Source organism: Mesocricetus auratus, unplaced genomic scaffold, assembly GCF_017639785.1.
Source record: "Mesocricetus auratus isolate SY011 unplaced genomic scaffold, BCM_Maur_2.0 Super-Scaffold_100022, whole genome shotgun sequence".
Lineage (NCBI taxonomy): Eukaryota > Metazoa > Chordata > Mammalia > Rodentia > Cricetidae > Mesocricetus > Mesocricetus auratus.
The window spans coordinates 10,206,551-10,350,729 of record NW_024429203.1 but is presented as its reverse complement, the minus strand read 5'-3'; the positions used below and the strand labels follow the sequence as shown (position 1 = coordinate 10,350,729).

Here is a 144,179-nt window from a genome sequence, read left to right as displayed (position 1 = left end):
AAAACTCCCAATTTGGGACTTGCATTGAAAAGTCATTATCTTGGGCAAACTTGGCCTAGGCTCCATACATGGTTAACAGCAGCAGAACTAACTGGGGCTGGTGACATTCATGGAATCTGCCTCTCTAGTCTAGTATAACAAGTCCTCTCATATGCCTCTTCCTTTGGGCATCATGCTCTTGGGTTCCTACACTTAGGTTTCTTCTGACTCTAGAATTCTAGTTATTTTGGCTCACATATGTGTAGCAAGGGCTTCTGGGATTCACGGGATAGATTCCAGGATCACCTTTCCAACAATGTTCCTGCAGCTCAAGTGAAGAAAACTCATTCACCTGTTCTTGAGGACAATAGAGACATTGTCTTTATTGTTCTCAACAGTTTCTGTCGGCATCAGAACCTGTTTGCTCTAGAAAATCCCTTCCTTCCACACTGACCACAAGTCATCTCGGTAGCATATCTTTCTTGTTCCCTCCCTGAAGTGTCAGATGCTCAAAACCTTGTCCTTGCAGCTTGGGTAGGTGCATCCCACACCCTGGTGCTGACATCGGTGTGATTTATAAACACTGTTACCTTTCTATTGGACTCTTGCAGTTTTGAGTCTCCAGAGCTGCCTGGGCCTAGTGCCCAAGAACTTCACTTTATGAGTTAATAAAGATGTTAGATGTATGCTGCTGGCCGCTGCCCAAGGTCCTTTTCTGTAGAAAGGGTCACAATGGGAAGGGTGAGCTGCCTTCCTCCCCTCCTCTAATTACCATCTTTCATCTCTACCTTTCACTGTTTAATTCACTGGAGGTGCAATCGCAATGCAGAGAGAAGGCATGGCGTGAGGACAGAGTCTCTAATCCCGAGTTCTCTTCTTCACAGGCCGTCAGTGGACCCCTGACCTTATTGGTGTACTGTAGACACTCCCCATCTGCATAGATGGTTCTCCACTAGTGAGTGAGCCCTGGCGCAAGGGGTCTCAGCGTGTGAAGCGAGTGTTGACTGCAGGTAGCTCACTTTCTTGGATCCATATGGCTCTGTGTGAATTTTGTTTCATTCCTCTACCCTGTTCCTCTAGGCTAAGTGTCTTCAGGAGGTTGGCAGTCATGTGGACAGTGAGAATTAGGATGATCCTGGAACATGTGACTTAGAAGAATATGTATGTGTCAAACTGGTCAGCATCATAGAGAAATTCACTACAAAGTTTGGTTTTGATTGTTGTGACTTAAAAAACTTTGAGATTCCTTCCATCCCCTCTAGGCCACGGGAGTGGCATGACAGGGAATTCCCCGCAGATCTGATGGGTGTGCACTTCTATGAAAAATTAAACTTTCTGTTCCTTAAACTTTACCCACAGCCCAACAGGGGAGCAGGGAACAGTCAAGGTTACCTTTCATTTTCTGGAAGATGGACAGCCTAAGACAATGCATTCATGTGCTCCCTGATCTAAAGCCAAAGGTTTCCTTCTACTGGAAGTTGGGCCTGGGCATCCTGTCTGAGTAGTATGCAGCTGTTTGGCATGCTCTCATTGGGCCCTTCCAATGACTGGCTGGACTGTTGCTCTCAGAGGCTGGAGGCTGACAGGTGAAGAGCCTGTGCAGATTCTTAGATGCCTCTCACGGCCTCAAGAAACTGGTGAGGAGGGAAGGCTCCGGCGTCTGGCTAAGCCCTGTCCCTGCAGAATGCCAGCTCCTTCACACTAGCATGCAGCTTCCCACCTCAAATGTGCACCAGGATCACTGGGGGCCTGTCAATACGGATTCTCAGGTGCTGCCCAGATTCACAAGTCAGAGGTCTGAAACTGAGCCAGAGGTGACACTTTCAACAGGCTCCCCAGGTGAGTGTACTTAACAACCCATCCATCTGTCCCAAGCATGCACTTTAAAAATGCTTGTGGAGAACATTTCTCTTTGCTCAGTTTAAAATGCACTTTAATAGCATCACTGATCATAGTGGAGACATTCCAGAGAGAGAACTACACACCAGGACCCTCCGGGCCAAGCCTTGGAGGAGACAGGATATGAGCTTCATAATCTTTTTGCTGTTTCTTACCCATCAGGCAGGTGAGCAAGAGCCTCATTACCTGGGTTGCCCACTGTGAAGGAGCCCTCCCCTTCCCTCAAATCCCCCCTCCCACCTCCTCCTGATGGCTCAGCTAAACCTGAGTTTTTTTTTAAAGCTTGACCCGAACATGCCTTGATTCCAGGTGGAACCCATTATCACTTAAAACCATCAAATCTGGGCTCTGAAGGGAATTCAGAGATCTATTCCAGAACTATATATATATATATGGATGTATAGGCTAGAAACAGACAAAATGAAAGGATGATAAATTCCTGAATCCACCTTGAAGGAAGAGAAGCAAAATCACTTTCCCCTAGACCAGTGTGGACCAGGCAGAAGTAAGCTCAAGTTCCCTGAGAATCCTTCTAGAGACAGGGGATCCACCATGCCAGCTTGTGTATCTCTGCCACCTCAGAGGGCAGCTTGATTCACATCAGTTACCTCATCTCGTGGGACACTGAGGTATCCCAGCCCCTTATTTGTACATGGTGGGATTTGTCCCTTAAATGTTCAGTGCCGATACCATGCTAGGCTCCGGGCATGCCATGAACAACAAAGATGGAGAAGCTGCCCCAAAGCTTGCTCGAAAATTCTAAACTTGACAAGTTCACATCTGCACTTTTAAAAATCCTTCTCTCATACAATATATCCTGACCGAAGCCCCACCGCCACTCCTCCTAGTATCCCAGTCCACAGCCCCTTCCCCTCAGATCTACTTATCCTCCATTTCTTTTCAGAAAAGAGCAGGCCCCCCCCCAAGGATATCGACCAAACAGCATAACAAGACACAATAAAAGTAAGCACAAACCTTTATAGCATGGCTGGACAAGACAACCCGGTATGAGGAAAAGGGTCCCAAGAGCAGGCAAAAAGTCAGAGATACCTCCACTCCCACAAAAATGCTTCTGTACATTTAATTGCCCGATTTGGGGCCTTGAGAGAAAACTTGTGATTTGGAAGTGATAGATGACACACTTGAGATGGCAGTTGAAGGATAAAGGAACATCTCGAGAGAAATGGGGCATGAAATAGCACATGCAAAGTCCTAAGCCAGAAAGAAATTTGGTCCAGTCTGAGGAACGGAAGGGACCTGAGGGTGGAGAAGAAAACAGAGGTTGGATTATAGGAGGCAGAGTGCGCAGATGGTGGAGGGCCTTTTAGCTGTAGGGAGATGATCGGACTTCCATGTTTAAAATCCCTTCTGGTGTGGAGAAGAGAACAGATCCCATGAGGTGAGGGAGGCAGGCAGGGATAGCACTGAGGAGGCAGCAGCGTCATTCAGGCTGGAAACGACAGGGGCTAGAGCCCCGAGGCTGCGTGGGGTAGACAGAAATGGTCCTGGAGAGTACCTGAAGATTTGAGAACTGAGAGTGTCTTCCATGAACACTTTTTAAAGTCTGAGATATGGAAGGGGAGTTCAGCCATTTTCTAGATACGTTTCGGAAGGGTGCAAGTTCTGCACACCTGCACCCCATGGCATGAAGACAAGGTGGCAAGTTCACTGTCAGTGTGATCTGGGCTGCAGATTACTAAAGAGAAACAGACTAAAGAGATCTTTGAATTGCCCCAGCTGGGCAAAGGGACAAGGAAGGACTCGTGTTGGGGGAAGTCCTGTGCAATTGTCAATAAAGACTGTCTGGCCAATAGGAATCTAGATAGGTGGGACTAGGAGTCCAGGAGGACTCTGGGAAGGAGAAACACAGAGAGAGTCAACATGTAACGCCATAGGGTTGGAAGCCCGGAACTATTCTCTGGTAAGAGAAATACTTAGATTAACAATTATGGGGTAATTACTTAAGTCAGAGCTAGCCAGTAAGAAACAAGCAAGGCCAACAGCTTCATAATTAATATAGCCTCCTGTGTGTTTATTTGGGGACTACAAAGCGGCAGAGCCCAGGCAACTGGCGGGAGATAAACCAAAGCGGCTAGCAAAGGAAAAGCTTCTCTTAACAGACTCGGACGACGAGCCAGCCAGAGGTTGGAGCAGGCTGGAGGAAAACTTGTTCAGAAGTTGGCCCTGGGCAAGTGACACCCGGGTGTTCTTTTAGTCAGTGCCTGCTTGCTCCTTTGGTGGCCTTTCTATTGACTTGGCTAGTTTACAGTTATGCAAGGGATGGGGACAGCTTGTAGGTGTCCTTGTCCTGTAGAGATGTGAATAATTTCTGTCCTGTGGGAAAAGAAGCCACAAAAGCCACAAAGCTTATGGTGTATGACCCTGGAAGACATTAGCGAGCTTAGATTTTGACCTGTGGTTTTGTCCTAACTTTTCTTGATTGAGCTGCCGATATTAACAAGGTCTCAAATTTTCTTCAGAAGCAGCTCTAACATTTGACTGTTTCTATCACTAACGTATCAGATAAGACCGATGACATGGATTCCCTTCTAAAAGTCATGCGTTCCATAATGGCTTTTCAATATATAATGGACTAACTGTACTGTGAGGAACATACCAGAAAGCCTAGCTATGTACCAGGCTCTACCATTTAGACCTGGTATACTCTATAATATCTGTACAATAATGAAGTCACTCATGAGACATCTCTGAGAACACAGCCCCACTGTTCTCAGACTCCTGGCTGTATTATGTGCACAAGAGTTGTGATTTGGCTTTTTTGAAAATGGTCTTGAGCCTCTTCCTCTCTCTGAGGCTGTGCAATCTCCTTCTCTCACCAGGTACCTCTTTCCTGGGACCCAGTAAGTCAGCTCCGGCCAGCTTCCCAGCTTGGCAAAGAGAGGGTTCCATCCAGCCCTGCAGTCAGGTTCTGGGACAACTGGGAATGCCCTCCATACATGTGGAAGCAGATGGTATTCAAAGCATGGATAGAAGCGTGGGACCTGAAAAAATCCCTTTAGTTTTCCATCTGCCAGGTTGTCTCAGAGGCCAGAGCTGCCAGCTTCTGGGTCAGAAACTGCGGCTGAGTGGAAATACTTTTACGGCAAGAGCAACCCTGCTTCTTTCCACCCCTGACTGGACTGCAGTTATCCAACCAGCCTGGCACCTTTGCTCACGCCTTTAATGTAGCCATGGGAATCTAGATCTCTGTCCTCAGGGGTTTCCTGAAACATTAGCCTTCGGAGCCTTGCAGAGTTGCCAGGCAGGATGGAAGGCAAACAAAGGTGCCCCTTGACCCACTGAGAGCTGACCTTAAATCCTGACTCTCCCGAGTGTGAAGAGGTCTGAGGGGACAGCCAAGCTGAGGCGAAGGTGCAGCAATCTGCCACTCAGGAAAGGAGTGCGCCCAGAGCGGTTTTCTGTGGCCTTCAGCAGCCTGCGGGCTTGTAAAATAGCTGCAAGGCAGCTGACCACACAGGAGGTGGGAGTAGCCCCCCATATGGCAGAGTTCTGTGTGCAGTAGAGGTAGTTGACAGTTTGGAAGGTGCAGTGACCACATTCAGAAACAGAACCAGGATGGTCTAACTAGCTCCCCAAGGTCTGCAGACCTTCTGCCATGTTTTGCAGAGATCTCAATTTGAACAGTTGGGATGGCAACGAAAGTGCTTCATACGCATAACTCATGTAATCTCCATAGCTACGTATACATTATTATTGTCATCACAGAAAAGAGCCTCAGAAAGGTTAAACTATCAGTCCAAGTTCAAATAGATGGCAAGGGAAAGAGGTAGGACTTGAATTCTGGTCTGTTTGGCTCCCAGGCACTTTACTGCTGTGTTAAACCTATGCTGCCAGGTAAGGTTGTGAGCCTGGTTGTGTGGAAATGGTTTAATAATACAATACAGAGACTGCCAAGTTTTTCCCTCCAGAGGATCAGTTTTGCAGTTGACTTAATGAGAGCAGAATCTCGGGCCTTGTGCACCTTTATGTGCCCTGAAGACCCCAGAAGTGACAGATATGTTGGAGGGGGACAATAAAGGTATTGCGGTTGTGAGCTTTCCTTAGGAAATTCTGTTATGTGTTTGGAATGAATCCATCATCCCAGGGGGCTATATAATGCTCAAAACAGCTTTAGAAATTCTCCCTGAAAATTGCTTTCTGAGCCCCAGGCACAGGAATATATATATATTTTTTTTTCTACAGGTTGTGTTGGAATGCCATAGAATTCCAACCATAGCATTTGGCAGAGAAGGTAAATTGCTGACTCCAACTCTTTGGTTTTGTTCCATACCAAGTTGGCACTGATGTGGAGCAACAAGGCCGAAGGATTTGTGTAATTCGTGGATCCACACAGCAGACAATTCTATACTATGAGGATTTTATTTTTATTTTTGTGTTTTTGCTATAGTAGGAAGTGAACTAGGGTCCTAAGCATGTTGTGCAAATTCTCTCCTGTTCTCATATATACATATATATATATATATATATATACATATATATATATATCCAACACCTTCACCTCCTTTTTTTTTCAACTTTTTATTTGAGGACAGGGTCTCAAGTTGGCCTTGAACTTGTAATATTCTTGTCTCAATTTCCTGCGTAGCTAGGATTACAGACCTGCGCCACTAGGCCTAGCTGGAGGGACTTTTAATGAGGTTTTGAGCAAGGACCCTGGCCAGCCTTACCAGTCTCAACTCATGCTTTCCATGCTCTCTCTCACTGTGTCCCCTGGTGTGACCATTGCACAAAAATACCTACTCTGCTTTCTTTGGTCTACCTTGTCATTCAGGCCCAGGTCAAGTGATACTTCCATAAAAGCTGTGACTCTTGCCTAGTCTTCCTTCCATGGCACCCTAGTCTTTTTCTTTGCAGCTGTAATGACATATCCTAAGCCACCCTGAGCTCCAAGCAACTTTGCCTGCTCTATAGCTCCATTTTTCTTTTAATTGCTACTCCTCCTTCACCATGGCGAAAAATGGTTACTACAACGTGAATATGTTCCCCAAAAGCCCTGTGTTAGAAGCTCAATCCATAAATTCACACATTAATGGTGTTTGGAGTTGGAGCCTTTGGAAGATAATTAGGAGTAAATAGGGCTGTGATAATAGAGCTTCCATGAAGGCATTTGTGGCTTTGTAAGAGGAGGAAGAGAGATCTGAGCTGGGGCACTGAATGTCTCACCGAGTGATGCCCTCCCCGTGTCATGATGAAGCACCAAGGCCATCACCTGATATTGGTGCTATGCTCTTGCTCTTCTAGAACTGTGATTAAAATAAACTTGATAACCTACTTTCTCGGGTGCTTTATTGGAGGAACGGAGATTGGCTAAAGATAACAGATGCTCCATCTGTAGAGTCTAAGTTACTAGTGGACAAAACAAATGGTTCTGTCCCTTTTTCTGAGAACCATGTACCTCTCTGGAGTCTGTTCTGGCTTCTCAGAAGCCTTCACTCTGAATCTTTCTCTGCCTTCTTCCCTCAGTCCATTTCTTTACCTTCTTGGTTCTCCTTGGGTTCTATTTTTAGCTGTACTTTCTTTGCACACCAAATTTTACCTTCGGCCCCTGCACAGAACTCCAGTCAGTATGTCTAGGGATTAATTGGTAATTTCCATACATTTGATCCCCAAGTACATGAAGTTTGTCTCAATGGCCAGCATCATGCTTCCCTCCCACTTTTCTTGAACTTTGTCTTTTTCTAGAGAGTCTCCTAAGAAGGAACTAAAATGTCCTTCTATGCTCAACTTGTCATAAATGGAAATTAATTGTGCTTCTTTAAGGACACCTCTCTCTTTAATTCCCTCCCTAGGCCAGGGAGAAGATTCCAGGGAAGACCGGCAATTCTCAGTTCCATAATGGAAACAAATTCAGACCACACCTCTTCCTGCAGTAGGTCACTGCCACACTGCCTCTCTCCCCTCCTTTCAATTTACTCTTCAGATTTCTAAACGTGTAATAGCAGCCTCCATAGCTTGAGCTCCATCTACCATTTCAGTGTATTTGTTTTGAAAACATGGTCTGTAGATTGCATAATAAATACAGATTCTTGGGTCTTAACCTTGACTTCCTGAATCAGAATCTGTGGTTTGGAGTCAGCCATCTCTGTGGTAATAACTCACAAGGTGAGATGATAAAGCCAAAAGCTGGAGAATTTCCAGGGCCAGCGACAGCAGGTGCATCTGAGAAGTCCAATGCATCTATGCTTCCAAGACTCCACTCATGATTTTCAACACTTGCTTCCACTTTCTGTCCCATCCACTCCACACCTTACTCCTTCTCAAGCTTTTATTCCTTATTCAGGATCCTACCCAGAGGTTAGCTCTCCATGGGACATCCCATGATTCTTCCAACCAGGAAGAACTGATCTCACCTCTAAGCTTTCCCTAGCACACCTCCTTGGACTATTTCAGTGTTTCCTCTTTCTGTCTCGTCAAGTGTTTTTGTGTTTTCCCCACCAGACTATGAGTTCACTGGGATATTTTCATCCCAATATCCATAGCATCACATAGAAAGGGCATTTACTAAACTGATTGGAGTAAGACATTATTTTAGGTGAATTAACAGGAAACAGTGAGGTACATTTTAGAGGTGGCCTCTATAGAGCCAGCAGCAACTGGGTCATCCAACACTGGGGAGCTTGACTTTGGAGACAAGCTCAGAGTAACAGGTACTCACAATTTCTTCTTCAGGTAGACTATTAAGGAAGAACAGAAAACATATTATCAGAAAAGTGATGAGTAGAAAAATTCAGGAGCTTGCTTGCTCCATCTGCTGAAGCTGGCAAAGCAGAGACTGTCAACCCAAACGTCAAAAGCTAGGAATGACAGTTCCTTGGTTTTCTGATCTGTGGATATGGACAAGGACTTGCAGCTGTGAGGCCCTTAGCTCCTATTTGAACGCATTCTTTTCTGATTGTTTTACAATAAACTGTCTCTCCTGAAAACTCCTATGTTGGAGCTCGATCTCCCAGTGACAGTATTTGAAGATAGGACCGTTCAATAGCTTTCGTATCAAAGGAGTTAAGTAAGGTTAAGTGACATCTCAATGGTCAGACCTTTATCCTACATGTCAGGTGTCCTGATTAGAAGAGGAACAGGCATAGGAGAGGCTCTATGAGGACAAGGAAGAGGGCCCAGGAGAGGCAAAGCTTTCAGCCCCCGATAGCTCACTATGTTCATATTGCCCATCCTCCCATCCCCATTCCCATTCATGCAACCTTCATTTTCCATTAATTGGAAAAAATTAAAAATTACCACAGAGTAAACACTGAAGACATCTTGATGGATAATGCCCAATCAGCAATCTGGCAGATTTTATTTCCATGGCAACAGACCTTCCCTTAGAAATCATGGTTCCCTGACTCATATTCCATTAAAGGTCTTAAAATACACATGCCTCTAAATAAACATAAGTGCTTATAATCACCTGTCCCTATCTAATTCTGGACTTTCACTTAGTTAAAAGATGAAAGAGTTTAAATGCATCATTCAACTTTCCCTCACCCAATTTAGGGGATAATTTTCTACTCTTGTCTCTTGTATCCTTCCTCCACCCTAGAAGGTCAAGTCCCAGGAAATCATCTCAGAAGAGGAAACATTCATGTTTTTAGTTCATCTCTTTCAGTGATCGCTGGAAAAGATACGGCACATCACAGAAACTGGAAGAACCATGTTGCTGAATTTTCTTGTCCCACCAGATCACACTGCTTCAACCCCAAAGGAGATGCTATTTTAATTATAAACTGATAGCTGATGACTAGGCCTTCTTATTGGCTAGCTCTGTCTTAATTATTAACCCATTTCTATTAATCTCTGTATTGCCACGATGCTGTGGCTTACCTATAATCCAGCATATTGCTCCTTTGGCACAATAGTGTTCTCTTTCCCGCACTTCTCTGTCTACCTTTCCCAGAATTCTCCTCATCTCCTAGTCTCAGCTATCTTCCTGCCTCTATTGGCCAAACAGCATTTTATTCATCTACCAGTCAGAGAAACATATATACAGAAGGACATCCCCCCTCAGAACCATGCAATACAAATAGAAAATTTTGAGAAAGAAGAAAACATGCAACCCAAGAGAAATCTGATTAATAATTTTATTAATTAATAATTTTAGTCTGGTGCATGCTGGAGGTGGAAATTTCATACTGCCCTACTAAAGCAGGCTAGAGTAACACAGTCAAGTAATAGCGATGGGGATAATTATGATAATTTTAAAGTGTATGCTATATCATCTTATCATATATAGAAGATGTTTGTGAAAATTCCAAAAAATGAACATTACTACTTTTCTTTTACAGAAGAGGATAAACAAAGACCAGAGAAAATAAAGGATTTTCCATAGTCATGCTTAACCAATAAAAGATATCACTGAAGAAAACTGACTCTCCCTTTGCCAGAAGCCATCGAATGCCAATAGCTCCTGGGCTAGGATTTTGTGTCTACTTTCTCCCCTCTGCACTGAGTCCTTGTCTGGATGGAGCTTATGTGGATCTCCATGAGATGGAGCCCATACAAGGCACTGCTAAAGGGTCTGAGAACCTTGTGGCTAGGCAGGTTGTAGTCCCTAGGGAAGAAACAAATCCTATTACCCTGCTGGTGTGATTTTTAAGTCTCCTCTTCTAATGTAATTGACTCCTATGAACCTAGAAGATATGTCTTACTCCTTTACAATGCCAGGTCAAAATTTTCCTCAGGAGAAAGCCAGTAACACACCTGGGACCCATCTAGATGTCATACTGAGGCTAGTCTGCAGAGTTGGGCAATGCTCCTTGGCTACTTCTGAGACAGAGCCTCGGTTCCCCTTGGAGGGGGAACCGCCAGTCCCTTACCCACTGCCTGTCTCTGCCCCAGGGAACCGTCATTCTTCTAGCCTCTTTGCCTCTATGATTCTCCACACAGTTCTTTGAAAACATGATACTGTGATACAGATTTTCCTTCCAGATGCTGCTTGGGAAGTATACAAAAATCTCAGTCAGAGTCAAAAATCTAAAATCTGAAGGGAAATCCATTTTTATCAGCAAAGAAGAAAAACACAGAATAGTATTTTTGCTAATATATTATTATAAAAATTTGCAAACATACAGGGAAGTCGAAAGAACTGTATAGTGTATTGCCCACATGCCCAGTTGCATTTAGCAGCATGGACAAAAACAAAGCTCTTACTTGTGTCATCCACAGATTTCTTTGGTATGAGTGTTCCCACTGTCAATAATTAAAATTCTCACAATGACTTAGGAAAGATACATGCAGCATGTGTGAGCAAACTCAGACACACCACCTCATGCAAATATGACTTACATTCAACATTTTACATGGGAACAGCCCATCTTATTTTGGCACATTTCAATATAAATTTAAAGTGTATGCACAATTATCTTTGAGAGATTCAGCATGCATACTAACCAGAGTTCACTGTCTGGAGAGTTTTTTGATATAAACATGAAATTTCAGTGAGTTGTATATGTGTTAAAATTTGACAAATTCATACATTTGTGTAATTCCACCTTTAGTGAGATATGGAAGAACAGCTTCACCATAGAAATTTCTCTTAATGTTTGACTAATGACCACCTTTAGGATTTTTGGCTGTAAGAAATTCTAAAGCAAGGCTGATATTTGATGGAGTACTCTACTTTAAATGTGTGTTGTTATGCTGACTCCAATTTAGACCCACCATAATGAATGATCAGAAATCTGTTAGCTTTAAAATAGATACAGGTCTAGAACTGAACACTCCAGGACCCATTCTGTATACACCCATGCTGAGTCATGTTCAAAAGCCATCAAGACTTCAAACATGAACTAAGCCCACAGTCCCCAGGAAGCAAAGGGCTGAAGAAGCAGCCTCAGTCTCCTCCCCACTGACTGCCTCCAGCTCTGGTTTCCATGCAAAGTCTATGTGAATCATTCTTATGATATCCTATGACATAGTTGTCATCCCAAAGATCAAGCTTTTCCCACCTCCCACCCTGCCTGGTTCTGACCACACTTCACTTGGCAATATATGCATTTGGCTTCCACCTGTTATAACTCAAGGAAAAATATCAGTCAACAGTGAAAAACAAACTCCAGAAAAACTCCAAGAAAGAGAGAAAATAATCATTTGCCTTCAATTATGGGGCAATTTTAGACTCAAGTAGTGAGAAACACTGGACAGTGTTTCCAGTGCTAAACCACAAAACTGTATTCCAGATGAAGGAGAGCAAATGAAAACCTTTTGCCTGAAGGGCTGAAATGGGAAACATTTTCAAAATCATTTGATATATGTGGGATATTAAGCATGACGGTGAGGGGACATGATGGCTGCACTTTATTATTTGAGAACTACTAAGATCATAATATTTTGCACATGTAACATAGTTTAGGGAGTTTCTGTTCTGATCACTTCACTTTCCAGACCTGGAAAGAGTGGATGGAGGTACCAGAAGGCAGGTTTCTGTAATAATTGGTGTGGTGTAATGGTTAAATGGGTGATTGCTAGAAACTTCCAGGTTTCATGACTTCATGAACATATGACTCTCCAGTGGCCATATTTTCCAAACTGATTTTGGGTCATTTCTTTCTCAAGTAGAAACATGATACCCAAGGATAAGAGAACACTCCACAATTTGCTATTGTTGTTTGGATCTTTGGGGAAAAGTATGCATTTTTCCCAATCCCTCTTTTGTAATCTACAGAGTGATGTCTTATACACTAACAGCAATATGTGAATAATAAATACCCAATTAACTCTTTACCTACCATTGCACATTTTCCCATATGATAAATATTGTTGCAAGCAGCATCATAGCAAAGTTGAGTTATTATGTTGAATTGTTATGCACAGATCGAGGGACATAAACCTTGATGATACTCAGCAATGAAATAAAATCTCCTTCCAAAAAGGTTGTATCAGCTTACAAACCTATGAAAAAGTGCTCCAATGTCTACTACACCCTTACCCATCTCCAGTGACATAATATATTGAGCAATTCAAATTGGGGTCATCTGTGGGGAGTCAGGCTGGCCATGTTACCATACCAACTTGGAGAAGGTTATAAAACAAGCCTAGATCTGTAGATTTTAGCTGGAGGAACTTTAAAGTCTTGTCTGAGCTTCTGTAATTTTATTTACAATTAATTTTAATTATACAGCCAGTTCTATCCTGATTGGTTGTGTGATAAAGCAATTACTTTCCACAAAGGAGTATTGTAAACACATAGTAAAAGTATAAATAAGCTCACATAAGAGATGCTAATTTATTTTTTGTCTTTGAAGTTTTTAGACTCCAACACAGTCTTGCTTGAAGTTCATTCATCTTAAGATGTACATTATTATAATATATCTTATGTCTACACATATTATGTATATATATATACATACATACATACACATGCATCTCCGCTTAAATTGTCTTTAACTACATAAGTCTATTTTGGACATTTTGGAGGCTGGTCATCCATTATCAGGGTGTCTAGCCTGGTTGGTCTCTGTGTTCTTCTTGTGTCCTAACATGGTGTCTCCACTGTGACTTAACATGATACACAGAAAGGGGATGGGGAAAGAGTCTTTATAATACTGCTAGATGCTACTTCATCCTTATGACTCCATTAACCTGAATTAATTACCGCCTAAAGGTCTCATCACTAGCAATATGGTCTCATTTGAAATCAAAGCTTCAAAAAAAAAAACAAACAAAAAGAAACAAAGCTTCAACATGAATCCTGAGGGAACACAATTCAATCCATACAAGTCTCTCTTCCTAATATGCGCCTTATGAAAAGTATATGGAATAACACTGAAAGATTAAGTTTAAAACAGTGGACTGACTTTAAATTTCTTGCTTTTGTCTGTCTCACTCAGACCTCTAGTCTACTTCCTATCAAGGACTCTGGAAGGATGGATGCTAACTCTCCAAGGAGAAAGAGATAAGCAGTGCTAGAATTCTCCATTAGAGAACTAACAGGCCTTGTCTCCTTCAGACTAAGTATTAATGCTAAGACCCACTGTGGTTGTCCGCTGATGCCTAACCAACTCTGCCAATCTTTAGTGACTGAAATCACTTCACTAGCAACATCCAATTTTTTACCTGTTATGGTTTCTGTGACTTGGAGTTTGAGAAGTGGCTGATTAGGTGATTTAGGATTGAGATCTTTTGTCTAACTGGATTGTGGATGACACTGGAACAGAGGAGTGGCAGAATTGAGTGGAACTGGCCAGGCACATTTTTGTCCTTGCATGTGGCCTTGGAGCTTCTCAGGATGGTGTTTCTGCACAGCAACCCCAAGGCAGCAAACCCTTTGTATGATGTCTTAGCACTTGTGCAATCAAGCATATCCCTTCCAGGACTTGGCCTTTGAAAATCATACATACTTTTCATATACTGCCAGCCCCAAGAAAGGCACAAACACTGTTCATCTCAAGGGAGGGAGAATTTGACTCTACCCTTTAATGGGAGCATGACAAGAACCTCAAAGGGCAGATGGGTGCTATTCATCTCCTGCATCTTTGGAAGATGCAGCCTGCTACAGTCTCCCTCTTGGAGGACCCGATCAAGAAAGGAATGCTCTCCACTAAAGTCCCTGTGGAGAGTCCCAAACCTGAGATGCAGAAAAGTTCTGGGTACCCCTTGATGTTGGGCTAGGTAGGAAGATGTGAAAGTCCATCCAAGGGCAGTAATCACAAAAATTTGCTTCATTTTTCCTGGAGAAGTGGAAGGGAAGACTTGATTGGTGTCCCAGCACATTTAAGGACTGTCATGTAGGGAAAATGTTTTGCCCTTAGCTACTCCAGAAAGATTTCAAGGGCATCAAGTGTTTCAATTAGAAATCCGGCTTTCTTGACAGATCACCTTGCCCCTGCCTTTCCATGTTGTAGGAAAATAATCAACAATCAACAAATGGAGCTTTATATATATCCATGGCACCCTTGGTGTAGTTTGATATATGTATGAATTATAAAATGGTATCTACATTCTAGCTAAATAATATAATTCTTGTGTGTGGGGGGGAGATGTGGGTGTGTGTGTGTGCGCACGTGCGCGTGTGTAAGCATGTGATGAAAATGCTTGGGACTCAATCTTTTAGCAAATTTCTATGTGTATAGTATTTTGCAAATTACTAACCACAGGTGTCCTGTTGCACAGAAGATCTCACTCTTACATGCCTCTGTTTTTTAGACTCTGCATGTTGTCAATCAACAATTATCTCATTGGACTGAAGACCCACTTAACAAGAAGGAAATAGTGCCTGGTGCTGGAAACCCCTAGTCAACCACCCAGGGCTAGTGAAGTCACCAGTCTAGGAGGAGAACTTCCAGTTGCCATTTTAACAAACCAGTATAATCCATAACTACATTCAAGATATTTGTCCTTATACTCACAGGCAAGTGTAGTCCTCATCCCTCACCAAAGAAATATCCCTTTGCAGTGAAGTGAGACTATAAACAGAATACCACAGCCAATCAAAATGAGGAGTTGTGGGGGGCTCAGTCCGAATTGATAGATCTACAGCACAACTCTTACGCCTAAGGCTCAGGGATCATTGTGCAAGAGGGGATGGAAAGATTGTAAGAGCCAGAGAGTCAGGGAGTTTGCTGTGAGATTTTATCTCCTAGTAATGACAAAAGCTCATAAAGTGTCACCAACATGACTCCTTAAATATGTGTTTATCAAGGACAGCAACAATAGACATATTGACACGCAGAGGGTGTGAGGGAGCCCAAGTGGTCTCAATCCTACACAAAGAACTAGAGGCAACAAAAAAATGCTGACAGCAAGAAAATTAGTCTTACCCAGGGAAGAACACTCCAATTGATTATTCAATACCAAATGGTCAACCTGAAAATATACACACACAAACACTATAAATACTGAGCAGGTTGTAGATATGTATTTGGGGATGTATTCTATATTTTATTATGTGTTTAACAACAATTAATGAGAAAAGAAATTGAAAGTGCACAGGAGGGTTCTATGGGAGAGTTTTGAGGGAAGGAAGTGAAAGGGGAAACGATGCAATTATATTATCAGCTCAAAAAATACAAGAAATGTTTTTTAATTTTTATTTTTAAATTTAAATCTAAATTAGAAGCAAAGTTGCTTCACATGTCAATCCCAGCTCCCTCTCCCTTTCCCTCCCCTCCTCCCACACTCTCCCACCAACTCCCCCCACAGCTCCTTTCCCCAGGGAGGGTGAGGCCCTCCATGGGGGGTGTCCATAGTCAGTCATTTCATGAAGGGCAAGACCTAGGCCCTCCCCCATGAGTCCAGGCTGAGAGTGCATCTCTCATTGTGGGATAGGCACCCAAAGTCCATTTGTGTGCCAGGGATAAATACTGATCTACTACCCAAGGCTCCATAGATTGCCTAGACCTCCTCACTGACGCCCACATTCAGGGGGTCTTGATCAGTTCCATACTGGATTAATAGCCATTAGTCTGGGATTCAAAAGCTACCCCTTGTTCAGGTCAGCTGTCTCTGGGGGTTAAACCAGCCCAGTCTAAACCACTTTGTTCATCAGTCCTCCCCCTCTGTCACTGTCAGCTCAGTATTCAGCTGTGAGAGTCTGCCTCTGCTTTCATCAGTCATTGGATGAAGGTTCTGTTTCCCAGACTCTCTGGCTGTGGGATTGTGTTGGCTGGCAATTCCCAGATCTATGTCTAAAATTCATATATGAGAGAGTACATCCCATGTTTGTCTTTTTGTGACTGGGTTACCTCACTCAGGATGGTTTCTTCTAGTGTCGTCAATCTGCCTGCAAATTTAAGGATTCCATTGTTTTTTTTTTCTGCTGAATAGTACTCCATTGTGTAAATGTACCACATTTTCTCTATCCACTCTTTAGTCGAGGGGCATCTAGGTTGCTTCCAGGTACTGGCTATTAGAAATAATGCTGCTATGAACATAGTGGAACAGATGTCCTTGTTGTATGAATTTGCATCTTTTGGATAGATGCCTAAGAGTGGAATTGCTGGGTCTTGTGGTAGGCTGATTCCCATTTTCCTGAGGAATCTCCATAAAGATTTCCAAAGTGACTATGCAAGTTGGCACTCTCACCAGCAACGGAGGAGTGTTCCCCTTTCTCCATATCCTCTCCAGCATAAACTGTCAATGGTGTTTTTCATTTTAGCCATTCTGACAGGAGTAAGATGGTATCTCAGAGTTGTTTTGATTTGCATTTCCCGGATCCTTTGGTGTTTTGGAGACTTGCTTCTTGAGTTCTTTTTTAAATGTTGGAGATCAGCCCTCTGTCAGATGTGGGGTTAGTGAGTATCTTGCCTTGCAGAAGCTTCTCAGTTTCAGGAGGTCCCATTTATTAATTGTTGATCTCACTGTCTGTGCTACTGGTGTTATGTTCAGGAAGCAGTCTCCTGTACCAATTCTTTCAAAGGTACCTCCCACTTTCTCTAATAAGAGGTTCAGTGTGGCTGGATTTATGTTGAGGTCTTTGATCCATTTGGACTTAAGCTTTGTGCATGGCGATAGACATGGATCTATCTGCATCCAGTTATGCCAGTACCATTTGTTGAAGATGCTTTCTTTTTTTCATTGTATATTTTTAGCTTCTTTGTCAAATATAAGATGTTCATACATATATGGGTTAATATCAGTGTGTTCAATTCGATTCCATTGGTCTACCTGCCTATTTTTGTGCCAATACCAAGCTGTTTTCAGGACTACAGCTCAATAATAGAGCTTGAAGTCAGGGATGGTGATGCCTCCAGATGTTGCTTTGTGGTATAAGGTTGTTTTGGCTATCCTGGGTCTTTTGTTTTTCCATACAAAGTTGATTATTGTTCTTTCAAGGTCTGTGAAGAATTGTGCTGGTATTTTAATAGGGATTGCATTGATTCTGTAGATTGCTTTTGGCAGGATTGCCATTTTTACTACCTTGATCCTACCTATCCAAGAGCCTGGGAGATCTTTCCATTTACTGGTGTCTTTAATTTGTTTCTTTAAAGACTCAAAGTTCTTGCGATACAGGTCGTTCACTTGTTTGGTTAGTGTTACCCCAGGGTATTTTATGTTATTTGTGGCAATTATAAAGGGTGATGTTTCTTTGGTTTCCTTCTCAGCCCTTTTATCGTCTATATATAGTAGGGCTACTGATTTTCTAGAGTTGATCTTGTATCCTGCCACTTTGCAGAAAGTATTTATCAGCTGTAGGAGTTCCCTGGTAGATTTTTTTTTGGATCACTTATGTGAACTATCATATCATCTGCGAAAAGTGAAATTTTGGCCTCTTCCTTTCCAATTTGTATCCCCTTGATCTCCTTTTGTTGTCGTATTGCTCTAGCTAGAACTTCAAGTACAATATTGAAAAGGTATGGAGAGAGTGGACAGCCTTGTCTTGTTCCTGATTTTAGCGGAATCACATTGAGTTTCTGTCCATTTAGTTTGATGTTGGCTGTTGGTTTGCTGTATATACCTTTTATTGTGTTTAGGTATGTTCCTGTTATCCCTGATCTCTCCAAGACCTTTATCATGAAGGGGTGTTGGATTCTGTCAAAGTCTTTTTCTGCATCTAGTGAGATGATCATGTGATTTTTGTTTCTTAGCTTGTTTATATGGTGGATTACATTGATGGATTTTCATATGTTGAACCATCCCTGCATGCCTGGGATGAAACCTACTTGATCGTGGTGAATGATGTTTTGATGTGTTCTTGGATCTAATTTGCCAGTATTTTATTGAGTATTTTTGCATCAGTGTTCATGAGGGATATTGGTCTGAAGTTCTCTTTCTTAGTTGTGTCTTTGTGTGGCTTGGGTATCAATGTTATTGAAGCCTCGAAAAAAGAGATTGGCAAAGACCCTTCTGCTTCTATTGCATGTAATACTTTGAGAAGAATTGGTATAAGCTGTTCTTTGAATTTCTGGTAGAATTCTGCACTGAGGCCATCTAGACCTGGGCTTTTTTGTTGGGAGACTATTGATGTCTGCTTCTGTTTCCATAGGGTTATAGGTCTATTTAAATTGCTCATCTGTTCTTGATTTAAATTTGGCAAGTGATAGCTATCCAGAAGGGCTCTGCACTGATGACCTTATCACCTGCCCAACCTCTACCTCCAAATCCTTCACATTAAGGGTTACTTTTCAGTATGCGTTTTTAGAGGTCGCATGGACATCCTGTCTATGGAAAAGGAGTTGAAGAGGAAGAAGCAGAGATGTGAAGGCAGGGGCAGACTCATCCTTGAGTATCTCTGGAGGATTACTTCCAAGAAGCCCTATGGTGTCCAAATCACTTGGCGATCAAGGCTCTTATATCCAGAAAATTGTTCGTTTCTTTTAAATTTTCAAATTTTGTGGAGTACAGGTCTTCAAAATATGATCTGATAATTCTCTGGATTTCTTCAGTGTCTGTTGTTATGTCCCCCTTTTCGTTTCTGATTTTGTTAATTTGCATGTCCATACCCTGCGGTTTGGTAAGTTTGGATAAAGGTTTGTCTATCTTGTTGATTTTCTCTAAGAACCAACTCTTTGTTACATTGATTCTTTGTATCGTTTTCCTAGTTTCCACTTTACTGATTTCAGCCCTCAGTTTGATTAATTCCTGGTGTCAACTCCTCCTGGGTGAGATTGCTTGTTTGTGTTCTAGAGCTTTCAGCTATGCTGTTAATTCTCTAGTGTAACTTTTCTCCAGTTTCTTAATGTGGGCACTTATTCCATTTCTTGCATTTTTGGTTTGTTTTTTCTTCCATTTCTTGCATTTTTTGGTTTGCTTTTTCTTCCATTTCTTTGAGGGATTTTCCTATATCCTCTTTGAGGGCCTCTATCATTTTCATGAATTTATTTTTAAAGTCATTCTTTTCTGCTACATTTGCATTGGAATGTTGGAGTCTTGCTGGTGTGGAGTCTCTAGAATCTGGCCATCGATGTCATATTTGTTTTTCTGTTGCTGAGTGTGTTTTTGTATTTTCTCCTTTCCATCCTTTCTTCTAGTGTGTGCAGAATAACCCTTTTATTGGCCTGGTGGTTAGGGGACCAGTGTTCCCTTTCAGTGGTTGCAAGCAAGTCCAATACTCTCGTAGTTCTCCTCTTCCTGGTCCTATTTCTGATCCCGTTGGTGGAGAACAGGACCGGAAATCTGGGGTGCATAGGCTCCTACCGGGAGGGGAGACTCAGTGGCAGTCTCCAGGCACTGGAGCACGGGCCCAGAAACAGACCACGAATTGTCTGGTCTCGTGGGTGGAGAAGAAGACCAGGAACCTGGGGTGCTTAGGCTCCCGCCAGGAGGGGAAGCTCTGTGGCCGTCCCCAGGCACTGGAAGTGAAATATTTATTTTTTAAAAAGTCAATCATGGTGGAGTGCATTCATTTGTGATTTCTATGCTTGGACAGCAGAGACAGGCAGATTCCTGGAGCTTGCTGAAAATTCAGCCTATTATAGCTAATGGACTTTAGTCCTAGACTAGTGAGGGATTCTGTCTCAAAAATATGAATGATGACTGAGGAATGACACCCAAAGTTGTCTCTTGGCCTCCAAATTAACATTCATACACAGGCACCTGGATTTATTTGAACATGCACATATATGTATGTTCATGCATTCACACACACAAATCCACTACTTACATTCTTTTAAACATATCACTATGCTTGTTGAGATAAATGAACATGTCAAATTTGAATGAAATATCTTTTGTCCATTGTAAAAATAAACTTGAACTATGCTTCTTAAAGTAGGAGTGTCCTTATGATTTCTAGCAGATGTAAGATATAGTGCATTGCTATGAGATGGTATCTGGAATTTTTTCAGCAAAATAGTATTTTTTAGAAGCTGGATGTAATATTCATATTTTTCTTTTCATTTGTTTGTGTGATATGCATTGAGTGTATATGTCCACATATGTGTGTTCACATATATAAGGGTATGCACATGTGTGTGCACCTGTAAGGATATGTAGGTCTGAGGTTGATATTGGGAATCTTCACTGCTTTTCCATGTTATTATTTGAGACAAGGTCTCTCAATCAAACTCTAAACATGCCTATAGGGCTTCTTGCCCTAGCCAATTTTCTTCAGGGACCTTCCACTTCCATTTTCTGAGGTTGAAAATATGTATGTGGGCTTCTATGACCACAAGGAAGTTATATGGGTTCTGGGATAGGAACTTTGGTCATCTAGCAAATGCTTTAACTGCTGAACCATCTCTCTATCCCCATCTGCATGGGTTTTAATGCAGAATCTCTAAATTTCCAGATGACCATAACTGATCCCACTGTACAACTAGAGAAGTTTGTGTTGACATAATGAAGAAAGAACAAAGACTGAAGAACCACAATGCCTGGGCTTATATCATCCTCCATCACTTACCAGTTATGGAACTCTGGTCACTTATTTAGGCTTCTGTATCGTGATTTCTTCATCTGTAAAACAAAGATAAGACTAACAATATTCCATTGATTGACAATGGAACAAAAATGTGTAGTTAAATACAGAAAGTCCCTAATTTGCAGTGGCATGACTTAATATTTTTTAACTTTATGATGGTATGAGAGCAATATCCACTCCATAAAACACTTTAAATTTTGAGTTTAAAAAAGCGTGTGTGTGTGTTACTCATGTTTGTACAAGTGTATGCCTTGTTTATATGCACATTTGTGTGAGGGCAGAGTTTGATGGCACATGTATTTATCTCTCACTCTTTACATTATTTTTGAGATAAGGCCTCTCTTACAGAACCCAAGGCTTGACATTTCATCTAGACCAACCAGCCAGCAAGCTCTAGGTCTTTCTGTTTCCATACCTCACCCCTAGCACTGGAATTGTACACACATCACCACAATCAGCTTTTATATAGTTACTGGGGATGCAAACTCAGGTCCTTGTATTTATACTGTTGTCGCCAGAGTCAGGACTCCCAAAGACCACCAAGAGACCAGATTCAATATAAAAGCAAAGAGACTTTTTAAAAAATTATTCCATCATGTTGGGGATGACCATGTTATACAAAGGCAAGATGACTACAACCCCAAGAAGGAGGTGGGGGCATCTTTTAAGCCTTACTGAGGGGAGTGTCTAAGGAAGTTGGGTCATTTTAGATACGATTGGCTTAAGCAAGTAGCAATCATATTAGTACATTGTAATTGGCTGGGGCTAGTCAGGGACTGGTCAAGGCTATAGTTTTCCATTTTGGGGCAGGCCTGGACAAGTCCCAGGCCCTGTCCTTGAGCTGCTGTGGAGGCTGGCTCAGGCCTGGCCTGGCCTAGTACTGCATGTACCAGGCCTCCTCTTTGCTATTGAGGATGTTGGAGACTGATTGTCCCTTATTTATGGCTTGTCCTCAGAAACAGCTTGTTCAGTCTCAGAAAACTGAAATTGAGGCCTGACCTCTGAGAGAAGACTGAGGAGCCTGTTATGGCATCTGCTTGGTCCTTTCAGTACAGAAGGTACTTTGCCTATGAAACATCCAATTTTGAATTTTGGTCTTTTCCCAGCACAACAATTTGGAGTGTGATGCCCTATTGTAGTGCTGAATAGCAGAAGCTAGCTATGTAGATCCAAGTTAGTCAGAGAATTATGTGGTAAAATGACAGTTCAGTGTGTGGTTTTGCTAACCTTTCAAGATCCTACAGTTTTGTGTGTTCACATTCCATCGTGTATACAGAATGTCCATCTTTGTCTGTGAGTAACATTTCCAACACTTTATTACAAGGTATGTTTTGTGTTAGGTGATGCTGCTCAACTGTAAGCTGATTTGTATGTTCTTAGCATGTTTTAAGAGACACAGGCTAAGCTTTGAGGTTCAGTAGGTAGGTGTATTTAGTAGTAAGTCTAGGAAGATGACTCAGTTGGTGCATGGACCAGTTGTATGTCAACATGGCACAATCTAGAGTCCTTGGGAAGAGAGAAACTCAAGTGAGAAAACACCCTGACCATATTGGCCTGTGGGTACTTTCTTAACTGATGATTGATGTGATAGAGCCCAGCTCACTGTAGGCAGTGCCGTCCTGGACAGGTAGTCCTAGGTTGTATAAGAAAACAAGTCTGAGCAAGCCAGGAGGAGCAAGACATAAGTTGCATTCTTTCATGGTTTCTGCTTCAGTTCCTGCTTTCAGGTTCCAGACTTGAGTTCCTGCACTGACTTCACTGGATGATGGATTACAAGTTGTGAGAGTAAATAAACCCTTTACCCTCCTAGTTTGTTTTACCCATGGTGATTTATCATAGCAATAGAAAGCCTAACTGAGACAGAAATTGTTACCAGGTCCCCGAGTATTGTTGTAACAGACCCGACTGTGTGCTTTGGGGATTATTAGGGTGGTATTTTGAGACTGGGCTGGGAAAGTTGTTGAGTGTTCAGAGCTTAAAGAGCTCAGAGCTGTTGTGGGAACTCAGAAGATAAACTTGGGATCAGTGAAGGCGGTGGGGATCTGGTTTCTGAAGCATCAAAGCCCCTTAAAAACTCCAACAGGGTGATTTATGTGGTATTCTGAATTAGAAATCGGTGGTTCTGGTCAGTTGTGGCTGGAGAATAAACTGTGATTAGCAAGAGACCAGCTCTACTGGAGGGAGACTTTTGCTTTGCTAGGACACGTAATACTGGCTAGATGGAGTTGAGAAATTAGTGGTGATCAAGAAAAGACCAACATCACTGAGGATTGTAAATTTGGTAGAATTTACTCAGAGTGAGAACACAGAACCTGTGGTCCAGAGGAATGGAGACTGAGTCTCAGGCTGGCATCTGAACTTGGTAAGATGTAAGGGTTTCCTGGGTGGTGCTGACATAAAGGTCTCAGGGAAGACAGCCGAGTCTTGGCACTGTATGAGGCCATCGGTGAGGGTGCAGCCTCAGTTTTAGTAAGAATCCCATGACTAAAGAGGTCATGGACAGAAGTTAAAGCTTGGCACGGTGTGGCAGGGTCAGAGCTCCTGAAGAGAGCCCAGGAGAGGCTACTGGTGAAAGTGCAGCCAAGTTGAGGCAGGAGACCCTAGCCAGCGTTCTGGCATTGCTGGTACTGTGGGATGACTGCCAAAGACAGCTTCAGACACAGAGTGGAGCTGGCCTAAGCCTGTGAGATAAGCTGTGTGTGCTGTGGATGGCAGAGCCTGAGAAGCGGTGTTTGCTGCCCAGGCCCTTTGGAGCCCAGAGGATAATGAGTGGGTCCCAGATGTCAAGCACTGAACTTTTATAATGCTGAAGTTTGACTTTGCTTTGATTTAATTGTGATTGTACTTTTATTATTATGTCTTGGAATAAGAAATTATTTAATTTCTTTTTTGATTTTATAGGAAACAACAGCTATGAAACCTTACTCATTTCAGATAAACTTTGCAGGCTTAGAGGGAATTTGGATATTTAAAAAAGACTAACCTTTGAAAGTGTTTGAATTTTTAAATGTTGTAGGACCTTAAATGATTAGAATATACTTTATATTGTGATAATATTAACAAAATAAGGAAGACAAATAAGAAAGGAGACAGTTGAATAATGATGTATTTGTGTGTCCGTCAAGTTGACAAGGGGTCACTTTTTGATGCTTGACACAAACTAGAGTCATTTGGAAAGAGGAGACCTCAACTGAGAAAACTGCCTTACCAGACTGGCTTGAGTGGCATTTTCTTGATTGATGATTGACGTGGGAGGGCCCAGTTCACTGTGAGTGGTGCCATCTCTGGACAGGTAGTTCTGGATTGTATAAGAAAATAGACTCAACAAGTCAGGGGAAGCAAGAGAGTAAGCATCTTTCCTCCATGGCTTCTGCTTCAGTTCTGATTTCCAGGTTCCTTCCTTGAGTCTGTGCCCTAACTTGCTTGGATGATGGTCTGCAAGCTGTAGGATGAAATCAGCCCCCTTCTCTTCAAGTTTCTTTTAGCTGTGGTGTTTTATCACAGCATCAGAAAGCCTAGCTGTGCAAACATGATGATCATTACTAAGACAGTAGGTAAGTGTACTAGCTGTGTAAGAATGAAGACCCTAACTAAGACAGTGGGTAAGTGTACTAGCTGTGCAGGCATGCCGACCTGAGTTTAAGCTCCTAGAACCTATGTAAAAAGCCAGGGGTGGCCTTGCATTCCTGTAACAGGAGGACCATGGGAATGGGAACAGGGACAGTAGATTTCTGGGGCTTGCTGACTGCCAGCCTAGCTCCAGATTCAGTGACATAACTTGTCTTAAGGGAATAAGATTGACAATGACAATGCAAGGCATCTCTGACATCCTCCTTCGGCCTCCACACGGATATGCAGGGATGTGTATACACACACACACACACACACCTACACATACACTGCATGCAGAGGAAGTCAAGGGTGGAGGGAGATAATATAATTTTCTTTGCATTACTGAGAACTGAAGCCCAAATCCTTGCACACAGTAGACAAACACTTTGCTACTGAGTTACATCCCCAGCTCTTTAAGTGCATTTTTGGCTCTTTGACTTACATACAGTATTTTCAATTCGCAGTGGTATGACTGAACATATAATATTTAAAGTAGCACCTGATATATAGAAAGTATGTTTGTGTTTATCAAGTAAACAAAAGTTGAGAACTATGAAGGTGCCTCTAAGAAAACTGTTAATTTGATGCTCAGCCATGGGGAACTGGGAGCAGTGTCTGGGAGTGGCAGATCCTGATGGAAGGATTACTCATGCAGTGGGCAATGGCCCACTCCTCCAGAGAATTCTCAGGTTGCATAGTTTTTAGTGGTCTAGACTAAGGCTGAGAAAGTCTTCCTGCAAAGAGATAAATAGTATTTTAGAACTATTGGGCCATTTTTATGAGAATTATTCAACACTGCCATTGGAAACACCAACACACAGGACAGCATCTCAATTAAATGATCTGTTTGGGCAGGGCTGGGACCATAATCTATAGCTCACTGACACTTGTCCTAGATTATGTTGGGCTGAGAAAGTAGCCTGGAAATTAGGTGGTTGTTGAGGGATATTAAGAGCAACAGGAAGCCAAAGGGAGGACAATGAGGTAGCCCTGCTAAAATGTCATGTTGTGTGTTCCTGGGGTGAACTCATCTGGACTGTGGACAAGTCCTCTGTTAGGTGGCAGGGTCATGGGAAGTTTCGTATCTGCAGAGACATTGAGAGGCCACATTAGTAGTGGCAATACACTAGCCATCTATGCTACTGCCGTGCATTTCATTAGTACGTTGCAAGTTATTTGAAAATAAAGCAGAGGCTTTTATTTTCCCTCAGATCAGCTCTAAACCCTTGGAACAATGTTGTCTATTCTGTGGGCGCCCAGTGAGCTCTGGCTAGCTGTCTTTATTTCTTCACCTGCCATGGGCTCTCCCTGGACCCATATGGAAATGTGAAAGTTCATAAGGGACTAACTCAATGAGACCCATCCAGGGGAAGTTCAGACCCCAAGGGAAGTGATTACACACTGATGGAATTTTTGCACATGGGATGGAAAGATGATCTTTGCCTCTTGGCTGTGTCACTGTAATAAGTGGGAGACTGATTATTTCTAAGACTGCAGCCCTTTCCAGCACTGATAAGAATGGAACGCAGGCTACCATGGAGATTCAGGTCACTAATTAGTCCCAGAAGCCTCTATGCCTCGAGTCGTTGTTATATTAATTATGCATCAAATTAGAATGTTTGCAAAGGCAGAAGGCCAACTGTACAGCAGAGCCCAGTGACAACATGGAGAGATCAAGGAGTGTCCCGCCCAGTCACTGCAGTGACCAGCAGATGAAGCCATGTCCTGCCTGAACATGCCATGACCCAGCCTGATCTCTGGTTCAGCTGCTAGGAACCTCTTGCCAGAGAGCCTGTTATCAGCACAGAGTGGATAGAAGAGTGGAAGGAAGACACGGATGGTGTCCCTTCCATCCCTCAATCCAGGTTCTGCTGCAGTGGCACCAGCTCCGGAAAGATACAAAACAATCCTTCAAGTCTTTATTGCAAATGGAATATGCTTCCAGATGCTTACTGTCATGGAGACAGTTTGTCTGGTCTGTCATCCAGCATTCAGTTTTTAGAGTTGGGTGAACACAATGAATCCTACCTCCTCCTCTTCCTTCATCTTGTTTTCTTTCTTGTGTTCTTTGTGAGCATGAAATCAAAATATGCTTGGTTCTTGGTTGTAAAATAAACAGATGATAAACAGCGTCTCTGTGACTTTTAGGTTATAGTTCCACCGAGGGTTTGGGTTGAAGCCATAAACCATGGGAAGTGAAGCATGACCCACAAATGGCCTTCAAGATGGAATTACAACCCCATAATTCAGAGTAGACCTTTAAAAAATCATCTTTCAAGCTAGCTGTAATTGAGTGACAGGGGCCAACTGTGACATCTTTTGATCAGCTCATCGGTACAAAAGTGATTTCTGATTTCTGTATTAATCTGATGTGTTGTTGTGTGCATGAGCACCCAGCCTGATCAGTAAAAGGCGTCTATGGAGACCATGCCACAGTGCCCCAAACAGAATGAAAGGACAGAACTCTGGGTTTCCCAGTAAGACTGTCTTTAGCACAGGAGAACCTAAATGGTCATGAAGCAAGGACTAGGGGGACAGTAATATCTTGCCTTAGTTTTTCTCACTGCTCCGATCTCCTGTTAGCCTGTGATGTTATGTGGTGGCTGGTTTGAGCTTCGTGGTGAGTAACAGACTGCCCCAAGTTTCATCCCTGTTGTATGTCTGGATGTGTTTGTGTGAGGTTTTCCAACCCTGTTCTGCTTGATCTCATAACTCATTAAGGCAAGTTGATCTCATACAGCCCAAGAAGCCTTTTCATGACGTTTTCTTGTATGATAAATATTCACACATTGCAGAGAAAATAAACCAAATCCAACAATTCTGTAGGAGGTGGATGCTTGACGGCAGCTTCTTGTAGTCATAAATTACACCGTCAAAATCCCCTAATGTTTCTCTGTGGTGCTGGTGAAATAACATAAGAGCAAAGGTTGGCAGAATGTAAAACAGTGTGTGTTACAGAATCAAGGGCATGAAGAAAAGAAAAACAGTGCAAAGAACAACCAGACTATCAGTTCAAACTGAGCAAAAGTTAATATTCTTTAAATTTCCATGCATGTGCATATCTACGTATTGGTATCTGCATGTGAGGGCAGGTGCCCACACAGGACAGAAGAGGGTGTCGGGGCCCCTGGAGCTGGAGTTACGGTCAGCTGTGCAAGTGCTGGGAGCTAAACTGGGGTCCTCTTTAAGAGCAATTCATGCTCTTAACCACTGAACCACTGAGCCAGCTCTCTGGCCCAAAGATAACGTTCATCAGATTTGTCCAAGTTTATTTTACCTCTCGCCTTTGTCATCTCTTTTCTTGTTCCTTAAAGAGGAAACACATCATTGACTTGAGGCCATGCTTTCCTAACACAAAATTTGAAGTTATGAGTTTTCTAACACAAAATTTGAAGTTATGTATTTTCTAACACAAAATTTGAAGTTATGAAGTGCTACATAAACTTCAGCCTGTTGTCTTTGCCATGTTACAGTTTTCACTTTTTCTGGTTCAATATATTTTTTCATTTCTCTTGGATTGAGTTTGGGCTCACGTGTTATGGTCACCTTAGAATGTTAGGGGAAATCTTTCTGTTCTTGATGTCCATTTAATTATTTTGTGGTCAAAGAAGCATGCTTTGTTTGTTTTATCATCTTGGTGAACATTGTTGTGTATAGTAAAAAAATCAGCTCTTATGGGATAGAATAGTCTGTAATAATTGATTGGTAGGTTTTATCACTTGTATATCAATTACTGAGGAAGAGAGATTGAAATTGGACCTCTCTCCTTTGGGAGGCTCTAGCATTTTGTGTTTATTGTCACATTGTTGGTCTGTAGTTACATTAAGTATAATTATAGAAGCAGGTATGGGTATAGTTAACAACATTTTGTCTCATATGAATTGACTTCTTATAAAATTTGTTTCTTTATTATGGAAAATATTATTTGTTCTCAAGTCTTCTTTGGTATTGATTACAGTTTTTTTAATGTATTATTTGCCAGGTGGTTGTGGCACACACTTTTAATCCCAGCACTGGGGAGGCAGAGGCAGGCAGATCTTTGTGAGTTCAGGACCAGCCTGGTATACAAGAGCTACTTCCAGCAGGACAGACTCCGAAGCCACAGAGAAACCCTGTCTCGAAAAAAAAAAAACAAAAAAATGTATTATTTCATTAAATTAATTGTAGGTATTAATTACTTTTCATTAGTTTTTAGGTGTATTCTTTTTCTTAAGTTTCTTTTTAAAAATTCAGATCTTTCTTGTAGACAAAACATGTTTCACTTTTAATTAAGATCCTTCATGGCAGTCTGGTGTTTAATTACAATGCGAAGACTCTCCTTAAATATTCCAAGTCTGAAATGGGACCTCCTGAAACTAAGAAGCTTCTGTAAGGCAAAGGACACAATCAACAAGACAAAAAGGCAGCCCACAGAATGGGAAAAGATATTCACTAACCCCATATCTGACAGAGGGCTGATCTTCAAAATTTACAAAGAACTTAAGAAGCAAGTCTCCAAAACACCAAAGGATGCAATTAAAAAGTGGTCTACAGAACTAAATAGAGAATTCTCAATAGAGGAGTCTAAAATGGTTGAGAGACACTTGAGAAAGTGCTCAACATCCTTAGCCATTGGGAAAATGCAAATCAAAACAACTTTGAAATACCATCTTACTCTTGTCAGAATGACTAAAATCAGGAACACATTGACAATTTATACTGGAGAGGATGTGGAAAGAGGGGAGCACTCCTCCACTTCTAATGGGAGTGCCAACTCCTACACCCACTTTGGAAATCAGTATGGAGATTCCTCAGGAAATTGGGTATCAGCCTACCACAAGACCCAGCAATTCCACTCTTAGGCATACATCCAAAAGATGCAAATTCATACAACAAGGACATCTGTTCCACTATGTTCATAGCAGCATTATTTGTAATAGCCAGAACCTGGAAGCAACCTAGATGCCCCTCAACTGAAGAGTGGATAGAGAAAATGTGGTACATTTACACAAAGGAGTACTACTCAGTGGAAAAAAACAATGTAATCTTGAAATTTGCAGGCAAATGGATGACACTAGAAGAAACCATCCTGAGTGAGGTAACCCACTCACAAAAAGATAAAAATGATATATACTCACTCATATATGGATTTTAGACATGGATCAGGGGAGTGCCAGTCTGCAATTCCATGACAGAGAGTCTGGGAAACAGGAAAGAACCTAAGAGAGATATGCATGGTACCCCACAGAAGAGGAATGAGGCAAGATCTCCTAAAGAGATTCAGAACATGGGAGCTGGGAAGAAGAGGGGGGGAGAAGAGGAGAGAGTAGGTTCATGGGAAACAGAAAAGTTGAATTGGGGGATAGAATAGGAGGAGAACAGAATGAGAAATACCATAATAGAGGGAGTCATAGTTGTGAAGAGAAATCTGGCCACCAGTGAGACCTCTAGTGATCTACAAGGATGACACCAACTGGCAAGCTAAGCAATGGTGGAGAGACTACCTTAAATGCCCATTCCTGATAATAAACTTGACAACTACCTGATATGCCATTCTAGAACCTTCATCCAGTGACTGATGGAAGCAGAGGCAAACACCCACAGTTAAACACTGAACTGAACCCATGGAACCCAGTGACAGAAAGAGGAGCAATGAGCAAATGGGCAAAGAATGGGCTGGCAAAACCAGCAGAGACAGCTGACCTGAAAAAGGGGGAGCTCTTGGACCCCAGAACAACAGCTGGGAGGCCAGCATGGGACTGATCCAGACCCCCTGAGTGTGAGAGTCAGTGAGGAGGCCTGGGCAACCTGTGGGGTCCTGGGCAGTAGATCGGTATTTATCCGTGGATACAAATGGACGATGTGTGTGCATAACACAAAGAGGAATGCTCTCTCAAACTGGACTCTTAGGGAAGTGCCTGGACCCTGCCCTGAGTGAAATGACAGACTCTGGATATCCCCTATGTGGAAGGGAGTGAGGATAGGGTGGGAAGCTGGGGGCAATTGTGGGGAGTGCTGGAGGAGGGAAGGGAGTGGGAGCTGGGATTGACATGTGAAGCAAGCTCTTTTCTAAAAAAATGTAATAGAGAATAATGAAAAAACATTCCAGGTCTGCAGTTGATGAGCCCCCTCAGCTTCTGTTCGTGTGAACTGTTTATTTCTATCTTGAATTTATGAACTTTCTCTCTAGCTCCCTCCATTTTTGAAAGACATTTTTTCTGGCAATGCAGTTATGATTATGTGATGGCAGTTGTTGCTGCCAGCATCTTAAGGTATCTGTCCAGTTTCCTTTTGATTTGCACGCATTTTTTCTCCAGAAGTCTGCTATTTTGCTTGTTTCATTTGTTACTCTGTAGATAAGGTGTCCTTATCTCTGGCTCTGTGTCTGTGTGTCTGTGTGTGTGTATGTATACGTATGTGTGTACATGTGTGTGTGTGTGTGTGTGTGTGTGTGTGGAGGCCAGACTTTGATGTCAGATGTCTTCCCCTGTTATTCCCCTCCTAGGTTTGTGAGACAAAGTCTCTTACTGAACCTTGAAGTCACTGGTTTAGTTAGTCTAGCTGGCCAGAACCCCCAGGGGTTCTTCATGCTAGGATTACTGACACATGCTGCCATCTCTGGCTTTCATATGAGTGTTGGGATATGAACTCAGGTCCCCATGCTAGCACAGCAAGTGGCTTTACCCACTAGGCTGTCTTTCAGAAAGAATGTTTCCCCTCGTCTTTTCTTTGTTGTTTTGGTTTTTTTGTTTGTTTGTTGGTTGGTTGATTTGTTTTTGTTTTGTTTTGTTTTGCTTTATTGAGACAGGGTTTCTCTATAACTTTGGAGCCTCTCCTGGAACTCACTCTGTACATCAGGCTGCCCTCAAACTCACAGAGATCCGACTGCCTCTGCCTCCTGAGTGCTGGGATTAAATGTGTGAGCCACCACTGCCTGGCTCCCCTCTTCTTAAACAGGGGTTACAAGGGCTAGGACACAACCAGGGTTGACATGGCCCTTCCTTTCAATGCAGCTTTTAACCCAAACAACTTTTAGTAATATTACATTTACCTAATATTAAGTGTCGATACATTGTGGCATAGAATACAACTGTCAGGTGAATGTTTAATATTCAAAGCATGAATAAAAGCAGCATTGTCCTAAGACAAGATGCTGAGGTAAGAAGTCTTCCATTCCTCTGGCTTTCAGACAGAGGTTTGACAAGTGCTCAGCAAAAACAAAACCCGAAATTCTGTTCCTTATATCAGGTCTGCAGCCATCATTGGATCAATGCCACCAGGGTGCTGTGTTTACCCAGACAGCTGCTGTATTTGTTTAGCTTTAGTCACCGAGAGAAGTTTTTTTTTTTTAACCTTGTATGAGGTGCTACCCTCACAAATGCTGATCTGTTCATTCGTACGCTTTTGGTTGATGGGGTTTGGATGAAAGATTTGTTTCCCCGAACTCAACCAAGGCAAAACACAGACAGCAGCCTGGCTGTTCCCGCCTCTGGCAGAGCCGAAGTCAGCAAAGGCTGCTCCTTCCTGCTGGCTTCTGAGGGGTGCACTAAGACGTGTTTGTATTGGGATTTAGTTGTCTGTCCACTGTATGTTAGCACACTGCTTTAAGCACAATCCTTGGGGAACGGAACACCGGTGATCTTGACAGCCCAGCACTACTAGAGGCGAGAATGAACTCCCCTTTAAGCCATTCATAAATACCAACCAGGCTGCTCAGCCATGATTTAAAATGTGTTCTTAAACTCTGACACGTTTTCTATCAGTAAAGTAGCATTGCATTTTTCTTTCCCATGTGTCACTTTTAACAAACATAATTAGGCCTGGCATCGTGTGACTTTTCAGACTAGAGGGGTAAACAGTACAGCTTCTGTCCAGAGCGCTCTCTCTCTCTCTCTCTCTCTCTCTCTCTCTCTCTCTCTCTCTCTCTCTCTCTCTCTCTCTCTCTCTCTCTCTCTCTCAGTCATAGGAGATGAATGGACACGGAGAAAGATGCTTGAGGGTCCTACGGGTCCTGCTCTTGCTGCACGCAGCTCTTGGAGCCTCTGGTCCACCCCCAAGCAGGTGATGGAGGGGCCTGGAGATGGTTCCATCTTTAAGTTACTTCAGTCCCATGGATTTTCAGCACAAGTGGGGCAGAGCTGGCTGCCCTGCTGAGGAAAGCAGGTATTGCTGGGGTTAGGTCATGGCGTTTTGGGTGGTGCATTAGGTCTATTAGCAAGTCCCTAGAGTCTTTCCTCTTGCTTAGCTGAGAAAAAGAGGCCTAATCAAAGAAGTTTGCATTACAGGTGAAATGAGTGTTTTAGAATCTCGGTGTATTAAAAGAAAGGATGCAGAGATGTGGAAACTGAATTACTTTCAGGGATATTATTTGCAGTGAATATATGAACAGAATCTCATAAGTTTTCAATTAGGATCTTGGATATCATCACGCAAAAATCATTTTTGTAAGTGGAATTCAAATAGTTAACTTTTGGGCAAGATCCCAGAACCAGAATACAGCCCAAATGTTGAAACTCCATTAACTATAGTATCTCTCTTTTTGAGGTAAGTACAAGAAAACCCATTAATTTAGCAAACAAACGAAATTGAAGACAACAGTAAAACAGAACAAGGACAAAGCCAGTTTTTTCAAAAGGAACAGCAATAATAAATTCTATATGACCTCCCTATCTATTTCTTAAAGCAGTGTCCTAGTGATGCCTGGTTCTGCCTCCTGTCTCCTACCTTCAGATGCCTGACAGTAAAGGATGGGAACCCACAGGACTAGCACTCTAGTCATCTAGGCCTGGAAGACAATGCATCTAAGACAGCATCATTTTTTTGCAAGCAAAAAAACAGTGCATCTGTGGAGGACAGTTCAGTGAAATCAGTCTATTGGCACAGGCCTGTAATCCAGCTCCTTAGCAGGATTGCAAGAGTATGTTCAAGGCTACCATGGATCCATTAGTGAGACCTTACCTCAAGATAGTTATAAATACATTTTTGAAAGAAATCCTGGGGATATAGCTCAGTGGGAGAGCACTTAACTAGCAAGTAGGATGCCTTAGGCTCAGTCCCTCATATACATATTTAATAAATTTAATGAGTTTTGGCAGAAGTATAGGCCTCTGTGACACTATTATAATCACCATGTAGAATGTTTTCATCCCTTTCTCCCAGAGAAAGTTTCTTTATGTTCTTTGTCAATTATCCTTCTCTCCTCATGGCCATGTAACCTCTGACAAATTTACTCAACTGTATGTAGTTTTTGTCTGCTTTACAGTTTCATATAATTAGAATCACCCACTATGTAAGCTTTTGTGTCTAACTTACTTTTGCTTCACATAGAGTGTTTCAGATTCATCTGTATAACTGTATGGTCCAGCAGTTCACTGAGTTATATTACTTTGTATAGATGTACCACAACTTCTTTGTGTATATATACCAGTTACTCACAGATTTGCCAATCTATGAAGCATGCATTCCACCTCACAAGGATGATAATTTGTAGTTTCCTGATGCTTAATAGTGCCAAGTAAATTTTTGTGTGTATGTATTTGCTCTGTATATACTTTTGTGGTCAAGTTTCTTTTCAAACACATTTTTTCAGTTTAAAACTGAATCATTTTCCCTTTTTATTGAATGAAGTGTTCTTTATATATTTCAAGTCCAAGTCTTTTGTTAGTTACATATTTGATAAATTACAGGTACATACCTCACCTTGCAGAATTCTGTCACTAGCCTTTTTACTTTCTTAGCACCAGTTTTCAAAAGGCAGGAGTTTTTGTCTTCTGTGAAAAGATGTAATTAGTTTTCTTTTATGGGTAGTGCTGTTTCCTGTTTCTTTAAAGTTTTAAAGCTGAACGGTTGACAGTGCAAACAAAAACAAAGGGAGAATCCAAGGCATGAGTAAGAGCATATGACTTCAATTCCAAGTGTACACTGGATTCACCAGGTGAACTCCATGTTATGATGGTTAATCTGGACTGTCAACTTTCTGGGGTTTAGAATCACCCTGGGAACAAATCTCTGAGTGTGTCTGGGAGGAATTATCCAGACTAAGTTACTTAAGGTGGGAAGACCTACTTTAAAGGAGGACAGCACTATTTCATGGGCTGAGGTCTCACAATGCATAAGAAGGAGAAAGTGACCCATGCAGTCAATTATCTCTCCAGGCTTTTGATCGTGCACGAATGACCACTGACCTTCCCCGCTGTAGTAGGCTGTATCCTTTGCAACCATGAGACCAAACAAACCTGTAAATGGAGATTGTTTTCCCTTTATTCTTGGTCCCAGTGGACCAGTTATTTCTTCACCCACTGGGTCCTGCAACTGCTTAAATGAAATAACCACTGAAAGACTTAAGAATCTTAGGCTTCTTATTGGATAGCTATGTCTTAATTATTAGCCCATTTCTATAATTTGTATATCCCTTTGCCGCTTTGTCTTACCGGAGAATTGCCTGGACATGCTACCTCCCCAGTAGATACATGGTGTCTCATATTGTCTTCCTTTTCCCTGCCTCTTTGCTGGAGTTCCCACCTAGCTAAATCCTGCCTGTCCATTGGCTAAAACAGGTTTATTAATCAACCAATAAAGGCAACACATATTTGCAGCATACAGAAGGACCTCCCACACCAAAACCCCAGTTTCCTTAAGTTGCCTTTGTCAGATGTTTTGCCACAGCACTGAGAGTCTAACTAATATGCCACTCCCTGGAGAAACCCTCATGTGCACATGGCAGAATCTAACGGTTGGTAGCTTTCAGAGGATACTTCAGGGTTTCTGAAATGCACCCAAGTGTGAGAATTTCTTGTAAAAATTGGCCTTTATTTGATAGACTTACAAAACTACATGTTGAAGTTAAAATTGAAATGGCACACACTAATCATCTATATTCATGGTGTTTGTTGGACAGCAAAGGCAGTAAAACAAAACAAAACAAAACAAAACCAAAAAAACCAAATGCTAAATGCTCCATGTTCTAGGCACCACAGCACTACAGTGTGTTTTATGTGAATACGGAGATACAAGGAAAAGTCCATGAAGACTGGGCATGTAGCTCAGTGTACACAGTACTTATCCACAGCACATGTGATGCCCTGGATTTGACCAACAAGTCTAAGAGAGATAGAGAAATTGACAGCCATCGTGCTTTCATGATCATCTCAGGAGGCCTGTCTTAGACTAAAGAAGGGATGAAAAGGCAGAAAAGACTTAAAAGTATTTTCCTTAGAAAGTATAGAAACCATTGTAGAGCGTAAAAAATGGGGCAGATAAACAGAAAGTGTTGTTACATGTTGAAGCGATAGACTTAAAAGCCTTATTTGTAGGCGGTACTCTGCCTTACAGCAGAGTACAGAGTTTAGCTTAAAAAGACAAGCAAAAAACTGGGAAAATGAGATAATCATTTCAGGAAACCAGCCTCCAAAAACCAACCAGAGGCAAATAAGTTGAGAAATGTTTATTCATAAAAAAATGCCTGGAACATTGGGTAAAAAATAGCAGGGTCTCTTCTTGCCTGGGAATGAATCTTCCAGACCTCTGAGAACATATCTCCCATGCACTAACTTTTCTATGGCAGGAGAAACCATGAAGATTAGTTGGGGGCGGGGGGGGCGGTGTTGGAGAGACAACTTGGCATTTAAGAAGTGTTCCTGCTGCTCTTCCAGAAGGCCCAACATTGGTTCCCCACACTATGTCAGGCAGCTCACAGCCATCTCTAACTCCAGTTCCAAGGAAGCCAACACTCTCCTCTGGCCTCTACAGGCACTAGAGTGTGAACACACATACACATGCAACACACACACATACATACACAACACACACACACACATACATACACACACACACACACACACACACACACACACACACACACACACACACACACACACAAACATATACCAGAGGGGGCTGACTGGCTTTGTACTGGAGAACCAAAACCCTATTGTGGAAGCATTATTGGTAGAAACATCAGCATAGGAGGTAGGACATGAGTGGAGGTTTCTATGAAGTAAAGCCCTGTGTATTCTGAAGTAAATTTTATATATTGTACACATGCAACCCCATCTTCTCTTCTGGTTCTGCTAGCTTGAGTTTTTAGTACCAGTTTCAGCAAGTGACAAGAGTAGTCAAAACCCTAGGAAGGAATCCGGCAAGTGAGTTGTGCAGAGGCTAGATGTGCTAACGATGATCCTAGGCTGACTGAAACTAGAGATGACAACAGAACATATTTCATGCTGTCCCCCATGCTGCTTCTCTCTTCCTACGAAATAGGGTTTGAAAGGATCTCGAACGGCTTTTTCCTAGTTGTCTAGTCTTGCAGATTAAATGGAGGTGTGGAGAAGCAGAAATGAGTCTTTTGTTTGTTCGTTTCTTTAACCGAACTCTGAATCCTGAACTCCTCCATCAGGAGTGTTGCAGGCTCTCAAAGGTCCCTTGGGAAGCAGGTGGAGGCTGAGTACCCAGAGCAACCAGCTTGGACCAAGAATAAATGACAGCCCATCTCAGCTTTCTCAGGCTCTTTGGAGACTGTTCTCCTAAGAGATTGCGTGCATTTCTTATGGAATTACACCAGTGGTTCTCAACCTTGTTAATTCTGCAAACCTTTAGTACAGTTCTTCATGTTGTGGTGACTCCCCAACATAAAATTATTTTCGTTGATACTTCATAACTGTCGTTTTGCTACTGTTATGAATAGTGATGTGAATGTCTGTGTTTTCTGATGGTCTTAGGTGACCCCTGTGAAAGGGCTATTCAACCCCCAAAGAGGTTGTGACCCATAGATTGACAACTGCTTAATTAAACTCTTTCCAGGGCCCAGCAAGGACTTTAAACACTATGAATGCAGCACTTGGCTACACTTGGTAGAGATGTTGGGGTTTTTCCACTGGGTCTTCATTTGGGTTTTAAATTCTTGGGGACAAAGGCCCAAGAGAAGCTGCAGGTGATAAACACTCTGGCTAATGTAGGTCTCTTTTGTCTGCTTTCACCTGTGCAGGATGACCAGCAACAAAGGACTCTGAATCTCTCTCCTCCCCTGCTACTAGGCCCCTGATTTCCTTTGAAAACAGGTGCTTTCCAGGGCTTTCTGTTCCTGAAATAGATACCTAGCGGGAGGCAGCCAAAGGGCCATCTCTGGGTTTTCTCCCTTGATCTCTAGGGCTCTTTCTTCCCTCTGTCCCACTTGCTATTCTTGGCTCCTCCTAGGCCATTCTACTTTGCATTTCTGTGACTTATCTGTGCTTACTGACAAGATTCGGTTTCTCCCGTTTTCTTACCACTGAGTATCTTTTTCTGCCTTTCCTAATCATCTTTTCTTTGACACAACTGACCCACAAAGGTCCCTCGGGTTATCTAGGGATGAGCCAAAAGGCAAAGGGAGTTGAGTGGCTGTCTGGGGTAAAATGACAGGCTATGAGGGGAGCACATGAGGAGCCTTTTTTGTAGGTCAAGCCCAGCTTCAGAGTGGACACAGGTATGGAGGAGTGTCTGCTGATATAATGCCTCACCTATGTTTACCTACATTGTTGGTTGTCTTTTTTTTTTTCTGGACGTTCCTGGAAAGACACTAAAGAGGGAATGAAGAGTATTTCTTAAAGAGAGAACAGCAAAGGAGACGGTCATTAGGAAGCAGGTGGATGGATCGTGGGTCACAGGAATTAGAGAGTGTGTATACCAGAGTCCTATGAAGGAGGCAGGGTCAGTGTGTGGGGGTATGGAAAGGTTCAGGTGTCAAAGTTAGGTGAGACACAGAGTGAGAGCCACTGATACATGTCGAGATCTATAGCCGGTGGTCAGAAGCAACACAGAGTGTACTTTGAGTGACAGGCTAAGGGGAAAGGCTGGATGAGCCCTGACCTGGCATCTGATACGTTGATACGTTCAATAACAAGGAGGCTGTGGCTTAGGGACTGGAATACACATCTCTCCAGTCCCCACAAAAGGGCCTTCCATGCCCAGGTGCTGGAAAAAGGACAGAAAATCCTGGTCTGAAGATGCTGGACCAAGCCCATGAGGTGGCCAACCCCACTGTTCGTTAGGTCCACTTGGCCTCTAATAGGGAACTGAGTTTGAATGGGAAGAGTGAGAAGACTGAAGACCATCATATTATTGTTGACCAAATGCTGTAGCTGTAGCTGTTTACAGGTGTTGTCTTCGGATTCTCCTGTCCCCACCTCTGGTGTAGGATCCTGGGATTACAAGAATAATGGGGTGCTGGGAATTCAACCCAAGGCTTCATGGCTATGAACACTCTACCAAGTGAGCTGCACCTTCAGCCCCAAGCCATATCTTTTTATATTCTGAGCTTGGAAACTTTTAGGCTATAGGAACTTCATACCCAAGCGTGTATTGAGTACCATGTGTGTGCCACACAAACAGTTAGCACTAAGAAAAGACTGCAGACTCTGGTCTGCCAGTCAATGTGACAGAAGCTCTCTCTTTGTAACTGGGATTCCAGTCCTATGTATCTTGTTTCCCTCGTGGCTCCCATGCATGATCAGCAAACTTGCTGAGTTCAGTTCCTGACTGTGGAAAATGAGGACCTTTAGTTTTTTGTTAGAATACTCTAGGGTTTTTTTTTTCAATTTAAGGGTATTTTGAGAATTTCATACACACATACTGTATTTACATTATTCTATCCCTCCTTCTCCAACTCTAACTCTTCTGTGTCTCTTGATTCCCTATCAATTTTACAATCACTTCTTTAATTATTATTATTTTGTATGTACATGTATGTATATATAGATATAACCTGATGAGTCCATTAAGTGTTGCTCATATGTATATGCATTTAGTGATGACCATTTTGGATACATATGGGCAACACTAAATGGACTCAACCCCATCTTCTGCAATGTTCCCTAAGCCTTGGGTGTGGGGGTTATGATGTAGGTGCGTTAGATGCCTTGGTCAGTTGTTCTCTGAATTTTGACAAGTTGTAAATTTCTGCAATGGCCTTAGTCTTCTACAAAAAGAAACTTCTTTGATGAGGGGAAAGGGCTATACTTACTTGTGGACATAAGGATAGGTATTTAGAATGGAGTTAGAAATTATGCTGCTTTAGGAAAAACGGCAGTATTAAGTTCTCTTCTGGGGCCTGCGACCTCACCAGCCACAGGTATTATCTAGGCTTACAGTATCAGCATTAATTCCCTCCTACTGGTAGGGTTTTAAGTTCAATAGGCTGGCTATTGGTTTTCTTCAAGACATAAATGCTGCTATTGCACCCTTGGGGAGATCTTGCTATGCTGACCATTGCTGTGGTTTATAGACTTGATAGTGGATAGGACTATTGGTTGCTTTTCTTCTTATGCAATTTGCATGGTGCCTTCATATACTGTGAAATCTAAGTCTCAGGCAGGAGGCTTCCACTCAATTCCAGTTTGATTCCTCTTATGCCTATATCAAAAGTCTGTGACATCTTCAATAATAGGGTCTTACCTTCAAGTACCATATCAACAACAAAGGACTCTTGGTACTCCATAACCAACAACTCAAATGGAGGCTTCCCCTACCTGGCACTAGGGTTTCATTAGTCTATGATTCTTATGGGGGCTATTATCACTCTAAATAGCATGAATACATTTAAAAATTTATGTGTGTACACATATATATTACATGTGCATTTTTAAGTAAACCTAAGATAATGTTTCACCACAGCTTTTTCAAATGTCTTTACTGTTACTTGTCCCTCTTCCTTCTCTCATCCCTCCTCAGTATTCACTATTTTCCCCCTTGATAGAATTGTATCCTATTATCCTCCTCACCAGAGCACCTTCTTTATCCCCTCACCATGCCTTCTGTTTACTGTCATGGCTTTTGTGGTAACTCCAGTTTCTATACTCCTATCTGAGGACTCAGAGCTCATAAGATCCACAGCTAAGAGAGAACATGCAGCATTTGCCTTTCTGGATCTGGGTTACCTTACTCAGCATAATATTTTCTAGTACCATCCATTTACCTCCAAATTTTGTTTTTCTTTAAACATGATTAAAATCCCATAGTGTGGATGTGTCACAGTTTCATTTTCCACTCGTCAGTTGAAAATATGTAGGTCATTTCTATTTCCTAGCTGTTGGGAATAGAGCATCAGTGAATGTGGCTGAGCAGGTATCTGTGGAATAGAAAATCAAGTCCTTTTTGTGTTTGTCAAAGGGCAATACAGCTGGGTCATAGGATAGGTTTACTTTTGGCTTTTTTGAGAATTTTCCACACCGATATCTAGAGTGGCTAGACCAATGTGCAATCCCACCAATAGTAAATGGGTTTCTGTTTTCCCCAAATCCCTTTCAGCATAATTTATTTCTGGTTGCTTCCTTGATCTTAGCCTTTCTGACTGTGATAAGACGAAATGAAGAAGGGAGAGAAATTCTGGGAAGGGGAAAAAAGGTTATTGTATGGGACCATTACAACAGTGACTTTTAAAAAAAGTTTTAATTTTTCTAAAATTTTTTATTTCTGTGCATTTGAATGTAAGTATATATATATATATGTGAGTGCAAGTGCCCACAGTGGCCAGGAGAGGGTGTCAGATACCATGGAGCAGAAATTATAGTTGGTTGTGGAGCAGAAGGGCATGGTACTCAAAGTCAAACTTGGGTCCTCTGTAAGAATAGCATGTGCTCTCAACCGCTGAGCCATCTCTGAGTTAGTCCTTGAGACATGTCAGCAGCAGAGAACATAGAGCAGACCTGTGATCCAAGGGGACAGAAAGATCTTGTTTGTGTGTGTGTGTTCGTGTTCCTGTGTGTGTGTGTGTGTGTGTGTGTAGTTCTTAGATACGCATAGGATATTCCCTGAATGCAAGTAGCTTGCATGTATGTTTGTATTGCTGAAGAACCTTCAGCATACTACCAAGGGTCCCTAAAAGCATAGGACGAGAAAACAAACACAAACACAGTGCTGAATACAAATTCTGGGAGGCTGTTGTTTTGGGGTAGGTTCCTGCCCTGGACCCTAGCAGACCATTCTTAAAATCAAAATGGAGTCACTCATGTTAGGTTTCCATGTAAATAAACTGAAACTAAGTACTGATTTGATTTTCAAAAAAAAAATTAGAAGACAGCAGCGTTTCCCAAACAAGCTAGTCTTAATTGAAATCATATGAAGTCTCCTCATGGTCCTCTCTTTCAAAGATAACAAATCAATTCCTTTCCTATTGTTCTAGTTCCCTGCTAGTCAAGTTTGCTTGTTGTTTTTAGTTTCTGCGTTCTTCAGCAATCTTCTCTCTAGAAACCCAACCTTTTGTGCTTGGCTCAGCAGAACATTTAACTCTCTTTTATGGAACGGAGTATTGCCCAATTCTAGAATTGAAAATAAAGTCAATTAAGATGTTGAAATTAGTTTTGTCCTTTGACAACAACTTTTCGTTGACAAAGAAAGTCACTAGAAATATTCCATGGACCACGCACATGAGTGATTAGCAGGAAGTCATTGGACCATCCAGAAATGCCTGGATGGGGAAGTTTGACCAGGCATGTGCAAAAAAAACGCATGATTGGGTCCTGATTGACCTGCTGTTGGCACTTCCAACCCTAGTATGAGGTTGTTGAGGAACTCTGACTGGTGGAGTCAGATGGGTGATAAAAGAGAAAATGGGTAGGAGGCAAGTCTGACCCCACACATCTGCTCCCATCTACCCCTACAACGTGCCTACACCCTGCTCTCGGGCCTCCTGCACAGCAAATTTGTCTGTTCTTCCTCAAACATAAGTTCACAGAGTTGGAATACTGTAGGGAGAGACTACCTGCAGCTTTAGCCATGCCTCAACGGGCATGGCTACAGGTATGTGAGGGAGAGGGGATAAATGGAAAGAGAGGGCCCCCTGGATCTCTCTCTTGGCTCCTGGCTGTTGTGGGGACCATAGAGTGCTTCCCAGTAAGTGATTTCTATATTTAATAAAGTATCTTAGACCTCCTTTTCAAGCAGCATTGTTTCCCCATTTGAGAATTACAACAGAATGAGTTACAAAATGTCACCCTTTAGAAAGGCAGGGAACTTAGCTCAGTCAGTACATTGTTTGCCATGTAAGTAGAAGACCTGAGTTGGGTCCCCAGAACCCATGTCAAATATCTGGTGGTGGTATGTGCTGTGATCTCATGGCAGAGACTGTTGGATCCTTGGGGTTCACTGACCCAGCAAGAGAGCCTGCCTCAAAAAATGTGGTGCAGAGCACCTGAAGAATGATTCCTATGGTTGTTCACACACACACGCACACACACACACACACACACACACACACACATGCACGCACGCACACACACGTCTGAGTCTTAGCTCTCTTGGGTTTGAGTACATAGATTTTGAGGAATTATTCTTGTTTATAAATAGGATTAGAAGATAGCTTCATCTAGCTCATGAAGAAAATCAATTGAAGAATTTAATTAAAAGGTGCAGAAGTATCAGCACATATTTTCCTGGTGTCCCTTGGCTTATAGAGGATCTGGGACCAATCAAGAATCTCAGCTGGTCTCCTGTTTATCCCAGCACCGCGGTAATTAACAACCCTGTAGTCCAGGACCACCTGGCTTTACAGGAACAAATGTACTGAAGATCCCTGACAGAGTTTCTATTTTCTTTCGTCTGAGATCTTTCCTCTCCAAGGCAACAGCACACACAATGTCATTTTGAAATTTATTTTCACTTTGCTGAGAAGACCCTTCCCTCTTCATTCTGGCTTGGCTTCCATGGCCTGGGTATATTAGTCTTGGATGGCTATGGGCTGTTTCGGCCTCAGACCTGGCATGGCCTTGTTATGCCAGCTGGGGAAGGGCAACACACCTGTGGGTGTGCTAGGCTGGGCCTGGGAGGTGGCTGGGCAAGGGTCCTAATTACTGGAGAGTGACACAAAACTTGCCAGCATGACTTCATCCATTTCCTTTTTCCAGGCTCTCTGAGCTCTGGGGATAGGCTGGGGTGTTTGTGCAGCTGCCCCAGCCTGTGTGGGGAAGACCGATCTTACCTGTGATCACCACCTCCAGGTGGGCATCTGTGCTCCAGCTCAGGCCACGCTCAGCTATCAGACTTGAAGGATATTCACGCTGTTGTCTTTTCTTCTTAATGTTTGTAAGAGGTGCTATTTTAAACAAGAAAACTCAAGAACAGATGGACTGTGGTTTCCAGAGCCACATCTCCAAGACCATGATAGAAAGCAGGAGTCAACCCATGTGAGTCTTCAGGACAAGATGGTAGTATGCAGCTGCCAACTGGGGGATAGCCACAACTTCCTGCTAGAAGCGTGCCTCCCTCCTGCTGCTATTGTCGCTGCAGAAGAGGATCTGGGATGCAGGCTGACTAAGCCTCATGTGCTGTCTGCCAGAGAAGGTGCTGACCCACTGTCTGGAGTATGTCCTTGGTTGTTTTTCTGGGGGTGACAGCAGGAGTGCTAAATCAGCAGCGGCTTTTTGCTCAGCACCCGAGAAGGGAGCTCAGGACTCTACTTGGGAATTGTGAGAGAGATCTGAGGCACATCTTTCTCTGAGTAAAGTGGCCTTTCCAGGGACTAGATCCATGTCTCAAACCCCTTTGCTTCCCTTAGAGAAGGATGAAGTGTTCCCCCCAGAGGCCCATCAACTAAGTGTGATGTAAAGCAACATGCCGACTAACGCCAGGAGAGAGCCCAAAAGACCAAATCCTGCTTCCGCGTCATGTCCAAGCATGAAAGCTGGGTAGGAAGTTGAGTCTTGTGACCACAAGAAAAAATATTTGTAGAAAACATAATGAATATTAGTCATGGACATTTTCATCATAAGGAAAGCTTTTTGAAGCAGTGGGATTGCCAACGGCTGGGGTTGTCTGGAATCACTTTGAGGGCTCTCTCCTTATTGTTACATGAAGCATGCAGGAAAGCGAATTCTGGAGTGAGGAGTCCCAGCATGGTGTTTGCCAAAGTCATTTTTTTTAATATAGGAAGATTCAGTTATCAAGTAAGGTTAGAAACACTGTATTTTCTGATTGCAGGTTCACATTGGACATAAGACTCTAATATCAAATACAGCTTTTAACTCAGTTTATCCCCATGTTTCTATTATACCAGCTTTGTATTACTCTGTGTTGGTATTATAGAGCACCAAAGTCAGCTAACTTACACAGACAAAATTTCATGTGCTTAGTTCATAGTTTTGGAGGTTAACTGATATGATGCCTGCATGGGCCTGGTTCTCAACTATGTTACATCCACAAGGGCAGGAGCAAATAATCACATCTCGGGTTAGGGATGTGAACACAAAGAGAGGATAGGTGGACCCAGGCTTACTCTTTTTGTAACTCTCTCCAAAGAGCTGTTGAATGTGTCACACTTCATCCCTCTCTCAAGGGTCCCATCCCTTTCCAGCAGCACCATCTTTGGTGAATGATACTTTAGATCATATTGAAGCCATTGGCTTCCCAAAGTTATTTGAAAATGGCACATGCAAATTGTATGTGAAGCACATTTTGGGGAAAGGTGCTTTAATATAAGACATTACTTGTGCTATGCTTCTAATTTACAGGCTGAGAGGTGATGATTCCTAGGGGATGATAAACTCGATTCATTTAAATGAATGGCTGGCTCATGCATCCAAGGCTGGGTTTGTACCTTCCCTTCTCTGTAGAACTTTAATGTTACAGAAGCCTTGAGAAAGATGAAGGAGGAGTAATTGTCTATAAAAATTAATTCTAATATTGGTGGCAAAACTTCAAAAATATTGAAAGGCTTATTTTTATTTATGTGTGTCAATATATGTGTGTACAGGTGCTCACAGAGGTCAGAGAGGACAGTACCCAACAAAAATATTTTAATCATAATTTAATGCTCTCAGATTATCATGGGTATTGAACGGGCTGGAGACATGACTCACACTGCTGTCTGTGGCAGTGGGAGGGGTTCTTTTCAGAAAGCCCCACTCAAGCAAAGGGAGGTTTCTTCTTCTTTTTAAGATTTTATTAAATTTTAATTGTGTGTGTGTGTGTGTGTGTAGGTGTCTTTGGAGGCCAAAGGTGTTGGAGCTCCCTGGAGCTGGAGTTACAGGCAGATGTGAACCACTCTATGTGGGTGCTGGAAACGTAACTTGTGTCTTCGACAGAGGAGCGGGCACTCTTCACTGTGAGCCATTGATCCATCCTGAAGAAAGATCTGAGCTAGGGTGTGAAGTAGAGTTGGAGTTCAATTAAGAAGAGACTATAGCAGAGTTAAGTGTTGATGGGGAAAAACCAAAAACAAACAAACAAACAAACAAACAAACAAACCACACACTCTAGGAAAGGATAAGATACACCCAAGGTAGGTGTGGACTTCTCGAAGAAGATTCCCATTTAAGTTCTTATCAGTAACAAGCTATACAATTGTTGGTTATTGTGGTTCTCAAGTTACATCTCAAAGGATTGGCAAAGAACTTCTTTTTCTTCCTTTTTTGATGAATGAGATTATAGGGTGATGTCTGCCATAGGGGCGAGCACAATCTGATAAAATAAAACCTTGGATGGTAAGCGTTGCACAGGGTGATTAAGACAAGTCTTTTACAGAGCTTTCTTGTGAGATTCCTAGAAAATGTTAAGTTACAGCTGGAAGAGGAGAATGTTTAAACCATAAGCACAATTCACTGCTATTTTAACATTCTTTGAAAAACCTCTATAGAGCAGCATTATTGCTCCTGTGAAGGCAACATTCACAGCCAATGCTGTTAATTGTACTGGGATTCTTGACTCAGCTGGTGAGACACAGTAGCCAGAGGGCTGGGTGAGAGCTTTGAGTTCCTTCCCATGACCCTTAATTTCCTCTGTCTTTTTATCCTGTTTCAGGATTAGAAGGTCAATTCTATCCTCCATCTTCCATCTGAATCTGGTATTCCTTGAAAATCTTGATGGAGGAAGGGTTGTAACCACGTAGATGTGAAGGCTTTCTCCCTGTTGTTATTGCAGGAACCTGGGCTTGTGCATACACACAAGTGCTTGGTTCTGTACCTGCTGAATGACATCCTTTGCGGTTAGTATTATATATGGTCTAGTCTGGGAGTACAGTCAGTATGTAGTGTTTACTCTGGGTCATCTGGACTTATTTTTCATGTTCTATGTTATTTATGCACACAAAAAGTATGAGGTGAGGTTTGGAAATGGCAGTCAGAGATCCCATCCTCTGCAGAATTTGTTCAGTCAGCTCAACCCTGGGCTAAGATCCCCTTCCTGCTCCTTCTCATGCGGTCTTGTGGACACAGATGTCGTTGACTTTTGCCTGACTGCTCTTGCCCTACCTCCTCTTCTTTTGCTCTCTTGTCCTGTGAGCACTGTCAATTCTATTGTTCTGTGTTTTCCCTCCTGGCCAAATTCTGTTGTGGCATATTCACCTATAGCCCAGGCAGAAATCCAAATCCCCATTTAAACTCTCATCAGATATCTTGTCCCTTGATTGAGATGTCTCCCAATTAGCTTTAGTGTTGGCTGAGGTACCCTTATCACTTGTGCTATGTGTAACTAATCCATCTTTTCCCCTCCTCCAATCCACTCCTCCTCTTTAATATCTGGTATTGATTTATTTTGAAAGAGAAGCCAGTGAAAGGGGAATGCAGAAGCCCACATTCAGTTCTATGGGTTGTTTCAGGCTTTTTGGTCTGGGTGCATTTATCATGCAAGGAAACGTTTCTCCTACTCCCCAGCCACCTCTGCTGACCCTCCTGAGACAGAAAATCAATGATGCCCAAGGTCAAATAGGTCCTAGTTTCACAGAGAACAAGTTCAGTGTCAGTGCAGACACTGAGTGGTGTTCTCCCTCTCTTGTTACTTTGATTAATTCTTATATACAAGGAGATAGGAAAGGACTAGTCCCCCAAGTAACCCCCAACACACACTTGTAATTACATGACAGTCATTTGCTGTATATGAGGCTGGCCTGTGTGTGGTTGTAGCTCCATCATTACAGCCTCTTCCTTGAAGGCAGGTGTTGGATGATGAGACTTTGAGTGACTCAATAAAAGCCATTTGTAAGCATCTGTAGTAGAACGAGACTGCAGTAGATATTTTCCTTCCAGAAGTTTCTAGGTGATCTAATCTGTGCGGTGGAAATCCAATCGGAATGAACAGGAATTGGTCTCCGTGTGAACACTGTCCATGTACTTAACTTCTTAGAGGAAAATTTTGTAACAGGACATTCTTCCAGCATAGAAGTATCTTCTAAACATGACTTTTCAAGGACTGATCTGGGATGGGCTGAGACCGGAAAGCTGTTCTGCAGAAACCACGAACTGATTTGCAAGGCACACAGAAAGACAGTTGTTTCGTATGCATGCTCCACGCTCACACACGTCTACGCAGCTTGGGGAGCGTTGCGTCTTCTGAGATGAACTCCATATGTCTGTGGCTTTCGAGTTTGCACGGGCCACTTTGTTCCCTGGCCCCGGCCTCTCTTCCTTTGTTTGCTGTTTTCATCTGTAGGTCACACATGTGCTTGGATTCTCTGGATGGCACCTGGAGAAATAAACAGAAACCGTGCCCAGAAATAACATGGCAATGGTAAAGCCAGGGGAAGTGAGTGGCAGAGCGATGCCAGGGAGGGGGTGGGGACGGGCATTTCTCAATTCTGAAAGCCCAGATTACAAATTTAGAAACAAACAGGAAATGTAACCCTGGGGTTTGTGCCTTCTGGTTAAAATTTTCTTTTCTCTCACCTGACCCTTCCAACTTCAACATTGCTATGGGCGAGGAGAGTGTGAGTAGGATTTTAAAAATAATTGTGTAATCGACCACCTGGCTTTTATAACAATATCTGGCCCTGGATTTTGGGTAGAGCCTCAGGCAACTCTTTTACCCTGGGAAGTATCTACTTGGAAGGCAATTAGAGTAAGGTGTTAGCTAAGCCATTGCAAATGCATTCTAACTCAGCTTGGGGTTGACAGTCAGGGGAGGCCAATATTTTGCAACACTGCATCATTGGACCTGAAAGTCCATGTGGGGTTTGATGCTGAAGAAATGGTTCTGGATGTAGGTAGACCGTAGTAGTAACAGATTTTAAAAAAGTTATTATTACAGGCCAAGGATATAGGCTAATGCCATTATAAAAACAAAGCAAAAACTGTAGTGACATACTATTTATGATTATTTATTAAAGCTTGCCTGACAATTCAGAAAGCAAAGTCAGCCACAAGCTATAGAAGCCAGGCACACACCTTTAATCCTAGCAGCCAGAAGCTAGGATTTAGGATTAAGAGATAGATGGATCTCTCTGAGTTCAAGGCCACCCAGATCTACACAACAGTGAATCGGTGTGAAAGAGAATTATAGCTCACATCTTTAATCCCAACATTAGGGAAGTATATAAGACAGAAGAAAGGTCTCAGTAGAGGGATTCATTCTCCATTCACACTGAGGAGAGGCAGCAGTTTGAGGCTTGGTGAAGAGCTCCTGTGTGGATCAGCCCTTTCAGCCTGAGCTAGAGAGGTGAGAGCTAGTGGCCAGCTGCTTTGGTTTTCTGATATTCAACTTGAAGTTTGAATCCCAATATCTGTCTCTGGGACCTTTTATTTATTCATGTTACAAAAAATCCTCAACTTTCTGTAAGGAAGCTGATGTGAATGGAAGGGAGTATCCTGTCCTAGGTTGTGCGGTTTGGAGGCTGAAAGCTGCAACTGACCCAAACTCCCTCACTTAAACTCTCTGTTGACTTGTCCATTGAATGCAACATGGGCCATATGAGGTTCTTTCCTCAGAGATGGGATGGAGAGAAGTCCATAGGGTCAGACACTGGCTTGGGTCTGAGTTCTGTTTCCTAAGGTGGAGCCCGGGTGAAAGACTGGTTGATCATGTTGGTGGTTCTGTGGTAGAGTCTGAGTAGTTCTTAGATGCTAAGACCAACCTCATAGTGCTGCTGTGGTTGAAAAAGTGATGTTTACAATAAACTAAGAGCTTCTACATGGGTTATTTCCTCACTTATAAAATTAGAAATGAAAATTTCAAACAGTGGTGACTGCTTCCAGTTTTTTCCTCTTTCACTTTCCCCAAATAAGTTCAGCTCAAGGCAGGCATTGTTAGCCTTGATGTTACTAAGCAGTCAACTTTATGTTTTCTGATTCATTTTCAATAAGAATAATAAATGTTTTATATGAAAGCAGTTATTTTTACTAGGACAATTTTCTTCTGAGTATTTGTGAGGGTAATTTGAAATATTTATGAGGGCCATGATGATTAGAATAATAATTTTCTGTTAATATTTTTTGTGCTAAACTTTTTGACATGCACTTTCAGTTACTCAAAACAAGTCTATGAGTAGCACTTTACACACTTCAAAGATTAGCAGTGCTACACACTTTCCCTAAGCAGTTGGTGTCTGCTTTCTTTTGGTCACAGATTGCTGGTTATATTAGACAGGGTTCTCGAGAGAAGAACCTACATAGTTTGTTAGAGTTGCCCATAGGTTGTGGTCCACCTAGTTCAACAATGGCTATCTCCCAAAGGAAAGCCTAAGAATTCAGTAGCTTTTCAGTCCACGAGGCTGGATATCTCAGCTGTTTTTCAGTGTATGTTGGAATCCTGAAGAAGCAAGCTCTAATGCCAGAGATGGAATGGACTTACCAGTGAGGGTGGGGGTGAGCAGGCAGACAGCAAGCAATTCTTTCTTCCATGTCCTGAATATAGGTTGTCACCAGAAGGTGTGGTCCAGATGGAGTGGATCTTCCCGTCTCAAAAGGTCTGGATTTAGGGTAGATCTTCCTACTTCAAATAATTCAATCAAAAAAAAAACTCTCATGGTGGACTGACACTTGGGCTTTAGTTCATTCCAGATGTAGTCAAGTTGGCAACCAAGAATAGTCATCACACTGGTCCATACATCAAGTCAGTGGATACCATGACCCCTTCCTCTTCTCTTTTAGAAAGAGCAGTACATTTTCTGGCAGTGGTCCCCAAGCTTAGTGTCTGCTGACCATGGGAGGTCTCCTGACTTATCACTTATCACCATGTGGCGTCACTCTCTGAATCTGTGTGTCCTCATGCTCCCTTGACTCTCTGTTCTCCATAAAAAAATTCCTGGAACATCCCTCCCTCTGCACTTCCTGCCCACTGGGACTGCCTGACCACGACTTCTCACACTCAACAGCACATTCTCAAAAGGGGGGCAGAAAAGTCACAGTGCTGCGGCACATGTTTTCTCAAAACCAGTTTTACTCCATCGTTAGGTTAGCAAAAATGGAAATAATTTAGCCAATCATTTGAGACTTAAAGAAATTATAGTAAAGCATTGTATAGACTAGAAGGCAACATTTACATATTTTTGTTTGGTTTTCAGTGCTGGAGATAAAACCCAGGCCTTTGTATAAACCAGTCAAAAATGCTTTACCTCTGAGCTACATCCCCAGAAATACCTGCACATTTTCTTAAATGCAGTGCAGCTTTGGAGAAGAATGTATTCCAAGGCACCACCATACATGGTTGATCACATGTCTCTAGTATCTCCTTTTGTGACAAATCCTGAGAAGCAACTGCATGATTCAAGGTAAAGAATAAAGAGACTCTCTGAGCCCCACCCAAGGGGAACTGCCAGACTCACGGTCTGTGTTGTAAAGGTGGAAAACCAAACTGGGGTGATACTATGGCCTACCAGAGCACAAAGTGGCCTGAGCAACAGTATTTACATTCTCTTGAGTTCTGGAGCCTGGAAGTTGGCAGGTTTGTTTCTCCTGTTGCTTATCTCTCTTGATTCCAGAATGTTGCCTTTTAACTCAGCCACTCTAAAAGGTTTATTGTTGTTATTATTATTGTTGTTGTTATTGTTGTTGTTTTTCAAGACAGGGTCCGTCTGTGTAGCTCTGGTTGTCCTAACTGGAGGTGTAGACCATGTTGGCCTTGAACTCACTAAGAGCTGCTGCCTCTGCCTTCTAAGTGATGGGATTAAAGGTGTGCGCTATCACCCCTGGCTTAAAAGATTTATTTTTAACTTTAGCTATACTCTGAGCTACTGGGGTTAGGCCCCATCCTATAAGTTTGGGGGCCACATTTCAGAGACTAGCGGGATGAGTTTGGAGCAGATGGGGAAGGAGCCATTCCAGACAGTAGGAAGAATGTAATCCCGGACACTAGACACTAGGAAGAATGCAAGCATGGACACTAGACAACACTACATGTAGGATAGAAAAGCCAGTGTCTATGAGACTTGGAGGAAGGAATAGAAAGGAGAAGGGAATGAAACTGGAGTCAGGACAGGAACAAAGAAGACAGGGGACACTGAGTCATATGGGAGCTGAGAATGTGTCCCTGTAGTAAGACAGGTGGGAGAAGCCCCCAGGGACCAGCAACACAGACAGACCTGAAGGTTAGAAAGATCCTGGGAACCGTGGAACACACAATGGGGAAAAAAAGTTGGGGATAAGGAGATCTGTTAGAGAATGGCAAGAAAGGGGTGGATTTCAACAGGATTAGCTGGTAATCTCACCTTTAAATCTACCTTGTTTCCCTGCCAGGGTAGATGATATCACTTTCTTCAGTCATTGAAGAACATTGACTGGTATTTCTGAAAACACAGTTCGAATCAGCCAATGGTCTGAGTACTTTGCTTGTAGGACCTCAGTGTTTATTGTTCCATTTTCCAGAGAAGGGAATTGAGGCATACTGAGATTCTGTAGTTTCTGTAAGGTTGTAGCACTAATGGGGATGGAGCCAGGTGCAAACTTTGATAGCTTGCTCCTAGACCCTATGCTTTTAACCACTACCTTATGTTGTCTGTGCAAGCACGAAGGCTTATGACAATCATTCCCTCTTCATCTCAGGAAATACAGTCTATTCCAGAGGAATCCTGAGGTATCATAATGAACGTCATTAGTTTGACTTACCATAGCTGCAAAACTTCCAGACCCTACTGCTCTCTTACAATATATTAATTACAATCTGTGTGAACTGATACGCTCAGTGTGCTCAACTTGAGCTGAGAACTGAATAGGAGGGTTCTGTCTGAAGATGATCATTAACTCTGTCAGAAGAGTAGAGAAACCAGGAACCGCTGGAGCAGTGCTGCGAAGCCATCCTAGAGCCCTCTGCAATAGAAAGCTGTGCTGATATGGTTCTGGGGATGTGTCATGGTGACAGAGCACTTGACTAGAAAGTGATGTTCAGAGGAATGGTGTTGGGTGAAGAAAAGTCTTTTTTTTCTTCATTATTTTTATTACTTTTTTTTAAAGGAGCTTGCTTCACATGTCAATCCCAGCTCCCTCTCCCTCCCCTCCTTCTGCACGCCCACCATGCCCCCCCAGCCTCCCACCCTATCCCCACTTCCTTCCACATAGGGGATATCCAGAGTCTGTCATTTCACACAGGACGGGGTCCAGGCCCACCCCAAGAGTCCAGGCTGAAAGAGCATCCCTTTTTGTGTTATAGACACACGAAGTCCATTTGTATGCCAAGGATAAATACTGATCTACTGCCCAGGGCCCCATAGGTTGCCCAGGCCTCCTCACTGACTCTCACACTCAGGGGGTCTGGATCAGTCCCATGCTGGCCTCCCAGCTGTCGGTCTGGGGTTCAAGAGCTCCCCCTTGTTCAGGTCAGCTGTCTCTGCTGGTTTTGCCAGCCCATTCTTTGCTCATTTGCTCATCACTCCTCTCTCTCTGTCACTGGGTTCCAGGGATTCAGTTCAGTGTTTAGCTGTGGTGGTCATGTGCAGAAGAGGAATATAAAAATGTGTGTAAATAATGCATCCACTTGTCATTGGGTGGATGGGACTTCATTAACTAAGTCATCGATGGTTTCCTAAGTAGTACTGAGTAGCCCATTGACCATGTTCACTCCTCCCACACTGCTCACTTTTGGGGAAACACCTCTTGTCAGTCTGTGTCCGATGACCCTTCTGCTTCTAGTCCTTACTTAGAATCTATTTATAAGAAGGAAGCCTTTGTAAAGACCAGGCATTTGGCTTTTTTCTCCAGTCAGTCAAATGAGCCTACTTAGTGCTAAATCCAATATAAATGACTTCAAGGAAATCTTCTCCCGGAATAGGGCTAGCTCTGTTATGGAGTCTTGTTACTCATATTTAGACACTGCAGAGACAGTGCATAAAAAACAACAAAAAAGTGTGTTTTGTACAATGAGTGGTGTCACCTTTATATGGACCCTAAGAGTTCATTGTTACAACGCTTTATTTAGAACTTCCACCATTGATAGCCTCACCAATGGCCCTGCCAGATGGCTTCATTTCTGGGAATCTTATACTCACTGTTGACCAGAGATTGTCTCCATCCTCTTTGTGTTTTCAAGGTGAAGGAGGAAAACCCAGGAAGATGGAGGCCAAAAGGAAATGGAGACAACCAAAGAGAGAACACTGGATAAACACAAGTAGATAAGAGTAAACATTGGCTTTGTATACAAGCCAAGAAAGTAGTGCCTCTGTCACAGCTTACAGAATGGAACTTTGTTCCCATAGACAGAATGTCATGCATTGTCATGGCCTCCTGTATTCTGCAGAGAATAGAGCTCCCTGAGGAAGTTGGAGGTGATATGGGATGCACCACACAGGAAAGGTTAACAGGCATAGAGCCCATCCGGACCTTTGTTGAAAAGTTGTGAAAAAATAGGCAGATAAGTGGGGAGGCATCAGGGATGGTTGTCAGTTTCTTTTCCCCTTTGAAAGTGTTTCCGTTTGAGTCAGGGGCCCAGAGCTGTTTCTTGTGGACTCCTGTTAGCTCCAAGCATCCCTGAGCTAGCATTTCAACTTCACCTTTTGCAATAGAAACCAAGTTCATCGACCTTACTTTCCCTATTGCTCTGCCTTGGAGAAAGGCATGACTAGGAATAGCTGATTCACACATCCCCAGAGAGAATAGCTTGACTCTGCCAAATATTCAGATGGCCACAAAGCAAAACATTCAGATATTTGGAAATGTCTAAATAATCAGTGGATTTGATCCAGTTAGAATTCTCATGCCACAAGTGTCTTTTGAACAGAACACACTAATGTTGTATTTAGGGTCAAAGATACTTGGAGTGTGTGTGTGTGTGTGTGTGTGTGTGTGTGTGTGTACACTTATAAATGTTCAAGTTTATGTGGATGAATATATCAATGTGTGTGTGAAGGTATGTGTGTACAAGGGACAGGAAATGGCTGAATGAATTTGGGCATGTGAATTTGATGTTCAAGTCTGAATATGTGTTTGTGTGATGTATCAAGTTATGTGGGAATGTACATGAGTGTTAGTTTGTGAATGAAAGTAAGTAGGCATGTGGGGGAATGCCATGCATATGTGTATGAACTTGTATGTGAATGTATGCAAGGGCTCTTGGGCAGCAGGATCTTGGGTTCCAGCTGGCAATATGGGTAGCATCTCTTGAAACTGTTTCTGACACCCCTGCAGTCCTAGACCAATAAAAAACCAAGCAAAAACAATTCAACTCTGCAGAGACTTGGGTTTGCTTTCCTGGTTAGTTTACATAAGAGGAATTGCTGAAGAAGGGGCTTACTCCAGAGTCTCTTGAACAGAGGAGAAGTGAAGCCTGTGTTCTGACTGGATGTGACCTTTTGCTTCCCTTGCTCCTGGGCTGCATCAGGCTGTATTTGTCAGCTGCAGTCGTAACTAATTTTGCTCAGAGTTCCGGGTTATGGAGCCATCTGCTTGACCTCACTGTGGTTTTCATGCCATGGCATGAGCATCTAATGAAAACCACACCAGGCGGGAAGTCAGGAGTATTCCTGTGATGTTGGAGAGGTCAATGGAACAGTCAAAGCCTCAGTCCAATGCTTGGTCAACCTGGGATCAGCACCATCAGCCTTCCTGCCTTGGAAACTGGTGGAGAAAGAGGAGATGAGGGTAGGAGGGAATTGGAAAAAATAAAGCCCTAGCCCTTTTATTTGGTGTCACCCTTTGATCCTAAGCAAAGAAGCCAAGGGACTTTAAAAGTCAACACCTGTGGGCTCTGATGTCGAGTCCAAATTTTTAATATTTATATTATTCCTTGTGTGGCAGCAAAGAGAGAGGGAAGAGATACTTTTATTGACTGTCCCCACTAATTTAATATAAACCTTTGTGTTCAAAGACTGTAAGTAAAATCTGATTTTACAAATCTTAGAACTTCCCCCTTAGCTTACTGACTCTTAACCCAGGTTTCTGCCTTCCTGTGGAGACTACCTTGTGACCAGAGCCCACACCCACCCCTGTCTCCAGGAAGCAAGCTGTAGTGCCTTTCTCAAGGAGCATCCTCCTGACCCCTGCTACCATCCCCCCTGCTTCTACCCCAGTCAGTGCACCAAGGAGGGGGGGAGTGAAGACTGGATGCCAGTCAGTTATGGGCAGACAGGAATTCTGTGGTACATGCCAATTTAGATGTCTTTTCTCCAAAGGGTGCACACTGTGGGCACAGATAATCTCTTCGGAAGTTTAGATCAAAGAAATAAAGGTCAAAGATAAAAGCTGTTCCCTTGCTCGTGTCTGTAACAAGAGCCAGCAGAATCCCATTGTGACTTCCTTAATTCTTTCTATCTCAGCTATGTCCCCTGTCTGCCCTTAAGGGTTTCAGTGCAGCGGGAAAAGAAGACAAGCTACTCACAACATCAAAATACAGTATGTTGCAAAAGTATGTGTGCAGATGGCTTTGGGTAAGAAACACTGGTTTTCAACCTTCTCTGGCATCTTAGGTTTTTGTCACTGTGACAAACACCGGTAAGAACAACTTCAAGGAGGAATTACCTTGGCACACGTTTCCAGTCCTTGTTTTATCTCTGTTATTTTTAGGCCTGTGGTGAGTTCTAGCATCATGAAGGAAGGTTGTGGTGGAGTTGTTCTCAGCACCACATCCAGGATGCAGAAACAGGAGTCCTGGAAAGGGAGCAGTGCGGAGAAACCTAGCATGCCTTCCTGAATTCCAGTTCTTCCAACCATATCCCCTTCCTCAACTCTACCATTTCCCAATAGTCTACTCAAATTTTGAATCCATGATGGATCAAATTATGAATGGGGTCACAACCCACATGATTCTTACAGTCTGTAGAAACACCCCCCACCCCCACACACACACACCTAGATGTGTTCTTTACTCATCCTGTAGGCATATAGCTCAACCCAGTCAAGGTGCCAATAAAGATTAAACATCATATCTGGACTCAGAGAAATCATCCTTGGTGAGATGACTTTATACTGATGTGTAGTGGGTTAGAAAATAAGTTCCCTGAGGAGCATCCCAAGAAAAGCATCTGGAATAGACACTGAGCCCTAAATGTTTGTTTAAGGAAGAACAGAAGACTCAATCAAGTGGGGCAGTTTTGTGGAGAACATTCCGAGTCAAGGGGATTGCATGTCTGATGATCATGTGACCTGTTCGGTTCAGCACAAAAAGTCTTCATGACTGCATTCAAAAGACTGGAGTGACAACCCTAAGAGATGAAGCTGGGTAGGGGGACACAGGCCAGATGACAGTGGCCCTCCAATCTTGTTAAAGAGTTTAAGCTTATTCTGAGATCAAAGGGAATCAGTGAAGGTTGTGAGGTACCATGATGCTCTCTCTCCATTTCAAAATCTGGCGTGCAAAGTGGCCTCTTGAACATCTTGTTAAGAAGGCAGATTCTGACTCAGTATGTGGAGCCTGGGCCTCTGTACCAGCAATACTGTTGGTTCTGGGGATGGCTCTTTGAACAGAAAAGACACGAAATGTTTAGTAGTGACTTCCTTACCCCATAATGACACATATACCTTCTTCATGGTTCACCTATAAAGTTTTGTTTATTCTAATAAATAACAACTAATTCTTAGAATAGGAATGAATTTTGAACCTGAAGCAAATAATGTAAGGAACCCATATCTCTGACTGGGTCAGTTTCCTGCTCATGGAGTAGGTCTAGTTACCAGTTTTCCATGGTCAACAGCTCAGAATTAGTCCACTGTACTAAGCCATCTTTTGTATATGGCCTTTTCCCTACTGTGTCCCATCAGGATATGAGCAGAGGACAGCTGTGCCTAAAAACAAGCATTTGGCCCATACCAGAGAGGAGTCTGGACTCGGTCTGAGTCCTGAAGGATTAACTGAAGTATTCTGTCACTTTGGAGCCAGGCCAGCATAGAAAGTTTCCCAAGCCCAGATTAGCCCACAGCTTGTGATGTGCTCAGGGTAACTAAATTATAGCCTGTCTCTTCTCTGGATTTTAATAAATCCTTTCCATTTGTCTCTCTGCTGATGTCCCAGTTTATACACCCATATATATATGTATGTGCCTGTATAGTGGTTCTCAACCTATGGGTGGTGACCCCCTTGGAGGTTGTATATCAGATATCCTGCATATCGATTATTTATATTATGATTTGTAACTGTAGTAAATTACAGTTATGAAGTATCAATGAAATAATTTTATGGTTAGGGGGTCACCATAACATGAGGAACTGTATTAAAGGGTCACAAAACTAAGAAGGCTGAAAACCACTGGCCCATAGACTGTGTCAAGTTATGCACCCATAACAAATGCTTCTAACTACCTGGGTTTATTCTAGGAAAACTTGTAGTAGCAGGAATCTACCTGTGTACAATCATTTATGGGACTCCAGAAAATTCTGCAACTATAATTTCAGCTAAAAATATCCCTTATTTGCCCATCATTGTTACCCACAGTTTCATCACTAGTTTTTCATTCTTTGGGTTAAACATTCTAACCTATTTCTAAATAAGATAAGAAAAGGTAGGCTAATAGGCTGTTGATATTCCTTAGGTATTTCTTAGATCAGGGAAAATGTCTTGGCTAAAGATGACCTTCAAAATGACCAGGAGGTGTAGGGAAAGAGAAAGGAGAGCAGAATAAACCAGACAAAGTCTACTCACTCTACCATCACCCAAGACCAACTGTGGTCTTGACCGCCAGATGCTTCCTGTTTTCCATGGCTCCTAATCAAAATTGGTGGTGATGTAAGGTATTGGAGTAACACCAGGCTTTCACATTCCGGGTGGAGGTTACAGTAAAGATATGAGTAATACCTGAGGCTCGCATCTGCCTCTCTATTCCATGGACAGCATGAACCCTAAAGCCCTAAGTGACTCCCCCAGGGTTGGAAGAAGTGAGCTTAAGATCAATACAAACGCACTGCATTTTTGGACATGAACAATACACTTTGGCGAAATAATAACAAGGCCCTTGAAAAGCACAGTGGTGTAAATACCTCCACTTTATTTTAACCGTTAGTAGAGAAGACAAAACATTTAACTCATGGCATGAAGGGCACTGAGGGACTTGTTTAGAAGCCCAGTACTAGAGATTCCTGTGGTAGATTCTGGGTGTAGTATGTGATCTGCATGTTCAACATTATAAAGGAATGGGTGGGCCAATATTTGAGAATATAAATTCTTAAATAAGGGAGCTAATGAGATACACAGATTGCTGGAATCTGATGTCTGAGTTGGGGGACCAAGTCTCATTCATATCAGTGTTCTCTGCAATGCTGGAGCAGAGTCTTGCACATTATGACCTTGACAAATGGTGGCAAATGCTGAATTGTTGGGGAGGTTGTTTTCAGAAGGGAATTTGAACAGAGGCTTAACAGGAAACAATAATACAGAAGGAGCACCCACAAAAGCCATGTGAAAGACTTCTGGCTTTCTGGTGCCGGAAGAGTCCTACTATTTGATTAGCACACAGAGTGGTTTGGGAAGGTATTGAGAAATATAATTACAAAGATAAGGCCTTATGATGGAGGATGCTGAGTTTAGGGGTTTGCAAAGGTCAGAAACAAGAGAAGAACCATAGTTCTTCTCTATCTTTCTGTAGGGAAACAAGATGGACTAGTGTAATATCAGAGGGCATTATTTCCATACTGCTGAAGCCATCTCCATCTCAGAACAAAGTAATTCAGAAGGTGTTGAGGCAAACTCAAAACAACAGCTAAAACTTGGACACTTCCTGAGTTGTAATTTTTAGTCTTCCCGAGTGAAATCTGTAATTCCCCTTCAGTCACCACCCAAAGGGTATCAGGTCCTGAATATCCCCAGCCCATCCTCTCTGGTGTTCCTGTTCTAAGTATAGCATCCAACCCCTCTACATAGACACACTAGTTCACCAATCTATCATGCATCAGTGTAGAGTAAGACCTGGCCCACCCTCTGCGTGCCTTCCAATCCCAGTGTATGCTGGTTTTCAACTGTCCAGTATCAAAGATGAGAGGCCATTTTGACCCATCTTCATCCTCAGGCATCTAAACAAAGCTTCGGGCATTCTGTTTACCATGCAATGCTCTCTGTCCCATCCTTGCAAGTTTGCAATAGAAGTGTTTTTTTTCCTTTTTCATGTTTCCACCTGTAATTCCTCTAAATTTGCATCTCAAGTGGTGGTAATGTGGATTTAAAAAAAATTTTAACAGGAAAATGAGAAAAGGGGTTCAAGCTTTATAATTTGACTACTTAAAATGTTTTTAAATTACATTATTTGTGTGTGTGTTGTGTGTGTGTGTGTGTGTATGTGTGTCTGTGTCTGTCTGTCTGTCCGTCCTTCTACCCTGTGGCTCCTGAGGGTAGAACTCAGGTAGTCAGCCTTGGCAGCAAGTGCATTTATCTGCTGAGTCATCTCACTGACCTGAGTTTTTGGGTTCTTAATAAGATTAGTCTTGGCAGCAGGATCCGACTGACAGCATTTCCCCTCTAAATTCCTTAATATACCCAGAACATAGCAAGAGCCAAGCCTCTTCTGGCCTAAATATTGACTTTTGTCCAGCACTTTTGTGATCATTGATAAACAAGACTTGCTGGGACACACAGTTTGATATTTGGAAGTACATATACATTGAGAAAAGAACACAAGAATCAAGTCAATTAGCATATCCACTATTATACAGTAACTTCTCCCCTTTCCTTTCTTCCTCCTTTCCTCCCTCCCTCCCTCTCTCCCTCCCTCCCTCCCTTCCTCCTTCTAATCTTCAGATACACTTTATTTGTATAATCAGGATATCACCACAGTCCTATATCTCTATGACTTTGACTGTAGGAGGCTCTACCTACTCATAGGGTGATACAGCTGTTTTTTGTACCTGGTTCAGGCCACTTGTCCAGAATCATCCACTTGCAAATTGCAGAGGCTCCTTCTTCTAATAAGGATCTTGAAGAGATTTCTGCACTTCCTTCCATGTTCACAGGAAAGCTCGTACACACACACACACACACACACACACACACACACACACACACACACCATATAGGCACATAAAAAGGAAGGGATACTGACACACACACACACACACACACATAAGAAGGAGAGGAAACTGAGGAAGTACTGTTTGTGTTCTACAGGGCCTCATGTGAGAATTCTCAGGAGACATGGCTTTAGATATAGCAATCCTTTCTTTTCCCCAGCAACTGGTTAACTTCCTTTTGGGAATGATGATGGATATAAAGGATTCTTCCCCCAAAGCAAGGACTGCTGGGAGGCTAAGTCAATTTCATTGTCTCTCCCTTGTCATGAATATGCATATGCACACCTGGACTCACTCAGCATGCTAATCTTATTCTTGTTCAGTTATTCCCCTTCCTATCTTTGCATTTACTTTGTTTTGTTTTACTTAAATATTACTGTTATATGATTACTTATATAAAATCCTGTTTTGGAACTGAAGAGTGATTGAATCTCCAATTCTTCCTGTCTCCTCCTGGCTGCCCAGTGAGCTTCTTGGTGTTTTCACAGATCCTTGTCTTATGTCTCTCTAAGCTTTATTCTCCATGTTTCTGTATTAAAAACAAACATTTTGAAAACTCTGCCACTGTTTTTAAACTTTAATGTTACCTCTTGGCTTTTAAAGTGGAATCCAAGTTCCTCTGACAGGCACATATGACTCTTCAACGCTGGACCTTGGGTTTTCTCCTCTGTCAACTCCTCAGTTCTGACCATCACCAAACCCCCTATTCCCTGTACTTTGTCTTCATACTTGTTTGTTTACTGATTGATTGGTGTTGAAATGCTGGGGATAGAACTCTGGGCTTCGTGCACACCAGGTAAGCATCCTCTCTCTGACCTACATCCACAGCCTATGCAGGCCAGGATAGCATCCTGTCTCTTATCTACATCCTCAGTCATTCTATTAGCCCCTGAACTGTCTTTTTTTTCTTGCTCTTTCTGAGGCAGACTCATTTGCTTGGATCCAGAACTGCTGTGGACTCTGTACCTCCAGAACGCTGTGAGTTAGCTCTTTTTACAGTGACTGTCATCCTGCCACCAGAGGCTCCCAGGGGATAGGAATGTTGCTCCATTCTTTGTGTCATTGATCCATTATAGTATCTCTGGCTTATGCTAGTGACTGCTAAATTAATTTAAACAGTGTTAGTGTTCACAGCTTAAAAATAACAGTCCCCACTCCTCCCTCCTCACTGGGTTTAGAACCATGGAGACCAATATGAAAATCTAACAGCCAAAGGGCTGCACACTTGAGCTTATTGCTGATAAAGTTAGGAGAATGCAGGCTTACAAACAAGTGGTCGAAACAGGCTTCCTTCAGTGTTGCTCCAAGAGCACATGTTAGGATGTGTCAGGTGGGAAATTTGGATTTAGGGAGTAGACAGATTTGCTCAGTGTTACTTCTGCATACCCCTCAAAAAAGAAATGCACTTCCTTGGCCTGGGCAATGGCAGTGAACAAAGCCCACAGAAGCCGGAGTTGGGTGGAATGCAGACTCCCATGCAGCTCTTCACACCATCTTTCTATTCTTATTTCTCCTCAAGGTGAGTTAAAGAACGGGGAGTAGAAATCATTTTTCTTAGCACTTTATGAACAGGGATGTTTTGTGTTATTGGCACCTTCCTGCCTGAGGGCCCCTGTGATGCTGATTTTTGTCTCAGGTAACAAGAACACCCTAGAAAATTTTGACGGGGGAGCAAAGGAGCATATTCAGCAGGGAGGGAATTTCTTGCAGCTGTTGGCATTACTGTCAATCCCCTTGGATGGAAAAAGGGATGGTGGCTATGTTGGCTATGTTCAAAAGGAAAAATCAGTCCTATCTGACTAGAAATGTGCACTATTACAAGTAAAATAGTATGTCTTGGGCTCACTTTAAAATATCTCACCCAAAACAGACAAAGGCAAAGTGAGATGTGAGAGGAAGGACAGAAAACAGGTGAGATTAGAGGCCCTGTGTTGAAACTGCTGAATGAGGTGATGATGGATTTTTCCATAATCGAGTTCCGTAAAAAGGCACACTGGGTAGCTCCAGAATCTCTTGAGTTGTCTAAAAAAGAACAGGTTAAGAGGTAAGACAGTCAGAAATGACACCCCAAAACTGTCTAGAGACCAAAGACATCACTGCTACCTGGTGTTCACACAGCCGCACCAACCTGAATGAACAGTGGGTCCCACTGTTAGAGCTGCAGCTACTGCTGTGTGTAGAACCAAATGTGCTGGGCCTCTCTGCCAGCCTGCACCCTGCATCTCCTTCTGCCCATGGTGCAGTCTCTCTTCTTTAAATGAGTGAGGTAGGAGCACCACACACCTCAGCTCTACACCCTATGTGGGGATCACATGGACAGGTAGAGGAGTGACCTATGCCCCGCACCGTGAGAGTCTTTCAACATAGGAAGGGGATTCAGGCCACACTTACCAGAAGGCTGCATTCCCATTGCCAGGAGAAAATAGTCCTTGAAATACTCTGCAGTGTGTCAATGTTTCTGTTAGGTTTCCTCCGTGGTGTATGGCTGTATCCACTTGGCCAGTTCTCTGCTAATGATAAATGTTCTCACATACAGCCACATCTTATGCTTGTAGCTTAGAGAGCCTTCTTGTGTCGGGCTCCAACAACTTCAGAGTCAGAATCATCTCCGAATCACAGCGGAGTGATGGGAAAGAGAGGTAGGAAGTGACTCCCTCAAGTCCCCAGAGCCCTTAAGCAGCGACCTCAAGACCCAAAGCGGAGACTGTGTCACTTCCACTGCTAAGCCACCAAGCGCTCGGTGATGATTTTTCGGCCAGCTGCAGCTTTTGCTTTTGTCTGTAGCCAATCGAGAAACAAAACTTCCTAGACATTCGCCCTCCTGTGCTCACTTTTCTGGGTAGTTTTTCCCAAGCCTTTGATAATTGGCCTAGACAGATGCAAGGGCACCAAAAATCTGTAACCAGTTAGTTTATAGTTTCAAGAAGAGCTATAATTGTATCCCAGGACTCTAAGGTAACACGGGTTATGAAGTTCAAGTTCATTGTGGATGAGGTGAGTGGTGGCTCCAAAGAAGAGTAGTGAGTTAATTGTCAAAGAATTCAAAATATGAAATAGAGTGATAAGGCAAAGGATCAGAATTTTGCTCGTACACACTGTTATTTTTTTCTAATTCTTTGAAAAAACATATTATTGTTATTGTGTGTGTGTGTGCGTGCATGCGTGCATGCATGTATGCCACAATTTATGTGTAGAGGTCAGGGGATAACTTTTAGTAGCTGGTTCTCTCTTTCCACTTTGGAATCTGGGAGGTCAAACTTAAATCATCGGGCTTTCACGGCAAGTACTCTTTCCCACCTAGCCATCTTCCCAGCTTTGCAATGCCCTGTGGAACACCAAATGTTTTATTTATTTTTAATTTTTTTTAAAGCTACAACCCAAGATGATTGTCTGGGTGTCTTTGCAGTATCTCCGAGAAGTGTTTATACAAAGGCACCTGGAAAGGGTGCAGATCTGCAAAGTGTCAGGGAGGAGTAGCTGCCCTGGATGCAAATAACCAGTCTCAGCACATTCCAAGGGTGAAAGTGGGAAAAGTGGGATGCTATGTCAAAAGAGGGCCCGGGTCCAGTGAGCTCTCCCCTGCTGCTTAATACAGGAAACATCCCCCAAACATTTCTACTAATCCCCCACCAATACAATGAGAAATGAGTGCCTCTGGCAGCCAAGCAGTTATTAAACCAGGACCAAACATATTCCCGCCCATAGCAACAGAGCCAAAGATAACAGCAGGGAGTAGCCAAGCTGCAGAAAAATGGCAGATATAGAACATTCAATCCTGGGACTCCCCTCACCCTGACCCCACCCCAAGCTCTAGTCCCCACCATGCAAAGTGTGAGAAAAGAAAGAAAGGGCTTGTTCAGCAATGCCTTGTGATTCTCAGGATGCAGAATAGAGCTGGATCCGGCTGAATAACTTTTGTGAATGGGAGGTTGTGGAAATGACAGTTAAGACTGAGTCTGGGCAGCATCCCGTGGCCTACTGATCAAGTGCTGGCCCACTGATGAAGGCAATGGAGATCCCTGAACACCGTGCTTGGTAGACTTCACATATGTATATGTGGACTTGTCTTCCAACACATATTTCTCCAACATGCCCCCTCGCTTATCAAAGTGTCTACCCACCCAGTGTTTGCCTAAGGTTTCTTTACACTAGGAGGGAAATGATCTCTCACCAGCCTCTTGTAACTGTTAATGCTCTCCATCCAAGGGGGGAGCAGTCACTATTCAATGAAGATGGTAGATTGTTAATTTGGGCTTTTGTATCAACTAGTAAGAGGTAGAGCCAGAGGCTGTGCCCTAGGGAGAATATTAACTTGGTAATTTCCTCTATAACTTTCTGCTATTTCTTTTGCCCTTTGATTTATATATTCTTTGCAATAAACTTGTTAGAATCAGATTGTTGCCACTGAAGAGACTTTAGAGATAATCCAGCAGGTTATTTTAGAGATAAGAAAATGAAGTCGAAAGTGTTTGAGAATGGCCTCACCCCGTGCTCCTGCCTTTTGGGCAGTGAACCCTCCCTTCATTATACTATCCTACTTAGGGCCTAATGTAAGCTTGGGAATCTAAAAGTCAGACTGCTTTTAGCAGCAAGAAAAAAACACTGTACTCCCTATTTTGGCAAATGGCCCTACTTTGATAGTTTCATTTGTCCATAGCAAAGATGAAAATTGCTCAGTTCACCCATGCAAGATTTTTAATTTTTTATTAGTTTCAGTTAATAAAAATTAAGCCACTGTAATTCTAGATGAAGTGGCCAACTGGCCACATGATACCCAACCCACCCACTTCTGTTCCCATGTGAGCTTGTTTCCATCCTATCACCCTTCTCTTCATCCTCCTCAGAAAGGAATTATCTACATGATGGCAAAGCCACAAAGTAATCTCAACCATTGACGAGTTCACTGGCCTCTCAAGACTGCACTAAATCAACCAGACTCTACTCCCTACCCTTAAATGAAGACAGAGCTCACTGACTTTGGCAACATGTGAAGTCACAACACATTTTTTTCCTGGACATGTTGAGGAATGCAGGCTCTGGGGTCTGATGGCTTTCAAACATTAGCAAATCAGGAAGTCTCTTTGGCACTCAGTTTCTTTATCTGTAAAACAAGAGTCAAATAGCACCTGTAATATTCTAGAAGCTAAATGAAAAATTAATGAGATAATCTAATTAAAGAGCTTCAGAAGACTGATACATAGTAAGTAATAGTTCTCATTCCTTTCACTATTTTTGAATCTGCACTGAAAATGTATTTATATATTTAGGAACAAGTGGCCATGAATTTCAAAGGAGGGTTAGTACTTGGGAGGAAAGTGAGGGGGGAGAATAGGATGACATTATATTATAATCTCAAAAATTATAATTAAAAAATCTCTCTCAAAATTGAGATATGTAACTTCTGCTTTCTAGAATTTTCTTTAAGAATGTTGTTTTGGGCTAGCAAGATAGCCCAGGAGGTCAAATGCCTGCCTCCACACCTGAATACCTGAGTTCAATCCTTGTGACTCACATGGTTGCAGGACAGACTTGAGTCCTGCAAGTTGTCATTTGACATCTATATACAAGTTGTGGCATGTGCCCCACCCCCACCCATACACAAAAATCAACAAATAAATACATGTGAGAAAAAGAATTCTGGCTTCTTTCTAGGTTCCAAACTATAACAATTTTACAAACTTTTATTAATCACTTGGTTTTCCCTAATTTCAGATATGTATGCTGGGACTGTTTCTCACACCCAAGAGCTGGGATGACTCTTAACACCAAGTTTATTCATGGTCTCCATCAAACTCTCAAAAGGAAAATGAGGGCACAGAGATAATGGAACAAAACCAGTTCTAGTTTCTTAAGTAATATTCACCAATTACTGATTGCCACATCTTAGAATGTACCAATCAGGGATTTTTACTGAAAAAGCCTGTAAAACGACAGTCAAAGGCTTCCAACCATAGTAGGTCTCCTTTGGCCCAGGTACCTGAGTTGGGTAAGAATTACTTCCCGCGGGGCAAGCACCTTCTCCTCAGCCCTTTCTTCTGCTGATTCCTGGCCTTAACCCCTCATCTACCTGGCCTGTCACCTCTAAACACATCTTTTCTCCCAGGCCAGTGGGACACCCTCTGTCTCTGGCTGGACTTTGGGAAGAGCCTCTCTCTTTACCTCCTTTCCACAGTATTCCATGGTTCCAGGTTCTACCTCTTTTTCATTCCTGTTGTCTCTGACTGCTTCATTTCTGTACAGATTTTGTTTGACTGCAGCATGAACATCAGTCAGACACGAACACTGTCTACCTTCCTCAAGGTTCCTACCTTCAGCCGTCATCCTAACACAGCAGCCAGAGTTGGCGTCTGTGACAGCCACATCTTTCTAAGGTCCATCTGCCTTACATACATCTTTCGGCCCACACTTTAGGTTCTTGTTTCCTGTGACCTAATTTGTTGAGAGCCAACTTGCTGTGAGCTGGTTTGCAAAGCAGAAATGATTGACAGCTCTTGTATTCAATCATTGATCAAGTCTCTGCTTCTTTTTTCCAGCTCAACACTTTTCCTCAAATTCCCTCTGTTGACTCCTTTCTCTGGAGGCTGTAAGGGTCATCCCTAATTCTGACATCCGTTTGACAGCCACACACACTAGGTATATGCTGTTTGCTGCATACAGATGAAAATATATATCATTTCTAACTGAAGAACAATGTTCTCTGTTGCTTGGTGAAGCACTTGGTTATAAAAGAGTGGAATTATTTACTCCTTCTATGGTTTCTGAAGCAGTGGATAGGAACTGTCTTGTCTCAGGCAATCCCACTAAAACATTTGCTTCTAATTGTACTTGCCTTGTTGAGAGGGCAGTAGTCAAGCCCCCCCCCCCATACTACTCAGGTCAGAGCAGAGAGAAAGTTGGAACTATATTATGGCCATAGATATGCACATCTATTAATCCCCAGGGCTCTGCCTGCTCCAGACCCCATATAGTCACCCTGACATCAGACATTTATATTTTGAGCTGTCCTTGCTTCACAGGCCCCTCTTAAAACCAGGACTGGGAAAACACTACCCAAGGTTCTGGAAGAAGTTCTTAACTTTTTATTTGTGTTTCTGCCTTTCACATTTTCTCTAGCCAATCTCATTCCCCAAGCTAGAGGAAAACCTTGCAGTATTGCTTGCTTCCCAGATAGCCTCAGGCACATCCTTCTTTTCTAATTCTAATAAAACCCATCACCTATCCATTTCAAAGTGTCTTCTCATTCTAACTTTGTAGAAAAACCTGACATGTTCTTCTCTTGGTTCCTTGTGTGTAGAAAAACCTAATGCCAGCACTCTTGTCTCCAGAGTTATACAATATCCCAGACAGCCTATCTCTCATAGACCAAACCCTGCTCCCTTTTGCTGGGACATAACCTCCAAACCAAGTTGTGTTTCCTCACCATAGGCAGAAATGTAAAGCGCTTGCCAGCTTTCTGTCACAGGCAGCATGGTGCCTCCTGGATCCAGGAACATGGGACAGGCTTATCCAAAATCACCCAGATATCAAAGAAGCACCAGGGTCATGTGTTTTCCATCCTTAGAACCCCTGAGCCCATCTGCAATATATCAGGACAAGGACGAGGAAAAAGTGGGTCTTTTCAGAGGTTGATCACTCACAAGACTCATGAGGGTTTCTTGTAGTTCTGTTTTGGTTTTGGTTTTTTGTTTCAATCTTTTAAGTGTTAAAGCCAAGCTTTTAATTTTCTTAACCATTGGCAATATTTATCAAGAGACCGCAATTAATATTTACTAAGGCCTATGATTGAAGTATGGTATCGCCTGCTTAGAATCCAGCACAACTCTCTGTGATGTTTTGGGAATAGCAATGGCTATCTCCTATGTCAAACCTCTCCCAGAGTCTAGGAAAGGCCTCTTACAATGTGTGCCCTGGAGAACGTGGCCTGTCTCACAACACATCATTAGGCTCCCTGGAGATTCTCAGATGATTACATGTCAAATGAGAGGCGTCTAATGCCTTCCAGGAAAACGTAACTGTTTTTCTTCGACACACTCAGCAAATTCTAGGCACTCTGCTGAATGATCTGCATGAAGGTTGGGGTGGTGCACTTCCTCTGAGGGCAGCCTGCCACATTCTTTGCCCATGAGCAGACCTTTCTAGGTAGCCGAGAGAGGTGATGCGAAGCCTTCAGCCTCTGATTACAACTTTTCTCCTGTGGATGCTTCACTCACAGCTGCTAAGAGCATGTGGAATGGGCACCCACTGCCACCAAGGTAGAACTGGTTCTGATGCCCAGAACATGGGGGTGTGGTGAATGACACTTTAATTTGCTCCCTAGAGCTACATACATGAGAACATTTGACTACGTTGCAGAACTAGCTGCCGGAGGTATAAAGAAGTGTGAAAAATATAGAGCAGAAAATAAAAATAACACCATCCCTCAAGTTCACCCACCCCTATTACCATAAGTAGGGGCAGATCCTTTCACTAAGCTCTATATTGAATGATGTCATAGTGGAATGCTCTACCAGAGGCTATTAAAAGCATTTAGAATGCCATAGGCATGGAGGGAAGGACACAGTATGTAATCTTATGAGACAGGCTTCTTTCATTCCCTGTAATTGAGATTCATTTGAGTTGTTGAGTATATTAGTGTGTGTTCCTTATTTCTGAGTAATATTCAAATACATGGTATGGATGTATCACTTTTTTTCCATTCACACATTAAAGGGAATTAGGGATAAGTGCAGCTTCTGACAACTTTAAAGAGGGCTGCTCTGAACATTATTGCACAGATTTTCTGTGATGCAGGTTTTCATTTCTTAGGAGAATGGCTTTCAGTCTTAGTGTTGCGGTTGAGTAATTCTGTGGTGCAGGGAGTTCGTGGCATCAATGGCCTCTTTCCCTTAGATTTTAGTAGGGTTCACTACCACTTTGTGACAAATAAAAGTGTTTCCAGAAATGGTCTTGTGAGGAAAAAAGACCTCACTTCCAATCAAGATGCGCTGCTCTATGGAAAACACCCAAGAATGGAATTACTGAATGATAAAGATAAATGTTTAATTTCATAAGAAATTACCAAACTATCAGAGTGCCTATCATTTTGCATTCCTATCAGTAATGAGACTATCAGTCTCTCCACATCTTTTCTATCAGCTGACACTGCTCCATAGAGATTTCTTCTGGGCCTTCAGCATGGGGGAAGAGGAGGAGGGTGTTTATTCTTTAGTTACCCACATCAGTTAACACATTGAAGATAGCTTCGGTGTCTTAGTTAGGGATTCTACCACTGTGAACAAAAACACCATGACCAAAAGGAACTTGAGTGGGAAAGGGTTTATGGCAGCTGATAACTCTTAGGTCACAGTCTATCACTGAGGAAAGTCAGGGAAGGTGCTTAAGGCCTCACTCTGGAGGTAATAACTGAAGCAGAGACCATGGAGGATGCTGCTGACTGGCTTGCTCCCCATGGCTTTCACATCCAGCTTTCTTTTATACCCCAAGACCACTTTCCCATGGGTGTCATTACCTACAATGGATAGGGCCTTCCTACATTAACCATTAATTAAGAAAACACCTTCTTGTTTACCTATAGGCCAATCTTACAGAAGCATTTTCTCAATTAAGGTGCCCTCTTCTCAGATGTGTCAAGCTCACAAAAAAAAGCCATCCAGCTTACTCAAAAAACACTAAAATGTGATGATGTCGCATTGAGGAATGAAACTTAAAGTATTTCTTCTTGCATTAAATTGACCAGGAGTAAACTCAAATTGGCATTCTCCACTTCTCCTCCTGTATTTTCTATCTGTCTGTAGTTTGTAGTTATTGACCTTTATATAGTCTGCCTATTGTAGCTGCCTGTCAGAGACTGACTGTCCCTAACAAAGGGTTTTTCACTGTATTTATTGCACAGCACAAAAAACACAACATGGGAAAGTGGTGAGGAATTTTTTTCTAGAAATCCTTATGGGGTTTTCAAGAGAAGTCACTACCCCAAATAAGTGCAAACAGACATTATCAAGCTACACCCACAGGCTGACTGTGAAGCTGCAGTAATCAAGACTAAAATACTGGAAATAGATGGAAATTTTAGTTAATAGGACAGGTATGAGAGGTCTAAATTCAGACCCATATACATACACTGTAAAGTGCCAAAGTAAATCCGCAATGAAAAGTTGATCTTCCCAACAAGTGATTCTGGGAAAAAATGTCCACCTGTGGTAGGCTGCATGAGATAGACATGGACTGGGGGAGGACATGGACATGCTAAGAATCTCAGGCATCAGGAGGTTCATGTGGTAAAGGACTTTATGGTCTGTGACTCTATCTCTTTGGTGAAAAGTAGGACAAACTTGGGGAGTAATAGCCCCCAAGTAGGTCAGTGTGTGTCTTGAACCCCGTAGTCACTTCTCTACTGTGTGGTTTTCTGAGGGCAATGAGTAGAATAACTGGAGACTGACATCTCAGAGTCCGATGTCAGCATCCCTTCGATGTCTGCAGCTTCATCTCTGGCCCGAGGTTGTCAACTTGCAGGACTGAAAACTCTGGGGCTCCGTTCTGTTGGATTCCACCTCCAGCCTCCTTCTCCTGTTGGGGACTGAATACAGAGAGGATTGGGAAGCACTGAGATGGCAATAGAGTTCAGTGTTCCAGCCCCTCCTCTCCTCAGTTAGAGACTAGCCATTCCATGGGGAACAGATGAAGAGCCTGTAGAGTAAGAGGGAGCCTGCCTGGCCCACAGTCTACAGAACTAAAGGGGGCGAGAAGTCGGTTCAGGTGTACTGCAAGGAATCCCCTAACTCACTGTAGCATAGGAAAGCTACTGTCTCTTGATGACTGCAGTCTCAGCATTAGTCTGCTCAGGGATAAGCATGTCTTCAATAACAGCGATCATGCTTTCTGCCTAACAGATTCCAGTATTAGAGATTCAGAAAGAAAACTGATCCTGTATGTTGTTTTTTGTTTATTTTCTTTTGTCTCTTGTCTAGTCTCTTTCTTTTTCTTACTATATATCTTAGTTTCTCTTCTGCTGCTGTATTATAATACTATGGTAAAGGCAACTTAATGAACAATGGATTTGTTCTAACTCACAGATAAAGGACACAGCCCATCCTGTCAGGAAAAGCAAGGCAGCAGGAACTTGAAACAGCAGGAGACTAAGCAATGACTATCTGCTGCCACTCAGTTCCCTTTCTCCATTTATATAGTTGCGGATCTGAGTCAGGGAATGGTATTGTCTCCCATCGGGGGAGCCTCCCCACCATAATAATCAGAATCAAGATAAACCTCCATAGGCATGCTCAAGGACCTAGCTGTATAATGTCGTTCTACATTCTGTCACATTGATAATTAACACAAGATGGCAGAAGTCTATAATTGTAGTTAAATTTCAAAAACAGTGAATCAGATTTTATTCATGTCTCTGTGTTATATAATTTTGTTTACATCTTTTTCTGTGTTGTATAGACAGGCTTTTTTTTTCTTTTACTCCTTGCTCTCCTAACATTATTTTTGTCTTTTTAGTTTTCTCTTTTCGCTTAAACTGGATTTGTCCCTATTTCTCTTTCTTCTTCCTTTATTTAAATTAATCATTTCTCTTTTTATTATGCATGCATATGTGTGAGCGCATATTCACATGTGTGCACAAGTATGTAGAGGTTGGAGGTTGACATCAGGTGTCTTATTTAATTATTCTCTACTCCATATTTTGATTCTGTCACTGAAGGTGACACTAACCTATTTGCCAGGACTGGTTGGCTAGCAAACTTGCTATCCCTTGCTCTATCCTGGAGTTACAGATGTGCAAATCACATTTGGCTTTTTTCCTTTATGTGAGTGCTGGGAACCCAAACTCAGTCCTTCATGCTTGCATGTCAGCCACTTTACTGACAGAGTATCTCCCTGATCCACTTCAGCATGAGTATCCCTATATCTACTTTTATGTTATGTAATTTTAAACTCTATGCCTCTCTTTTCAGTGGTAATTAGTGGCATAGCAGTTGGCATTAATACATTTGAAGTACATTTCTTTTGTTTGATTGATGGGTTTTTGTTGTGGTTGTTGTTGTTGTTGTTCGTTTGCTTGTTTGAGACAGGGTTTCTCTGTGTAGTTTTTGGAGAGACTGTCTTGGAATTCATTATGTAGACCAGGCTGGCCTTGAACTCACAGAAATCTGCCTGTGTCTGCCTTCTGAGTGCTGGGATTAAAGGCATGCACCACCACCACCGGGCTTTGAAGTGCATTTCCGTATTGTTTCCTCTCCCCTGAGTGGTGCTGAATTCTCAGTGAAGTCTCCTTTCTAAGAAGACTGCATAAAAGTGAAAGAGCTATTCATCCCAACAGACATACCAATTACAACACAGAAACACAGGAAACGTGAGGAGAGGCAGTGTGGTCACAACTTTTCAGTTACTAACAATCGAGCTTTTCCTCACACACGACTTCCAGACTGGAATCAGTGGGGTTGGTTTTCTTTTTTAAATATAACATGCCCCGTAGTCTTGGGCATTTGAACGCTTGGTCCCCGGTTGGTGATGCTGTTTGGGTAGAGTTAGGGGGCATGGTCTTGTTGGAGGAAGTACATCAAGAATTTGAACTCATACATTTTCCAATTTACTCTGTTTCCTGCATGTTCTGCAAGAGAGATAGTAGCTTTCTGCTCCTGCTGTCATACCTTCACTTCTGAATTATGGACTCTTATTCCTCAGGATCCCTGTGCCCAAACACACTCTTCTATAAATTGTCTTGATCATGGGGTTTTATCACAGCAATAGAAAAGTAACTAATACATAACCTAAGAATTGTACTATCCCACAGATCATATGTAATTAATAGACATCTGTAGAATATTATATCCAATAAGTTCTGAATGTACAGTCATTGCATTATCCCATAGAACTGTCTCTGACATATATTGCATTTTAGACTATAGCACAATACACACAAAGAGTATAGATAATTTCTTGTCTCTTATCAGAACACAGTGAATAAAACTAGAAACAAATAGCAAAAGCAGCTATAGAAACTATACAAATACATGGAGATTAAACAATAAACTCTAAAATGAACAGTGGCTAATTTAAAAAGGTCAAGAGTGATATAAAATTCCTAGAGTCAAGTGGAAATAACAACACAATTTATTAAACTCTTTGCAATATAGATAAGGTAGTTCTAAGAAGTTTATAGCCATGAGTGTTTACAGTACACAACTATAGAAATTACAAATAAATAGTAATGCATCTCAAAGTCTTGGGAAAACAGAGCAAGACAACCAAAAGCAGGAAGGGAATAGTAAGATCCAGGGAAGAAATTAATGAAACATAGAGTAAAAGAATAAAAAGAACCAATGAGGCAGAGGTTTGTTCTTTGGGGAAAAAATGAGCAAGTACTACCAATCCTCAGCCAAACTAACCAGAAGACAGACAGAATATCCAAATCCACAAAATTAGAGATGAAGAAGGAAACATTGCAACAGATATTAATGCAATTCAGAGGATTTGTGAGTAGAGTACTTTGGAAATTTTGTATTCCCAAACCTGAAGAGTCTAGAAGAAATGTATAAATTTCTTGACATATACAATCCACCAAAATTAAGTCAAGGGCATATAAGCAAAATGATACTGAAGTGTTACTAAATGTGTACCCAACAAAGATAAGATCAGGACTGCACAGAGTCACCACTAAATTCTACCAGACCTTTACCTTTAAAGAGGAGAAAACATCAGTGTTTCTGTATCAGTTCCATAAGATAGAAAGGGAAAGAACATTACAAAATTCATTTTATGAATCTAGTATCACCTTGACATCAAAACCAGATACCCTGTACGCAGAAAAAGAAAAGCAAACTGTAGACCAAACTCCCTCACTTAGATGCAAAAATTCCCAATAAAATAGTTGCAAACTAAATTCAACAACAAAAAATTCAGTTACAAAAAATCATATGTAATGATCAGATGCAATGATGCTTTAACATACACAAACCATTAAATATAATATATAAGTAGTCAAGGGGAAAGAAACCACAGAATCATTTCAATAATGCAGAAAAGGCCTTGGACAAAGTTTAGCATCCCTTCACAATCAAATTCCTGAAGAAACTCAGAATAGACAGAACATATATCTCAATATAATAGAGAGTATGACAGACCTATAAGCAACAATGTACCAAATAAGGAAAAAATAGAAAGTATTTCCTCTAGAAGAAGGAATGGGACAAGGGTATCTATTCTTTCCTCTTTTATTCAAAACAAGACTTGAAATCTTAGCTAAAGGAGTAAAGCTAGAGAAAAATAAAATTCATACAAAGAAGAAAGAACAAAGTTGAACTATCCTTACTAGATGGTATGATGCCAAACTTATGAAGGCCCTAAGGACTCCACCTGAAAACTCTTAGATGTGATAAACACATTCATCCAAGTGACAAGTACAACATGAACATATAAAAATCTGTTGACATACCAATAAGGAACTTTCTTTCTAGAAGGCAGTGCTTAAGTTTGCCAGCCTTCATCTTCACTTTACTCATCTTCATTACTGCTGTTTAATTTTGTGTGTTTGGTTTTTATCATACACTTCTTTATATATAAATATGCTGATCCTGTTACTGATTCATGAACAGTATCATAAATCCTACATCAACGCCTATCTAAATTTTAAGTGTTTTTCTTCTTGTTCCTATAGATTTTCTTTTCTTTTTTTAATCAATTTTTATTTAAATTAAAACCAATCTTATTTTACATACCAACCCTCACAGCTAAGCACTGAGTCGAATTCCTGGAATCTAGTTGTAGAGAGGGAGGAGTGATGAGCAAAGAGGTCAAGACCATTCTGAGGAAACCCACAGAAACAGCTGACCTGAACAAGGCAAAGCTCATGGACCCCAGTCTGAGAGCAGTGGAACCAGTATATATCTTTGGGAGCTCATTCCCTATGGAGGGATACTTTCTCAGCCTAGATACATGTGAGAGGGCCTAGGCCCTACCCCAAATATGTGACGGACTTTGATGATCACTAATGGGAGGTCTCACCCTCTCTGAGGAGTGGATAGGGGATAAAATAAAGGGGTTGGTGGGGGGAATGGGAGGATGGGAGGGAGAAGGAACTGAGATTGGTAGATTTTTTTTTACTTATTTAAATTAATTGGTTAAATGCAAGTAAATATATTATAAATAATAAATTATATAAGAAGTAAGTTTTATATCCATGGTAGCTTGAAAAAAAATCCTAGAGGAGAGGAAGAGATGGCTCAGAAGTTTAGAGCACTTGTTGCTCTTGCAAAGCGTCTGGGTTTCATTCCTAGCACTTGAGTGGTGGCTCACAGTCATCCATAACTTATATTCAGGGGTTAAGATGCTGAAGAAAGAAACTGAAGACAGTAGAAGGTGGAAAGACCTCCCATGATCACTGATTAGCAGAACTGAAATTGTGAAAATGCCTGTATTACCAGAAGCTATTTACAGGTAGAATCAATGTAATGACTATAAAAGTTTCAGTGACATTCTTAATAGAATTCAGGGGAGAAAAATTCCTAAAATTCACATAGAAGCACAAAGGCCCCCAAAGAACCAAAGCAATCTGCAATGGCTAGTTTAAATCGTCAACACAATCTAGAGTTACTTAAGAAGAAAGCCTCAGTGAGGGATTGTCTACACTGGGTTGGCCTGCAAAGCATGCAGTGTCTTAGTTAATCTAGTTGATGTGGGGTGACTCAGTCCACTGTGAATGGCCCTTTTCTTTAGGGAAGGGGTCTAGAATCGTATGGGAATCAAGAAGCTGAATGGTGTATAAGATAGCAATGAAGAAAATACATGCATCTATTTCTCTTTGCTCTTGGCTATGGGTATGACTAGCTTTCTTGACTACTGTGCTAACATAGACTGTAACCTAGTCTTGTTATCCAAATAAAACTTTTATCCCCTAAGTAGCTTTTTATTAGGGTATTCTATCATAGCAGAAGAAATTAAAATATGACACAATCCCAGGCAGAAAGAGCAAAGCTGAAAGTATAATATCTGATCTCAAACTACACTACAGAACCATAGTAACAAAACCATCACAGTACCAGTACATATGAACACATAGACCAATGGCATAGACAAGTAGACCCAGAAATAAACACACAGCTTCAGTTATCTAATTTTTGACAGAAGTGTCAAAAATGCATTGGGAAAAAGAATCTTTCTGACTCCAAGTCTCTAGCAAGAGATCTGAGTCTGATTCCAAATGACTTCTTACATAGGGCTCAGTATAACGGGAGAGCAAAGTGTGCAGAGGGACCGGAACATAATGAGGCAGAGAGAAGCAGAGCCTTACATTTCATATTCATTATCAACCTTTCATCTTGCTCATTCACAGATTTGACAAGCGTTGTCACCCTTGTCATTAAAACTTTGAGATAAAAGAAAAGATGCAAGAATTGGGATATGAAAAGGAGGGAACGTGAGAAGAAAACAGACCCATTTCTACTCTCACGTATTTCAAGTGGTAAGTTAAACAAACAAACAAAAAATACATAGTTCTATGAAGACTGAGACAGAGTGAGCAGACAGAGCCAACTCAAGGCTCGGATGGCTTGAGGCTGCTAAGAATAAGAAACACGGGTGGGGGTAGAATAGGGGGAAGAGGGAATCATAGGTTAGAAGACAGATCAGGCACCAGAGTGACCTCGAGTGATCTAAAGGGATAACACCAATTGGCAAGCTAAGCAATAGTGGAGAGACCACCTCGAATGCCCATTCCTGATAATGAACTTGATGTCTATAACCATCCTGGAGCCTTCATCCAGTGATTAATGGAAGCAGAGGCAAACACACAATTAAGCACTGAACTGAACCCAAGGAACTCAGTGACAGAGAGAGGAGTGATGAGCAAATTGGCATAGAATGGGCTGGCAAAACCAGCAGAGACAGCTGATCTGAACAGGGGAGAGCTCTTGGACCCCAGACTGACAGCGGGGAGGCCAGCATGTGACTGATCTGGACTCCCCAAATGTGAGTGTCAGCAAGAAGGCCTGGGCAACCTATGGGGCCCTGAGCTGTGGATCAGTGTCTATCCCTGAAATACAAACGGTCATCGTGTGCCCATAGCACAAAGAGGGATGCTCTCTCAGCCTGGACTCTTAGGGGAGTGCCTGGACCCTACCCCGAGTGAAATGACAGACTCTAGATATCCCCTATGTGGAAGGATTTGGCAATAGGGTGGGAGGCTGGGGGGAAAGGGGAGTGCAGGAGGAGGGGAGGGAGAGGGAACTGGGATTGACATGTAAAACAAGCTATTTAAAATTAAAATAAAAAATGATAAAATAAAAAAGAATAAGAAACACGTTCAATACAGAACTTTACTTACAATTTTTAGTAGTCAAAAAATGATGTGGTTGGAATATTTCTGTTTTACCTCCCCATGACCAACTTCTCTCTGCATTTCTGGAATTACCCATGTGGATATGCAGTGGTAATCTGAGTGGACAACATGTTACAACCACAGATCATTCAGTATTTCCAGGGAAATTCTAAGGAACATGAACTGGTGTCTCCTTATATTGTTCTGTTCCACCCATCACCTCTAGTATGAGGAGCCATTCCTGACTCAGTATGTAATTAAAGCACTTTCCCAACTGTCCTTTAGACATGGAAACTGCAAAAGACTAACTGATAAATCAGGCAATAGGATGAAACTCAGCCATCCAAGCATTTCTTAGTAGTCTCATGACCAAAGTGTGTTGTGGCTTCACAGGTCCTCACCCTCAAGTTCCGGTGAAATAGTAGGCTCTCATATGTACTTATAATTTGTAGTAGTCAAAAAATGCTATGATTGGGATATTTTTATTTTACCTCTCCATGACCAAATTCCCTCCAGGTCTCTGGAATTACCCATTGTGGATAAGCACTGGAAGTCTGATTGGTGAACATGTTATAACCACAGAGTCCAAAGGTTTTACCAGTATCATTCAGGGAAATTCCAAGGAACATGAACTGATTTCCTAAAAGCAACTGACACTTAAGATGTTTGAAAAAGCCATATGAAACCTATTGTTTTATGAGCTTCCTATATATATATATATATATATATACATACATAAAAGTTTAATTAGCATTACCATACACAGAGGATAATCCAGGTTGCCAATTTAAAAGTTCCAGATAAGGAACAGCTAAACCTCAGGTCAGAGGTGTTTCAGAGAGACCTCAAACAATACACACCATTGCCATTTTCCTTGGATTCCCATCAGAACTTGATGGTAAGACCCTATTTGTAAAGACACCAGACAGTTTGGTCATGGGGCCTGGAGAAAACAAATTGGTACTAACCAGGAAGCTTTCTCCCTTCTGGCTGGCTCTCATAGCACAGCAAGGTACTGCAGTGGGCTGCCTAAGGAGAAAAGTCATCAGCAGTGTTACCTAGCTGTGAACCCTGCCAGCCACAATAACATGTATTCATTTATGCAGTAGTGGGATTAACCCATCCTTTCTCATTGAATTTAAGGCCATAGGACAGAACTCATGACCTGATTGTGTAAGCCTGGCCAAGAACCCACAGCGGGGGAGCTCATAAGCCCCAAGAAGCAAACCCACTGCTATTACATTGCTAACTGGACACAGTACCAAACTGCCTTTAAATCTGTATTTGTATACCTACACGTTTGTGCAGCTCTCAGACCTCCTTTATAAAGTTTCCTTTTGCAGTTGTCAGCAGTTAACACAGAAACTCACAACTGGTAAAACTGCAGAGAATTAGTGGCCATGGAATGCTCAGCCATAAATGGGACATCCATATCACACCCTTCCCCTGCAAGTCTCGGGAAATATTATGGAAGATGGGGCAGAGAGATATATAATCTAGAGATTGGAGAGGATCAGGACAAAATACTGTGTTCCTGACAGGACAGAACTGCTGCACTCATGAACTCATGGCAACTGGGGTTGCCTGCACAATACCTGAATGAGATCAAGCCAATCAACATTCAAGCATGGATCTGGGGAGGGGCTTATGAGCTCCTAACCCTGGCTGGGAAGCTGTTGATAGTTGGTGGTTTCTGGGAGGAGGATAGTAAATTTTCTCCCGGGGTGTGGTCCTTGCTTGGTGGACCATGCTCCAGGGGATGGCCCCACAGCTGAATTCAATTTCAGTAGGTTATTAAAAAGAGAGGGAGAAGGCACTGGAGAGATGGAGTAGTGGTTTAGAGGACTTTCTACTCTTTCAGAAGACCAGAATACAGTTCTCTTCATCCACATCAGGTGACTCAAAAATCCTGAAACTCCAGTTCCAAGGGATCCAATGCCCTCTTCTATCCTCTGTGACTACCTGCATTCGTGTACACACACACACACACACACACACACACACACACACACACACAATACATATTCTGTAAAAATAATTACATGAGTAGATAAATAAAAATATATTAAATTGTTTTGGAAAAGGAAATGAAGTTAGCGGGAAGGGATGAAAAGTGGACCCTCGAGAAGTTAGGGGGAGGAGTAGATGGTAAGTATGGTAGAAATACACCATAAGTACAGAATTCTCTCCTTAAAAAAAACAAATTTCAGTTTAAAAACTTACAAATGTAGAAACATCACATCAAAATTAACCAGACTCAAAGTCCATACAAGCATTGAATTTACATGTCATTAGAATTCAAATTTGAAATGGAGACTGAGGAGCCTCAGATTAAATTTTACACTTTCAATATTGAATGTGTATTTTTTAGCCTTTTGTTTTTTTTTGCTTTTTGAGACAAGGTTTCTATGTGTAGCTTTGGAGTTTGCCCTGCAACTCACTTTATAGACCAGGGTGGCCTCAAACTCATAGAGATTTTCCTGGGATTAAAGTGCTGGGTTTGAAGGCATGTACCTTTATGTACTTAGCAGCCACTAGAACAGCAACAACAAAACCCATGGCAGAACTAGTACTTTTCTAATATCTTTATGTCATCTTTCGTAACTGTGTCTATTACTTACATTCAGTCCTTTCTCATGCCCTCATATTTAACTTTCTCGGTGTGGTGATATTTTGTTTATGATCTAACAAATAAAGTTTGCCTCAAGATCAGAGCACAAAGCTCGACACACTGGTTAGCCATGGAGGCCAAGCAGTGGTGGCACACACCTTTTTTTTTGTGGCTAATTTTTTTATTTTATTTTCCAGTTTAAATTTATATAAGAAACAAGTCAGTTCCAGGTCCCTCTCCCTTTCCCTCCCCTCCTCCCGTGCCCTCCCCCTAACCCTCCCCATTATCCCCTCATTCCCCCAGGGAGGGTGAGGCCCTCCATGGGGGTGTCCATAGTGTGTCATTTCATATAGGGCAGGGCCTAGACCCTTCCCCAAGAGTTCAGGGTGAGAGTGCACCTCACATTGTTCTATGGGAGTCCAAAGTCCGTGTGTATACTTGGGATGGGTACTGATCTGCTGCCCAAGGCTCAATAGGTTCCCTAGGCCTCTTCACTGACACCCAGATTCAGGGGGTCTTGATCAGTCCCATGCTGGATTCCCAAGCTGATGCCTGGGATTCAAGAGTTAACCTTTGTCTGGTCAGCTGTTTCTGGGGGTTAAACCAGCCCAGTCTTAATCCCTTTGATCATCAGTCCTCCCTCTCTGTTACTGGCTTTCTTAGTTCAGCTCAGTACTTAACCGAGGGAGTCTGCCTCTTCTTCGATGAGCCACTAAATGAAGTTTCTGTTTCCCAGGCTCTCTGGCCATAGGATTGTAGGCTGGCACTCCCCAGATCTATGTCTAAAATCCATATATGAGAGAGTACATGCCATGTTTCTCTTTTTGTGACTGGGTTACCTCACTCAGGATGGTTTCTTCTAGTGCCATCCATTTGCCTGTGGATCTCAGGATTCCATCGTTTTTTTCTGCTGACTAGTACCCCTTGCAGCCACACTAGTTAGCCACGGAGGCCGGGCAGTGGTGGTACACGCTTTTAATCCCAGCACTCAGGAGACAGAAGCAGTCAGATCTCTGGGCTACATAAAATTGATCCAGTCTAAAAGAGAAACAGAACTCACACAAAGGTGATCACATCATTGAGAGTGACAGCCTTTAACCCCAGCACTAAGGAGATGGAGACAAGAAGGGATATGGCTGGGCTGAGAAAGGAATATAAGGCGAGAGGAGACAGGAGCCCATGGCAGTCTGAGGCAGTCAGTGTGAGGCAATCTAGAGGCTTCTTGGAGACAGGATGGCTCTTTTGTCTGAGGCAGAGGTACAAACTAGTGACTGGATGTTTTGCTTCAATGATCTTTCACCTCCCCCAATATGTGAATTTTTATTATTAAGACCAATTAGAACTCTTGCTACATCTTGGTCTCTTTTCTTCATGCTATTCTGTGCCCACTTGTACATTTGCTTACACATGTACACATATGTGAAAGACACCGCATATGAAAGAACATTTGTTTTTTTTTGAGATTATATAACCTTGCTTAATATTATACATTTCAAGTCCATCCATTTTCCTGTAAATTTTTAACATTTTTTTAGAGTTCAGTAGTAGCATTCCATTTTATATACATATGTATTGGGAATTTTCAAAGAATTCTTTAAAATATTGAATTTTTAAAGTAATTTTTCACTTTTATATAGATAAACTTGATTGGATTCTTTTTGGAAAAGACCAAAATATGCACTATGTCATTGAGTTAAGACAGAAAGTTATGACTTGGCTGTTAATGCTCTCCCAAAATTCATAATTAAAGTCTTAACCTCCAATGAGAGAGGAACCTTGGAGAAACTTCAGACCATAAAGCAGAGCCCATTAATTAGAAGAGCCTCCCAGTAACTTGCTTATTCTCTCCATCAAATGAGTTTATGGTGAGAAGATTCTCCACTAGGAGAGCTTACGAGAGAAGACAGCCATCTAAGCAGGTGCTCACTCAGAGCTAAATTGCTACCAGATCTGTGGGAATAAATGTTTAAGCCACCCAGTTTGTGGCACTTTATAAGTGGCATTATGAGCAGACAAAGCACTGGCCTACTGCAAATAGTTCTGGGAAGACTACAGGGGTCACCCTCCAATGTGACATCCCAGGGAAGCTGCAAAAGAGATGAATTCAAGACAAACACAACACAACTTCACTGTCTGGCCCATTTTCCCCAGCTGAAAAACGTGGGCTTGAACTGGGCTGTTAAGATTCACCTTCCCTTCATTGTTGGTTGGGATTTTATGAACTTGATTGCTACTCAGCTTGCAAAGATGACATGTATTGAACTTACTGTTTCCTGTTTCTGGAGACTTCTTATTTGTCTACAAAGTTTATGATCTGACTTTAAGAATGAATTTTCCTAAACTTGGGGCTGACTAGAAGAGGTCCTTAAGGCTTTGGAACTCAAGGAAGTGAGTAGGAAACAGGCTAAGTGCTTGAGGGAAAACCTTGTTGCACAGGGCTAGTTTCTGGTGGTTGAAGAGCTCACACACTAGAGTTAGTTTGGTGATGTTGATCATCTCTCATGGTGTCAGAAACACAGCTTTAGACCTCAGCTGCCTGTACAGATACACGGGCAGGAGTAATTAAGCAGTAAAAGTGTGTGTGTGTGTGTGTGTGTGTGTGTGTGTGTGTGTGTGTGTGATCATCCACATATGCATTTAACAAGCTGGCAGGGAGGAGCAATGGACACCAAGGAAGGGTCTGGCTGTCTGGGTGGGTACAGGAAGGAGCGGGTGTTTCGTTGAATTTCACAGTCCCATTGGCAAGTGTAACCGAGCCATTAGGCTGACCTCATCTATTCTGATGTTATTTTTCTCAACAAGCAATAACCTCAGCTTTCCTTGGCTGGTGGTTTCTGAAGCTGGGGATGCATTCCCTCACTCGGAGTGAAGGTGTCCAACTGGAAGCTCGGAGAAAAGACGTTAGCCCTAGCCTGTAAAGGCATTTTGTCATCAGGGAGGGGCCAAGATTTGGAAGAGTCGCATGGATAAAAAAGTCCCTTTGGACAGCAACATGAGCCAGAGGAGCCATGAGTCAGGCAAACAGGCATCCTTATAACCAGCAGTTATTGAGCATCTGCTGTGTACCAGCCCCGTGCTGGATGTTTCACATACTGAAGATGAACAGCCATTTTGTTTATTTTCAAAGAATTCTTGTATCATCCAGAGAGTTGAATACATAAACTATGAGATCTTGTCACATGACATTGCAAAGATTCAGCCACCCTGGCTTGTAAAAACAACTGTTTCTTATGGCTCAACCAGGCAGTATCATGTCTTAAGTTTAACATGCTACTTAAATGTTATATAATTGTAGGGCAGGCTTTACGGAGGAGGTAACTTTTAACTCTGGCCTAAAAAGGAGAGTTTTTTTTTCAAAAGATATATTTTAAAAGTTGAGATGGAAATGACTGAAATTGTGTTTGTTTATTAATATTGGCCACGCATGTATGACATTCAGGGGACTGTAATACGCTTGAGATGCAGCATTCAGCTTGCAGAGTTGAGGACCTCTGTCCTGGCAGTTCCATGCTAAGAAGAGAAGTAAAACCTTAAAGATAAATACCCAGTTATTAGTCACCAATTAAAATTCTGAGGGATTCTCCAAGGACTAATATCTCGAGCACGTTACTGGAGGCTGGACTTGGTCTGTGAGGTCAAGGCAAGCTCCACTTGAATCTTCTAGGACAAAAGAGAACTCACCAGTTGCAGAGAGCATTCAGAACAGATAAACAGGCATGTCCAAAGAACCTGCAGCAGGCCTCAGGAGCAACATTTTGCCTGTCTCCAAGTTTGAGTTCAAAGAATGTGTTCTCTCTGATAAGATCCCATTTCTAGGATGTCTAACATCACTCTCCTATGAAGAGTTGGCTTCTAAGGCTCTAAATCTCTAGGTGATGGTTGGAGATATATAAATAAAATTTTTCTCTTGATTTTTTTCTGTTGCTGTGATAAAATAATACCAACACTTACAAGCCATCATGAAAAAGAAGTCCAGGCATCAAGAGCTTGAATCAGCTGGTCACATGGTATCCACACTCAGAGGACAGCCGTCAATGCAAGCTTGGCTTATTTTCTCCCATTTGACACAGTTCAGAAATAGTCCTGCCCACAGACAAGATGGGTGTTCCCACATCAAGTTAACCTCATGAAGATGATTTCCAACTGGCTTTTAAAAATAAAATTAAAAGAGAAAAAGAAAAGAATAAATAAACTGGATGGATATTTGAGAACACTAATTTTTTTCTCTTATTAAAAAAGTATTTATTTTTATTTGTATGTGTGTTGGTGTTTTGCCTGTATATATGTCTATGCACCATTGTGTGCCCGGTGCTCATGAGACCAGAAGAGGTTATAGAATCCCCGTAACTGGAGCTATGGTTGTGAGCCACCATGTGGGTATCAGGGGTTGAACCTAGGCCTTCTGAGAGAGCAGCCAGTACTCCTACCTACTGAACCATCTTTTCAACCCAATTTTCTTCTTGAGTTTGGGATTTTATTCCATTTTAATTTATATAACCTTAAGTCTAAAGTGGTTTGTTGGTTCTAAAGTATTTTATTTATCATTCTTCCATATATCTCTTCAGTAAAATACTTCATTTGAAATTTGCTTCAGAAGTTTTATGATGCTATGGGACTCATTTTCCAAAACTTTAAGTCATTGTTTTTTTTTTATTTTTACCAGTACATATTGAACACAGTAGCCTAAATCTACTAAAGTGAACTGCTAATGGGAATGAACTATTCAATGTGTTCATACTCTGTGACTACATTACACAGCTGATTATACATGATGAGGATTATTTGTTGGGATAACAAAGCAGGGTCTGTCAGCTTTCCATTCTATTTCACTGTTGTAAGTTTTAAGATGGCTTGTTCATATAAGTAAGTAGATAGGAATGCAGGGAGTCTGGAATCTAAGTACTACTTTGGTCTTCGGGCTCTGTTGGGGTGGTTTGCCAAAAAGAACAGTGATGTGTAACCAAAAGACTCCGCTGTAGCTTTGAGGATGATGTATGTACTGGAAGGTGGTTGATGTTCGGGAATAATTTGCTTCTCTGTCATAAAGGTTTTTCATCAGTTTTGAAGGAATGTGTTTTTAAGACTAGTTGGGTGATAATTATTCATGTTCATCCTTCAGGCCTCTTGATACCCAGCTATATCCTAGAAATGAGTGTGAAACACACTTTTGCAAATATAGTATTTTGGGGGCTGTTATTATATGCATATACCAAGTTTTCACTTGAAGATTTTGCAAACCACAGGCAGGGATCACCATATAATCAAACAGGAGAGGCTCTTCAGGTCAACCACTCCTACCAGACAATTCCTGTGAGAAAAACAAAAGCAAAATCACTTCTTGCTACACGGGACACTTACTCAGTTGTGTTTACTGCTACTTTACACTCAGTTACCAGGAGATGGAAACAGCCTCAACCCCATTCAGCTGCTGAATGGATAGTGAAATTGTGACTCCTGCACACAATGGGGTACGCTTCAGCTACTAGGAAAAGTTGCCTCACTTCGGCATCTAGGTTGTAGGTGAGGGTTAAATAGCAGCTGCTGAACTTGATGCCCAGGCTCAATTTATTCACATTTACCATCAGTATTTTCTGATAACATGTCTCCTATGTCTTTGCCAGGGGATCTCTTTAAGAGCCATGTTCTGGAACTATTTCTGTGTGGGATGTTTGAGGGTTTCCTGTTTGGAAGAGGCAACTCAACAGGACTCAGAATAGGTTAGAGGCAAACACCTTTTCTTTTCTTTTTCCTTTTTTTTTTTTTTTTGGTTTTTCTATGGCTTTGGAGACTGTCCTAGAACTAGCTCTTGTAGTCTGGTCTCAAACTCACAGAGATCCACCTGCCTCTGCCTCCCGAGTGCTGGGAATAAAGGTGTGCGCTACCCTTGTTTTGTTTTTTAAGGCAGAAGGAATTGGGAAGGGAAGAGCTAGGGAATATGAATTACAGAAATGAGTACATGCTTAGAAATAATGTGTATTCAAATTACGATTTGAGAAATTAACTCTCTTAAAACTGTCTATATGTGAAATTCCTTGGGGAAAATGTTTACATACTTTTGTTTTTAAAAATACTGATTTGAAGCCAGGCAGTGGTGGTGCATGTCTTTAAACCCAGCACTGAGGAGGCAGAGGTAGGAAGATCTGACTGAGTTTGAGGCTATTCTGGTATATAGGGTGAGTTTCAGGACAGCCAGGGCTACATAGAGAAACCCTATCTTGAAAAACTAAAAAAGGGGGAAAAAAGAGGAAGAAAAGGAGAGAAAAACACTGACTTGAAATTACTTTTGCTTATACGCTTAGTCAGTGAGCCCAGGATGATTTGTTTTGTGCATGGATTGTGGGATTGCTTCATCTTTGCAGTTTGTGGATCTCATTTCTCTTTTCAGAAAAGCTCATCCATTTAGCCCAAAGCACAGCTTGTGGGAAAATGTCAGAGCCTATGGCTGTATCCCATTTCCCACACAGCTTCCTTCACCTGAGCTGAAACAGGGGAACTTGACCTCAGGGCCAGTCCTTTGGGGGAAGTCAGTAAGGTAATGGAGCTTCAGGCTGTCTCCTTGACAACAAAATAAATGTATCTGTGGTTTGCTACAGCTGAAAGAATTTCAACCTTCCCACCACTTGTTTTATAGATGTGGAAACTGAAGCCAGAAAGATGGGTGATTGACATTCCTGAATTTCACAGCTTGTAAGTGGCAGCGAGTCAACGCTCACAATTCCCAAAGCAAGGCTACACCTGTGTGCATGAAGTTTTTTTTTTGTTCTTTTTGGTTTTTGTTTGTTTGTTTGTTTTGTTTTGTATCTCGAGAATGTATGACTGGCTGGCTGGCCAGGTTTTTCACCCTTCACCCAGCTGCCCTGGTGTCTTTCAAATGCAGCCACAGTCTCTGCAGTATCTGGAAAAACCAGATGGCCCGATACCACTCAAGTGTTTGCAGGGAACCGTAGTTAGCAGTGACTGGAAGTTTTATTTTACCACGACTTTCCCAAGAATAAATTTTTTCATGGCCTTGATCACCCCTTATGCAGTCTCAGACTTCCTGAGACTTCTGGATGTGGGAGAACAGGACTTCTAATTGTTCCAAAGTGCAGGTGCTTCAAAATCAAACCCTTGAGGAAAGTCAACTGCATCCCTGGGGCCTTTCCCATCAAATTCAGACTAGACTGTTCGTTCCCCATTTCATACCTGCTGGAAGTTCCAGGGGCAGAGAGCCAGCCAGCCGTGACCAAGCCCCAATTACAGACCTGAATTTGTTTCAGTCGGCTTGAATGTGAAAACCTTCCCTGATTCTAGGGGAGACCAATAGAAATTCCTGCCACTTCAGTCCACTCAGGACTGTGACTAAATGACTTAAACTGTATATATCCAGCTTAAAATATAAACAGTTGCTCATGGCTATTGAAGCAGTAACAAATTCAATGTCTGGTGAGGGCCGTGCTGTCCCATCCTCCCAAAAGGGCAAGGGAGTTCCCTCTAGCCAGACACAAAGTTATTAATCTTGGGCATGCAAGACCTCCCCTCATCATTTAATCCCTTTATAAAAGGCTCCTGCCTCTTTTTCAACATTTGGGTTTTTTTAAGATAGGGTCTCACTTTGTAACTTTGGCTAACCTGGAGTTCCCTGTGTAAACCAGGCTAGCCTCAAATTCATAAAGATCCATCTGCCTCTACCTCCCGAGTGCTGGGATTAAAGGTGTGAAACATCACCAGCGACCCTAGGTTTCACCGCTTAATATGATCTCTCTGGTGCTTAAATGCCAACATGAGTTTTGGAAAAGACACAAACCTCGAAGCACAACCCCTGTGCTGAGTAGGACTTCAGAGATGGGGGGGACCACAGTTCGTTTAGAGTTCCTCTGTTAGACACAGTCTTGATCTGGGTCTGCAGAACTCAGCCTAATAGTACATCTGGAACTGAGCCTGTGTGAAGTTTGCAGATGGATCAACATACAGAGCTGGATGAAGGCCGAGCCATAAAAATTGGCAAATTTAGAAGAGCAGAGATCATGACCGCTTATATTTTAATGCACTTGATTTTCTCAGCAGGCCAACTGCTAAGATGACCTTGAAAGGAAAGACTTAATTACTCTATGTGTGGAAAATATCATGAAGATAGATCAATTATTTTTGAAAACAAAAAGGCTAAATATCAGCAGTGTAATCAGAAAGACCCACAACACCCAGATGAGCGACCTCATTTCCTGAATGCATCGGGTGATTATGTGTCTTCATCTTGAAATGCCTCTAAATAAATGCCTTTGGGAAGCAGACTCACAACTTTGCAGAAAAATAATAGTCTAAATGAAGATGAAACAATCAGCTGGGTTCTAAAATGATTAGTATGAGGAAGAATTTTAGAAGCCATCGGTGAAATACAGACAGTGGACTTATCACTTGGAATCCAGAAAGAGACGGAAGGTAAAATGGACATGACACATTTCCCCAATCAATACTTTGCTCTCATGGAAGCAGCAAATATGCTTTTACTACCCTTTTTTTTGGGGGGGGTGTTTTGAGACAGGGTTTCTCTGTGTCTTTGGAGGCTGTCCTGGAACTAGCTCTTGTATACCAGGCCGCTCTCAAACTCACAGAGATCTGCCTGCCTCTGCCTCCCGAGTTCTGTGATTATTTACTACCCTTTAAAGCGAGATTTATTTTTATTTTACCTGGTGGCTGTTTGCCTGCATGTATATACCTTGTGTATATAGTGCCCAAAGAGTCCAGAAGAGGGTGTCTGATCGTCTGGAACTGGAGTTACAGATAGTTATGAGCCAACTTATGGGTGCTGAGTCCCGAACCTGAGTCCTCTGCAAGAACAGCATGTGCTGAGCCACATATCCTAGCCCCTGGTTTAATCGTATTATATAAAAGGTTCAGGAAGACTGACTTATTTATGATTAGAACTGCCATGAAAACCTGGGCCTGGTGGCACATGCTTGTCTGTAATCTCTTCACTTCGATATGGCATGGCTGGGTCCCTTTTGATGGTTTTGGTTGCCAGGGAAGTCTCTGTTATGATTGGGTAGAGCGAGATTTCTCCTTTAGTGGATATTTATTTTGGATTTCCAATCTTTGAAGCCTGTTTTACATCAAAATTAATAGGATCTGACTGGGTGAACAATGGTGGTTGGTAAAGCATAGAGACCACAGGCTGGTAAATCCCTCTGAGAGGACCTTTTTGTTGAGAGAGACAGAGTTAGACCCTTGATGTACGTACCTGACTTTCCACAATAACTTATTAATCCTATGATTTGTCTTCCCTGAAGAAAGTCATTGACTAAACTTGTTGATTCTAAATAGGATTCAAATATTTTGTACATGAAACTTTCTTTCAGACTTCTATTAAGCTATGTAGAACTTCCCCAACCCCCACCCCACATACACACACTCATTGTACTTGGCTGGCTCCACAACTTCAGACTCATTCCATTCTAATTTATATTCAACTCCTATTTTTTAATCTCCATTGTTCCTTTCCACTATTTCTTCGTTTCTTTTTCTTCCCCCATCTGCATTACTGCTCCAGTCAACTGAAGGATGTGCTTGGAGGTGGAGTGAAGAGGGGAGGCTAAGCATGTCTTCTTTTAGTTACACTCACCGTGCTGTGTGCACTGATTCCCCACAGCATCCTGATCCTTCTTCTGGTGTGGGTGTGTAAAGGAAACCTGGGATAACGTAGCCTTTGAAAAACAATGGATGAATGGTGCACACTTAGAATTTTCCGTCTCCCTTTTTGTCTTCTAGATGTCAGCAGAGGCCTCCCCATCTCTCTTGAGATAAGGTGAAATGAGCCGAGACATCTCATGTCCGTTGACAATGGCTTTCCCAAACACCTCCCAATATTTGTCGGAATTTCCAGAAAAAAGGACAGAGTGATGCTTGCATTCTTAAGGCCTCTTCCTCCTGGCCTTTCCTCCAGCATGTTACTGTGGCTCCTGTCATATACACACACAACTCTGTCTTCTCTGCGAATTAAGTCAACCAAGACAGAAGCAGCAGCCACGACAACAAAGCTGGACCAGTTCCATTTATTAAAAACAGTGATGGACAGAGAAGCTGTTCATTTACTACATCACCCCAAAATTCATATGCTGAAAACTTGGTCCTCAAAGTCCTGTATATTTGATGTGGGGCCTTTGGAGGTAATTGGGGTTAGATGTATTTTTGGTGAGGGCGGGGCCTCCATGTGAGCATCGGTGGCTTTATAAGAGAAGGAAAAGATCCAAGCTAACATGCTTTCTCTGTCTTGCTATGCTTTATAAGAAATGTCATGATGCAGGAGGCAGCCCTCTTCAGGCATGGACAGATGCCAGTGCCATGATCTTGGTCTTCCCAGCCTTCTGAGTAGGTCTAAGTAGATTTCTATGCTTTATAAACTCCCTGCCCTCACGTATTTTGCTGTGCCAACAGAAATGCTTTGGAAGTTCTGGGGAAGAGGGAGAATTGGTACTAACATAGGTGTGGAATGTATAGAGCAAACACCTTCAAAAGGAAAAGTTGGTCTCACTGTTCATAAAAATGGACTTTGACAACACCATCCCTAGGAAATCTTACCAGCCCTCGCCTCATTTCAAACCTTTCACCATCTCATCCCCTTACTTTCTCTTTCTCTTAAGGGTGAAAACTTAATCGTGCTTCATTAAGGGAATCTTTGGATCTTTTTCTCATCTCTGGACTGTTGGCATCAATGAAAGAGCTTTATAATTTTTTATCCCATTCAAATAAAGATAATTCTCTATCAAAGGGGACTCTGGTGCCAGCTTGAGAAATTAGCTTTAACACAATGGGTTTTTGTTTTTATGTTTATTTCATGATCAGTTCATATATGGGCTACCTGCTGTATGAGGCAGTGCACCGTATTAACAGAACAACAGGAGTCATTTGCTTGCTGGGACTCTGGACACTTTCTTTGGGTAGCTGGTAGGTGATATAGAAAGACTGCTCATCTTGGTCCAAACTCCACAGGAGGTAGCATGTACTGCTTGGGTAGGAACGCTGGACAGCTGGGAATAATCAAGATTCATATCAATAGAACTAGAAGGAGGCTTTTTCTGTATATAATCAAGAATGGGAAGCGCCCAAAGGTGGATCTGAGATAACAATTCTTGCAGAGTAGCAAGGATTGAGCTGGGTAAATCAAGACTAGTTGAAAAAAATCCAAAAATGTAAAATGAAAAATATTTGTTAAATGAAAACCAAGAATGGCGTTTTAAAAATATATACATGTTTGCCTTGTGGATGGCTGAGGACAATGTGAGGTTTGGGAGCTGGCAGAGGTGATATAGGATGGAAGGCCATGGGAACACTGACACTTGTCTTTCTGGAGACATGTAAGACACCCACAGTGACTGACTGCATGGAAGTAGACACAGACTTAGGCTGGCGAGGAAATCATATCCAACTGTGCCGTGTGACTCACTTACTCACTCTCTGAGTTGTGGAGTGCTCATTTAACTGTCACACAGTGGGGAATGACAAACAAAATTTCTAGCCCTCTGCCAGTGCCTAGTGTCTCCATGGTTTTCTACATGGTGATGTTGAGAGTTTACTTGAAAGATCTGAGCGACTTGAGGGCTAATAAAGTTCCCCATATAAAATTATATTTTAGGAGATAGGTGAAAGTTAAAGGTATTTGGAGGGAGGGTATGGCATGTGCAAAGGCCCTGTGCCAGGAAGCAAAACAGAATATATGAAGACCAACATATTTGAAGCACAGTGATGAAAGAACAGTAATTACACCAAACACTGTCTGGAGATGATTCGAGTGTGGAAACTAGTGGGTGATATAATCTCATCTGAAGAACTTACGATGATGCTGACTCCTGGCACAGGAAAGGGCTAGGGATGAGTATGAAGTGAGTGCAGTAAACAATTAGGTTTTAGAGACAGTCCAGGGCACTAACAGTCATGACTTGGATTAGAGAATGACTGGAGAAATTTTGTGGAAGTAACATTGCTGGTGATAGATGATGTGAACGTTTTGTGAGGAGGAAGGAGAGTTCAAACTTACTCCTTCTTTGAGAATCACAGACAAGCCCCAGGTTTCTGACTTGGATGGTGGTCGATGTCTTTCACTGAGATGAGAAAAGGTGGGAATATGGTGGGTAAGGGGTGAGAAGCTCAGTTTGGGATAACGAAACTGCATGATGTTTTATTATACTTCTAACAAAACTCACACATCTTCCTGAGCTTTCTTTGTTCACATATATGCACCTAAATGAGGAAAGAATCTTTTTAAAGGGAAAAATCTTCAAAGGATTTTTAAATGTGAAACAACCAATCATTAAAAAGGGTTCAAGAGGGATTGACTTCTTGTCAGAGGCTGCAGTTGCTGCCACATGAACTCTAAGACAGGAGGCAAGAGATGGGCTAGGAACAATGGTGGGAGTGTGGAGATGGGAATTCTGAGGATGTTGGGTGAGAAGTGAGTTGGAATGCAGGTTTAAGAAGGGACATGGCTGGAAAAGGGAGGCTGAGGAGCACTTGGGTTCAGGTTTCATGACTGTGATTGCATTCTATTGACAGGAGAGAGTGTTGAAGACCCTTTCAGGACAATTATGATTTATGAAATCTAATCTGGCATTGGAACATGGAGACAGAAGATTCCTGTCTGAAAACTCACAGAGTGTGGTGACAGAGGAGGTCAGCAGAGTCAAAGCTGTTTTAGGACTGGTGTTGGGAAGGGGGCTTCCTCCTAGCAAATCCCATTCTCTTGACCTCTGCGCCAACCTGCTTTAATTTTCCATCGGCCTCATTTGTCTATTGCTGCATTCCCTGATAAAAGTCTAAGACGTCAAGGGTGTATGCATGGAGTGCTTTGGCACCGGATGGATAAACTGAAGATAAAGCCACCGAATAAAGTGACATTACTGCTTGAAGGTATGATTGATAGGAAGGTTTCTATTGTAGATACAATGGAGAGAACAATCAGAGGAATCTGGAAGAATCCAGAGCAGATAAAGAAAGCAGCTGACTGAACATGGCCAGAGGAAGACAAGGAAAGTTCAGGCAAAGGAGACTAAGAGAGAGGGCCAAAAGAGAGGACCAAGAGAGGGGGCAAACGGGAAGAGAACAGGAGAGAGCCAAGAGCAGGTTTCTATGGGAACGAGAACCTGGGAAAGGAAAGACCAAGAGCTGGTGTAGCATAGGGTTGGGTGGGGTAGGTCCTTGTGGTACTGGGGGACACTGAAGTCAGCATGTACTTTGGTAAGCTCATAGGCACCACAGGAAGGGAGCTGGCCTCACAAGTCTCCAGGAATGCTGGCTTTTGTGTGACCACCAGAGTTTAGTGAAACGGAGTTTCCTTTGGATCTGACAAAGAAGCTGCTGGCTGCTGCTGTAACTTTGGGAATTTCCAAAAATCTGACTTCCTGGGTTGACAATTCTTAGCCAAAATAGGACCAGAGATGGTGACATATCATGGAAGAGGAGTAGGGCTAAGGTTATCACATTTCTCCTTCCCCTTAAAGCCTGTGTTCTAGAAAATAATTATTAACATAGTACACAGAGAGTCAGTGGTTTGAAACTACTTCAGCATCTGAAAAAATAAAAAATACAAATTTTGTGGAAGTGGAGAGATGGCTTAGATATTAAGAGCACTCACTGCTCTTGAAGAGGACCCGAGATTTGTCCTGAGCACTGCCTGTAACTCCAGCTCCAGAGAGATTTGATGCTGCTGACTTTTGTGGGGACCCAAGGTCACATGCCCATATACACACGTGGACACACAGACAACTGAAGATAAAATACATCTTCGAAACAAATAAATAACAGCTTGGATTAAGAATGTAGGGTGGAGAGGGCAGCGAAGAGACTCAGTGGGTAAAGATACTTGCTGCCAAGCCTAATGACCTATGTTCAGTCCCTAAATCTACATGGCTGAAGGAGAGAATCCACAACTACAAATTGTTTTCTGACCTCCACATTCATGCTGTGGCACATGCACGCCCCCCCAATAAAATAAAATAAGATAAAATAAAAAATGCATTTGAATTTTTTAAAAATAAGAATATAGTGTTGGGAGGAATAGAAATTAAGATTTATCTCCATATTTACCATCACATTTCTCACACTCCAACCCCTGGAAGGTCAACATCACAATGAGTCTCTCAAATGTTTATTTATTTAGTTAGTTAGTTATTTTTATTGATATAGGACCTGGATATGCAGCCCTAGATCAATTGGAACTCACTATGTAGCAAAGGCTGGCTGGCCTTGAACTTGAGACCAGTCTCCATCAGCTCTCCACTGGATTACTGCATATACCCTCATACTAGGCTATCAGCTATTTTCTTCTGAACAGAGATTAGCATTGCAGCAGATTTGGACAACACAGCCCTTCCTTACAGAGGCTTAAAATGGCTGGTACTCCTTTGCGAATTAAGTGCGACTGTAGAGAATCCCTAACAGGTTTTGTCTTACTCTGTTCTTGATGTTGTAACACATCTCTTAGGCTGGGTAATTCCAAACAAAAGAAATGTATTTCTCAAAGGTTTGGAGTGTGAGGAGTCCAGGATCCAGACACTGGCAGACTTTAGTTCTGGTGACAGCTGTTCTCTGCTTCTAAAATGGTGTCTTGTGGCTTCATCCTCATTGGGAAGGTAAGGACAAAAAGGGTGCTGGCCCTACACATGATGGTGGAGCTCACATGGGCTAATGGCCTATAAATGCTCTATCTCTGTAGTCTTGAAAACTAAATGATTTTTGGAAGGACACTGATTATGACAGAATGTAAAAATCAGGATATTGTGGGAAAGAATCTGGACCAAATCTCAAATAATGTGAGTGTCCCATCCACAAGTCCACTGGTGCCATCAGGAAGAGCAAAGAAATCAAGTATTAAACGAAGGCCAGAGGCAGCAGACCACACAGGAAGGATGCTTTCCTCTCGATCAACGAGTCCTACAGAATCCTACCCTGTTATGTACGTAGAGGTTGAAGTGTGATTTTGTCAGGTCAATTTCACCTTCCTTTACATATTTATATAAGCAGGGTGCCACAAACACAAAAAGAAAAGAGGACAATGAAATGCAATTGGTGTGAGGTAGAGGCAAGGATTATGAATTAAGGCCAGCCTCTACTACATAGTAAGTTGAAGGCAGAGTAAACAAAGAAACAAACAATGTAAACAAAAAAAATAGAAAGAAAAAGAAAAGCAACTGGGTATGGCTTTTCTTTGCACCAGTTTTGGAGAAGGGAACACAAAGAATCCCTTTTCTGAAGTCTGTCCATCTCTCCATTGTCTCCTGGGAGTCAGGTCATAAGCACTGGAGCTCTCAGTAGGATCTATTAAGAAGCCCTTGGGTTGGGTGCCAACATGAAGGAATACTGATGTATAAATGTACAAATTATATATGGTGGATAAACGAGAGAGGGTATTGGTCCATGGGTGTTTTAAATGGTGTGAATTCAATTCAAGGAATAGCTCGAGGGGCTAAATGAGCTGAGGAGCCAACTCTGTGGTCAGTGTGGTAACAGAAATTATTAGCAGCTGGAAAATGCTAGAAACCCTGGGGCTATAGGCATAAAAAGAGGTGGCATTCTTGTATCACAGGGCATAGCCCCTCATCAAAGCTGGAATTCCATAGTCCCGGAGCCAGGGAGAAATCTTGGCCTCTGCCAGGGGAGCAGAGTGGGGAAAGGACCTGGCCTCTCTACTCCATGGTCTCTCTTGGCAGTGTCTCTAGGACAGGCCCAGCTAGAATACTGCTGTCAAGGGATTTGAAGAGCTGTAGCCTCCAGGGATCAGCCTGGTGAGTCAGGAAAGATCTGGGAACCAGGGGGAATGGAGGTGCAAACAATGAGGTCCAGGGCTGTCCCCAGAATACACGGCACTGTGATTGATCTGGTTTAGCCCACATAACTAACTGGAATTTCAACCAATTGTGACCACCTTCCATTTCCTCCTTCTCCCTTTTATGGTTGACTTTTTCTTCTACCTCTGCCCTCTTCAAGATTTCTTGGTTAACAAAGGAGAGAATCCAAGTGTTGAAGAACCCGGGCTTGCTTCTCAGCTTCAGAAGAGAGCTTCTTGACATATATTTAGAGAAGTGTTGGGAGATAACCCTCTCCAGATCCTGTGTTCACCCAATGGTCAAGGAGCACATCAACTGAGTTACCCTGACTCAGGTGATAATCCCAGGACAGGTCAGAAAGGAAGAAATGGTACTTGTGAAGGGTATCCCTCTTCTCAAAGCAGATGAGGGGCATATCTGTTTGCTGCAGGACAGACCTCAACTTTGGAAGGTCAGCTTGGTCAGAAAGGTAAGAGAGGTAGGGGCCAGTATTGGCCAACCTGGAGAGGAAATTCACGAATATGAACTTGGGGTGGGGAATTGTGGATGTCAATTTGATTGGATTAAGGGAACCAGTATAAAGCATTATTTCTAAGTATTTTGGGAACTAAGAAAGTCTGCCCTCAAGAATGTGGGTGGGCACCATCCAATCAGCTGCAAGCTGGGAGAAAACAAACTTTCTCCCTCTCTCCTGGAGCTGGGACATGCTTCCTTTGCTGACCTTGGACATCTGAGCTCTAGATTATCTGGACCTCAGATTCTAGGACTTACTTCAGCAGCCCAACAAACCTTCCGGCCTTGGTCTTGGGTTCAAAGTGATACCATTTCCTTCCCTGATTCTGGTGTTAGACTGAGGCAGGCTGACGATGTCTGGGATTTTGCGGTTTACTGGTGGCACATTCTTGGCCTTCTCAGCTTTTCTGATTGTATGAACTAATTTGCTTAGTAGCTCTTCTCTCGTCTGCCTATATGCATCCTATCAGTTCTGTCTCCCAGAATGGCATTCTCAGTACACTATCACACTGTCTCTGACCTCTGGGCTTATAAGTCAGTTCTCTACAGGTGTGACAGTCCAGACTGAGTAGGGTTTTGACACTGACTAAGAGGATAAAGGACCTTAATAAGACTTACTGGATGTGGCTAAAATGGAGAAGAGAGGTTAGAATCCAGGAGGTATTGAGCCGCCACCCAGCGAGCATGTTCTGCAAACAGAGCAGGCTTGTGAGCCAGGGAAGGCTGAGGGGAGAGAAGTAAAGGCAACTAAGTGATAAGGTTATGTAAAGAAAAATAGAAGGGAAAAACATTGCCTAATCCAAAAAGAACACGCTTGAATTTTGATTCCACCTAATCCACTCCCTGATCCCTAAGGAGAATTCCCTACCTTCTCATGCTATGTGATCGCAGGCAAGGCAAATCCCAGAGCCTGGGTCAGAACAACTCAGAAAATCCTCTGTATGGATTTGCTCTCTTACTTAGCTGAAGGGCCAGCTCAGAGCCCCCAGGGCTTTGTGCAGCTAAGTTGCTGACAGGCTCTTCAAGGAAATGCAGAAAGGTTCTCCTTCTGTTACAAATGGGCTCTATTTTCCAAGCCCAGGCTTCAGAGTAGCTGGAGGAGGGTAACAGCAGTTCAGGTTAAGACTGGGGTCTTGAGTGGTGAAGACCTTTAACCAGATGCTGCCCTGGAAAGGGACAGAGAGCCAGGAAGTGCCACCCCACTCTTGGCTAACCTCATAGAAAAGAAAGTGGCCATGGGAAAGGGAAAGGGCCCAAACTAAGCATGTTCTCCGGTGCAGCAGCTACATCAAGAGACACGTTCTACTCAACAGGAACAGAAGAACAATCTCACAAACCAATCACATTAGTGCTGGGATTTATTCAGAGAAGATGAACCTATTGGATCCAGACTCCACCCCGGATATCTGTTCCACTATGTTCATAGCAGCACTATTTGTAATAGCCAGAACCTGGAAGCAACCCAGATGCCCCTCAACTGGAGAGTGGAGGGAGAAAATGTGGTACATTTACACAATGGAATACTTTAGTATCCATCCTCTCCAATCTAGGTACCTTTGAGAGAACCAGAGCTTTACCACATAGGACTTCAGCCATTGCATGCTCGGCCCAGGCCACCCCATCTTTAGTGAGAGGCCAGGCAAGGTTTCATCTTACTTAGCTTGACATCGTCTTTTCCCACGGATGTGAGCAAGTGGGTTTGACACTCTAAGGACCTAGACATTTGTCAACTTGACCTGAGTTTGCCTTGGTATGATTTAGCCACACCTGCTTTGGAAAAAAGTGAGGAAGTCTACAATGAGAATTAGAGGGAGAGTTGTCTAGTATGATCTGTTGTTGACTCCCATGCCAGTGGCTCCTAGAGTTCTTCTTCCTCCATGCTTCTACCTCTTATTTCCACCAGAGCAGAAAAGAAACAAAAAAAATAGGCCATATTTATTTCACATACGAATCACATTTTAAGGAATAATTCTTAAGTGTATGATTGAAAGACTAATGATAGAACAGAAACACCAAATGGGAAAGGGAAGACGGTTATAAATGTGATTATGAGACAGGCTTCCAAAGGCCACTTTGTGCATTTTTCCTGCCCTTACCTGACCTGGGGTGAGGAAGGAAAGGAGGTGTGTGGGGAGGGACTATAATGCTGTAAATGACAACTTTTAAAACAGAGAATCTAATTTTCTGGAAGTCTTATTAGACTTTAAAGAAAGGATTTATGCTTGCATGAATTGTGCAGAAAGGAATTTTAATAACAGAGAGGCAGTGTGAGACAATGTCAACCAAGGCCATAACTCAGGGACGGAAGGCTTTCCAGGAGGGATTAGCATAGGCTGAAAACTGCTAGTCACAAGAAAGCTCCACTCTGCCCTGAAGCTCTCTGGTGAATACACACACAGGCATTTTCTCACACAGCTAATAAATAAGCCACGACTCGTCTCCCATTGATAGAAGTAGAGCTGGGAACTGCTATGGAGTCATACTGTGCTGGGATTCCAGTGTCGTTGCATAGAATGGAGATGCTCAGCTTCACCCTCAGCACTGGGAACCTTTGAGCTGGACCATTTATTGTTGGGACCAGGGAAAAGAGGTCTTCTAGGGCACTATGAGATGTTGAACAGGATCTCAAGCCTCTACCTGTAAGGCACCACTAGTACCAACTCTCAGGTTTGTAACAACAAAGCACACTTGCCCAAAGTACCTTTGGGGATGACTCCTTCTGCCCTCTGTGCTGAAAGCCATTAATATAGAGGAATGGAGTCTTTCCTTTCCAATGTTGTATAACCATGCAGTAAGCGACCCTTTGGAGGAGGTACATAAAGTGCCAATGACATCCCTGGCCATGTATAACGAGAACAGGCTAGTGGGAATGCTGGAGGGCTGACCACATTCCTGCCTTGAGTTTGAGATTGCAATCTAGGCAGGGGTTGGAAGCCCTGTCACAGTAGTCAGTCCCACTCCCCTTTGAGCACCTGGATTTCCAATGAACATCCCTTGACCAAGTGTTGAGTGGGCCAGATCCTGCTGAGGCTGAGAAAATATGAATTTAGGATTCAAAACATTGAAACAACGTTTTTGGCAACTTGCAGTGGCAGGGCAGAGATGAATGATGACCCTGCCTCCCCAGAAGGACCCCTCTTCTTTTCACAGGGGAAAAATCTGGGTGGTAAGATGAAGGCGTGGGAGGAACCACTGTCTACAAAGGACCCTCCAAATATATGACACTTCCCCTAAGAGCTCTAAGTAGACACATGGAACACCAAAACAAACAAATCCTCTGTAGACATAGCTGATGCTCTACATTAAAGAAAATGTCCCTGTGGTCATTAACATCTGTATGTTGTTCTATGAGGTAACCCTGTGGTTGCCACAGAGACATGTCTTTTAGCAGTGCCTGCATCATGAAACTGCATGGAACTGATTCTCATCTACTGCTGAATGCCTACATAGTGAGGGAAGAGAATCATACACAGAAAACACCCCTAAGGGGACACAGTCATCACACTGAAGAGACTCCCAAGGGTTTTGCATCACCAGTCTTAGAGGTCTATTTGTACCTAAGGATAAGATGGTGAGGATGCCACTGTGCGTAAAATAGACTATGCCTGAAAACAGGCTTGAGATTCTCCCCCATTGCTGCTCAGCCCTAAGGAGGCGGGTGTCTGCTTTGAGCAATTCCTTTGAAGTAGAGTATGGTCCCCAAGCTCTGCCATGCATTCTGGGATCACAAAAGCAAAGACATTTCTGTGGCCACAAATAGATTAGAAAATATTTTTGTGGGTAATATTTGGCTGCATTCACAGATTCTGAATTCTTCTGCAGTAAGTTTTGAAAAGAGCCAGACCATGGTACAAAACCCATAAATATCATGCAAAACATGATAGGATATTTTTCCCTTGGAACAAAATGTCAGGTGGCCCCAATCATGTGCCTACACATGGCGAGGTGGAGCTAGGCTTCTGCCCCTTGGCTTTCTAAGGACAAACTTGTGTCCAGGAGAGCCCTGGGGGCAGTTGCTGACAAGTGATTCCTCATGATTGATATGCCTGTTTCCAATAAGCCAAGTTTATAGTTTGTTGGTGGGTTGACTGAAAAGTTATAAAAGCTGATCTCATAAAAGAGAAACACGAGTGCCTGACACATCACATTGTATCTGTGTCACTCTGTGCTCTGTCAGCTGGACTGCCCCTCATTTATAGCAAAGGAGGTAAGATAAAAGAGTAATGGGACTTTAATTACAATAGGGATTCTTTCACCCCGTGGGACTCTGGAGGGACAGGACAATTGTGTGACTTCTGGCTTCCAGGGAAATCATTTTCCTATGGATGCACATGTGGCAAATGATTCCAAAAGAAATGGTGTCGAGCGGAAGGGCTTTGGAAACTGATAAAATCATTGGGAGAAATGATAACTAAAGAAAAATAGACTTTAAACTAATATTTTTAAGCTTTCAAGACTCTGATTAAGTCATAGAATTTGTTTGAAAATATGATGGTGTCAGTTTTTTACCTTATGATGTCTGGTTGCTAGAACAAGAAGAACAGCTTGCTGGGATAACCTGGTGCATGAAGCCAACTCCATTTTGCTGCCTGAAAAAAAAAGTATGCTTCTAACCTTGGTCATGCCTCCTCTTTTCAGGCCAATGGTTTGTCATGGATGCAAGGGAGAGAATCTCCCATCACCCAGTGCAGCAAAGGCCACCCCAACCCAGTACAGGAACAGAAACATTCAGAACGCATAGTGAGAGAGAATCTCTTTAACGGCCCTGAGGTGCAAAGGTGGTCAGATCTGAGGCATCCCCAGGACTTGTCTTTTCCGCTCCTCTCTTTTTAGCCGTTTCTTCTTCCCCGTCTGCTAGGTGGTGTCTCAGCCCTCAGCTCCCATATGGCCAGTTGGAACACTGCTTTGCATGCCCCATCACTGTGATGGAGGATGCTGCTCACCTTCACCTCTGCTACCAAGCCTCCTGATGCTCTAGTGCCCACTTCACACTCTCCTAGAGCATCCTCCTAGGAGTAGTCTCAGGAGTAGTCTCAGGAGGGTCAGCTAACAGTTGACTGCTGCTATAGACTTTCTGCCTATCACTCTGTTGAGTCAGAGGTGGGGATACTATGAAAATAAGAGGAATGTGCTGTCCCAGTAAGATAGGCTCTCTCAGAATGGCTGTGCTCTCACAAGCCCCGGTCAACCTGTTAGCAGCCCACTGGATAATGAAGACAATATCCCATGCCTTTTACCACTTGATTCTAACATATAGTTTGAAGATGCTGAAGTTACTCTCTAGTTAGGTGCTATTAGGAGGTTGTAGAACCTGTAGGAGAAGGGGAGTGCTGTTTAAGGAGATGTTGGGATCTTAGGCTCTTCTTTCTTTGCTTACTGAGTAATTTTCCTCCTCCATGTCCTTTGGCCATGATGGTCTGCTATGATAAAAATAGGCCCCCAAACGACAAAGCCTGAACAGAATGTGGACTAAAACCATGACCCCAAAAAAAGCCCTTTCTCATGTTAGATTGATTATCTCAGGTATTTTGTCACAGTGTTGACTTCCACTTCTCTGGGTTTCCTGTAGTTAAAATGACACTGAAATGGGTACTCTTGGGCCTTCATCTCTCTTTGTATGCTGGAAATGGCAACCCCAAATGTCTTTCAGGCACTCAGTACTGCCTCCAATCTACTGCACGCTAAGACCACATTCAGGGACCTCTCTATTCTCCTCCCCTGAATACCACTTTGTTCTTTATCCACTGAGTAAGAACCTAATTAGCAACCAAACACTCTACTAACTGCACATAAAGTCAGATGGCTGGGCTCCTGGGCTCTTCATCCTGTGGAGCAGAGAAGTTTAAAGGAGGTTTGGGTTAAATCAATGGCTTTTGGAGTCCCTGGAACCAAGCTAAAGCTTTGGGTACCTCCTCTGTTGGTTACTGCTCAAATATTCTGGGACAATTATCATGACTCCCCAAGTCTCAATTTTTCTACCTATCAGACAGAAGTAACAGTATCCATGTCTCAGAACTAGAGTGCTCCATAGCATGCATGGTCAATAAAGACCAGCTCAGACCAGGCCCCTTGGTTCTTCCCATTACTGCATTAATTTCCATTTCCTTTATGATGGCCCTGACTACGAGGGCTTACCTGAAAGCTACACAAATGCCAGGGATATCTGAGAAAAGCCCATTATAAATTCTGCTAAATTTAGGACTGTTTGGAAATACCTCCATCCCGTGTGAGCTTTCTTCTGCAGTGGCTTTTGAGTTCCATGTCCATATATGGTGGGCCTCTGTATAGCTGTAAATCATGATTACAACACACCACTGCACCTCTGCCTTGGCCTTGTTATGAGCTGTAGACCAGCACTGGGCTGCACAGATAATCAAGGGAACTAGAAAAAGAATGATTTGGGAGAGCAAGGGTACAATCTGCATTTCATCTTCTAAATAACTTTCTGATCTGTCCCTTGTCATAGATCTTTCCCTGCTGAAGCTTTTATCATCTATTCTAGTTAACTGCCTTACCTCCATTTCCCTTTATAACACATGGAAAGCAGAAATGGAAAAATTCTGTGCTACTTATTGAGGGAGTAATAGTTCTAGGAACCAGAAGGAAGGGACAGATAGAACAAAATAAAGGCAAATTCAAGGCATACAAATGAGAGTCCTTGGTCATTGGAACCCACCCAGGACCTTCTGAAAAAGATGTAGAAGACTTCTTGCTGCTGCAAACTATTCATGGACCATCAGCCCCCACTGGCTGAGGGTTGGTCCTAAAGGCATGACTCCTATCTCCTGCCCCAGAACACTCCCAGATTCTTCCTGCATGGGGCCAGCAGAGGCTCCTTTCATTTTGATTGGAATCCAAGTAGATGTATTCAGAATTATAGATGTGATATGAGGAGGGATGAGGCCAACATGGATGGGGCTGGCATAACCACTCCTGAACTCAAATGAGGCCAAACATTTTTGGGTCTAGCACTGTCCTCCTTCATTCAGCATGCTGTTGATGCCACCCCACCATCACCAGCATCTGCTCTATACAGAGCTACAGAAATTGTTTCTTTCTTTGTTTTTAAATAAATGTTTGGGGGTTAATACAGGGTTTCTCAAGCCAGGCATTGATGGCACATGTGCCCTTGCATCTGTCCATGTATGTGCTCTTCAGTCACCATTGAGTCCCTATCACCACTTCTTCAGGCCTGAGGAGCCCACAGTACGTGGTGGGCAGTCATATAGGGCCACACCTTAAAGGAGGCTCTAAGAGAAGCAGAGGCAGGAAGGTGCTCTCTTCCTCCTATCAACTACTTCATTTTTCTTTGTTCTGTACTCTTCTCCCTGCCCTCCTTAAAGCTCTTCCCTGATTCATCTCTCTGAGACTCACACCCCTTCCACAGATATATTAGCTTTCCAATACTTTGACAAAATGCCTGCGATATCAGTTTAAAAGTAAGAAAAAGGCCGAAGAGATGGCTCAGTGCTTAAGAGCGTTTGCTCTTCTTGCAGAGGAACCAGGTTGATTCCCCGCACCCACATGGTGACCTACAACCATCTGGAAATCTATTTCCAAGGGATCAGACGCCTTCTTCTGACTTCCATCAGTGGGCACCAGGCACATGCGTGGTACACAATCATACACACAGACAAAACACCTATACATATAAATAAATCTAAAACAAATTAATAAGAGAGGTTCATTTGACTCACAATTTCGGAGGTTCCATGGTCACGTGACCCTGTCACTTGGAGCTTATGGTTGTATGAACATATCATCGCTGAAGCACACTGCAGAGAAACCTTGTTCATCTCATGACAGCCAGCAAAGGAAGAGGAGGGTGACAGGCTGGGTTTGAATATTCCCTCTAAAGGTATGCATCAATTATCTACTTTTCTCTTTCTAGATCACGCCTCTCCAAGGTCCTACAGACCAAACTGAGGTTCCAGCTTTTAACACATGGGTCTTTGAGAACATTCCAGATCTGAACTATAATAATGAATTTCCTATTTCTTTAGGTTCCCCCACCCCAAACCCTTCTGGCCACTGGAAAGACTTGAAAGGGAGCAGAGGAGAACTCAGCTGTGGCCAAACATTCTTTCCCCTCCCCGGTTAGTCCCTTTCTCAGGGACTTTTGGAGTAGGTCAGGCCCAGCTGCCACATCTCCATACTTAAGAAGAGAAACGTCCAGCACAGCTTTCTCTGAGGCCCTGGGAGCAAGGCAGCTTCCATCTTGCTGGAGCGCCAGACACCTCCCAGCTGCATACCTGAATCCAGAGTCAAATGACCATCTCCCTGCTGGGTCCAGAATGAATGCAGCCTTCCCCTCCTCTACACCGAGTTCCAGGCAGCAGCTGCCCACCAAGAGCATGTGACTGGTGGAGCCCCTCCCAGGGAAATCAGACTCAGCTGGAGCCTCGGGGAGAAAAGCCATTCATGGCTGCAGTTTAAACATGGTTGGCAGCAACAGAACACAAGGTCTTTTAAAGGAAGTCATCTCCTATTTGTCAGGAGAGCAGAGCCGTGGTTAATATTTTATTATCATTCATCTCCATGGTGGGGGTAGGAGAAGGGAGTTTTCCATGTGTGAGATAGACTCAGTTCTGAGGCTGGCCTGGTTTATAGGGCACCAGTTGCCAGAGTTCCTTTTCCTTCTCACTCTAGAGAGGGGAAAAATAAAATAAATTAAACTGCCCACTTACAGATCAAATCCCCATTCCACCATACAGCAACACATAGCCCTAGGGCAGGAAGCTGCTGAACCAGTCCTCATTACTAGAGAGTGAGTGGGAAGCAAGGAGGCCCAGCAGCTCCCTGCTTCCTCTGGGGAAGGGATTCCTGTCCATGCAGCCAGGCCAACCCAGAGCATTCATTGGGGTCCTTCCCAAATCAACTGGTGCTCCCCAAGTGAAACCTCCACCGTGGTTTCTTTCTTAATCGTGTTTGTTTAGAACTGGGTATCTCAGAGTCACAAAGATGAAGCCTCTGAGCTGTGACCTTGGGCAAGATGGGGAAGAAGAGGAGGGGAGGGGTGATATGGGCCTGAAGGAGGAGCATGGGCCGTGATGGCAAGGTACTGGAGTAAGGAGTAGACAGGACACTGTGTACAGCTCTGGGTAGACCAAGGTGGGATCCAGTGTGTTGCGTTTGGATGGTCTCTGTGATGTGAACGAGAGAAGAGTACATTTGCATTGCCTTACAATCTATAGAAATGTCCATTTCTGCACTTAGCCTAACTAGTCTTCTTTCCTTTCTTCCTTCATTGGGAAGCCTTTGCTAGTATTTGCTGCCTGTCCAGTAAAGGAGACATGGCAGCATAGGTAGAGGCCTGTTTCATTGCCTCTCTTTTGGGGCTCCAGGTCTGACATTAGCCTCTCTGCTTCTCTGGGCACCAGTGAGTCATTCTCTAAATGGGACCAGACTCTTCCCTCATGGACTGAGGGAGGTTGAGGCCCAGGCTGGCTGTTTACTATCTGTACAACTACCATGGGGGCACAGGAAGGCAAAAAGGATGGTGTGTGCCTTGACAGAAGCTGCCTCTAAATGGGAAGACAAATAGTCTATGGCTTATGAAATTAGGTTGTTTGACAAGTGAGCACATCTGCCTAGAGAAAAGCGGGCCAGAGGTGGGCAGGGCATGTGATAGCCATCTTTAAAAGCCTGAAAGAGGGCAGAGGGGAGAAGGGACAAATGGATTTCTTGTGGCCCTAGAGGACACATTTGCAATGGCAACTGGAAAACCTGGAGAAATTAATTTGAGCTTGATACAATGAAAAATAATCTAAAATACAGAACCATCCAGAAATGCAGAACTTGCTTTATAAATAACAGGTTCCCCATTCCTGGAAAGAGATTTGTAATTCCTCAGAGAACAATCCAAACCCAGCAAAAGGTGGGTCCTAACCAATCTCCAATGTCCCTCTTGATTTTAAGAGTTCATGATTCTGTGAAACATGAAACAGCTTGACTTTCAAATCCACAGCCACCTATTTGTAGTGTGGGGGCTTTTCTTTTCCATATGCATTTTTTGTAGAATGGGTGGGGGGTTCCCAAAGCCCTCCCCTTCTGTGCTGCAGAGCACCCGTTCCTTCCATTTTTCATGCTACAGATCCTAGCCAACAAGTCCAAGCCCCTTAGACATTTGCACTCCTAAGACCCTAGAATAATAGCCTTAAGTGTCCTTGTTCCCCTTCATTGTTCATCTTTCTGAGGTCATAATTAATTCTTGTTTCTCCTCCTCAGTTGATGGAGGAAGCAATTAAACCACAGCAAATGCATCTCGGTCATTTAATTGCCATGCCATGACTTTGTGCCTGGGAAAGGCACACAGATCAGAGGGGAAGCTAAAATTACTCAGGTCACGTGGGCTGCCCTTTTGAGGCAGCTAGTCATTGCTGGTGGTGACAGTCCTGACAACTGTGTGCCTGACACACTGGCCATCCTGCCCCCTGCCTGCTGCTCTGGAATGCTGGTGGCAGATTGCTTGTGGCCACTGCGCACCACAGCCTCTGAGGGTTTGATGCAGGTCTCCGGTGAACTGTAGACCATGGATTTGAACTTTGACTATGCTGGGAAACTGAAAAGATGGGAAGCAAGATAGGAAAGCCTCTTCACTGGGGCCAGACCCTTGGCTTGGTAAGGGGCTTGCCTCTAGGTCTGTGACCAGCATGGGTCAGCAACTCCTCACACCTCACACGCTACAGCTACACACGGCTGCCACCTCCTGGACTTTGATATCAACGGTCACAGGGACATCTTTCCTGCCCCACTTCTGACTTGAAGCCTTTGCTGGAGTTAGCAGGGATGGGCTGCTGTAAGGGACGTGTATAGAGTGGATAGACTTAAGGTTGTTACTCTTAGAAAGCACCGAGTTGCAGGTCTGGGTGACATCAGGGTACATGCCAGTGCAGCTGGTTAGCATTGAGACCTGGCTTTCCTCTGTCGTGTTTACACAGCCACCTCAACTTCAGGAAGGCCTTGTCCTTCTGCATATCATACCCCAAATGACTAACACTATTGCCTTTCTTCACGTGTCATTTTATCTCTGTGAGAGCCTTGTTGTTGGTACAGGCTATTTGGGCAAACTACCCCAGGCAGCAGGGCCCTGCCCCATCACACATGCATCCTCTATCATATAGGCACCCACCATGGCAAAGAAGAACCCTCTGAGACACGGGTCCTCTCCCAACAGTCTCAGAGGCTCGGCCGCTGAAAGGGAACAGTGAAACTCACAGGACATCTTCTCCAACTTCTGTCTCCAAAATGCAATGTGTTAATGGGTCCCCTGGGAAAGACATCCAGCTGTTGGCCAGCATCCTGTGATGGTATCTAATAGCCCTTGCTGGCAGACTCAAAACATGCTCCAGCGGGAATTCTACCCTGCTGGGCCTCTTTTGTTTGTCTCCATCACCCTAACACCAAAGCTCTTAACAGCCCTGCTTGATACAAGTTGGAGCCTTGGTGCTCACTCTCTTCACGCAATCCTGGTTGACTTTTGCACATTTATGACACACGGTCAAAGCCTTTGAGACCCTTGGGTGATCAGGTTCTAGACCAAATATCAAGCATCACCCCACAAAATCTCATGTTAAGGTTACTCAGGACGTTTCTAAAGTGCCAAATGACCTACTTACGAGTGGGCAGTGGAGACCAAGATTGACCTGGCCAGCAGGGCTGGGCTGAGAGAACCGCAGTGGTGCAGTGTGTCCTGGTGCTGTTCTCTGTGACCTGGTCCTCATTTGGCTGGAGCCTGGAGGCCAGGCAGTTGGCCCAACTCAGCTGTGGCCTCTGGCCCCGGCACAGGATCTTTGTCATGAAGCTTGGCACGATGTTGCTTCATCCTGTTGTTTCAGGATGACGGTTAGAGGAGTAACGAACTCCGGTGCAGGACTTTGCACACAGCCCACACATAGACTAGCATCATGGTCAAAGGACTGAGTTCAACATCTGCTCCGGGATGTGGCCTTGCTTAGGCAAGGTAGTTATTCTCTCTGTGCCTCAGAGTGACTTTTACAAACCGGGAAGAATAACAATAGCTCCATGTAAAGTCATCCCAGTGCTAAAGATGAGCAGGTGCTACTGTCTGACACGCTGTTGGGCACATGGTAGGTTTGTTCAATGAATGATGGCCATTCAGGTGGAATTGTGCTGCAAGGTACTTAAGTGCTGAGTTTGCTATATGCAGAGGGTTGTTTTCCAAGTGATTGATTCTAGTTCCTGTCAAGTTGACAATCAGTATTGACGATCACAGTCAAGGGAAGTTTCCCCTGCCTTGAAAAATTTGTCAGCCTGGAGATAGTGAGCACAGATACACACTATAGCATTGTTCCCCACACAGGCTGACTGCTCCAGGGCTGAAACCTGCAGCTCTTTGCAACTGATGATGCAGTCAGGGGAGTGCTTGGTTATGAGGTTCAGCCCCATGCTGTGTCCGGCTCCTCTTGTGACCAAAGGCCAGTGTGCACAGGTCAGGCCATCTGCACAAAGACACCGACTAAAATGCTGCCCATTTATCTTCTCTGAAATTAGTACTTAACCTTTGGCCTTGCTGGCCCTCTGCCCTGGCCACCTGGGAAAGCTAGCCATAGACAACAGGAACTCAGAGGCTAGGTCACAGCTCAGGTGTCCAGGGAAAGGCCTCAAAGTGGCCACCCTGGGCATCAGCTGGAGAGGGAGGGATGGTAACAATGGCATAAAAGCCTGAACTCAGCCTGGGTTCAAATCATCCGCCCACACAAGCAGGACAGATGGGCCCATTGGCCTCCCGTTCAGCTCATCTCCGCGGAGCCCAGCTATGCAAGGCAGGTGCTGTACACACAGATCTTGGCCCAACCCTCTGGCTTCTCCCAGTCTGCCTGTGGAATCCGCACACGACGATCATTGGCCCAGCTGTTAGGAACCATTTTAAGAACGAAAACAATTAAGCCGGGCAAGAAGCCCACTAGCAAATCCTGACCCCCCCTTCGAAACCTTCAGCCCATTGTTCTTCATCTTGTCCGAGTCACCTTTCTGTGTCTGCCCGATAGACATTGCAGATGCTGTCCGCCCGAGGGCTTAGCAACAGCGCAGCAGCTCTAAAGCACGGACTCAACTGGGCCTCCAAAGTGTCTCCCTCTGGGAGGCCAGGCCGTTTCCAATGCAAGTTCCAGACACCTGAGCATCGCTGCCCAACAGTGAGTTTCCTGGGTGTCGTTTTGATTCTCTGTGCGGCAGTGTTCTTAGTGCTGGGGCGACAGATGTGGAAACTGAGGCCCAGCTCCTCTGCCGTAGGTGGCCCACACTGTGTTGTAGTCCTAGGTCTTTCATACCCCACCTAAAGCAATGCCTCAGCCAGCGTGGGCCCCTTTCAGGCAGGTGTGTCTGAGAGATGACCTAAACGGGAGGGCGTGGGGCTCTGAACTCCAGGTGGGGCAACCCAAGAACCGAGAGACGGAATGACTGATGGTAACGTCTTTGGTTTCCTTTCATTCTGGACAGTGTTTGTGTCCCGCACCAGTTCTGACTTCTTCACAGCGTGTCCCTGGTGCCTACAGCAGTTAATTTCCAATCAACTTTCTGTTTGTACCCCTTAGCTGGGGTTTCTAGGCTCTCCCAAGCCCCCCCCCCTTTCCAGTTCTAACATAAGGATCCCACAGCTGGGGCTGACACTGAGAGTGAGCACAGTTTATTCCCAAGCTGGCTGGCTTCCTGCATTCCACCCTGCCCACTCCACAGGCCTCCCTCCAGGCCCACCTTCCTCCCACACTTGCCTGCCTCAGTTTCCTGGTCTCTAAGTGCACTCACATCTCTTCACCTGGGTGCTTTGCCTCGAATATCAGCCTCCAGCTACAGAAAGAACAGCCCCCACCCCGTAACTGATTGCAGGAACCCTGTAGGTAAGGAAGCTGGTCTGCGAGAAGGGCAAAAGCAAGGGTATCCAGGGCCACAGAAAATGCCCAGAAGACCCAGCTCTCAGCCAGACTCCAAGGTTCATTCTTGTTTCTGGGGCACCAGAGAAGAGACACAAAAACCCAGGTGGGGTTTCCAGTGAAGTCCAGACTTCAGTGAAGACTGCAGACAGGGGAACAAGGCACGGACAAATGCATCCCATGGTCCCTCTGAAATTTACAGTTGCTATGAGTGAATCTTATCCTAAAACATGCTTAAGGAGATGGAAATATTAATCACCCTGATTTGATCGTTACACATTATTTATGTGTATCAAGTTGTCATAACACAGCCCATAAATGTGCACAATTAAAATTCTAATGAGCAAATAAGAAACAGAAAAGAAGAAACAGCCCAGAGCAACATTCTTCCCAGCATATCACCTTACCACCGCAGAGGTTTCACCCTCTGAGAAGGCGGCTGGCCTGGCTGGCCCGCCCACCTTCACAGCTGCACGGGTGTGGCTGGGCTTGGGGAGGCTGTCTTGGAGAACAGATGATTTCAATTTAAAGCACCATTTGGGGAGAATACTGTTCCACTTGCTCATTTTTCTTAGTCCTCCCCACCCCCGAAACGTGACTAGTCCAGTGGTGGATGAGCAAGGCCTGTTTCCATAGCAACTTCACTGTGAGAGAGAAAAATCAGAACACAGAGAAGGCTTGGATTTTATGTGGGAGATGCACTTGAGTGGATAAAGAAATGGAAACCTAGCTGACACTGAGCTGGGCTTTGAGTTGGCCAGATGCCCTGAGCGGTCTGCCATTCACCCAGAGGTAGCACAGATTGAGGGGCTGAACTGGATGACTATGCCCAGGAAAACACACCTGCCACTTGCCTGCTTTCCATTAACCAGCCTCATCTCTTCAGGCTCTAGGCCTGCTGGCCTGTGTTTGTTTTCATGGCTGATGTAACCCAACCAGACATATACGTCTGGATCTGGGTCTTTTTGTGTGTGTAGTGTTTCGTGTTCATGTTCAGTATTTTGTGTACATTCATTTCCCACCCGATGCTTCCAAAGAGGACTGTGGTTGGGACTTTCATCTTCCAAGTCCAATGACCACAAGCTCAACCATACAGTCAGTTGTAACTTGGCCTTAACCTTGTTCAGAAAGGTTGAATCCAGGGGGAGGAGATTTGGGAGAAAGAATGGGGATTTCAGTTCAACTTGTGCTTTCTTTTGAGTTGTGAAAGTTGAGTTTCTAAAGAGAAATAACTGGCTGGATTTGGTGTCCCAACCCATGCCCTGATTGGGATGTCCAGGAAATGGGCTTTCATGGAGCAAGGGACTTCTATAAGCTGCTTGGAACATGACTAAGCCTGACCCTGAGGAGTTGGTGGGACAGAGTTACACTTACTCTTCCTTGGTGATTTCCTTGGAGTTCCATTTACCAGCTTCACTCCATGGCTGGCAAGAACTAGGGGCAATGGCCTGGGAGAAATCCCCAACTGTGATTTCCTGCAAGGTTTCTGCCCTTTGCTCTGAACTCCAGTCAGCCCTTTTCGAGTTCATTAGATCCATATGCTTCTGACTCATTTATGCTGAACTCATCAGAGGTTCTCTCCATTTCTTTTTAAAAATGGGTGATTTATGTCTGAAAGTGCATATGGAGTTTTGTTCATAAGTGTCACTTTGCCCCTTAGAGCAGAAAACCACATCTCAGCAAGAACTGTGCTGGGATGGCAGTAGAAGCATCTCGTGACTTAAGGTTAGAGTCTTGTTTGGTTTGCAAGACGAAATGCAGTGCTTCTGCAGGACTGTGCTATCTGTGTGTGGGAAGATAACTGCTCTGAGCTTGGAATGGAAGCACACCTCTTCTGAGCTAGAAACCCAGAGAGCACTGTCTCTGAGAAGCAAAGTTGTCTTGGGCGAGCTATTTAATCTCCTTGTTCCTCCAACCCTTCACCTGGAAAATGGAAATGATAGTGTTCTCCACTTGACAGGCCTGTTGTGATGATAATGTGTCTGAAATGGTTATAACAGGGAATTCCAGACTTAGGTGGTGTTCCTCTACCCAGGTCTAACCCTGGCATTTCTCTATCTTTTCTGTGCCATCTCTTCAGTTCACTGAAATCCAAATGATTCTCCGTTTAAAAACTTGACCCTTGGAAAACTGTCCCTAGTCACTGACCTTGACTCCCTGCAAACAGTTCACCACTCTTGTCCCTGGGCCTCATCTTCTTCGTGTTTCCCATCTCAGACTCTTTGTTCGTTGGTTACTTGCCACCCTGTGTCTTCCTCACATGACTAAGATCTCTGGCATGCTAGGAAACCTGTATTCACATTAATACAGCCAAAGCCCTGGACAGATGAGTAGTGTTCTGGGCACACTGATTCAACACGGAAAAGACAGCAAAGGAGACACAATGTGTCATTTGACCATCCTGCTTTCTTCACCCACTTGTTCCAACCTACGTTCTCATTTCCTCTGCAATCCCTTCCTTGAGCCAGTGTTTAGGAGTATTCTGTTTAGGGAGTCTCCAGGACACCATGCTTTTGGTTGCCTGCCATACTTGATGGTAAGCCCCTATTGCTAAAGATACTACACTTATCTTTTCAAGTACCAGGAGAAAAGAAGTTGATACTGACCAGGAAGCTTCTTTCCTGCTGGAAAGCTTCCATACTACTAAAAAGTATCGTGTGGGGGGGGAGGGGGAGTCATCAACAGTCTTACCAAGCTGTGAACCCTATGGACCTCAAAAATGATCAGTGTGGCAAGATGGGCCCATGGGTGCAGTAGTGGCACAGATGTAATGTGAGTAGCCAACCTCTTTTTTTATTGGATTTAATGAGGTTCTATCCAAGGAGGAACCACATGTCTGGTGCTATAAACCTGGCTAGGAACCCACCATTGGTGACCTCACAGACCACTGGAGTGAACCTGCTACCATCATTCTGGTTAATGAACAGTATCAAACTGTCTTTTTAATTTGTGTCTCTCTACCAACAGATTTGTGCAGCTCTCAGACCTCATCAGAGAAGTTTCTGTAATGGGGATGGTGGCTATCTCAGAAACTCGAAAGTGGCCAAAGTGTAGAGAATAAATGTTAGCAGAGAACTCAGCCACAAAGAGGATGTCTGTCTCACTCCAGTCACCACAAGGCTCGGGAAGCATTGTGGTAAGGGTTTGGAAAGATCGTAAGAGCCAGAGGTTAAGGAAAACCAGACAAATTGGTGTCTTCTGGTCAGGATACAATCACTGCCTTCAAAATTTCACAGCATGTGTGGGTGTCTACACAAAACCTACACATGATCAAACTAGTCAACATCCTAACATCCTAGCGTGTAGGAGAAATGGTTCATGAGATCCACACACTGAGGATCTATGAGTCATTGACGGCTTCTGGATAAGGGAGAGTCAGTTTTATTTAAGAATTGGTCTCTTGTAGGTGACCACACTCCAGTGGATGTCCCTATATCCATGAGTATATGGGCAGCATGAATTCTACTAAATGGGTTATTAAAAAAAAAAAGAGGACATGAAGTTGGGAGGTGGGGAGGAGTGTGGGAGGAGTTACATAGGAGTTGGGCTGAATATGATTATTTGAAATTTTCAAAAGAAGAGAGCATGTTATTTTTTAACTTCTACAAATTTGTACAATCTTTTCAGTTTTATTCTGTTTTTGGTTTCTGGTTTTATTTCATTGAGGTTGGAAAAGATACTTTTTATGATTTCAGTCCTTTAAAATTTATCAGAACTTCTTTTGTTGCCCAACACAAGGTTTATGGTGCATATTTTATGTGTATTTGGTAAAATTAATGTTTTTTGTGTTGTTGGGTATCACAGCACACACACATACACACACACACACAAGTTATGTCTGTTGCAGCATGGGCCATTTCCTCTGCAGTTACATACATAATTCAGTTCATACTACTGCATAGCCCAGGGTAATAATGGCACGACAGTAATAAATAAAATAATTACTAAAAATATAATGGATATAAAACACACATAATATATTAAGTCTAATTTATTTGAATTATTATTCAAGACTTTTATAATCAACCTTTGGTTTGGTTGTTTTATTTATTACTAATATATGGTTTTAGAATTGTCTGCCATATTCTTATTATGTCTTCTTACCAAATTAACCCTCTAACAATTTATGATATCCTTTATCATTTCTGTAGTGTTTGTCCTCAAGTATATTTTGCTTGGTATTGATGTCATCAGTGCTTATTCTTAGTTACTTGTCAGGAAATCTTGTATCATTTTCATTCTCTCTCTCTCTCTCTGATCTTTGAGTTTCTGATAGGTAGCATATAGGTGGGTCATGCTTTTAAACTCCATATGTCAATCAGTGCATTTAGTTTAGACAAATTTAAAGTATTTAAAGTAATTAATTGGTACTTAAGAAGGACATTCTTCAGGCATTCCATTGATTTCCTATGTAATTTTAAAATTTTTAGTTCTTCAGATATATCATCCCGTAGCCTTATAGCTTCCAAGGTTTCTGATAATATTAATGAGGCTCCTTGAACATGATGAGTCACTTCTATCTTACAATTTTAAAGATTTTGTCTTCTTCTTTCAAAGGTTTCATTAAAATATTTCCCAGCATGGGTTTTTTTTTAAATTTTCTCCCATTTGGAGCTTATTGGTCTTCTTAAAATTGTAGACATATCTTTTCTGAAATTTGGGAACTTTTCAGTCTTTGGTTTTTTGTTTGTTTGTTTCAGTAAGCTCTCTGATCATTTCCTCCCAGGCTTATTTGACTTTCTGTAGCTTATACTCTATTTCTTAATGATATATCATAAGCTTCTTAGGCCCTTTTCACTCTTCTTTTTATTCTCTCCTCTTCAGACTTGTATAATTCAGAATGTATAATTCCATGCATTTAAATTTACAGATGTTCTTTGCTTGCTCAAGGGTCCTTCTGGTTAATTTTCAATTTGGTTATTGGGTTTTTCAGTTTTAGGATCTGTTTAGCTTCCTTGATAATTTTTAATCTCATTTTGTTCATGTATTGTGACTCCTTAGCCTTTACTTCTTCACTCATGTTTTCCTTTAGCTCTTTAAGGACTTTAAGACTTTTTTCTTAAGTCCTGTGTGTGTGTGTGTGTGTGTGTGTGTGTGTGTGTGTGTGTGTGTGTGATGATTCTTATTCATTGCCGAAAGTTGAGCATTTGAAGGAAAAGACACCTTTCCATGTCACTGAAGTTTGACTTTGCGTTGGAACAAAGTACAAGAACAGAGCTGTGTGAGAGGAATTCTGAGTGCTTGTGAGAAAGCTGTAAGAAAACAAGACAAGAGTCCTGTGACCTCAGTTTCTTCAAAAACATGGAATTGTTCTGGTCATGTGCTTTTCTGCCCCTTCTAGGTGTGGTGAACTGGAGTGTGTTCAGCTATTGTTAATCATACACCTCTATGGAAAACATGTTTTGTGCATGTGTGACTTGTCCTTGTGATCGTGCACTTCACTCAGGTGACTCTTCTTAACCCTCAGAGTATTAATTGTCTGATGCTCTGAAAAAGTTAGCTATTGTATGAGATTTTAGTCCACCTCATTTTTAAGGCCCATTCTTCCCCATTCACGCCACCAACTAGATCAGTAAATAGCTTTGTTCCAGAGGAGTTGTGATTTTTCCAGATTTGTTCAGTCTTGGATCAACCTAAAGAAAGTTTTGGACCTCTCAGGTCTTCTCTTGCCTGAGTTTGTATCTAAATATTCAACTACCCCTAATCCACAGCTACTCACAAATGTTTTATTTCCCTAGGATCTTACCCCATGGTCTTCTTGGAGCCTTGGATGTTCCACTGTACATTCCTATCAGTATCCCTTGTCGTAGCCTTCTTTGTGTCTGTCTCCCTTAGCTTTCCCAAGCACCTTGCTATTTTCCCCTGCCTCATGTCTGAATTTGGTATAACTCAGCTTCCTGAGATCAATCTTCAGACAGTCTCGGCAAAGATGGAAAAGAGGTTCACTCTGTTACTTCCAATTCAATGACAAGGAAGATAGGGAGCTGCCAGCCCCTGTTAATCAAGATAGTGCCATGCCAGAACCAATGGGAGGGAAGAATGAACAAAATTAACATAACCCTTCCCAGTACGTGGAATTTGCTGTTTTCTTGGTTGCTCTAATCATTTGACTGTCTTCTATAGCTTTTATAATGTCACTTTTATTCAATCTTTTAGATGCTTCTACGAAGGAATAAGTATAAATCCTCCCACTCTCCTGACTCCTTCAAAAGCCTCTGGCCATCATATAACCTTGACATACTGAAAAGAAGGCAGTCAAGAAGAGCAAAGACTGTGTTCTCCTGTGTTACTATGGATGGATTTCTCCCATGAGTCTTATCTATGATACTCAGGAGCAATCTGTTGTATAGATTAAGCATACATGAACAGAAACCTTGAGAAGGACAATTCTTCTACTATCAACCACTTTTTAAAATGCATTAAGTAAACATATTCTAGTATACTTATTCCAAACCTAGACTAGTTTCTCATCATAACTTGTTCCAAGGTATGCTGTGTCCTAGAAAGGCAACTATGGAAACACTAAATATCTTAGCTTGAATTGTCATGAAAGTAAAGGCTAGGACAGGGAAACTTATGTAAGAACTTCATTTAGGAGGTGAGTCTGTATTTTAGAAATAAAAAAATGAAAGAGAAAGAGGCACACACAAAGGAAAATAGAAGGCTAGGATAATGTTGGCGGGTTGTTGCTGCTGCTGCTAATTGACATCCAGAACTTGGTGTTGCTGAATCTTCTGAGATGTATATGAAATCACCAACCTCCAGGAGTTTCTCACATAGAGGACAGAAAAGCAGATGATATGTTAGCTGTGAAGGGTCATTAACTCCTCCTTGGACCTCTTCTAAGCTGCACATGTTCTTAGGTATAGAGAGTTCTTTCTGTGTGAGGCACTGTGATACAGGCAGGATACTGGTGGGCTCTGCCATTGGTCAAAAGTGTGTGGCTTGGCTAAAGGGATGTTCTGATGTAACCAGGATGTTGGTGTGTTTTGTGTAGGGTCAAGGGTGATTCTGCCACAACTTTACAATTAGATGTGGTGTTCTACCAAACAAACTCAGCAAAGCCCCATCTGTTTTCTCCTTCTAGTTTCCTTCCTCTCCTCTTTCTTGCCAAATTCCATGTCTTTAAAAAGAGTCTCAACACCACAATAATAAGGAAATAAGTCTCCAAGTTCTCCAAGCTACCGGCATTATCTAAATTGTTTCCTTGTTTTCCTAATGGTTGGCCATCACAGATTTTATATATTTTTTTCTCAGGAAAAAAAACCATCCTTAGCACATTCTCTAGCTTTTGGGGTGTTTGTGTACTGAAGAAACACGGAGCCAGGGACCCCCAAAGCTGCAGGCTTCACTGACAAATTGCACTGGTTTCCATTAGCTCCTGTGGAAATGCAGTTTAAAGGAGGTGCCCCCAAACCAGGCATGTGACGTTGACTCTGACTCTTTCCCCCGGAGGATTTCTTTTGGCTGAACAGCAAGCTCTCTGGGCTCTGCAACAAGAGAACATCTCTAACATAACATGCAGGCTGGGCAGCTGCTATTAGCTGGAGATGGCTCAGCATGAACAGCTGCGTAAGGGTTGACCTTGGAAAAAAACACCACCAAGCCCCACTGCTGTAGGCTGACTTCCATTTGGGCTTAGTGCAAATGAGCTGTAATAATTAAGCAGACACACAGGAGGGGGAGGACATTAAAACGACATTTTGGTTGAGTAAATAGAAGGGGTAACAAGAAGAAATTGTATGGGTGACAACAGAACATTTTCTAGAAACGATAGCAGTACTTTGTGAAAGAGGGAACTTTTCTTTTTTCCTCTATGTGACTGCGTATTTCTTAAGCACATTCATTTCACGTAAATGTGTTCTATTTTTCTAACCCACTCCGTTAGAACACAGAAAGCCCCATGTGTGGGTGAAAAGATGGGGACTACAGTGTCTCCAGCCTGACCCTGGAGTGAGTGTGTGTGTGTGTGTGTGTGTGTGTGTGTGTGTGTGTGTGTGTGTGTGTGCACTTGTGGACTTGTACATGTGGGTGCACATGTATGCATGTGTATGTGGGAACCATATTTCCTTTATTATTTTCCATCTTTACTGTTGAGATGAAGTCTCTCATTGAGCTGGAAACTCATTGACTTGGCTCATTGACTTGGCTCCGTTGGCTGTCCAATGGGCTTCAGATATTTACAGGCATGCACTGCTATTTCTGGTGGGGTTTTTATGTGAATTCTGGGAATCTGGATTCAGGTCCTCGTGCTTGCACAGCAACAGCAACTGAGGCGTCATCACAGCCCTAAGACTGTATTCTTAAGTCAACCCTGGGTTCTGGAAAGACAGTTCAGAACACTTTCCTGAATGGGAAATTCACTGGTAACTGTCTTAGCTGAGATGTCCTGGGAAAGTTACAAGAACCTGGGACTTTACTTCTTGGGGGAAGACTTTTGTAAGATCACTTGAAATCCCTAGAAACTGCTTATATCACAATAATAAAAGGACAGGAATTATGTGAAAACATGAATCATAGAGGTTGGAAAGGCAGAGACATTTGTGGCTGTGGACAATTGGAAATAAATTTTGGTTGCCTTCTTTAAGCAATGCCAGCTGTGGGTCTGTTTTCTCAAACTAAGACAGGCTGAACAAGTCCAAGAAGGAAAGGATTTTCCCCAAATGCTCTAAGCGTGTCTGAGTTAAGGCATTTATAGCCTAAGATTTACCTTCTCCTTAAACCCCTATTGTAGTGTTGGGCTCATGGACAAAAGTACTGAATGTCAGTTCATCTAGATATTCCAGCAACCCAATGTCTACATAGATGAAGCAAATTCAAAGTGTGTTCAATTTTCTATTGCATTTGAATTTTGTGAGTTTACTTAACTTTCCTATTCTTTTTTGAAGAAATATGGAAGAGAATATATCCCACAGACTTCCTACTGTGTGAGAGAGAGAGAGGAGAGAGAGAGAGAGATAGAGAGAGAGAGAGAGAGAGAGAGAGAGAGAGAGAGAGAGAGAGAGATTCCAACAGACCTTTGGTGTCACTTCTGAGTCTCTAGCTCTTCTATTTACTAGTTGGGTGTGGAAAATGGTTCTACCTCTTTAAAACCTAGTTTTTTCCATTGTACATTGCAATGGCTACACATAACCTATGAAGTTTTGGAGATTTAAAGAGATAGGGTCATGGATATTTAGCATAGTATTTTTCTCAGAGGAGGTCTTCAAGGTCAGTTGTGGCAAGTTCTAAATATCCTGCTCTCCCTCCTCAAGTCTAGAACATGGGTCGATGCACTAAGTTTTGTATATTTATTTGGACACTTATGTTTACCTCTGTATAGTCTATGGTGGCTTCCACATTACAGGACAGGAGTTTGTCTTGACAGTGATTTTGTGCTCCACAAATCTCTAAACATTTACTGCAGGATCTTTACAGAAGACCTTTGCTATTCCTATTCCAGAAGCAAGAAAGTTACATAGAAATAAAACTCTTACTCTGCTTAAGTTCCTAGGAAGTCAGAGCTTTGAGTGCAAGAAGCCAGATGAAGAGTTTAAATGGCTGCTTAAAGCAATGGGATATTGTGTTTCCCTTATAGAATGTAAACAAATCCTTAAAGGCAAAGATGAACAAACACCAAGAAAGAAGGAAGGGACCTTCCAGCCAGATCATACTACCTAAACAGAGAGAACAGGGAGGATTTTCTGTTTTAATAGAAAAGCCACAGAAAGAAGTAGAAACTTCCTAATGAATTAGGATGTTTCTTGGAGACAGGACCTATCTATGTCGTCCAGTCTACACTTCAACCTGTGATCCTACTATCTTATCCTCCTGCCTGTTGGGGTTATAGATATGTACTGGCAGTGCTGGCTTTAGAACATAAACATAATTATTAACATAAAGAAAGCGGCTTGATTCATCGTGTTATACAGGAATTCTTCTTTCCGAGTGTCGAGGGCTATCCTGAAGGACGCCACAGAGCAGCTTCAGCAGGAAAGTGTTTGTGGAGAACAACAGGTATGGTATTTGCTCTAAGTAATTTTTTCTTTAAAACTAGAAAATCATAAGAGGTGAATACAGATTTATAATGGTATTCCTCGATTTTAATTCCAAAATTGCGTTTTTAGACTTACAGCAGAGAAAGCAATCTTAACTCTCACTTGGGTGAAGGGCTGGAAACCATATGGGAATAGAATAAAAAGGGCAGAGAAACCGCTCCTCACAATACTTTACAAGTTAGATTCAACTTGTTCTGCCATATCACCTGACAAATGAGGACATGACCAGGTAGGAGCTTAGTGTGGCTTGAGACCATGGAGGACCACTAGGTAAAGGTAACCTCATCATAAAAAAAGCTGATCAGTCACAGCTCCTGAGCACTGTCCTTCCCTGGTGCTAACACAAGAATTGGGCCAGGGTTCCAGCACCCTTTGAGTAATGCAGCTTTTGGCTCAATGTCCTGTTCCTACTGTCCACCTAGATGGAATGAATGATCAGTGGACATCACTTCCTACTTACCGCCTAGATGGAATGATTAGTGGGCATTAGCTGGCCTGATCTCTTGGCTCATCTCTTTTCCAGGTCCTCTCTATTCCCTGTTTTAAGGGTTAAGGATGAAACTAAAAAACAAGTGGGTCTGCATCACTGTAGGGTTGAGCTGATGTTTAAAGAGTTCTCCGTGTCTGTCCAAAGACTAGTGGTGCCGAGTAGATGGCAACTAGTCATATTCAAATCAAACTTGTGAGTGATGTACACCCTGCGATCAGATAATGGTTAGATCATTGGGAGAGTGATTGGAAGCCATTATACATTTCTCCCTTAACTTGTCATGAGGTATGTAAAAATGGTCCTACAAAGTATGAAGAGCAAGGCTTGCAGAGCAGGAGATCAGTGCATAGAAGCTGCCCATCTCAGACAGGGTGCTCTAGAAAAGGAGAACATAGAGACACCTATAGATGTCCTAGGGGGCATTTAATAGGAGATTTAACTGGAGCATTATGGAGACTGGGGAAAACCATGATCAACCATTTGCAAATAAAGAGACAGAGAAGTTGGTGGTGTGATTCAGTTTAAGTAAAAGGCATGAGACCCTCATTTGTATGCAGGGCACACTGGTGTGTGAGTCCTACAGTACAAAAGCCCAAAGCTAGGTGTTCTGATGTCCCAGTGAAGGAGATGGATGACCCAGAACAGAGAAAAGAAATCAGACCCTCTTCTACCTTTCTGTTCTAACCAGCTTTCAGCAGAGCAGACGATGCCTATCCACACTAGTGGGGGTGGACTTTCTTGGCTCAGTTTGCTGCTTCAGATGTTGATCTTCTCTGGAAAACCCTCCAAGTTACATTTAGAGATAAAGCTTTACTGGCTAAAAGGCCATCCTTTCAACTAGTCAGATTGACATGTAAAATTGGCCATCGCATGATTATTATATTCATTATTGAAGACAAACAGAAGGGAAAAAATCAAAGTCTTGTTGCTATTGTTCAATGAAAAAATTCTATTGTTCATTTAAAACAGCCAAAATGTCCTTCATCTGAAAAACACTATAAAAATTACTATAGCTTTTTTGAACTTCCCCTAGAAGCCTGTTTCCTCATTCCTCAGGCAGTGACAAGCTCCTCATGCAGCAATTTGCAGGCACTGATTGCTCAGGAGACTGTATGAGCTAAGCATGCATTACCCCTGATCTGCTTTTGTTCATAATTTCTAAACAAGCAACCTAAAATCCCCCATGGAGCAGGCCTCTCCCCCAGCCCCAGCTCTCACAGAAACTTGATTCCTGCTGTTTTGTACATTTTCATGATAAAAGAAATGTAAACATTTAAATAATAATGATTTTTAAAGGCATAATGGGGTTAGGTAGGAAAAACAATCATTTAATATCATCTGCAGAAGAAATCTAATAAGTTTTGGGGTTCACTGGGGAGCCAGAGAATATTCAGTTTTATGAGAGGATTAAGTTTTTATTGAATTGCATATCTACGCAAGGCATGCTGGTTCTTCTACTAAAATGGGAAGTTTAACTTGGTGAATTTGGGGCTAGTAAAGTATAAACCATGATCAGAGTCTTTGTTGAATTGGTTATTTCAACAAAGACCCCGTTTGGGCTTGAGAGTTGCCAGAGTGGCTGAACAAGTAGATGCAGTGCCCATTGGTGGCCCAAGTTCAGGGGCATGAAGAGTAGATGTCTCAGGAAGACCAGGCTTTTGTTCCCAATTTTGCCACTAACACTTAGGGTGTCCACACTTCAGTTTTATCACTTGTGCAAATAAGAGTATTTGGAGCCAGTGAGATTACTCAGTAGGTAAAGGTACTTGCAGCTTAACCTCATGACCTGAGTTCAATCCCTAGGGCCCACTTGGTAGAAGGGTCGCAGGTTGTCCTCTGATTGCCACATGTGTACATTGACACATGAATCTTGGGGCAACAGGTGCATGAGCACGCACGCGAAAAGAATATGTGAAATGTTTTCTAAACGAAGGTATTTTACTTTTAGAATCACTCCAAATTATTCTAAAATACTGATTAATGACAAGCCAGCAACATAAAACTCCCCCAAGGGAAGTAGCTAAAATACATATTCCTAGAATGAATTTGGAATCAAGCTATCAGTAGGGGGACTGACTAAATAGATTATAATTTACCCTACCATAGTGTCCTTAAGAAGCAATTGCCTATATAGAAATGTCTCCAAGGAATACAGTTAGTCAAAGAAGGAAAGTGCAAAACCATGCATACGCACAGCTCTCCATGTATAAGTGAAACTATGTATGTGTGGCATAGCAGAGGCCGGCTTTCAGTTTTTGTTTATGAAAGAGTATTCATGAAACTATATACAATGTTTGTAAGGCCTGACAGCTCCACTTACCTGAAGGTTGTTCTGCGCCCACGTGTTCCAGTATCTTCCTTTTCTTGTGTGTGGGCACTTTAACATTTACCACCTAATAAATCACAACAAAGAGGAGACCTGGTCCTGGGGGAAGAACACTGAGCGAGCAAAGAAGCCCAGTAGTCCAGCATTCTTGTGAAAGGGGCTCCACTTCTTAGAATCTTATCTGTGAAAGGAAGCTGTAAGGACTACCAATCAAATTTGGAGATTGTAGTTCAATTTGCATATAGTGTTTATAATGTATCTGGGGAGACACAGAAATACAGAAACATGCCCACAATGAAACAGAATATTGATTAAAGAGCATGTAATGCTCAACAAATACTTTAAAGGACTTTCTTCATTTGACAACTGGGGGATGGAGAAGGAATAGCCTACATCCTTGAGGAATTATATGATCTCATATGGAAGACAAAATAAATTACAGGAACCAACTAGAGAATAATAATATTAAACCACATGGATGACCCCATATCACCTTCACTCTTACAGACTGTACTCTAAAATATTACTCACCTGAAACTCAAGAAAACCAAACTTGTCAACAAAAATAAAGCCTACACCCTCCTTGTGCTGATCTGTACACTAAAGAGAACCACAGAGTTCCTTGTGCAGATAAAGATCACTGATCCTATAACTTCTGAATGCACATCCAAATTGAAGACCCCCATCCTGCCCCACATATCCTGTGACCAGATACCTCACTGTTCAGTCAGCTGTCCTTTTCCAAGTTGAGACTCTGACGTTTCCATATAATCTCTGTGCACAAACATTACCAATGGTAGCAACAAAGAGAGGGCATTCCATGGGCAGCCCCATTGCGTGGGTATGAAGGCCTCTTTTGGCTCCACCCTGTCTGAGCAATGCAGTTGGAGAGGGCCTAGTTAGGGGCAACCAGGTGGCCAGATGACTTTTCTTGTCACAAAGACTCTAGTTAATATGGGGGCCAGTACATGACGGGGGCTCTGAGCAGGTCAGATTTGACGCCTAAGTTGACTCCAGTGGCAGTCAGCGTCTGATAAAGGCGTCATTGAGTTGGGAATTTCTTCCAGACAGCTATAATTAGGGCCCTGATCTCAGGGTGGGGAAACACATAGACACCATTGTAGAGGGGCTTGGTGCTATCAGGGTCAAGACTAAAGAACAGCACGAAAGACGCTCAGCATCGCTTGGTGTGTAGCAGGAGCGAGTCTGCAGGGAACTGTGTTTATCAAGTATGATCACGTCCCTGGTCCTTCCTGAGCTTAAGTTTGTCATTCTTGGTGGGTCCTGTGTATGGTGCCTCCATCCCTGTGGCTTCAAAATCTAATGCTATAAAAGTGGAATGGATGAGGTAAATGTCACATCCCAAGAGGTTACATGAGGAAGAAACCAGAAGATTGACTTGTTTTCCCCTACACCCACCCCCTGAGTATACTACCAATGATGATAACAGGCAAGTGTCACTGGGTCTTATTTTGTTTTGAGATGGGGTCCCATGTATTCCAAGATGTCTTCAAACTCACTGTGTAGCTGAAGATGGCCTTGAACTTCTGATCCTCCTGTACTTACCTCCTGAGTTCTGGGATTAGGTTTGTGAATCATCATGCCTGGCTTATGTGGTACTAGACATTGAGCCCAAGGCTTCGAGCATGCTAAGCAAACACTGTACCAACTGAGATATATCCTCATCCCCACACATAGATTTTTACTGTTAAATTTAATCAGTATTTGTCAGATCTGTTTATGTATCACTGTCAAAATGATGATTAATGAAAATGACTTTAAGCACAAAACAGTTTTGGGGGACTTTTAAAAGCCTTTTTTCTTAGAAATTAGAAGTCACAATGTGCCAGACATAATAAGATCCAACTTGAAATGATCAAAAAAAAATACCGTGAGTAATGGCAATAATGTTCTCATCAAAGAAAACAATAGCTCAGGGTTTGGAATGGAAACTCAGAGAGTCAGAAAAAATCTGGCCATATAAGGGTGACAGCGGGGACTTGGAAGTGGTCTTACCTGCTGCAGAGCCAATGAGTGCATTTCCTGCCCAAATTCAGAAAGAAGACGTCTTGAAAGAAATTTGTAAATCAAAGAATTAGATAACCTCAGGGTTCCCACTGATTTTGAAGCCCTTTAAGTCCACAGCCTAACATTCCTGAACAGCCTTTGACCCATCTCTGCCATAAGGACGCTGGTGACGGAAGGCTCCCAGCTGATACTCTCTGCTCCAATTGGAGCAGCCCTGAGTTAAAAAACAAAAGGCAATAAACTTTTCCTAATGTTGACCTAATATCTGTTTCTCACCTCTGGGAATCACACAGAACATGGCTAAGTTATGTGTCACCAGAAATGGCTGCCTCATACCTAAAGCCCAGTTTAAGGTGGAAATATGAAACCTGTGGTTTAAAAACAGTAAGAATTTCAAGATGGTGCTAGCAATGCATGAAGCCACGTGTGGAGCCCTTCTAAAAGAAAGGTCCCATGCATACATGAGCAGGCACCCACAAGACTGGGACACTATGGGTGACGTTTTATTTCTGAGTACTGGACTTATTAGAGTACACACAGGAAGCAATTTTATTTCTATTTGACTCTGTGTTAAACTCTTTCAAATCTGTCTTAAAGGCCCCATGGAATATAGTGGTATACAATCTTGTTTAATTTGTCAGCTCTTTCTATCACCATTGTTACCCTCTCCAGGCCAGGGGAAGCTGGAGCCAGGAGTCTTCAGAGACCCTCTTCTCCTCCTGGTCCTCCCCAGTCAGGTTGCCCCCTCCTTCCCACACTCAAGGGTGGTAAAGAGAAGATCCAGGGTGGAAATGGCCTTCCTCATGTGCTTGTAGGTCCAGATGTGGACTGGTGTCCATGCTCTCTGAGCTGGGTTCCCAGGTTCTTTTTAAAAAATATATCTATATTTATTTATTTAATTTTTACTGCTCTCACTAGCACTGTCTAGCTTCCTGATGCAGTCACCACCCCACTCTCTCCACATCTGAGGCTCCTTTTGGGTGGAGAATTCCCAAACAGCTCTCTGGATGTCTCTTACTTAGTGTTTGCAGTTGCACCCAGGGAGACTTTCATTTTGGATCCTCCTGTGATGTGCCTGTTTTGCCCACAGGTGTCTCTTCATTGTGACAGCAAGGCCCTGCAAGCCACGCTCTCTCTTTTCCAGACTCTCTTCCAAATGCGGTTAGATATGACTTCCAAATTCTTAATCTTTGCCAACTTAAAGGATCATGTGACAAACTAGTGTTTCTCTGTAAGTCATCTCAGTTGGCTTGAGTAGTGGAGGACCTGCAATGGGTATGCAATAGCCTTTGTGGAGAATTCTGGCCCTTTGTTGTTGTGTCTTGGTGAGTTCCTAGTCATTTCTATGTCATTTGGAGGTAGGTGGCAGGCTGTCGAGAAAGTTATTGGCTTAGCACCTTTCTTTAAACAGCGGTCATTAGCAGCTTGGTAATAGGGCTTCCGCAGAAACGGAGAAATGGAAAACATCCTGCTACGTGAGTCATTTGAGGATGACTGTGGAGTCGATGCTGGCATCTCTCTAAATTCATTTGTAGAACCTCAGAGACACTGTTAAATGGAGGCCATCCTGGTTCAAAGGGGTCACAAAGATGAGTCCCTAAGCTAATGGCATGTCTGTATAAGAAGAGACAGGACGCCTTTAATCCCAGCACTCGGGAGGCAGAGGCAGGCGGATCTCTGTGAGTTCGAGGCCAGGCTAGACCGACAGCCTCCAAAACAGAGAAACCCTGTCTTGTAAAAACCAAAAAAAAAAAAAAAAGAAGAAGAGACAGGAGAGTTCTCCCTTTACCTCCCCCATCTCTCCTTTCTCCCCCGGCCTTCCTTGTTCATTGTATTTGAATCAAGAAAGAACATTATTACCCATAAGCTAAGCAGAGACCTGTTGCCAGAACCAAACTGCCAACATCTTGGGTATTCCAGCATCTTGGCTTTGGTTTAAACCAAGCAGACTGTGATATTGCATCGCTGCAGTCCAAACTCACTATGACAGCCACACTGCACTTTCTTGGACATGGTTTCTGAACTTGGTGTCTTGTGCTCACCCTCTTGGCCTTTCATAGCACATCGGACTCTGCTCACTTCCCAAGTGACTGGTTTATCATAAACTAGACTCACACCTTCCACAGAGTTTGTTTTCTGGCACGAGTGAAAGTTGGATACAGTCCATTAGTCCTTTGCTTTGGTTTTTCATAAAATATGAAATATGAGATGAATATGGAAAAAATGGGCTAGGTGTGTGAACCTACAGCCAGGCGTATTCTCTTAATAACAAGATGTGGAGGTATGCTTTTCTTTCCATCTAAGGTAGCATGCTAGGATTCAGGAAAATCAAAGACGATCTTGATACACGGTAACCATTTCATTTCAAGAATGGTCCTGAATATACTGTCCCAGGAAATCTGATGGGCATAGTAATTAGGACTCTTAGATTCTTGTCTCAGAGGCTGTGCTCCCGTGAGTGCTCCCTAAAAACACTGACGCCAGTGGCCATCATTGTCTCATCTTTCTATTTTACCCTTAATATGCATAAATATTTAATATTTATTCAGTGTGTGTATACAAGTGACATGTATATGTGTCACAATGCAAATAAGGAGATCAAAGGACAACTTTTGGAAGTTGGTTCTCTCCTCCCATCCTGTAGGTTCTGAAAATCAAGCTCAAGTCAGCAGACCTGGCAGCAAACACCACTACCTGCTGAGCCATCTTGCCAGGACTGCATAAACATAATACACACATCTATCCACCCATCCATCTATCCATCTATCCATACATACATACATACACACATGCATGCACACATACATACTTATATATATATATATATATATATATATCAGATATAGAACTCACACCTACAACCGTTTTAACGATATTCTCACATACTGCCTACTAAATGTTAGTGGAAAATTAAGAACTGTTTTTTGCAGAGGTACCTGATAGACAGCAACTTAACCAAGCATGTAACTATGACCGGTAGTAAGTTACAGTGGCAGTACACCAAGAAGGACATAACACCACTCTGAACAATTCTGACTTTTAAAAAATGCATATCTTCAACCTAACTTAAAGAAAACATCATGTTCAATTAGACCAGAGTTCTGTAATTAACGATCCATTCTTCAAAAATGTCAAAGTCACAAAAGGCAAAGAAAGCAAAGGACTAATCTCCCAGATTGAAGACAGAAACACAGCAACTGGATGCATTATGGAGCTTGCACGAGACAGGAATGAGTGGGGAAATAGTGAATCTGAAACAAGTGGTTGTTTCAATCACATCCCAGTTTTGATAATTTTACCAGGGTTTTATAAGCTGCTAACCTTTAAAAAAGGCAGAGAAAAGGGTTTATTTTTTAATAATTTTTCTTTACATCTATCACTATTTCAAACTAAATGTTTTCGAAAGTATGTATTTATGCAAGCATCTCATGTGGGCTACTTTCTGTTCTGGGGGCAGTGATGAACAGGACATGGAACGTGTCCTTGAAGGCTTGTTGTTAGGTTGACAGAAGGACAAATTAATACACACTGCTTGCTGTCACAGGACAGGTGCTTGTATGCAGTACAACTAGGAACACAAAATGGTAACACCTGGTCTGTCCTGGGAGCAAGCAGAATTCCAAGGGTTGGGAAGTGGTTACCCATAAAAAGAAAAGGCATTCAGAGGAGTGATTATGGGGAGCCAGTCAGGGAGGACAAGGGGCAGACTATGCAAAGGCAGAACCTGTTTTAAAAACATAAGCCCACCTCCTGCTGGGATGTGGGAAGAGGGCACGGATCAAGTGGTGAGTGTTGAAGGAACCATAAGCAGGAGCTGGTCCTCATAAATGCCTCTTTTATGGGCACTGGGGAAAGAGCCCTTCTGAAAGATGCCCAGAAATCCAAAGCACCTTTAGGATTCAGTACTAGCATGCTGGCTATTGGGCAACTAATCCATTAAAGTCACTATGCAGTGGGCAGTCTCCAGCTCTAGTCAGGGAGTCAGATTAACCAGAAGATGCTATGGAGGTCATCTAAATGAGAGAACAGTGTCCTGCATGGGCAAAAACCCATCAGATGGCTCAGCATCTTTGTGAAGCCCATTTCTGTCCTCACAAGGTGATATGTACACCTGTCACCACGGAACTTCATGCTAGATGTTTTACTTGTATTTGTTGACCCATTATGAGAACTGCATATGATGTGGGTGTCTGCCTTTGTATTTGCAGCTACCCAAGGCTCTCCAAAGCACAAGGGAGTTACAGAGCAGTAACTGATAGAGAAATCAGAGTCCAGGGATCTAGGGCTACTGAGCTCACCAAGACCACCTGAAATTATATCTGCTGGCTTGGTGATGTTGGAAAACTGCCAAGTACAAGATTCACACTGGCTATAGTTATTGCTCTATTACCGTGAAGAGACACCATGGTCAAGGTCTAACCTACAGAAGAAAGTGTTTATTGGAACTTACAGTTCCAGACGGTGAGTCCATGACCGTCATGGCAGGGAGCATGACAGTAGACAGGCAGACATAGTGCTGGAGCAGTAGCTGAGAACTTACATCTGTCTGACCCACAAGCATGAAGCAGAGAGCTAACTGGGAGTGGTATGAGCTTCTGAACCCTCAAAGCCCACCCCCAGTGACACACCTCCTCCAACAAAGCTACACCTCCTAATCATTTCTGAACAAGCATTTCCACAAAGCATTGCTGCTGGGGAACCAAACACTCAAATCTAGGAGCCTATGGGGACAATTCCCATTTAAGCCACCACATTCCATTCCCTGGCCCATATGGGCTTGTGTCCATATCATAATGCAAAATGTATTTAGTTCAACTTGAAAATATTTCTGTTTGGAGATGTTTTAAAAGTCCATAGTCTCTTTTGAGACTCAAAGCAATTTCAACTATAATTTCCTATAAAATAAAAATGCAAGGTACATTCTTCCATTGCAAAACAGAGGAAATGGGGCATAATGAGGAAATACAGAACCAAAGAAATACCATAACGCAGCAGAGCAAACTCCAAATTCTGTAACTCTATGTCTGATACCAAAGGGCTTCATAGCTCCATGCTTGCAACTTTGCTGGCTGTGAATCACTTCTTTCTCTTGGTCTGGTTCCACTTTTTGTAAGCAGTTCTTTCTAGCAGACATCCCACTACTCTGGCACCTTCAACATCCTGGGATCTAATGCAAATCAGACTTCACTTTCATATTTTCATGCAATGGTCTCTCCAGGCCTCCATGCAGGAACTCTACAAGCGTGGCCTCAACAGCTTTCCTTAAACTTGGAGAAAGATTCTACAAGCCCTTTACTTCTGTGTCCTTCATGACTCTAAAACCAGAACATAGGTGCTAATGATGCCAAGTTCTGTTGCCTGCTTGGGATGAAACCTCACCCCCACTCCTCAGATTATATCTGCATAGCTTGATTTATTGTTGCTTTTTTTAGGAACAGACAATCCCTTAGGCCTTTTATTTTCACAAACTACAAGTTTAGCTGGGTGAAGTTTAGCCAAGAGGGTACCACCCTCTTTATTCCATTTCTCCTTATCTCTCTCAGCAGAAACCATGGCTACAAAATTAAATTTTGTGGTGCTATGTTTTTTTCTCAGTCTGTTTGTTTTATGTTTCCTTTTGGCCGACTTGCTCTTTTTTGTTCTAGACCTGCATAAGAGTAGTCACTAACAACCATGCATCAGAGTCATTATTTAGCTATCTTAGAATCTCTTCCGCTAACAAAGTTTGCCCCAAACTCTTCAATTTAGCCTCAGACACATTCTTAGGACAAAGGCAAAAAGCAGTCACATTCCTTGCCAAAATATCACAAGAATAATCGCTAGCCCACTTGCTAATTATCCTCTGAACACTCTTGAGCTAGGCTTCCATAGGCCACATTGTTTTCTACACTACTGTCTTCCAAGCTCCTACTAGACTGTCCTGTTAAGCCCTGCTTACAACCATTCATAGTCTAAAGTCCCAAAGTCTTCCACACTCCTTAAAAAGCAAAAACAAAACAAACCCCCCCAGAATGGTCAGGCCTGTCACAGCAATAATCCACTCCCTGGCACCAACTTCTATCTCAGTAATTTTCCTACTGCCTTGAAGAGACACTATGACAAAAGCAACTTATAAAAGAAAGAATTTATTGGGACTTACAGTTCCAGAGGGTTAGAGTTTATGACCATCATGGCAGGGAGAGTGACAGCAAATGGGCAGGCACGGCACTAGAGCTGAGAGCATATGTCTGACCCACAGCCATGAGGCAGAGGGCTAACTGGGACGGCATGGGCTTTTAAAACCTCAAAGCCCACCCTCAGTGGCAAACCTCCTCCAACAAGGCCACACCTCCTAATCCTTCCCAAATAGTTCCACCAACTAGGGACCAAGCATTCAAATATATGAGCCTATAGGGGCCATTCTCATTCAAACCATAGCATCATAGAGAAAATGTGTCTCTTCTAGCTCTCAGATGTGGTCAGTCAGGCTATACACACACAAGGAATAGGGATCTATCATTCCTCTGGTACTTTTGCCACCTGGCTCAAGCTAGGCATGCATGGTTCAAGTCCAGTGAATTTTCCTTGCAGCTGAGTTGGGAGTCCATCCACACCTTTTCTTTATTTAGTTTCACTAACTCCTCTGCACCATGGGTCTCCAAATAAGGTGAGTTTTGAAATTCCTTCCACCCTCTTCTTTTATTGTCCCAGTTAAGTATTTCCTGAATGGTTTCTGACCATTGCTCATTCAGATTTGTGGCATAGTTATTCTTGTTCACACTCAGTTCTGTTTCATATTCATCTTAGATCCAGGCTCAACATATTTTGTAAGACGGTCTTTGATAATAAAGAGCGAAGGATGGGAATATTAAAAAACAATTAGATCTCAAGTTACATAATTTTAGGGATAAGTGTATAAACACTTTCTTGTCTTACCACCCCTCTAAGTTCAGGAATAAATATTCTGATAGCTCTTGATTCTGGGTATGTGTCCTTATGTCCTACCTCCCCTCAGCTCCACAAAATACCTTTTTCCTTCTGATCATTTTAACTTCTCCCAGACTACACTGTTCTTTCCATTGCTGACACTTCTGATGTTCTGTAGCAAATCTATTGTGTTGTCCATTGTATATACAGTTGTACAGTACTGTGTACTGATCCTAAGTCCTCCCTCAAGTCAAGCTCTCACTCAATAGAACAACAGTCTAAGGCCTCTGTTTCTTTTAATTAAGGTGTCTGGCATGGCTTCCAGCACTCTGCCTGTACTGGCTTGTAGAAGAAAACATCATTTCAACAGAACTATCTAAATCCCAATTTAGGGAAATCGTTTCATTCCCCAAGCCTGGAACCAGTTGCAGGTCATCTGAGTCTTATGAACTACAGTAACAAATTCTTATCAGTTTGGGTTGATGAGTGAGAAGCTGGACACTCTCCTCCACAAAGCCCAATAATAACAACATTTCTGCTTGAGTTCATTTGGGAACAACCCACTTCTAAAGAGAATGATGCCCCAAGGAGCATTTTGATTCTAACAATGGGGGTATTTGTCATCTATAGACACAACCATTCTTGTGTTATCAGATATTTCAAGCTATTTGAACAATATCTCTATGCGGGGTGATTGTAATGATTTATTAGGCCAGTCACTTAAATGATACAATTTTATATGAACACAATACAATAGTATACAAGATTCTGAGCCATTCTTTGGCAATTAAAGGCATTTATTTTAACCCAAATAACAGATATTCCAGAGCAGAACTTTAGAAGTAGCTAAAATACTTTGTGTAGGAAGCCCCCACTATCTAAGCATTGTTGTTTCGAGTATAGGTGATACAATCCTCCAGAATTTTCTATCAAGTCCAAGCAGATTGAAATGACATTTGTAATATTCTTTTAACTTTCTTTGTTCCTTTGTTTATCCAACTATATAATCAGCATACTTGGGGACTAAATATTCAAACATGATTATGTGATAAACTCTGTTTTTAAGGAGTTTAGAGTGTACTGGGAAGCAATGCATGCTACTGCTATTTTTGTGGAAAGTACCATGGGAACATAGATACAAGAACATGTTCTGCTTCCAGATTCACAGAGAACTCTGTGGAGGAGATTGAAGCGAAGATGACAACTTTGCCAACAGATCAGGTAAAGGATGAAGCATCACAAGTAGGCATTTGGTTTGACTAGGACTGAGTGATTTTAGGGAATCCAAGAGTTTCACTGTCCCAGGAAAACCAAGATAGACTATTACCCTGGAAAGGGAGAAACACATGCTAACATTGAGAATCAATTGGTTCTCACCATTTTTATAATAATGGCATGCTTTATACCAGGGGTGTCCAATCTTTTGACTCCTCTGGGCTACATTGGATAAAGAAATATTATCTTAGGCCACATATTAAATATCTGAACCCTAATGATGATGAGCAAAACCGATATATTTTTGTGTATTAGGGTATCTACTGCTGTGATCAAACACCATGACCAAAAAGTAAGGTAGGAGGAAAGGGTTTATTCAGCTCACACTTAACATACTGCGCTTTATCATTGAAGGATGTTGGGACAGGAACTCAAACAGGGCAGTAACCTGGAGGCAGAAGCTGATGAAGAGACCACGGAGGGGTGCTGCTTACTGGTTTGCTACCCCTGGCTTGCTCAGTCTGTGTTCCTATAGAACGCAGGACCACCAGCCCATGGATAGAAGCACCTACAGTGGGATGGGTCCTCCCCCATCAATCACTAATTAAGAAAATGTCTCTGTGACCAGGCAAGGCATCCAGTGGTTTGACTGGAACACCAACCCAGCCACAAAACCTTCAACCCACAACTTGTCCTGCCTGCAAGATATGCTGGAGAAATTTTGACTCAGAGCTTGTGGGAGTGGCCAACCAGTGACTGACTTGAGGCCCATACCACGAGAGGGAGCCCATGCCTAACACTGTCTGGATGACTAGGAACCAGAAGCTGAATGGCCCAGAGACCTAGCGTAGATCCAAACATGGATGGATATGTGTGTGTGTGTGTGTGTGTGTGTGTGTGTGTGTGTGTGTGTATCGATGAAATTATTCCTAATGTTATTCTGCTATACTCATAGATTGGTGTTGGTACCTAGCCCAATCTTCCATCAAAGAGGCTTCCTCCAGAAGCTGATGGGAGCAGATGCAGAGATCCATACCCAAACATTAGGCAGAGCTCAGGGAACCCTGCAAGATAAGGGGAGAGGGGAGGAAAGATTGTAGGAGCCAGGAGGTCCAGGACATCAGGAGAACATGACCACAGAATCAACAAAGCGGGGCTCATAAGGACTCACAGAGACTGAAGTGACAATCACAGAGCCTGCATGGGTGTGTGCTAGGTCCTCTGCACTTATGTTGTGGTTGTTTAGCTTAGGGGTTTTGTGGGAATCCTAAGAGGGGGATTGGAGATGTCTCTGACTCTTTTGCCTGCTCTTGGTACCCTTTTCTTCCTACTGGGTTGCCACTTCCAGCCTTGATATGAATGAGGGTTTATGCTTAGTCTCATTGTGTCTTGTTATGCTGTGTTCAGTTGCTATCCCTGGGAGGTCTGCTCTTTTCTGAAGGGAAATGGAGGAGCATTGGGTCTGGGGGAGAGAAGGGTGGGGTGCTGAGAGGAGTGGAGGGCAGGAAGGATGTGATTGTAACGTATTTTATGGGGGAAGAATAGATAAAAAGAAAAAAGGAAGAAGGGAAAAAAAGAAAAAAATGTCTTGTGGCTGGATCTTATGGAAGCATCTTCTCAACCAAGGTTCCCTCCTTTCAGATAACTCTAGTTTGTGTGTCGAGCTGACATAAGTCTAGCCAGCAGTTTGTATATAATTGCATCTGATACTAAGCAGGGCTCATAGGGACTCACCGAGACTAAAGTGGCAATCGCGGAGCCTGCATGGGTCTGTACTAGGTCCTCTGCATATTTTTAGGTCCTATTTTTATAGTACTTCATTCTTGAAAATAGTTGCTCACAAATGTAGGTGCTACCAAGTGGTGTGAATGTGAAGAAAGGGATGTTGGTCTCAGGAAAGACAGGGCCTAGAATAGTCTAGCAAAGAGATGTGATCAAAATGTCCTCCAAGCTAAATATTAGACTGCAGCACTATGTTTTCCATTTGAAAATTGGCAGGTAACATTAAGCACCTGAAAATGGAGCCTTGGAGAGGTGATTCAGTGCTTAGGAATGCTTGCTGCTTTTATGGAGAACTGGAGCATGGTTCTTACCACCATTGTTTGCAGGCTCAAAACTGCCTGTAACTCTAGATACAGAGGATCAAATGCTCTCTTCTGGACTCAGTGATATCTTCATGCATGTTTGGATATACATAGAGATAACATAAATAAAAATAAGACAAATATTTTAAAGAAGAAATAGAATAAAAAGTCCACCAAAATATTGTTTATTTTTCTAGAAATCTTGAGACCTTTTCATATGTATATGTCATATACACAATTCTATATACTGTAGTTTTGATTTAGTCCTAGCACCCGCATAACAGATCACAATGATTTTTAACTCCAGCAATAGGGGAGGGATCCCATGGCCCTCTTCCAGCTTCTGCAAGCATAAGACACACATGTGGTGCAGACATAAATGGAGGCAAAACACCCATGCACACACACAAAGATAAATAAATAAAGTCTCAAAAAATTTAGTAACTATAGCACAGGACTTAAGAGAGTTTCAAAGGCTAGGAGTAATATATATATATATATATATATATTATTGCTCCCATACACACTGTGTATATATATATATACATACACAATATATATATATATATATATATATTTGCTCCCATACACTAGAGCAGAGGCTGTGAATTCATATTTCTAATTGGGTGGGAGGTCCGCTTAGTCTTATACTAAGGAGCCAGTCGGTGAATTCTGCTCTCTATCAGAATCAGGCAGAACTTGGTGTCCTTATCATTTCTGTTCCTCTCAAGATGCTTGTAGACAGTCACTGCTGTCTTAATCAAATGGTAGAGATCCTCAAGGAGACCAAGGCCTCTGAACTTAGAATCCTCAAGGTTTTATTATCAGCCACAAAACAGACCCATGAGTCCCTCAGGATTGCACCTCTTTGGGAGGGAGTCAGGCCTTTCTTGGCCAGTTTGAAAATCTGACCCTTCAGCTTGTCAAATGTCAATTTCAGCCATGAGGGGACTTTATGTCTGTAGGGCAGTGCTGGCTGGGACAGGCCCTTCCCGGAAGCAGACATGTGACCCACGGTGGCAGAGGTCTGACAGCAAAGATAGTGAGATCTGTTTGCAGACTTACATCAAATTGAAGCGCTGGGCTGTATATTCTCTGTTTAAAGGACTGTTTTTAACCAGTGTGTCAAAATCCATAAATTTGAGCTTGCTCTGCCTCATTTGGAAAGATGCTATGATTTGACACATTGTATTGATAAGTTGATTTGCACCCTGAAGGTGAAATTTAGCTCATTGAAATGAGAAGTTAAATTCATTGACAATGTTAATCTATAAGCCAGTTTTCATCATCAAGTTCTGGCATGCATTTTGTCTATGATACCATAAAGAACTTGGTAACCTGTCACATTACCATTTCATAATCATAAAATATTTTTTCATAAAATCATTTCACATTTGTTCTCGATTTGGCCATCTTACCTCTGACAAATAAATGATGTCGTCATAGTTAGCATCACCACTTCTCAGGAATTTCTGGAATGGGTGATAATTTAATCCCCTAGTACCTATCATGTTCACAGTCTTAATGATGATTTGCATGGCATTACCATCTCTAATGCCTTTGGGCATACATTACCTTGACATACTATGGAGCAGTAACTGATGGAATGAGAGTCGGGCATCAGCTGCATCATCTATTAATCTCACAAGTGCACCTCCTTTACCACTGTGATGGCTATTCCTGGTTATCAACTTGATACAACTGAATTATTCCCTCTATCAGATTGGCCTATGAGCATATATGTAGGGCATTCTTTGATTGATAATTGGTATAGTAGGGTATATCCCACTATGGGTATGTGCTCCTGGGTTGTATAAAAAAGCAGGCTGAACAAAAGCAAAAGCAAGCCAGTAATCAGCACTCCTCCATGGCCCCCTATTTCAGTTCCTGTCGCTAGTTTCCTGCTTGAGTACCTGCCCTGATGAACAGTGATACGGAAGTGTAAGCCAAATAAACCCTTTTTCCCTTCAAGTTGGTTTTGGTCAGTGTTTTTCACATTAATCCAATGATCATTAGCAGGGTACTACTGGCAACTCTAAATATCAGATATGTTGACAACGGACAAGTAAAATCACTTTAAGTTTTCATATCTATCCCTTGATTTAGCTGTATCTTTTAATGTCCCTAAGAAGCTGTTTCTTCAATGACATTATATTTGTAATGAATATGTCTAATAAAAGTGTCAGGTTGGGCTATATTTGTAGCATCAGTGCTCTTATCTATTATCCAATGCACGCAATCTAAAAATATCAGCCCAACTCTCCAAACTTCTTTGGATAGATCTCCTAATCATTTCAGTTTGCCTCAATGCCATCTAGAGAAACTCTCCCCCTTTAAGGATGTATTCTATCTGTCACACCTTCCGCACAACTCTTAACAAATCCACCATTGCTAATGGATTTTGCTTCTTTTTTTTCTTTTCCTTTTCTTCCTGATGTATACACCTTGCAATTAAATTAGCTTTTACAATAGAATCCATCTAAACTGTAACTTAAAAAGAAAGCAAACGTGATTTTCATCCCAGCACTATGGAAGCAGACAGGTGGATCTCTGAGTTCAAGACCAGTCTTGACTACAGAGCTAGTTCTAGGATAGCCAGGACTACACATAGAAAACCTGTGCCAAAAAATCAAGAGACAAGGCTGGGCTTTGGTGACTCATGCCTTTAATCCCAGCACTTGGGAGGCAAAGGCAGGAGAATCTCTGTGAGTTCCAGGCCAGTCTGGTCTACAGAAGGAGTTCCAGGACTACCTCCAAACCAATACAGAGACACCCTGTCTTGAAAAAGCAAAAAAAAACAGAGAGAGAGAGAGAGACAGACAGACACACACACACACACACAGAGAGAGAGAGAGAGAGAGAGAGAGAGAGAGAGAGAGAGAGAGAGAGAGAGAGAGAGAGAGAGAGAGAGAGAGGCAGATGGCAGACAGAGAGACACAGAGACAGAGATCAGTTTTGGAAGACACTAGATATCACCCTTTGGCCTACACCTGCTCAGACACAAGTGAACCTGCATATAGATGTCAACCTGTGCACATGAAAACTACACACACACATGCACACACAATCAATTAGGGATACTCATCTTCTAAATCATATTAATGGTAAGCTAAAACATGATTGTTCATCACTGTGTTTCATTTGCCAGGTCATTGAATGTGCCAATTCAATTTCTGCACTCAAAGGAACATATGGGAAGTCACCCACCACTGTAAAATTGAAGCCACACATGAGTACAAACAGCAAGAACATACTCATATTTATTTTGCATGACATCGCAACATAAACTCATTTATGTTGCTCATGTTTGAGAATTACACGAAAAATGACAAAAAGACTTCTTGATGTTTTAATTAAGTTTATTGTTTTTCATTGGGTTTCATTCACAGTTATCCTGGGCCACACATGTCCCATTGGTTACTGGTTGTACACACCTGTTCTACTTAGTGTCTTTTTCTTTTTTCAGGTACATTGCTTCCTAATCTATCAACAGGTTTGCTTAACAATGGGCTATTTAGAGTGAAAATTTCAAGATTGCTTTTCAAAACAAACGCAAGCTTGGATGAGTCTTCACATAGAATAAAGAATTGAGAGACAATATTATTAACTTTTCTTATCGTTTGTCCTTTAGCCTCCTCTTTTCTCTCCTTCCTCCTTCCAAGTCTGTCTTTCTTCTGAACCAAGTACCTGCTAATTCTTTCCTTTTCGTGAAGCAGCAGCCCAGCCCATCTGATCTAAGGAACCGCTTTGTGGGTTCTGGAAGCATAGATGCAGAAATTGGCCAAGCAGCCATTAAAGTTCACTGAACATCTCAGGGGAAACATCTAACAGTGTAATAACAACAATCATGACACTATTTTGTTCTCCTCACAAGTGTCCAAGAGCTTCACCCACATTAGCTAATCTGGTCTAGAAACCAGATGCAAATATATCCTGCCTGCAGCTAATTTTCCAACGTTATCAGGACACAATTCAGTTGTCCTACAGCTTTATAGTTCCACATCTCTTGTTTGAATGAATCTCAATGTCTGTGAAATATATATATATATATATATTTCCACCTTTAAAAGTATTTTTATTTTATGTGTTTGGGTGTTTTGCCTGCATGCATACCTGTGTGCCACAGGCATGCCTGGTACCTGCTGGGGCTACAAGAGGGTGTGGGATCACCCAGAATAGGAGTTACAGATAGCTGTGAGCCATCATGTAGGTGCCAGAAATTCATCTTGGGTCAGTGCTCTTATCTGAGACACCTTTCCAGCCCCTTCCCCCTTTAAAATCTAAATGTAAGAATAGGAGTGGAGTCTCTTAGCTCAAATACCACATTTCACATACCCCCTCTCTCCCTCCCTCCCCCTCTCTCTTTCTCGCTCTCTCTCACACACACACACATATGCACACTCACCACATGTGCAACTTAAAACAAATTTAAAACATATGTATACATTGTATTTTCACATTTCCCAGACTCTCCCCAACAACTGTGTGAACAGGTCAAAGCGAATTAGAACCACACAGAAGTGTAAAAATGCCAAATGATTCTAGATGTATGTGGTAGTGCTGGGATTTGGTCTTAGGTCCTCTACTTGGAGACCACTGACCAGTGACCTGCAGGGCACACAGCTGCCTGTCATCTCAGAGGTGATGTACATAATCTATGGGAAAAGACAGAGTGTTCTACTAATACCCTGTGAGTCTTCAAAGCAAAGACCATGGGTGCTGTCATCATCGAGGGGCTCTCATTACAGTATTCTACCCTGAGCAGAGTTGCTGCATAGTTGGTCACAAGCCTTCTGCTGGTGATAATGCTGTGAAAAGAGGAAACTCAACATCGATTATGTTTCCTCTCCAACAAGCAAAGTACCAGGCATCTGTGGGCTCTCCAGTGCTGCCAATGCACACCCTGCACCGCCCACAGCAGGCATAACCCTTTCCAAGCATTCCAGCAACCTCTTGTCTCCCCTTGACTCTCATGATGCTAAGTCCATAGTGCCCTTAAAAAACTTCTCCTTTCCGCAAAGAAGCTGAAGCTCTTATCTTTATATGCCCATACATTATTTTTGCTCAAGAAAATTTAGATGAGAGAACAAGAAGAGACAAGTTCTGTGTTCTAGCGTCTAACACCTGGGATTTACTTTGCTGCTCTTGCCATGGACAGATGCAGGTCCTGGCCGGTTTCTTTCACATCTTGGAGTTTGTTGGTTTGTGGAGCAAGGACCACAGCATTGAGTGCTGTAAAAGGATGCTGCATAGTTCAGCTGGGGACAAGGATGCGACTGGGGACGTGCTCATCACTATCACTTCGGGACTTAAGCTGATGGGCCAGACACTATCTCCAAGCTTTCCAGCTGGCTGAGCCAAAAGGAAAAGGGTTCTGAAGGGTGTCTCCTTAGCACCCTAGGTGAGTAAAGGTCGCCTATGCCTGATTGGCTAGAACTAATCACATGGTACCATCCAACAGCAAAGGTCTGGACAGTACATTTCTTTTTGGTGCCAGGAAAGCAGAGGGCTGTAGATATTTGGAATTTTATCCAGTGTGCAAAGTACTTAGCACCAAGTCTGGCAATACTCTTGGCACTCGCTTCATGCTAGCTACACTTTGGTTCAGCTCTGTTAGCAGTCTATAGGTCTTACTTTAATATATTTACAAGCGTTGCTGGATAGTAACTCATTGATTTATTATAAACTCTGTTTCATAAGTGCCTGACCTTGACTTTAACCTTTAACACAATATTCTTAAATATATGGTGTTAAAACTCCAGGAAGGCAACTTGGCTGAAGGGTGGGAAGACTAGGGGTTTCATGGAGAAGGAGCACCTGAAGTGGGTCAGACTAGCCAAGCACTTTGGTGAGAAGCAGCCAGGGAGTATTTGAATATACAGCAATGTGTTGTTTAGAGTTCTTCAGTCTGTGGATGCTTTTAATATTTGCCCATTTGTTTACTGATTTGCTGAATCACCTATTGGTTGTTTACTGAAAGTCTATATGTGCTAGGCACTCATCGACGCAGATGCAGATGTTGGTCTTGGTGCAGCTTGAATTTTAGCAAGAGTAGAATGTTAGAAATACTGGCAGATGAGGTGCTGGGGGTTAGCCCTCATTGTTTTGTTGATTCTCTCCTGTCTATGAAGCTGGCAGTATAGCAAAGTGTCTATGAGGATGTGCTGCAGAACTAGCTGGCCTGGGTTTGAGTCCCTGCCTTACCCCTTCCTTACCGAGATGTGCAAGTTACTTTAGTTTGAAGCATCTACACCTCCATCTACAAGTGTATTAATATGGGCGGAAAATTCATAGTTCAAGCAATCTTGGAGAGGACATGGTTTACTATCAGGAGCACTGAAGCCAGAGCCTAACACACTGTAAACCCTCCTGTCAGAAAAGGCTTTTCCTCTCTTGGATTCAGCCCTATTATTGGTTGATGGGGAGTCCTGAGTCTCTCTCAGGTTCCTAGGTTCTTTCCCCTAAAGATTTCTGGAGGCTATCCAAAGCAAGAGTACATGTGGTCCTGTGGACTACTGGCACGCCATTTATTCTTTGGAATCTGCCTGCTCCCAGCAAAGCTTTCTTACTGAGTTTTTCTTCTTCCTAGTGAAGGGTAACATGGCATCCTTTGTCTTTACTGGCCTTCTCTTTGCCACACTGGTGGGTTTTGTTCTTTCCTGGAACTCCGTGCACCACTTCGATACACTTCACTGATTAAAAACATTCTCTCAATAAACTTCAACACACTGGCAAAGGATCTCTGCCACAGAAACTCCCAAGAATAAAATTACAGGCCTTGCTGTGTGGAGAACAAGCATCTGGAAAAGCAGCCACTTTAACTAAGGGTGTACCAACTTACAGATGCTCCCAGATGACCCTCCCTGCCACATTGTTGTAGATGTCATAGTGCCCTAATAAGTGGCCTTACAGAACAAACCTTCCCATGCTGTGGACTGAAATTCTGTGTCTTTCTCACATACATATGTTGAAATTTAAGCTCAGAGGTGATGGGATTGGCGGGTGGGGCCTTTGGGAGGTGATTAGATCATGAGGGTGGAGCCCCCATGAGTGGGATTAGTGCCCTTGTAGATGAGGCCAGAGTTTGCTTGTCCCTTCTGCCATGTGAGGACATAGAAATAAGACAGCTGTACATATGGAAATGGGTCCTCACTAGATATTGAACCCCCAGCACCTCGATCTTGATTTGCAGGTTTTGGAATTGTGAACTTTGGGTGAACTTTGGCTATCTTGTCACATTGGACACAGTAGTACAGTGTCTGCTGCCATTAGACACCACATCAGTGCAGATAACCATTTGGTGCTCACATTGGCATGCCAGAAGGGTATAGAAAAGAAAGTGAGAACAGCTAGTATGTGGGCTTCTGTCTGTGGGTCGTATGGCATGGTGTCTTGCACAGAATGTACTGATAACTTTTGATACTCAGCTCCCCTTCTTCAACAAGGTGATAAACTCCTGAGTGAACCAGAGTGAGGTACCTCATGTGTAGAGGGTCAGCATGTAATCACGTGAGACCGTCTGGATGAGAACCAATGCCAACTCTCGCCAGTAGGAAGCCATTCACACTCAGTAGGTCTCAGTTCTTCCTCCATAAAACTGAAACCTAAGTTTCGATGAATAAATGATGACATGTACCTTTATTTGACTTGCTTATGGTGACTACTTATTTTACAATAAGGGATGTGCATACTTATCTGAGTGAGTCAACAGTGCTTTAATTCAAGATAGTAACAAACTGATGTCATATAATGCTTACTGTATTTCTTGTTAGGGAAAGGGAGAGATGGGGAGGAAAAGGAAGGGGAGGGGCATGGAAGGGAAGGGAAGGGAAAGGAAGAGAAGGGAAGAGGAGGAGAAGTGGCAGGAAGTGAAAGGAAAGGAAGGGAAGGGAGAGGAGGGGAAGGGAAGGAAAGGGAAGGGGAGGGGAGGGAAAGGAAGGGAAGGGAGAGTGCCTAATCATGACACCAAGTCAAGGTCAACCCCAACTCATGGTGGACACTGCTGCAGTGTCTTCTCCAGGTCTCCTATACTCTTGTGAGTTACACATGTGTCTGCAGAAGAGCTTATGTTTACATACTTGAAGATGAATACATGTGCTATG

The 144,179-nt window shown here is 42.7% G+C and overlaps 3 long non-coding RNA genes and 1 pseudogene across 3 annotated transcripts; 3 read left to right on the top strand and 1 right to left on the bottom strand.

Moving 5' to 3' along the window:
* Nucleotides 1–3,743: 3,743 nt before the first annotated feature.
* Nucleotides 3,744–7,156, top strand: LOC121133485. Its single transcript, XR_005870336.1, has 3 exons — nt 3,744–3,799; nt 4,719–4,850; nt 6,082–7,156. It is a non-coding gene; the product is annotated as an uncharacterized LOC121133485 (long non-coding RNA).
* Nucleotides 7,157–23,130: 15,974 nt separating this feature from the next.
* Nucleotides 23,131–87,472, top strand: LOC121133536. Its single transcript, XR_005870409.1, has 3 exons — nt 23,131–23,552; nt 77,198–77,326; nt 87,424–87,472. It is a non-coding gene; the product is annotated as an uncharacterized LOC121133536 (long non-coding RNA).
* Nucleotides 87,473–88,109: 637 nt separating this feature from the next.
* LOC121133537 lies at nt 88,110–94,748 on the top strand. The gene is made up of 3 exons (XR_005870412.1): nt 88,110–89,210; nt 90,537–90,934; nt 93,318–94,748. It is a non-coding gene; the product is annotated as an uncharacterized LOC121133537 (long non-coding RNA).
* A 39,430-nt stretch (nt 94,749–134,178) lies between these two features.
* LOC110342520 lies at nt 134,179–137,615 on the bottom strand (annotated as a pseudogene).
* Nucleotides 137,616–144,179: the final 6,564 nt, after the last annotated feature.